Raw genomic sequence first — 122,432 nt, forward strand, 5'->3', positions numbered from 1 at the left:
CTCCCCGAGCTTGCATCACCGGTCCCTCTTTTCCCCTCCTCCTCTTTGGCCCCTCCTCTCCGCCCCCCACCCCACCCCGGCTTTCGCCCAGCCTAGTTCGGCTGGTTCTCGGGGGAAGCTATTAATAGCATTACGTCAGCCTGGGACTGGTAACTCGGAGAAGGGCGCGCCGCCAGCCTGAGGGCTATAAAAGGGGTGATGCAACGCGCTCCCAGCCACAGGCGCACGCAGCGAGGCGCGCACTGCACAGCGCTCTCCCCGCGCCGCCGCTCCAGCGGACCCGCCAGCCCGCGCGCCGGCTGTGCGCCCTCTGTGCTCGCCCGCCGGCCCCACAAACAGCCCGACCCCACCCCGACCCCGCCCGCCCTCCGGACCCTGGGCGCCCCGAGTGGAGCCAGGAGGTGAGCGTTGGAAGCCGAGTGAGCGCGGCAAGGGTGGCTCGCTTTCATTCTCTTTGCGCCCCTCTGGTAACCAGTCGCCGGCCCCTGCGCCCACCCCCGACACTTGCCCCCCGCCTCTGGCTTCGAAAGAACTCTGGCTGAACTTCTCCCAGCCACCACTGCTTCTCGGCGCTTTAGAAACTTTATCGCAAAGAACTTTCTCTTTTGACCTGGGGCGCGAAATGCTCCTGGCAACCGAGAGGTCGGGCTCCCGCTCCTCCACTGGCGTCGGAGCACAGCTCCTCTCCGCCCTTGCGTTTACTTACCCCCTGGGAGCGGTCGACGGGTGGTGGGTGCTCAGGGTGTCCGAGCCTATCGGGCTCGCCGACCGGCTCCATCCCTTGCTCGGTGCGCGGGCACTGCCACTTGCGAGCCCAGCCTTCCCGAGAGGCGCGGAGGCCGATGCTTGCGGAAGGGCTGCCCCAGAGGCGGAACGGAATGAATGGGGAAGGAGCGGGCGAGCCGGGGTCGCGCACGCGGCCGCTGGGGATCGCCCTGCCCGCCCCGGAGCGCCGGGAGGCAGGACAGCGCCGGTAGCCCGGAGCGAAAGTTAGTTGGGTAAGTTTACAGAGGTGGCGCGCGCTCATGTGGCTGCCCTAGGGCAGAAGGCGGAGAGGCTCCCGGCACAGATGCCCAGTGTCTGGGCCGGAGACTTCCTGTCCCAAGTTTCTCACACGCTTTTCTCTAGTACCTGTGACTCAAGCTCTGGCTCTTCCTCTGGCGTTTCGCGGATTTCTCTGCTTTCCATCGGGGAGACCCACCGTGGGGGGAAGCGACAGTGCGAAGCCAGTTCAGGTAATTGAGAGACTGGCTCTGTGGTCTAGGGGGCAGGACCCTGAGAGCTTACACTGCACTTGATGTCCTGGGCCTCGCTCAATATACCCAGCTGGGAAATGTGGGCATATAGACACTCCGGGCCCCTCCGCCTGTTTGCGGGCACGAGGTGGTGGTTGGACTGGACAACCGTTACGGTCCTGTCTGGACGAAGGTTTTCAGATTCTAGGGGGGTGTAATTGAAAGACAAGGGACGGATGAGGGGACTTGAGTGACTTGAATGAGGGGGCTTGGACGTCACTGGCCGGCCTCCGAGGCAGTGGGGGAAAAGGGACTTCTTTTGTGGGGCATCTCTTCCCTTCCCCACGTTCTTTCCACTGGAATGGTTCTCCTTCTCTGCTCCCCCCCACCCTCTTTTCATCTGATCGAATCACTTCCTTTCCTTCTATTTTCTTTTCCCTAATTTCATTTCCAAATCGCACATGCTTTCTTACAAATAAAGGAGCTGCTAATCCCTTGATGGAGGCAGAAAAAAAAAAATTGGGTGCTAGAAAATCTGGGTGCTCTCTTAATGCACTTGTTTCAGTGTGGGTGACGGTCACATGTTTGGGGCCTCTGTCTCTTAACTTTAAATGAAGGAGAAATTGGTATAACTGTCCCCCTGTTTTGCATGTAGCATTTGTTGTAGAATAATGCTACTGCTTTGAGGATATCCTGGATGAAGACTGGGGTGGGGGTGGGTTTTAGTGTTATTATTGTCTGGGTGGTTTCAGAGGTAACACCGCAGGCAGCATCCGAGGCACACAGTGTGACTAATATACAGTACCCAGCACCTGTGGCAGCTGTTGGAGCCTCCAGATCCTTCCTATTTTAACCCCACCATTCTCTCTCCCCCTCTTGGTCTTTTCTCCTCATTGTCCCCTTTCTTCCCCTCCCTGTCTTAGTCCTATCAAAGCCTCCTCTGTGGTGGGTACAGGTTCCTAGGACTATTGACCCTTCATCTACCTGGCCAATGGCTCTGTTCTCCATTTGCCTCGTTGGTTGATCCTCGCGGTGTTGAATCTCTGTTGGTGATGAAGCAAAATGAGCAGCAGGTGGATGGTCAACAGCTTGGCCTGGGCTGGGCCACTCGCCAGCTTTATGGCCTTGGGCAAGTCACTTTACCTTCCTGGACCCCATTTTACTCAATTACAAAATGAAGATTTGACCTGGACGACTCTAATATTGGGTGTTCTATCCCATTGGATAGAGCTCATGGTTTCTTCCCTTTTCAAATGGGCTGGGCATGGGACAGGGTCAGTGGTTCCAAGTGTTACTCAGCCTGGGGAAGAGGAAGTACATAGCCAGGACACGACAGGAACCGGAAACGGTTTCATGTGTGAGACCTGGTCATTTCTCAAGTACTTAAGACCAGTGGGGACAAGCTGGGGCCAGCAAATAGTGGGGTGGAATTGATCTGGTGCACCAAGAGCCCAGAGGTCAAGGTGCAAAAGAAGCTGTCTGTGACTGACCTGAATTTCTTGAGGGTTCCAGTTAATTCATGATTAGTGGGGCTCAACTTCATTGACAGCAACATTATGAGTCCCCCCTGAAATGGGGAAAGTGGAATCACAGTAATAATGGCTACCCAGGATGTGTGTAAATCCACCTTCACATATCTCATATGATCTTCCTGACAGCCCTGGGAGGGAACTGGGGCAGGCGGTATTGGTCTCATTTTACATATGAGGTGACTGAGGTCCAGAAAGCATGCCAGCGGGTGCTCAGCATGTGAGTGGTAGTGATAGGCCTGCAAGCGTCATCTCTGTCCTGATGTCTAGCCTTACACCTACAACTGCAGTGTCTATATACCTACTTCCAGTGGGCCAGGAGAAAGACCAAGACAGGAAGTTAGTGAAAGAACTGGCTACCTACTATAAGATGTTTTATGAGCAGTGCTTAGTGGAAAGAGATGAAAATTAAAAGTGAAAATTCAAGGTAGTAGCAGCTACTAGGAAATAAAATCTGGGAGCTGAATTTCCAGTTAAAGAAATATATGAGTAAAGTTTCACTTTCTTGGAAATGATGAAACTACCGATTGTATGACACGATTTCTGATTAGAGATAATGAGAAGCGAAATGCAGGTTCTTTGTAATAAGTCTAGACAATTTTAAGGTCAGTACAGAAAGTCAGCTCAGAAAATCCTCTAAAATTTTTTCTTCAAAGGGGGATGTTCAAGGGTCTCAACTTTCTTAAAAACTGAAGGTTTAACTTCATTTTTCTTGTAGGGGCACAGCCTGAGTCTAGGCTGATCACATTTTAAGAGAATGAGGCAACAAATAACTGGAAAGTATCTCAAGAAACTGAACTTTAGCTGAGTGCAGGAAAAACCCAAATCGTTACAGTTACAACTGCTTTACTTTCTGAAAGGCTTTTAAACATTTTTACAACCTGTTTCCATCCTCAAGTAAGCCCACCCAATGCTTTTCATAAAAACATTCCATACCACTGGCATTCTTCAGTTTCTTTCATCAGGACTGCTGACTTTACACTAAGAAGGGGGGAAAAAGAACCCACACAGCAGACCCCAAGCCCTGAAAGCTCATTAATAAACTTGGGAGGTGAAATGGAACTACGCTCAACTGTGGTGGAATTCAAACTGCCTGTGCAGAAGGGAGCCATGCCGTCCTTCAGACAAAGGCCAGCCCAGTGGTAGCTCTGAAATCCATCCCTGAACTACTGCGTTTTTAATAACGTTGGAAAGGGAGGGAAAACACAATTGCATGGGAGAATCTTAAGCCTCTGGCTTTGGAGAGCTGGTTTCTCAGAGTTTATCGGAAAAGTCTCCTCCCCGCATCCTAAGATTACAGGATTCAACTGATAGAAGAATATCAGTTCTGACTCATGACATAGGGCTTTGGGAAGAGAATCACATACGTTTCCTGGGTTTCTCTGAATAGTCAACAATGGTGGTGTTCATTGGCCTGGAATTCTTGCCACCATCAGTGTATCTTGGATCTTAAGGGGGATGTAGAGGGGATGTACAGGGTGTTGTATTCAGAAGTGTCTGAGATCAAAGACAGTGACCAACCACCCACCCACCTGGACCCCACAGAGCATCTGTTGGGAGAGCCAGCCCTGGGCTGGACAGATCTCTGGGAGGCCCAATAATAACATATTTCCTAGTTGCATTATATTTTCCAGGGCATATTCAGGTATTATTTCTTCAATGCCTTGCACAACTCTGGGAAAATAGGGTGATTGTTTTTAGACTTCTTTTACAGAGGAGAGAGAAGGCTCTGGGAGGTAAGATGATGACACATAAGGAAGTGAGCCTCAAATCTTGATGTTCTGACCCCAGACTGGGAATTCCTAAATGCAGGCAGCAGTCTGAGTGTGCACCCAGGCAGAGAAAGCTCAGGAATTCAATACAGAATTCACATTTTCCCCATGGCTCTTTGCTTAGTCTCCCTTCCATCACTTCAGTTCCAGGACCCTCACCCATCCCCATGCCTACTCCCAACCCTCCAGAAAAGTTTGCTCTGGCTTTTTGTTTGCTTTTACAATTTAGAATAATATTCTATGTTCTGTAAATTAAGGGCATGAGTTCTGGAGTCAAACTTAATTCCAAATCCTGACGCTGCCTCATACTAACTCTATGACTTTGGGCAAATTATTTAGCTTGTCTAAATTTTAGTTACTTCATCCATAAAATGGGACTAGGACCTAACTGGGTTCTCATGAAGATTAAGTGAGATAAGGCACATAAGGTTTCTGGAATGAAGGAGGCACTTGTGAAATGTTAGCGACTTGCCAAAGGGCTTCTTTTCTGTCTGGATTTAGCTAATGACCTCAGGTCCCCAGGTTGAGAGGGATGCTCCAAGGGGACCGCCTGCCCTGAGAATCCCCACATTCATCGCCCCTGGAGAACTGAAAGCAGGGATGAGGGGGGATGGCCACTGCTGGAGGGAGTATACAGCAGGAAGAGATTTATGGAGGGCTATTCCAAACTGGGGCCATGGAACCATTACTATTTCTGCCCTTTCTTGCTTGCTTTTTTTTGTCCCTTTGTCTTCCCTGGGCTGTAGAAGGATAGGGGGTAGATGGGACCTCAGAGGCCATTTGATTTAACCACCCCTTCCTCATTTCATGTATTCAGTCGGATAGTCTCCAGCAGTCAGCAGGCATTGGGAGAAGCCGGTGCCAGGGGCTGGGTCAGGCTCTGGAAAGAGCAACAGTGGAGACTCCATCCCGGTGCTGTAGGAGTTCCCAGACATTTGTCACATAAAGGCTGAGACTCAGAGAGCTCGGGTCACACCACTCCTTAGTGCCAGAGCCAGTCCCAGGCCCCCTCTGAGCCCAGCCCAAGCCCTTCCAAACATCACAGGGCTGAACAACACGCCCCAAAAGAGGTCCACATTCTGAGCTCCTCACTTTTCTTTACTCTGAGGTCTTTTGCTTCACCAACCTTTACCTTAAGAAAGGGCTACTCTAGTCCCTTGTGACCTGAATTCCCACACCCCAGCCAAACTGGGACGAAGAAATGCACCTGCTACAGTTACTGTCCTCATTCTCAATGACTTGGATCCAACTTCCCAAGGGGGAAGCTTCAGAGATATATTTGCTAAATTCAAAGGTCCCCCACTCCTTGCTTTTACTTCCACTCACTGATAGATTTAACTTGATTTCAGATACCTTCCAAGTTTTTCTTTCTTTTTTTTTGAAAAGGAGACTGCAAATGGGGTTACATAATAGTCTCACTGATTTTTTTTTAACGCTCTTCCTCTTTCAGGACTGTTTGAGGCTACATTTGCATATATGCACACCAGCCAATACTAATAGCTCTTGTGAATTCAGAATAGCCTGAAATGCCACCCCTTATAAACTTCAACTAGGCATTTTATCCACATCACTGAGCTGTGTATTTTAAGAACCTGTTTTACTCAAGATGAGGATGGTGTGAAATGAAAACAAAGCAGAAGGCCGAGGGCTAATGGGACCTTCTTCTGGGGGTGGGGCTCAGGTATTGGAGGTCGCAGGTGCAGGGGGGGTCCTTGATCCCATGCCCCCAAATCCCTGAAGTAGTTTGGGTTTTGATGTGTCTTTCAGCAAAATGATGCTTCAACACCCAGGCCAGGTCTCTGCCTCGGAAGTCAGTGCCTCTGCCATCGTCCCCTGCCTGTCCCCTCCTGGGTCACTGGTGTTTGAGGATTTTGCTAACCTGACACCCTTTGTCAAGGAAGAGCTGAGGTTCGCCATCCAGAGCAAGCACCTCTGCCACCGGATGTCCTCGGCGCTGGAGTCAGTCACCGCCAGCAGCAGACCCCTCGAGATGTCAGTCACCAAAGCCGAGGTAGGTTCTCCCAGGGGTGCCCTTTCTTCCTGCACTTACTTATTGCACACCTACCATGCAGGCATGCGCTAGGCAGGGGGCTTCGGCCATGAATAAAACAAAATCACTGCCCTCACAGGGAGCTTACCTTCCACTGGGAGGAGACGGACAACACACAAGATAAGTAAATCCATAAAAGACAGGCAAATGAGAAAAATAAAGCAGCAAAGGGGGACAGGGGAGTGGAGTAGGAGTGGGGTTGCTGTTTTAAACCAGGAGTTCAGGGGAGGCTTCACTGATAGAATCGCCTTTGAGCAGAGACTCGAAGGAGGAGTGGATAAGGGCCATATGGGTATCTGGCAAAAGATCAAGAATAAGGGCACTGAGGGAGGGGCGTGCTGAGGGCACAGGACCAGTAGCAAGGAGGGCCAAGTGGCTGGGGTCACGTGTGGGGTGGGGAGTGAGGCAGGCGCTGAGCTCACGGGTGGAGGCCAGATCACGTTGGGTGTTGTAGGCTATTGTAAAGACACGCCGTGTACTCAGAGTGAGGTGGCGAGCCCCTTGGGAGGGTTTCTGAGCAGAGGAGCGACATGGTCTAACCTGATATTCCTAAATGATTACCCTGGCTGTCGAGTCGAGAATGGGCAGTACGAGCGAGGGCAGAAGCAGGGTACCGACACGAGAGGGTCTGCATCGGGATGAGGGCCGTGAGGTGCCGAGAAGTTGTCAGTTTCTGGAGCTGTCCTGATGGTACAGCTGATTTCCCGGAGTCATACATCGGGTATGACTCCAAACAGGAGTCAATGGTGACTCCAAAATTTCTGGCCTGACCAGCAGTAAAGATGGAGAGCCTATTTGCTGCTGAGGTTGGGACTGCAGGACATTGGGTGGGACAAGAGCAGGCATCCATCCTGTTCAATGCCCCAGTGGAGGTGTGAAGGAGGCAGTTGGATACGTGGGTCTGGAGCTGAGAGGAGAGTCAGGGCCAGAGATACAGAGTTGGAAGCCATCAGCGTATGGATGGTATTGAAAGCCATGAGTCTGTCTGTATGAGATCACCTTCTGTGTCCAGTTGTTCTGAAGAAGCAGAGTGTGTGGTGATTGTTTTCATCACTACGAGAACCCAGGTGGCCAGGCTGTGGAGCAAGGACCAGTCGGCCATGCTCACAGCCTCGGTACAGGTTCTGCTCCAAGTTCACTTCTGTCTCTGACGCTTGTGCTGTTCTCCACTCCTCAGCCTTTTATAAGACACCTGGAGTAACAGGCATGGTGAGAAGTCTGGGAGGTGCTTGCTGGGAATGCTGTGGTGGTTTGAGAACTTCAGAGCTGAGGTCTCAGCTGTTTTGTCAGCCTCCCCCTCATGGATGAAAGATGGGAGTGTTTCAAGCTCACTTAACTGGCATGGTCACTGCCTTTAGGCAAGAGGTAGTGGACCTGGCCAGAAAAGAACTGAGTTTTAAAGGAAGTTGGTTAGGAACCTTTATGATTCTGTGAAAGGTGGGGGCAGGTAAATAATGACTCCTGTATAGAACTGATCTAAGGGTTAAATGAGATGGCATTTGTTAAGGGTCTAGCAGAGGGCCTGGCTGAGTGTTAGCATTCAGTGAATGGTAGGCAGGACTACTATATGATGCTATATCCTTAAGGCAGCATTAGGGGCACTGGCTGTACCCCCAGTTAACCTCAGGGCAAGTCACTGGTGCCCAGTCCAATATTGGAAAGTGCAGGGTGGGAACATGGGACACTCAAGGAAAAAATTAAAAAATTTTTTTCTAATTAAATCTTGAAATTACAGGATGCAGTGGAAGTAGTGGGGTGCCATGGAAGGAAGGAAAACATTTTGGAGGGATATTTGGAGGGTTCTCCAGAGCAAGAAGCAGGCAGCCAGCTTCATGGAAGCAGTCTTAAAGTCATCCAACTCATGTATTGTGATTTTTTTGTTCATCAAGTGACCTTCTGATCTTAGGTCAGTTTAACAAGTAGATTTTTCTACTGGGAAGAGAATGTACCAAATGACCTAGTTGAGTGTTCTGGTCTCCTTGGTGGCTGTTAAGTCTCAACTTAAGGCACTGAGCCTGTGAAACCCACGGGCATCCTGTGTATCTGGGCAGCGTGAGCCTCCTCCCCAGATCCCAGGCACCACTGGGAATGCAGCACGGTGGAATGAGGCAGCTGTGGCCAAGAGAGGACACAGGACCGGGAGCCACAGGCCTGGGTTTTACATCCAGTGTTGTAGCCTACTGGTCTGCTGACCATGAGCTGGTGATTCCTGGGCCTCCCTTGGCACATTACTTTTGGCCACTCTGTGCCTCATTTGCACATCAATAAAGTGAGGGGATTGATCTAAATGGCCTTTAGAAAGGCTTTTCCATGTCTGACACTTTGTGACTCTGAGATTTGCTCTACTTTCAAGTACTTCCTTTTATGAGAATACTTTGAATCCTCCCCCGCCCCCACCCCGTCCAAAAGTATCTGTAGAGTTAGTTGCAAAGGGAATTCTAGACTTGCTGAATTCTTAATGAAGACATTGATGATGAGGTTAATGATGATAATAACTAAAGCTTCCATGGCACCTAAACCCTGTGCAGAGGGCTTTACATAGATTAACTAATTTGACCCTCATCACAACCGTATTGGGTAGGTAAGATTATTGATCCCATTTTACAAATGAGGAAACTGAGGCTCAAAAGAGCATAGTAACTTGCACAAGGTCTCACAGCTAATAGGCAGTGAAGCTGAGATTCAAAGGTAGTTTAGTCTAAACCCAATGTCCGCCTATGTGGTTCTAGGATCCAAGACATAAAAGGTAGAAATGCCTCTCATCGTATTTCCCCCTTGGGCTTTGTTTCCCTATGTTGTAAAGCCTCCATCTCAGCCCAACCTTAAGTCAGTGACATCTAATCCAAAGTGAGAGGTGAGGTGATCGTGGCGTCCCAGGATCTCTTTGATTTGCAGTGAGGCTCCCATGGCCTTTCCTGCTGTCTGGAGCAGTGACAAGTGACACGACAAAGTTCTGACATTAGTGGCCTAAACCATCACCCACTCTGCTCACTGTGAGTGCTTCACTCCCGCTGGACTCTGGTCTCTGAGCCAAGTCCAGCAGCCAGACTTTGCTCGCTCCCCATCAGTCCAGAGGCGAAGTCAGGATCAGAGTGAACTTCACAGAGGACCAGATGGTAAAGCAGGACAGGGTTTTGTTCTCTGAGGATCGCAGGGCTGGCTCAGGGTGGGGCACAGAGGAAGAGATCAATATCAACTTGGATGAATCAATGGATGGTTCTAGTTCTCCACCCACAGGTGGCACCAAGCCATGGGCTGATAACGCCACTTTGGTTGGGGAATAGGCTTGGGTTCCTCTTCTCCAGGAGCTGCACGGGCTTCTCCTGAATTTAGGAAGGAGGTGCTATGATGATGTACCAGGTGAAGATAGAGATGAATCAAAGAAGAGGCAGGGGGAATGGGTGGCAAGGTGATATTCCTGAGGTCATTCCTGGTTCTAGGGGAAAAGACATATTTACTGAACAAAATCTGTTTCTTGCTCTAGTTGATAACCAATAGTTATCACTTTGAATATCAAACTCCTATTTTAAAATCCAAATGTTTTTTAAAAGTAAAATAAATTTAATTTACTAATATTGCCAATATAATTTTAACTGTTCTTTGATTTTTCATTATTCTTGAGTGTGTGTGTGTGTCTGTGTGTGTGTGTGTGTGTGTGTGTAGAGGTTGCATGCAAAAGTCTAGGGCTTTACTTCTCCCAAATTCTTTAGGGCTGCCCCGGTTTGTCAGTTTTAGCTGGAAATAAAAGGCAGTATATTTGAGGTAGATTGAATTTCTAGCCTCCCATTAAGCTTGTGCCTCTTGAATTTTACAGGTAGCCCCTGAAGAAGATGAAAGGAAAAAGAGGCGACGGGAAAGAAATAAGATTGCAGCTGCCAAGTGCCGAAACAAGAAGAAGGAGAAGACAGAGTGCCTGCAGAAAGTGAGTGCCTGTGTGCCTTGCTCCTTCCTCTTGCTCACGCCTGTCCCCCGCCAACCTCACGTCACGTGAGGAAGGGGAGTTTGAAAGCCCCCGCCCAGAAGTGCTTTCCCAGGAAGGGCATTGTAGCTGGTAGCAGAAATGCCAGTTGCAGAACGACGAAGTAGCAAAGCTGTTAGCACAATGAATGTGACTCTGGGTGTGTAAGAAGCAGGTGTGTGAATTAAAAACCACAAGATCATCTGGTGCTCATATTCCCCCTCGGCCGGTCCATACACGTCCAGAAGCCTCTGGGTACGGGATACGTCAGTCCAGTGAAAGAGGCTTCAGTTGCCCATTTTCCTCAGGAAAGAAAGCTGCCACCTCTCATCTGGCTCACTGTGAAAAGCCTTTAATTAATCTCTTCAAACAAGCTATTTCCTTAATCTACAGGCAGAGGTTACACTTTCTTTGCTTTTCTCTCTCGTTCTTAACTCTGCAGCCCTTCTCTTTGGTGCATCCAATAGTCTGTGCTCCCAGCTGCATTCAGCCGGCTCCCCTTCCAGAAGGGAGAAGCGCCAGTGGCAACGGCATCTGCGGGCAGCTGGAGCAGGCCGTGATGCAGTCTTTCCAGTGGCTGTGTCCCCTCTCCCAAGTGTAGACAGGCCAGGGCAGAGTCTTCACCCAGGTTCCACAGGTCCCCAAGGGTTCTGTCAGTTGCTTCAGGGGGTCAGTGAAAATTAAGACATTTTGTTTATCGCTATGTACATTCTTTCTGGGGAGATGAGCTTCTCAGTGAAATCAGTGACCCACAGAAGACTAAGCACCATGAGTCTGGATTGCCTTCCAGTCCCCAAGGCCCTTTCGGGTCCAGAAGACCTGCCCATGGGCTGTTGTACTTGTGTAAAGGAGATCTCTTTGCCATTGCTTCTATTGCTGTTTCGTTACTATTAGGGTCACAACCTGCCTCAACCTTGAGTGGAAACTCAAGGCATCTCTGAAGGAGCCTCCAAGTTCAAAGGCTTCTCCAGGCTCTGGATTCTCCCAAACCTAATGCTGCTGTCCTGGCTTTGTGGGGCACTGTAGCAGGGAGCCAGCAGCCATTTCCAGCTTGATGAGCCCCGACGTGTCCCAGCTGTTACCCCTTGCCACCCAGGGGCCATGAGCAGGCCACCCCGTTCCTCACTGGCCCGTGGCTTCCCTTCCTAATCCCTCTGCTGCTTGTCCCCCAGGAGTCAGAGAAGCTGGAGAGTGTGAATGCCGAACTGAAGGCCCAAATTGAGGAGCTCAAGAATGAGAAGCAGCATTTGATATACATGCTCAACCTGCACCGGCCCACATGCATTGTCCGGGCTCAGAACGGGAGGACTCCAGAAGATGAGAGAAACCTTTTTATCCAACAGATAAAAGAGGGAACATTGCAGAGCTAAGCAGCCGTGGTATGGGGCAACTGCGGAGTCCTCATCGAATCCTCCTTTTACATCCAAAACCCTGAAGCCATTGGAGATCTGACTTCCTGTGCACCTCTTGAATCCCAGCAGCAAAGAACCATCACGGTGGGAGGGCCCTCGGTGACTTTCCACTCTACCCCAGAGTGGACTTTGGACCAGGGCAACAAGGGCATCTTTTTCCTCAACTCCAGAATTTAGGCCTTAACATCTTGGCCTTCCTTGGATTCTCCAGATGGCCCCTGGTTAGGGTCCTGCCTGCCTTTCATCTGGATTCTGCAAAAACCAGGCCTCCCACCATTAGGATTCATGCAGAAGCATCATCTGTACCCTGGGTGGGTGGGGTGGGGCCACCTCCTCTGCTGCCGCTGCCACTGTCACTTGTAGGGGACGTGGAGTAAGAATGGCATTTTGTGAAGCTGTGCGATGGCTAGCGTTGTGCTTTCTAGCAAATATGCTGTTCTGTACAGGAATTACCGTGTGCAAGGCGTTCGTTTCAAAACTAGGCGTTGTGCTCTTCTGACGTTTGTGCCACACAACACCACTGTGACTTTCTCATCACTTTCCTCAGATCTGGTTTCTGAGAATTTGGGGGGGGGGGGTTGTCTATCATATCAGCACGTGCAGTGTCTTGCAAAGTATTCAGGTGGCCAGAAGAGGTTGTCAGCCCCGGGAGAACAGAATTGTGCCAGCCTGGACTGAGTGCAGTTTTGTGCCAACAGAAAAGGCCTCTTCCCCTTGGCACCCAAGCATTAACGCACGTCCTCTGTTGCAAACTCAGTTATAATGTCACAGGAAGAAAGCAGAAACAGAGTCCAGCTTCCGAAGGATTAGGATTCTCTGCTCAGTGACTTAGGTCAGGAATTTTTTCTAGGCCGGAAGAGCCAAAGAATATTCCATTTTCCTTTTCTTGTGGTTGAAAACCACAATCAGTGGAGATGCATTTGAAGCCAGGTGATGCCTAGGCTTTAGCATTATTAGATGTTAATGGCATTGTTTCTGTCATGCAGATGTTTGTAGAAATCGGGCCCAGAGCATTTATAGCTGTGAGACAGTCACTCACACTGGCCATGAGGACTCTGGCTACTGTCTGTTTAAATTCTGACGTTTCTGTGAAATCCTCAGAGTGTTTAATCCTACTCAGTAGTATCATTACAATTTTCTGTAAAAGAAGATATTACTTATTTATCCTAGTATTCCTAACCTGTCAATAGAATAAATATTGGAACCAAGACATGGTGAACTTAAGTGTTGTGCTGGTTTGTGTTCTTTTAAATTGGTTGTTGAGATCTAACCATTTCCCTCCCCTCTCCTTTGGAGATGGTGGTGTAGGGGGTGGTCTCGAGCTTTAAATATTCTGCAGGTGTTGTTCTTTGTTCTCTGGGGTGCCACTAGGTGGGATTTTTGACTTTCAATCCTGTTCCTCAGTCTGTGGTTTCTGATGCTCAGTTTCTCACTGACAAACCCTAGGACACAACAGCAAGCATACCCTTTAGATTGTTTGGTATTAAGATAGAATTTTGGGGGCTTCCCTGGTGGCGCAGTGGTTAAGAATCCGCCTGCCAACGCAGGGGACACGGGTTCGAGCCCTGGTCCAGGAAGATCCCACATGCCATGGAGCAACTAAGCCCGTGCGCCACAACTACTGAGCCCGCGTGCCACAAGTACTGAAGCCTGTGTGCCTAGAGCCCGTGCTCCGCAACAAGAGAAGCCACTGCAATGAGAAGCCTGTGCACCACAATGAAGAGTAGCCCCCGCTCGCCGCAACTAGAGAAAGCCTGTGCAGAGCAACAAAGACCCAACACAGCCAAAAATAAAATAAAATAAATTTATTTTAAAAAGATAGAATTTTTTTGTGTGTGGTACGCGGGCCTCTCCCTGCAGTGGCCTCTCCCGTTGTGGAGCACAGGCTCCAGATGTGCAGGCTCAGCGGCCATGGCTCACGGGCCCAGCCGCTCTGCGGCATGTGGGATATTCCCGGACCAGGGCACGAACCCGCGTCCCCTGCATCAGCAGGCGGACTCTCAACCACTGCGCCACCAGGGAAGCCCAAAAGATAGAATTTTGATATAAAATCTGAATACCTCAACTACCAGTTTCTCTGAATACACAAAAGCCTAAAATGTACACCTGTTGCTCAACTTGAACCTTACAATCTGTCACAGAACTCCTCGTGTTCACTTGAATTACATCTCTTATAAGGTCCAGGTTTGTGTCTCATTGTTGCAAACAGGTATTTCAAATTTGGAAAAGAATGGCAGTGAGGATGGGGAGGAAGAGAGAGTATAACTTTAGACAGGATAGGTGTGATAATTCAAAGAAAACAGTCCACCTAATTTTCTGTTATCTCCAGAGCATATGATTCCTTAGGTCTGGAACAGAACCAGGGTCCCTTGCTCTTTCCCTGTGCACATATGTAACACTCACAGGCTGGGAATAAAACTGGCTACTCTGCCACCAATGCCATTTTTCAGAGACATCCTCGCTTCCTTGAATGTTCATGCACATGAAGCATGCCTGCTCCTTTGAACTCATGTATAGTTCCTTTAAACTGTCACCTGTGACACAGGCATCCTAATTTTGCTGCTTTAACTACATATCAGGGGCAGTTCCTAACCTGCACAGAGCATCTGGGGGAAGTACCATTTACCACTTCTTTCAGGAGATAATCTATCTTCCTTGTCTTGGTGGAGGGGGATGAATTTCCTTGCACTTACATTCTGGATGACCCACCAATCAGCCGTTATGAAACTTAAGACAGTTTTAAAGCTGCCATGGACAACAACGAATTAGAGAGGAAGGGGGAAGTGGCGATGGCAAGAAACATTGATCTGAGAAACGCATGTAAATCATCAGTGGAAGTGTAAGTTCTCTTAACAAATGCATTAAAAATAGTTTTCTTTTCTGTAACCAAGTTTATGTTTCCATACTTTAAAAAGAAAGGATTAGGGACTTCCCTCGTGGCGCAGTGGTTAAGAATCCGCCTGCCAATGCAGGGGATACGGGTACAAGCCCTGGGCCGGGAAGATCCCACATGCGGCGGAGCAACTAAGCCCGTATGCCATAACTACTGAGTCTGTGCTCTAGAGCCCACAAACCACAACTACTGAGCCTGTGCCCCACAACTGCTGAAGCCCGTGCACCTAGAGCCCATGCTCCACAGCAAGAGAAGCCACTGGGATGAGAAGCCTGCGCACCGCAACGAAGAGTAGTCCCCGCTTGCTGCAACTAGAGAAAGCCTGCCAGCAGCAACGAAGACCCAATGCAGCCAAAAACTAAATAAATGAATGAATAAAAAAAAAAAAATTAAAAAAAAAAAAAAGAAAGGATTAATAAGTATTTACCATCAATTTGCTTCGTTCATCTACTTTCACGTTCGACAGAGAGGGAAACCGGGGCTCTGAAAGAATAAACTTGGATGGGATCTCTGCCAGAGTCAGACGCCTGGCTTGACAAGGTCTTTTCCTTGGGCCACCACCTGCTGGGGTTGTGATGTCACAGTGGCAGGGCATGGACAGCCCACCCTCCCTCCTGTCTCCCGCCCTCATCCTGTCCCCTGGCCTTTCCCTGAGATCTGGCCTGACACCTACTTCAGAATAAAGAGCTGTAAAGGGTTCTGGCCCACGACAGGAGTTCTGGACTTGAAACTTCCACTTTCTGCCAGGAGCTAAAATGCTCTTTTCCATCTTTATCTGAATTTCTCCCACGGGCTTTAAAGAAACCCTGAAACCCAAACCCATACCAAGCTTTTCCTCTCTTCTGCATCCCATACTCTTTGGTTGTGTTCAAACAGTTTCTCCGTGGGGTAAAGTGTTTTCATGGATTTGCCTGAGAAAAAACCTCAGAGGAGGCTGGGTTTCTCCAATGAGGATCCTTCTGAGTTCTCATGGTGGCTCTAACCCCAGAAGCTTCTCTATTTGTCTTACCGAAAACTGCTGTCAGGAAGGAATTCACACTGAAGCTTAAAGGGCCAGTTGAAACTAATGCCAATAATAGCTGACATTTATTGAGTGAGACAATATACTCAATACTTTACATGCATTATCTCATTTAATCCTCACCGGCAACTGTTATTATCCCCAATTTATAGATGAAGGGGAGAGCTAGGTAGAATGTCCAAGGTCACACAGGTGACCTCTCTAAAGCTGGAAGCTATGTTTTTTAACTATAAAGGTTCTGAACAGGAGTGTGTGTGTGTGTGTGTGTGTGTGTGTGTGTGTATGCTTGTGATAAAATTCACCACTGTAACTTTAGAGTGTACAATTCAGTGGCATTCAGTGCATTCACAATACTGTGTAACCATCACCACTATGTAGTTCCAGAATTTTTCATCACCACAAAAGGAAACCCTGTACTCCCCATTCACTGCTCCCTCCAGCCCTAGGCAACCACTAATCTAATATCTGTCTCTATGGATTTGCCTCTTCTGGCTATTTCCTATAAATAGAATCATACGATATGTGGCCTCTTTCACTGAGTATAATGTTTTCAAAGTTCACCCATGTTGTGACATATATCAGTACTTCATTCCTTTTTATGGCCGAACAATAATATTCCACGGTATGGAGGGACCACATTTTGCTTATCCAGGCATCTGTTGAGGGACAGGTGTGTGTATTTTAACAGAAAGATGGCCTTTATCCTCAAGGAATGAATCTCTATGGTGGGATTTCAAGCATAACATCAAACTGGAGATAAGAGAGTTGGCAGCAAGGGCCTTTCTCAGAACTTTCAAGTCACAATTCAGAAATCACTTGTTCTGTGACTAGCTCTGTGGGAGTGGCAATGAGGCGGGATGTCTAATGGTACATGCTCCCCACAGGTGTCAAGGCTTCCAAACCACTTCTGCCTGGTAGGGAGGTTACTACAGGACGGCATCTGGCAGGCTCTTGGAATCAAAGCTTACATCTCAGGCTACTCACCCCCCATTTCACTGGGGGAGGACATGTCATAAGAATAACTAGGTTTCCACACACAGGCTGTTTGCACAAGCATAAAGGAAGGGAGGATCTGAGTGATCCCCTGGATAATTTAATCCCCACGTCAGCCCAACTGCTGTCTTGGGTTCTCTCCATAACATGTATACACACATAAAATTAATTACGCAACTTCTAATAATGCACCAAATAGGTCTTCTTAAAGGTAGTTAAATCAGTCCAGTTTGAAAACGTTTGGCTGGGCCAAGCTTTCTTTGTGAGGCTAAGTACTGTAGTGGTTCAGAACAAAGGCTTTAGAATCAGGTAGACCTACATTCAAATAGTGCCTTTGCTACCATTAGCTCTGGGAATTTAAACAGGAGATACAACCTCAATTTCTTCACCTATAAACTGGGAACAGTAGTTAACAGTACCAAACTCAGTGCATTCTTACCACCATATGTGAAGAATGCAGCATGGTGCCTAGGAGAAGCAATTTTTAATGTGATTATTAAAAATCACCGTCGTCAACGTTTACTGAGATTTTATGAGAGGACAGACTAAGGATCGCAACTGCCAACTCTACGTTATTCGATACAATTAAACCATGAGCTTAAATGGTTCAAATTTATCCCATCATCTTACATTCCTATAGATTTCATCCAGTAGCTGAATTTGGGGGAGGAAAAGAAAAAGGACCCACACAAAACTTTCCAGTTGAAGACACTTTTATTTCGGTACACACCTGAGTCCCTGGCAGGATGGGTCTGTCCTCCACGGGAGGACATGTCCTCCCCCTCCTTTGGGAGAGGATGGGGGCCCTGCCCTGAGGGGGCAGCTGGGGGATGAGGCAAAGGGCTATGCAACAGTGATAGGTCACAAAGGGCACCAGAGGATAAATAGGCTGTGCCAGGGGGTTAGGCTGAGAAAGTGGTCACTTCTCTCACTAGGACTGAAGTTCACCACAGCCTCTTGGGGAGATAAAAACCCAGAAGCAGAAGTGAGGGGAGGCAGAGGGGGAGCCTACCATACCTCTCTACACACTTGAAAAGATTCAGCCTGGGGTCCAGGCGCCCTACAGCGTCCCCCGCTGTGATCATCTGTGCCCCTAACCACACCCCTGCCTCTGGGAGACCCTGAGGCAAAGGTGGGGCCTGTGGGGGCGGGCTTGGAAGACCTGCCATAGGGCTGCCTGTGTGTGACGAAAGAGCACCGCAGCTCGCTCTTCTGCCAGTGAGGCCCAGGGAGGGGAGAGCCAGGGGCCCACCTTAACCACGCTGCCTGTCGTGATCAAAATCAGCCATGAGTGGGGACTCTCTGCTCCCGTATCACACGGCCCAGAGCAGCACCGGGGTGGGCCTGTTCAACACCACCATGGGGAAGCTGCAGCAGCAACTGCGCAAGGGCGAATACCACATATTCAAGGACGCACCGGTATTCGAGAGCGACTTTATCCAGATCACGAAGAGGGGAGACCTGATTGACGTGCACAACTGTGTCTGCATGGTGACCGTGGGCATCACATCCAGCAGCCCCGTCCTCCCACTCCCAGACACCATGCTGCTGGCCCGATGGGCCACCGGCTGTGAAGAGCACGCTGAGCACAGCCAGGCTGCCAAGGGCAAGAGCCACGAGGCTGCAAAGACCTTAGAGCTCACCAGGCTCCTTCCCTTGACGCTCGTGAGCATCTCCACTCACAATCGTGAGAAACAACAGCTGCGCGTGAAGTTTGCCACTGGCCGCTCCTGGTACCTGCAGCTGTGTGCCCCTCTGGACGTGCAGGAAGACCTCTTCACCTCTTGGGAAGAGCTGATTTACCTCCTGCGACCACCAGTGGAGGGTCTCAGCTGCACCTACGCCGTTCCAGCCTGGGACATGATCTGCATGCCTGTGTTCGAGGAGGAGGAGGACGGCAGGAGCCCGGCAGTGGAGGATTTCCAAGGAAAGTGGGATCAGGACCAGTTGAGCATCTGCATCCTCCACACGTGCTCTGAGCTGGCCGGGGCCACGTCCGCAGCTTTTGGTGGGGAGGGGATCCAACTGGACTCCCACGAGCCCGATACCATGCCCGATGTGGCCACTGCAAAAGCAAAACCTACAGTGCTTGACAAAGCGTCAGCATCGCGGGCAACGACAAAGGTGGAGACAGCAGGGGTGGCAGGAGGCACCGCAGCGGGTGCTTTGAGCGTGGCAGTGATCAAGTCTCCTGCCCCTGAAGAGCAGAGCACGGCCACAGCAGCCACAGCCAGCAACGGTCCAGGAGGAAGCAAAACCAACATAGCCACTGGGGGCACTGCCAGAACATCCCTGAGGAGCAGGAAAACGGTGCTGCGAACAATTCAGGGTATGCTTGGCAGGTGCCGCGAGCTATTCAGGGTATGCTTCCAGCACGTCCACCAGCCTCTCCCCAGAGGCCGGCGTGACTGTGGTCGGAGCAGAACCCACCGGCAAGACTGCTGAAGGAAGAGCCGACGAGGAGGACGAGGGGACCCTCGTCTCAACCTTGCCACAGGAAGGCAAAGTGAGTGAACAGGATGGCAGCTCACAGAGGGTGTCCCAGGCCCGCAAGGGAAGAAGGGAGAGAAGGGAGCACTGGGGAGAGGACAGAGCTCTTACAAGCCCCTCGCTCTGCAGTTCAGTGGAAAGCCACCACAAGGCAGCGGGGAACAAGACCATCCAGAAAGCAGCTGGCCCGTGCTCAGGCGGCCGCAGAGCCACTAGAGATGACCAAAAGGACAAAGGCCACGGCAGCCCGGGGGGCAGCGAGCAGGGCACTGCTCACAAAGGCATCAGCCGTGCTCCCATCACCAACGAGTCCAGGACCTCGCACAAATCGGGCAGGAGCTTATCTACAGCGAGTTCAGGTCCCACCACCGAGAGACTCAGCAGGATCAGCTCTTTCTTCAGGAACGTCAGAGCCAGTCTCACTGCAAAGACAGTGGCCTCCTCACGCGATAAATATGTGAGCATCCTGGCGAAGCCAGTGGAAGGGACCCGAATGCAGGCCATCGTAGAGACAGCAGAGAGTTGGGGCTGGAGATCACTGGAGGTGTGACATCTGACACCATGGAGCCAGTGACCGCTGAAGCCCATCAATAGGACCTAGAGCTGGGAGCTGCAAAGGGGACCAGGGCTCAGGGAAATACCCCTGGAGAGGCCATTTCAGCTTCCTCACTGCAATTTCAATAAAAAAACAAACAATCTGAGAATGCATGCAGTGTTTTGTCTGAATTTCTAGGTCCCAAAGCCCAGCCGTAGCCTCACAGTGGATTCTGTGATGTCAGCTGTGCCACAGTCTGAGACCCAGTGTCCAGTCAAGGCCAGCCCCACCTCACACACATGCTCCGCGCCAACAGCAGTGCTGCATCTGGCCTCCACTTCTTTCTGGCTTTGCCCCCCAGGGCCATGGCTCAAAGTCAGACCATGGTCTGGGAAGCTCTCCTTCACTATTCCCCTATGCTTTTTATAAACGCTTATTCCCCAGGAAGGTCTGTAAACAAAGCAAGAACAGGACTCATGTCCCCTCGGGCTATTCAGTGGACAGAAATAAGTATTAGCTAGCAATCAGAACCGCAAGCACTCTCACCTAGACTTAGCCGTTCCCTGCCCAGGTATTAGCTCGCAATCAGAACAGCAAGTATTAGCTAGCGTGCCATCGTAAGCATACCACTCGATGACATTTCACAAGATAAGCCACCCCACGAAACTAGCACCTGGCGAAGAATCAGAACATCACTGCAACTCTGGAAGTGCCCCCTTGCAGTCACTCAAGGGTAACCACCACCCTAGCTTCCAACACCATAGATGAATGTTGTTTGCTTTTTCAACTTTACATACTGGAATCACGTAGTATGTACTCTTTGACTCTGGTTTCTTTCCCTTAACATTATATTTATGAGGTCTGTGCATGACTTTCCTGGCGATCGTCCATTTATTTTCACTGCTATGCAGTATTCCAGTGTGTGATGATACTACAACTTATTTTGTTATTGATTTAAGTTATTATCAGTTTTGGGCTATTAAAAATAGTGCTACTATGAACATTTATATACAGATCTGTTGGTAAAAATATACATAAACTTCTGTTCGGCATATACATAGGAATGGAATTGAATATATGCATATGTTCAGCTTCTGATTATACTGCCAAGCTACTTTCCTTCCAAAATGACTATGCAAATAATAATTCCCACCAGGAATGTATTAAAGTCCTGGTTCTTCCACATCCTTGCCAACATTTGATACTGTTTAGCTCTTTCCTTTTAGCCATTCAGGTGGGATATAATGATTTTTCTCCCTTTTTCATGATAAAAATATACTTAAAAGTATATAGTTGGGCTTACCTGGTGGCGCAGCGGCTAAGAGTCCGCCAGCCGATGCAGGGACGTGGGTTCGTGCTCCGGTCCGGGAAGATCCCACATGCCGCGGAGCGGCTGGGCCCGTGAGCCATGGCTGCTGAGCCTTGCGTCCGGAGCCTGCACGTCTGGAGCCTGTGCTCTGCAACGGAAGAGGCCACAACAGTGAGAAGCCTGCGTATGGCCAAAAAAAAAAAAAAAAAAAAAAAGGCGCTGAGAGCAGAGGCTGGTGGATGGAAGAGCCTCCTGTCGCCCCGGCTGGCACAGCAGTGAGTCACAGGACTCTCAGTGAGTCACACAGCTCTCCACACCTCAAGGCAAAGCCCTGAAAACTATTAGCAGGCCATTAGTTCTCATTCAAGCCCAGCTGGCACGGAGCAGGCTTTAGTCACCCAGCTGCAGAGCTCACACACTGGGTGCCCATCCCTTGGACCAGCAGCCTCACCTCCTGAACCCAACACCCGCAGCCGGGTCCAGTCTCAGACCTCCTGCCATTGCCCTGTTTGGGCGAGACTGTGGGGTGGAAGCTCCTAGCTGGTGGGGTCTTTGTCTCACATCCTGTGTACCTCCAGGAACAGGCTCACCAAAGGAAGGAAGATGGGGTTATTCACTGCTCATTAGGTGCCAGCAGCTCGAACACACCGATGTCATTCAGCCCACCCAGCGGCTCTAGGAGGCGGGTCCTCCTCAGCCCTTTGCAAACGAGGAAGAAGTTGCAACTTCCTTAGACCACCACTTAGAACTTCCTTGGACACTTTTAGAGTTGTCATTTTGAAATTTACCTGCTTCTGATTCAGTGCTGCTTTGCTACCTTGTTGGTCCAGTGGAAATCCTCAAAGCAGGAGCAGCCCTATTTTAAAATAATAAGGTTAGAGCAAGTGACTTTAATCCAGGTCTCTTTAGCTCAAGAGCACAGAGGGGAGTGTGAGGAAAGAGTGAGGCCACAAGGAATTCTTCACTGGGTAAATTTTCCCCAAACCTCACTGACTAAGAGAAATTGACCACTGGATTATGTGCCTTGAAGGAAAGCAAAAATGTTGAAAGCAGACTGTGCAGCTTGTTTAGAGAGCAAGCTCTATCATTTGGTCACCTGCTGATGATAATAGCATTGGCTGAGACCTGACCATATACAACGAAGGCACTTCTGTAGGTAATAAGTTCCAGGAGGGCCCGAATTGAGTATGTCTGTTTCAGCATTTAGCATGGTTTAGCGTCTGAGAGGCCGGTACATTATTGGCATATAGTAGACTTAAAAATGAATATTTGTGGATTGTCTGAATGAGTGGATGTGTGTGATTCATATCCTATTTGCAGGTCCTATGCTCTACAGTGGATTTTCAGTGTCAGGTTGTGAAAGTATTTATGACGGAGATTGGTATTGTTCCCTATCTAATGGATAAAATTACACATCAAAGGACTTTACATTGACATCCCAAAAGCCTCACAGGAATTACTTAACAAAAAAATAAAATTGGATTCTGTATAATTTCTAATTTATAAGCTGGCCACAACACTGGTATTTCAGCCAGTCCTCTGGAAGTTCCGATGACGTCCCCCATGATCACCCAGGCATAATCAGAATGGCTTTAGGATATGGGAGCCAAAATGTTCCTCAGTATTTACTGCTTTGCTCGTCCATTTAAGAAAATGGACTATTGAAAAAATAGCTTCAGACACAATATGGCATTTTATGATTTAGCATGAAATCTGGGAAATATAGAGGTTATCTGAAGCCTGCAATGGTAAAGTTCCCTCTGCTATTGAAGTTATTGTCTTTAAACAAAGATTCTACATCAGTAATGCTATATATATATAATTTTATGATATTCAGGTTAATTTCCTATTCTCTCTAAGGAAGTAATTGGTTGGTTGGTATGAGAGATGGTGTGGCTTCCAAAGGTGAAAAGTATTATTTTGTTGTAATTTCCGGCTACCTAAGGATGGGAGAGGCCCAGGACACTGCAGGCAGTATATTATGTGGAGTAGGTTATATTGTGGTTAATTTATGAACTTTTACATGTTTATTTTCTATGCAAGTTTGTGTGCTCCTTTTCGAGTTTTGGTAGATATGTGTTCTGTAACTTTGGAATACTTGGAGTTATATATATATATATAACTTTTATATATATATATATATATATATATATATATATATTTTAACGTAATAGTTAAAGCCGTGGAGAATGTACTAGTCTACCTAGGTTCAAATTCTGGCTTTACCCTGTGACTTCCCTGTGGCTTCCTCTGCTCACCTATTAAAAAGGAGGATAATAAGACTGCTGTGGTGAGTTATATACTAAGTGCTATTTAAGCATTTGCTATAATGATTATGTATACTCGAAGGCAAGGAACTTGCCCCTTGGTCGTCTCTGTATTCCTAGTGCTTAAGAATTCCTAGTGCTTTTCTAGTGCATTGTCTTAGGATAGAGATAGCTCAGTATAGTTCTTCTCACTATAAAGTACTGTTACGTTGAAAGTCTTTGCTTGTGTACTAATAATCTATGACATATCTGCTGAGGACAAGGAAAGGAATAGTTTTAAAACTGCAATGGATAACAAAAGATTGTATGATGTAATGCCTTTATTATGTAATTATAAAACTAACAAATGATCATGGTAGAAAATCTGAAAAACTCCTAGACAAAATAGAGATCAACAAAATTTGCAGTAACCTTCAGAGTGTAGAGTTGTCCATCAATATTAGTGCTTTCACATTTTCCAGGACTTTAAGTAGACTCTGCTTCTTAAGAGTCTATTCATGATATTTTATTTTAATGATGTTTTCATCATGGGGACACACACACACAGAAATCTGTTAAAAAAAAAAGGCATGTAAATCATTGATGTTTCAGATAGCCACATGGAATAAAGTGAGAAAGGTCAACAAGCTGAAAGAATGTGGAGTAGCAGTTCCTTAACTGCTTACATAACTCTGATAATTACCTCTTTGTGCATAAAGTAATTAATGGGGAATCTAATTCAAGAAAAATGTATGAACTTCAAGCCTTCTCAAAGCCAAGTATTTCTTTCCAGAAAAGGTTACTTTCCACGGCCATGTTTCCTTATTACCTGACAGGGAAAGAGTATTGTATGGCAAAGGATCTTCCCGAAGGAGGGTGCTTCCCACACTGATTGTCATAAATGACTTCGGAATTACTGTTGCTGTATTACCAAAATCTTAAACTAGGATATTTTTGACAAATGCGGTCCTTAGTCAATTTTTAGAGCTACAAACTGTCAGATGGCTCTGAAATAACAATTGTCTGGCTATTCTTCAGGGTGATCACAATATGGTAATGACGTTGAGGTATCACTAAAAAGGAGGAAGGTGTGAGTCTTCCTTTGGTTCCAGAGTGAAATGTGAGTTGGAGTTGGAGTTGGAAAAGAGGCCCACAACCAAGTGTTAGAGAAGGAAATGTGAGGTCATTAGTGAAAAACCAGGTTTAAGTTAAGGTGAAGAGGCATGAGGAAATGGTCAACTGTTACAGTATTACAAAGATCATCAAGAAGCATATCCATGAATGTGGTTCGTATTGCAATCTGCTGAAAAAGAGACAGATATCCTGGCCTGGCCTTCATGGAGATTATATTTTATTGATTCTGATAATAGATTATTGTTGAAAAGGGCCTCCTATAAATTATAACCAAGCAAAGGCAGCAAGATAATTTGTTTTTTCTTTATGTATGTGTTTCTCATTCCTACTCACTTCTCTCTTAGGGGAAGAGAAAATCACAAAAACCAAAAATGTCAAATCTCAACTACTCATTTTCAAAATAATTTTTTTTCCAAATTCCAATGGAGGCAATAGGTTAACTGTTAAGGTTTGTAAGGCTCAAAAAGCTAGATTTTTACAAAGTGTAGCCAAATTTTATTCCATAAATAATAGCTTTGGAAAGAATATGTGATGATGCAAAGTTGGAAAAAGCTGGTTTTTCTTCCGTGAATGGCTTCACTGTGTTGGGAGAAGAGGCAGAGAAGAAATCAAAGTAATTAAACATGGGGTGAGTTTTCCTGATAGGGGACTCTAGTGCTTTAAAATAGACTAGATAATCCTAGGGATAATCTGAGGGTAGAACAGACCAATGCCTCATTTCCAGTCTGGTACCCTGGAAGAAAACAGTGTATTTCCTTTGAGGTCTTGAGAGGTTTTTCTTCTTCTTTGTCATGTTTTTGGTTCATTTTGTAATCAACCTTATTAAAGTATCATTTACATACAGTAAAATGCAGACATTTTTAGTCAACGGTTCAGTGACTTTTAATTAATGTATACATTTGTATAACTACCACCCCCATAAAGATCGATAACAATTCTAAAACCCTAAAAAGTTTCCTCCTAGGCTTTTGCAAAAGTATCCCCCGATTCTCCCACCCCAAGGCAACCACGGATCTGTTTTTTATCTTTAGAGATGACTTTTGCCGAGTTTACGATTTCATGTAAGTTGAATAATACAGTAGGTGCCCTTCTGATCTGGCTTCACTTGCTCAGCATATGGTTTTTGAGATTCATTCATGTTGGGATGTTTTAAACCAGGACTTTAGCCTGGGTGGCTGATGTTGTCTGAAGGCACCTATAGGTACATCTGAGTCTCTGGCATTGTCACTGTCTGTTCTTGGCTCAGTATTTTCAACTTTACTAAGAAACGCAAGGTAGAAGTAAGGAAGATCATTGTCAGTATAATGGAGGTGAAGTGGGTTCTGTTATGTAATATTCTCAGCATAAATTGACCTGCTTGGAATCATTGTGTTGATAATCGACAAGGATACTCTTCCTCCAAAAACCTTGATACTATAAAACTTCTAAAGGACGCTGTCCTAGGACTCTTTTAATTTTCATGTTTTGGGAAACATTTCTGGAAAATTCAAATGCTCACAACCTGAGAGAAGCAATTATTCACCTGAAGGCTGACTCTGCTAAAGTTGAGCTGTCCGACCTTTACATGCTGATAGAACCCAAATAGCCTTGCAAAACAATGCTCTCTTATTGGATATAAGCATATAGATTGTTTAAGATGGACGTGTATATGCAGTAAAGTGAAAAAACAAAGAATCTTTGAGTTTCCCTTGCTGGTTTTTTTTATTTTTTCATTTAAGTTTCTATAGTGTATGCTAATAGCTCAGGGAAACCTCAGTTTAGTTTTAGGTCCACTCTACGTAAATGTTGAAGTACTCCATACCCACCTTTTTTCTACCTTCCTTCTTTTCTTCCATCTTTCCTTTCTAACTTCTTATAATCCATTATACTTAATCCTGCATTTGCTGAGGTGGCAATTAGTGTAGGAAAATACTGTGAAATTTTGCTGTTCAGAATGCATGCTGACCAAATTCTATATTGAGAAAAGGTCTGGATTTACCCAGAGTAACCCCTTCTCAGAGTCTATGAATAAACGCCATAGAAACTGGGCTATATATAATATCCTGACAGGTATGTAGAACTCATAGCAATTGCCCTAAAGAGCTTACCTAGCGCAGATGCATATGAATGCATTTAATGATTGCTTTATTGGCAGCAGTGCCAACATACACAGTCTGTTTTGTTTTATATCATTCTCATTACCTGCTGTTTACCACTGTATACATTGCTAATGGCGTGGTTTCTATGGCTTGTGAATTTCACGGCCAAATAATATGTAATTTATTGCACACTTTAGTGTAGAAGATGGAGACTCCATAACTTTTCGTGTGCTCTTTGCCACTTTGGAATGCATTACACTGAGATCAGGCAAAGTAATAAATTTATTTCAAATGTGCGTGATAGCTAAACATCAATTAGGACTGATGGGCAATATTTCTTCTTCCAGTAACATAACAGTTTTTAAAGACTAAGCCACTGAACGTGGAGTTACTGAACATGGGACTCAGTTCACTGGGATCCCTTCTTAGAAAAATAAAGGACAACTTGAATTGGATTTGTGTGGCTTATTCAGGTAGTAACTAATCAACTACATCTTGGTGAACTTAATTTGTCACGATCGTTCGGTATTTTATTAACTCTCTTCCCCTTCTTCCCCCAACTCTCACGAGAATGGATCATGAGTATCTTAAAACATACTAAGTCGTCTTCCATCCCTGTTAATCTAACTACAAAAGCACACTTTCCTTATCCAATGTAACTTACTGTCTTTTAGAGTGGCTGGGGTTTTAATTCTCTACAAAATTAAAACCAGCAAAGAGAAACATTTTCAAGGAGCCACCACATTGTAGAGCTTTAGAAAGAAGACTTTAGAACTAAGGGCAAATATATCATTTTATAGCTAAAGCACCTGAGGCCTAAAGTAGGAAGGTAACCATCGAGGTCAGGGAAAGGGGTGGAAGATCAGGTTTCAAGCTGAGAAGGAGTCTACAGGGACTCAATCTGAGCAGGTCAAAAACTGAAAGGAGACCACGAATGTTCTGGGAAGGCTGGCATCGGGCCTCCAGTGTGGGATTCAGATGGGGAGTGGACCCGGGGGGAACTGCGTTTCTGCAGTAGGCAGAGAAGTCCACCTCCTCTCCAGAAAGTGCCACTGACATCAGGGAGTTGAGGGGAAAGAGCAATGAATTCCAGTCCACCTGAGAAAGCAGGCCAGTCTGACTAACTCTGAATTTAGGCTTATTTCAGATACTTCTTGAGAAAGAACTTGGACAAGAGCAAGTCCCACGCAGCCTCTTTTAAATCCATGCCCAGTATTTTCTGGTGGAGCTGCTTAAACCCTCCAAGTGACTCCAGTATTTTAATTTCACTCTATATTTAATTCTGACAGTTCTATGATTGATTATTTAATGGGCAAATAAGTAGGGTCACAAAAGAGTGTGAATGTATTTTACAGGATGAGGATGGGCGGAGTGGAGCAGTCTGGAATGGGACACCAATGAAAAGGGATCTTGGTAAATAAGAACGTCTATTAGAAATGGAGAGGAATTCGCAAGGAAATTAGTGCCTGACACCACGCCTTCCTCTCTGCATGTTTAGAAGCTAGGTTCTAATTTTATTTTCATAGGAGATGTCCCTGTGATGAATTGTCTTTTACCTCCACACCATTTAGCACATGGACATATTGTGAAGTTTGTGTGAGAGAAAGTTAAGAATTAGAATTTGTCTTGGCAGGGAGCTATAAACATTTCCTGGAACAATCTAGGGTAGAAGGAAAAGGAAGGTGGAAACAAAGGAGAAAGACAGCTAATGATGCTGGAGTCTCTCGCTGGGATTTGTGGTATCTCTTTTTGAAACTAAGTACAGAAAGTCAGAACTTGACTGTTTCTTGATCATGGTTTGTTTTCATTTTTGCTTTTTCTTGCTCTCTCATCAGTTATTCCAGCCAGTGCTATGTCATTTTCAGTTTCAGTAAGCATGCCTGTCTTGTTTCCATTCGCATTATTCATGCAAACGTTGATTGAACTGATGACCCCGAGTTATCACGGAAACATTAGATACACCAGTGGATACATTTCTTAATTTTAGAAAAAAATTACCGAGTGAAGGTTAAAATAACTCCTCTTAAATTTGTCATTAAAAAAAAACTTCTCCTAACATACAATACCTCATTGCCTGATATGCCAGATAAATGAAGAATTCCTATGTATTCATGAATGCAGGCTAGTCTGTATATTTTTTGGCAGGTATGACCGTTACCGAGGGTAACAGCCTGGTTTGCAGGCCATGTCCTGTCTCCTAGAAAGTTGTAGTTTCTGTTGTCTTTCAGTTGGTCCATTGGATATCAGAGGTGAATTTATAAAACTATACTTCCCTTTACACTTACTATGTTTTGTTTTTTTTTTTTTACTTGAAGTATAGTTGACAATGTTGTGTTTCAGGTGTACAGCCAAGTGATTCAGATATATATATTTCTTTTTCAGATCCTTTTCCATTATAGGTTATTACAAGGTATTGAATATAGTTGCTTGTGCTATACAGTAGGACCTCGTAGTTTATCTACTTTATATATAATATACACTTACTTTGTGTGATCCAGGCTGGTCAGACCACATGATTATTTTCACTTCTGATATAATTTTTTCAGGTCCAACCTCAAATCTTTGATAAGAAGATATTTTAAAATAAGTTTAACATGTGTGTGCTCTAAATCCAACAGTAGTTATTAGAGATATGGTTTTGCACTAGGTATTCCTCTCTTTTTTGTTCTTGGCCAACCAATTGAAAATTAGCTTTTATTTTCTGGTTGGTTTGCTAGATGTTTATGCCTATAATAAAAGTCTTAAATTTTGTCTCATATCTTAAAACACAATCTGAATTAGCAATGGATATTGTGCTACACATAGGGGCTGTGATATAAATATAGTTTCTAACTTCAAAAACATATAACCTAGAAGGGAACACAGACACATATGCAGCAATTATGGCAACTGCATTTGTTTACTAAGTGAAATAGTACTGACATGGATAAAGTGCTAGCAAGCCTTGAACAGGCAAATCAGCTTCAAAAACAGATGTGCAGTTCTTTAAAAATCTTTTTAACATTTTTCCAGCTACATGTAGCATATAACTTAGCATAAAAACGGTATGGGTTTGAGGATATGGGGAGGGGGAAGGGTAAGCTGTGACAAAGTGAGAGAGTGGCATGGACATATATACACTACCAAACATAAGGTAGATAGCTAGTGGGAAGCAGCCGCATAGCACAGGGAGATCAGCTCGTGACCACCTGGATGAGTGGGATAGGGAGGGTGGGAGGGAGACAAAAGAGGGAGGGGTTATGGGGATGTATGTATATGTATAGCTGATTCACTTTGTTATTAAAGCAGAAACTAACACACCATTGTAAAGCAATTATACTCCAATAAAGACATTAAAAATAAATAAATAAAAGAAGACTGACTCATCCAATTAAAAAAAAAAGAAATTCTCTCATCCTGGATTCAAGAGAAGGGATGAAGTAAAAGGATGAGGAAGAACAGGAAGAGGAAATGTGAGCGTGGAGCGGGTAGGAGGAAGAGCAGAAGGCAAATAAGTGTATGTGCTTCCCTTGCCATCCCTGACTTTTTTTTTTTTTTTTTTTTTTGGCGCTTCAGGAAAACCCAAAAGCCAGAGAAGAGCACGGAGGTGGTCACCACTGCGTGTGAACAAAAAGGTGGAGACAAGAGAATGGTGGTAATCTGCGCAGGCAACTGGAGGATGACCTGAGTGCATCTCGCCAGGGAACGGTCCCTGTTCCATAGAACCCCTGAAGATGCCAGGCTCTTATGTTTGGGGGGGGGGGCCGGAGGCGTCTGTGGGGTCACCACATACATCACTCCTGGAGGTGTTGTTCACATTGTGTTCTTTGTAAAGAGTGTCACTGGTGAGGTTCCACATCTCCCTCTGCAGGACCCAGCCTTGCCCTCCCAACCCGCCGAGGTCAGCAGGCAACATCCCCAGTTAATCACCAGGTGTGGTGAGATATCTGGAGTGGCCCTGGTACGCCCCAGTTCAGGCCCCCTGGGGAAAGGGTGAGGAGGACAGAGGCAACAGGGCTTCTTCTCACGCAAGCAGACAGCTCACCTGGCCCAGCGCCGCTGCATCCCTGTGGGCACGCGGTAGCCTTGGCATCCGGTGGGGGACACTGCAGGATCCACACCTGGCTGGGATTTGCCCACCCCCTGGGGACCCCGCAGCCTCTGTGGAGCCCCACTGAAGGGCCTGGGTCACCTCATGGCACCATTTCTCAACCTGAGGTTCTATAGATTTTCCATAGATGTGTAGAAGTTGAACACAACACACACAAAAAATGAAGGCAAGTCAAAGCAAAGCTAATTTAGGATGAGTTAAAGGGCCAGGATTCCAAATTAATTATGACCTTAAAATTAAATAACAAATACATCTGGTTTTATTACACTCTGAAAAGCAGTGTCTTCTATAAACTTTTCATGTTGGGATATACCAAAGCTATAAAATTTATGATTCTATGACCACAGCATCAGGATATTTTTAAATTAAAAAGCAGAGGCAAGTTTGGCTGGGGTGTTAAAGAGAGAAAAATGATTATTAGGGGAAAAGGGAACATTGCGGTTCTCTGCCCACTTCCACTGTGCTGGTCTCATGATGGGCCGTGTTGCGTGTGGGCTGGAGGGACAGGGTCACTGCTCCCACCTGTGTCATCAGACCTCCCACTCCTCACAGCGCCCAGGTGGGAGGGACCCACACTTTTCACCCTGGAGCCCCAGAGCCTCCCCTTTCCTCTGCATCACTTTCACTGTTCAGGGGACCAGTCACTTGAACGCCGCCCGGCCAAATGCCCAGGTTAAATCGCCCCTGTAGGACAGGTCTCTCTGCTACCAGAACACACTTGGCAAAGAGCAGCAAACAGGCCCCAGTGCCCTGGGGATGTGAGCCCTGGGGATGTCAGGGCCCAAAGTCACTTGCAGGGTCTGAGTAGCCCCCTGGGTCCCACACACTGACCCCAGGGAGCCCACCTCCCCACTGACTCCAGTCCCTGCCTTTGTGTGGCAGGTTCTGGTCTGACACCTGTGAAGACTGTGACCTGGAGGCCTCAGCCTGAGACTCAGAGGGGATGGAGCTTGTGCAGCGTCTGGCAGCTTAAATGAGACACGAGGCCAAGGAAGGAGGGCCGCCTCTCTGCTCCCCCTCCGCTCCTGAGTCAGCTAGTGAGTGCCGGTTACTTCCTGTCGGAGCTGTACAGATTTAGCATAAATTTTAGATATATGTCTTACTTTTAACAGATCAAGCAAAATTGATCTCCTCCTTGGTTTATTTTTTAAACATTTCTATGTAAAATAACACACAAGTATAGAAAAGCACCCTCCGCAAAGGGAGGGCTCAGTGAATTACAATGGGCGCTCCACTCTGGGGAGCAGTAGTTTTTCCCTCTGTAAAAGCCCAGATGCTTCTGAGAAGCTCCTCAGCTTCCTTACTCTGGCCCGACCTCCACAGCAGAAATCCCAAAGGGACTGGATTCTCCCAGCCCTCCAGCACCCTCCACTACTTTCTGATTGTGCTGCCACACTCATTTTGAGTTATTTGTGTGTAAATCACTGCACTTGGAATATACGTGGAGTAACTGATTTCATTCTTATAACCAAATAAGTTAGCACTTATTCTTCTCCCCTTCTACAGGGGGCAGCCAGGGTGCTGGGGACGTCCTGTATATTGAACTGGGTGTTGGTAACAGATGTGTTTATATTTACAAGAAACCATAAAGCTCTACGCTTAAGATCTGTGCCCTGTACAATATACACCAAGTAAACTTCAATTAGAAAGAGATGCAAAAAAAATTTCCCCGCAAAACAAACTTCAGGCCCAGGTGGCTTCCTCTGATTTCTACCAAACATTTAAGACAGAAATGATGCCCATCTCCTACACACTCTTCCAGAGAACAGATACAGAGGGAACACACCCACACTGCTTTCATTGGACCAGGAGAATACTGATGTCATACCAGCAGCAGATATTACAGGACAGGAGAAATTACAGGCTAAACACTTCTGAATGTCGATGTCAAAATCCGAAAGCAAATATTAGCAGTCTAAATCTAGAGGTTTTCAGAAAGGAAGGAAACTGGGATTTTCATGGCGGTATTTCCAGTGGTTGATGTGGACAGGATCACTGGGTGTTTGGGTGCTGCCTGGGAACGTGGAGAGAAGGGACAATGCCATTGGGTTAGTGGAATGAACATTTGGTGACAGAGATTAGGAGGGCCTGGGTCATCCTCAGAGACAGTCCTGGGATGGGGTCTCTAGGCTGTGGCTATGGAAGGGTCCCTCTAGGAGGACATGGGCCTCTCTCCTGTGCCACTGCGGGGTCTAGGGATGGATGAGGAGTTTGTAGGGGCTGGATTTTGATGAGGAAGGATGAGCAGGGAAGGTGCGCCCTCAGAGCCAGTGCAGCGACGGCCCCTCCCCAGCCAGGCCGTAGCCCAGGCTACTCAGACAGTTGCTCACATCAACAGTCAGGCGACAGTGGGGCACGCCAGCTTCACCCACTAAACCACCAAGCACAACCCAGCAGGCCACTGTCCTCATTAATCAGCACTAACTGTGCATCCAGGGCTGGTTGTTGAAGACCAAGCTAATTTGTTAGAGACGTGCCATGTGGGCAGCTGGCTTGGAGAGACCAGGGCTCTGAGCCACGTGGAGAGAAGCCGACCACTGGTCAGACCACCAGGAGGCTCACCCAGTGTGTGAAGACGCTGAGGGAGGAGGGACGTAGATGGGACCCCCTGATCCTTCAAGGGACCTTCTTTCAGGGTTATTTAACAGCTGTGGGGTCAGGGATCAACATGTAAGGGAGGCAGTGGGTCAGGCATGGGCCTTCCTGTTGGCTCAGACCCCTCCTGTCCTTGGAGCAACCATGGGGCAGGCAGGAGGATTGGGGGGATGGAGGGAGGGGAGCCCTGGGCTCAGGAGTCCAGGGCACCATCTAGAGGATTCAGGGGTTCAGGGATTTCTGTCCCAGGGAACCAACTACATTCCTGTCCCACATCCATCTGTCATCAGCTTTGCGACTCCCGGAAAGTCACTTAAAATCTCAACATTTTAGTGCCATGTACCATAAAATATGGATCACAGCACCTGCCATGAGTTCCCCATGGGGCTGATGTGGGGATCACAGGAGATGATGACAGATATTCTTCACAAGCTCTAAAGCATCACATCCATAACCTTCCCCACTCCCCTGCCCTGTGGCATCCAGGTCCCCTCTCTGGAGGCAGCACTACCACATTTCTTGCTTATTCTTCCAGACATTTAATATTTGAACACTTAGGTAGCACTTATGAAGTAACAGTCATTTTTCATCAGGGTCTACCTGATTTGCTGTATTAAGCTTCATCACGTAATACTAATAAGTGGGCCCTATTAACATTTCCATTATCACAGAACAAGGAACTGAGGACAGAGGGTCTGCATAACTTTCCCAGGTTCATGTGGCTTCTGGTGTGATTTGAATCCAGACCATCAGGCACCAGCCCCCACTCTGTCGGTCACTGTGCTGTGCTCCCTTTCTATATTATCTCACTACATAAAGTCATGTCCCCGTGCAGTCAGCCTGCTGGCTATTTTAAGTGCACACCACATTGCAACACCCTCTTCTCAGCCCAGCTTCGATTCACTTGACTCCCCTAGACTCCCCTAGGAGGCTGGTGAACAAAGAGAACAGACGTGTGACCTGGGAATGAATTGACACCTCTACATGGTCTTCTCCCAGCAACATATCAATAGTTCTCTCAGTTTTTGTTGTGTTTTCCAGGATCATGACTCGGGTACCAAGAAGAAAAGGAAGATTATAAAGGAATCAAACAAAGGATGCACAAGAATATCATCTGCGATCAAGATAATCTGCTGGCCATCCGCAGCGGTGGTTCAGGCACATCAGAATCAGCATCTGGCCAAACAACAGGGTAGGGACACAAATAGCACCCCCACTAACCACTCCATTGAAGGTACTGTGGAAATAATACCAGCAAGTAGATTCAGGAGCAATGGCTGTAGTTTGTACAGCAGAGCCTGGATCTGGCTGAGGGAGGATTGGGCAGGGAAGGTGCCCACTCAGAGCCCGTGCAGCCACTGCCCACTCTTAGCCAGGTCTTAGTCCAAGCTGCTCAGACGACTGGTCAGTTTCTAGTCAGTGAGACCCTGGGGGCCTGTAAACTTCATCTGTTAAGCCACCAAAACACCAGCCCAGTAGACCCTGTTCCCAGCTAATGAATATTAACTGCTCATCATCCAGGTTTGGTCAGTTGAAGATGATGCTAATTCTCTGTGCAACTGTCATGTGGGCAGTTGGTTTGGAATGTCCTGGGTTCTGAGTCAGTTAGGGAGTTAAGTAGACTATTGGTCATTCAGGGTGGTCACCTGACCACCAGGAAGTCTCACTGCAAATCAGCTGCTAGAATCAAGTGCTGAGGGGGAAGGGAGGGGAGATGCACACATATTTGGATACCCTGGTCCATCAGGGGGTCTTCATTTGGGGGAAAGGCATTGTATTTGGGGTCAGGGATTGAAACATAGAGCCAGGAGTTGGGTCCAGATTTGGGCCATTCTCTTGGGCCAGGCACCTCCTCCGAGTACCAGCTGTCTCCCTGCAGCATCCTTGGGGCAGGAGGATGTGGGAAAGGGAGTAAGGAGAGCTCTTGGTTTGTGTACAGGGCACGATCTCATGTCCATGTGTTCAGGAATCTCTATCCGCAAGGAATCAACTCCCTCCCCTGCCTCAGACCCATCACTCATCAGTGTTGTGACTCTGGGCAAGCTACTCAGTCTCTCTAAATTTCAGTGCCCTGAACCATAAAATATGGGTCACAGCCCCTACTCTGCCCACCCCACGGTGCATTACAAGAAATAATATTCTTTCCATGAGCTCTAAAACTTCTTACTCATGTCATCAATGTGAAAAAGTAGGCTCTAACCTCCTGTTTGCAGCCTCCTAGGTGCCCTTTCTGGAGACAACCTGCTTATTCTTCCAGGCATTTAATACTTGAACATTTATGTAGGTAGCACTTATGAAGTACCCATCATTTTTCTTCACGCTTTGTATTTACTAATTTTTAGCCTCAGAACATAATACAAATAAGCAGGTCCAATTAATATTTCCATATCAGGGCACTGCTCACAAAGGCATCAGCCGTGCTCCCATCACCAACGAGTCCAGGACCTCGCACAAATCGGGCAGGAGCTTATCTACAGCGAGTTCAGGTCCCACCACCGAGAGACTCAGCAGGATCAGCTCTTTCTTCAGGAACGTCAGAGCCAGTCTCACTACAAAGACAGTGGCCTCCTCACGCGATAAATATGTGAGCATCCTGGCGAAGCCAGTGGAAGGGACCCGAATGGAGGCCGTCGTAGAGACAGCAGAGAGTGGCCAGGGGCTGGAGATCACTGGAGGTGTGACATCTGACACCATGGAGCCAGTGACCGCTGAAGCCCATCAATAGGACCTAGAGCTGGGAGCTGCAAAGGGGACCAGGGCTCAGGGAAATACCCCTGGAGAGCCCATTTCAGCTTCCTCACTGCAATTTCAATAAAAAAACAAACAATCTGAGAATGCATGCAGTGTTTTGTCTGAATTTCTAGGTCCCAAAGCCCAGCCGTAGCCTCACAGTGGATTCTGTGATGTCAGCTGTGCCACAGTCTGACACCCAGTGTCCAGTCAAGGGCAGCCCCACCTCACACACATGCTCCGCGCCAACAGCAGTGCTGCATCTGGCCTCCACTTCTTTCTGGCTTTGCCCCCCAGGGCCATGGCTCAAAGTCAGACTATGGTCTGGGAAGCTCTCCTTCACTATCCCCCTATGCTTTTTATAAACGCTTATTCCCCAGGAAGGTCTGTAAACAAAGCAAGAACAGGACTCATGTCCCCTCGGGCTATTCAGTGGACAGAAATAAGTATTAGCTAGCAATCAGAACCGCAAGCACTCTCATCTAGACTTAGCCGTTCCCTGCCCAGGTATTAGCTCGCAATCAGAACAGCAAGTATTAGCTAGCGTGCCATCGTAAGCATACCACTCGATGACATTTCACAAGATAAGCAACCCCACGAAACTAGCACCTGGCGAAGAATCAGAACATCACTGCAACTCTGGAAGTGCCCCCTTGCAGTCACTCAAGGGTAACCACCACCCTAGCTTCCAACACCATAGATGAATGTTGTTTGCTTTTCAACTTTACATACTGGAATCACGTAGTATGTACTCTTTGACTCTGGTTTCTTTCCCTTAACATTATATTTATGAGGTTTGTGCATGACTTTCCTGGCGACCGTCCATTTATTTTCACTGCTATGCAGTATTCCAGTGTGTGATGATACTACAACTTATTTTGTTATTGATTTAAGTTATTATCAGTGTTGGGCTATTAAAAATAGTGCTATTATGAACATTTATATACAGATCTGTTGGTAAAAATATACATAAACTTCTGCTCGGCATATACATAGGAATGGAATTGAATATATGCATATGCTCAGCTTCTGATTATACTGCCAAGCTATTTTCCTTCCAAAATGACTGTGGAAACAATAATTCCCACCAGGAATGTATTAAAGTCCTGGTTGTTCCACATCCTTGCCAACATTTGATACTGTTTAGCTCTTTCCATTTAGCCATTCAGGTGGGATATAGTGACTTTTCTCCCTTTTTCATGATAAAAATATACTGAAAAATATATAATTGGGCTTCCCTGGTGGTGCAGTGGTTGAGAGTCCGCCAGCCGATGCAGGGGACGCGGGTTCGTGGCCTGGTCTGGGAAGTTCCCACATGCCACAGAGTGGCTGGGCCCGTGAGCCATGGCCACTGAGCCTGCGCAACCGGAGCCTGTGCTCCGCAACGGGAGAGGCCACAGCAGGGAGAGGCCCGCGTACCGCAAAAAAAAAAAAAAAAAAAAATCAAGTAATCAGCTCAATAGATGCAGAAAAAGCATTTGAAAAAAAATCAATAATCCTTCACGATAAAAATGCCCAGAAAACTAAGAATAGAAGTGAACTTCTTAAACTTGACAGACGGCAATTCTGAAATAAAACTACAGCTAACAACATACTTTATGGTGAAAGATTGAATGATTTCCCCTCAGACAGGGAACAATGAAAAGATAACTGCTCTTAACCCATCAATTAAATGAGCAGGAGTGTGTGTGTGTGTGATTGTGATAAAATTCACCACTGTTTTTTTAGAGTGTACAATTCAGTGGCATTCAGTGCATTCACAATACTGTGTAACCATCACCACTATGTAGTTTCAGAATTTTTCATCACCACAAAAGGAAACCCTGTACTAGCCATTCTCTGCTCCCTCCAGCCCTAGGCAACCACTAATCTAATATCTGTCTCTATGGATTTGCCTCTTATGGCTATTTCCTATAAATAGAATCATACGATATGTGGCCTCTTTCACTGAGTATAATGTTTTCAAAGTTCACCCATGTTGTGACATATATCAGTACTTCATTCCTTTTTATGGCCGAACAATATTCCACTGTATGGAGGGACCACATTTTGCTTATCCAGTCATGGGTTGAGGGACAGGTGTGTGTATTTTAACAGAAGGATGGCCTTTATCCTCAAGGAATGAATCTCTATGGTGGGATTTCAAGCATAACATCAAACTGGAGATAAGAGAGTTGGCAGCAAGGGCCTTTCTCAGAACTTTCAAGTCACAATTCAGAAATCACTTGTTCTGTGACTAGCTCTGTGGGAGTGGCAATGAGGCGGGATGTCTAATGGTACATGCTCCCCACAGGTGTCAAGGCTTCCAAACCACTTCTGCCTGGTAGGGAGGTTACTACAGGACGGCATCTGGCAGGCTCTTGGAATCAAAGCTTACATCTCAGGCTACTCACCCCCCATTTCACTGGGGGAGGACATGTCATAAGAATAACTAGGTTTCCACACACAGGCTGTTTGCACAAGCATAAAGGAAGGGAGGATCTGAGTGATCCCCTGGATAATTTAATCCCCACGTCAGCCCAACTGCTGTCTTGGGTTCTCTCCATAACATGTATACACACATAAAATTAATTACACAGCTTCTAATAATGCACCAAATAGGTCTTCTTAAAGGTAGTTAAATCAGTCCAGTTTGAAAACGTTTGGCTGGGCCAAGCTTTCTTTGTGAGGCTAAGTACTGTAGTGGTTCAGAACAAAGGCTTTAGAATCAGGTAGACCTACATTCAAATAGTGCCTTTGCTACCATTAGCTCTGGGAATTTAAACAGGAGATACAACCTCAATTTCTTCACCTATAAACTGGGAACAGTAGTTAACAGTACCAAACTCAGTGCATTCTTACCACCATATGTGAAGAATGCAGCATGGTGCCTAGGAGAAGCAATTTTTAATGTGATTATTAAAAATCACCATCATCAACGTTTACTGAGATTTTATGAGAGGACAGACTAAGGATCGCAACTGCCAACTCTACGTTATTCGATACAATTAAACCATGAGCTTAAATGGTTCAAATTTATCCCATCATCTTACATTCCTATAGATTTCATCCAGTAGCTGAATTTGGGGGAGGAAAAGAAAAAGGACCCACACAAAACTTTCCCAGTTGAAGACATTTTTATTTTGGTACGCACCTGAGTCCCTGGCAGGATGGGCCTGTCCTCCGCGGGAGGACATGTCCTCCCCCTGCTTTGGGAGAGGATGGGGGCCCTGCCCTGAGGGGGCAGCTGGGGGATGAGGCAAAGGGCTATGCAACAGTGATAGGTCACAAAGGGCCCAGAGGATAAATAGGCTGTGCCAGGGGGTCAGGCTGAGAAAGTGGTTACTTCTCTCACTAGGACTGAAGTTCACCACAGCCTCTTGGGGAGATAAAAACCCAGAAGCAGAAGTGAGGGGAGGCAGAGGGGGAGCCTACCATACCTCTCTACACACTTGAAGAGATTCAGCCTGGGGTCCAGGCGCCCTACAGCGTCCCCACTGTGATCATCTGTGCCCCTACCCACGCCCCTGCCTCTGGGAGACCCTGAGGCAAAGGTGGGGCCTGTGGGGGCGGGCTTGGAAGACCTGCCATAGGGCTGCCTGTGTGTGACGAAAGAGCACCGCAGCTCGCTCTTCTGCCAGTGAGGCCCAGGGAGGGGAGAGCCAGGGGCCCACCTTAACCGCGCTGCCTGTCGTGATCAAAGGCAGCCATGAGTGGGGACTCTCTGCTCCCCTATCACACGGCCCAGAGCAGCACCGGGGTGGGCCTGTTCAACACCACCACGGGGAAGCTGCAGCAGCAACTGCGCAAGGGCGAGTACCACATATTCAAGGACGCACCGGTATTCGAGAGCGACTTTATCCAGATCACGAAGAGGGGAGACCTGATTGACGTGCACAACTGTGTCTGCATGGTGACCGTGGGCATCACATCCAGCAGCCCCGTCCTCCCACTCCCAGACACCATGCTGCTGGCCCGATGGGCCACCGGCTGTGAAGAGCACGCTGAGCACAGCCAGGCCGCCAAGGGCAAGAGCCACGAGGCTGCAAAGACCTTAGAGCTCACCAGGCTCCTGCCCTTGACACTCGTGAGCATCTCCACTCACAATCGTGAGAAACAACAGCTGCGCGTGAGGTTTGCCACTGGCCGCTCCTGGTACCTGCAGCTGTGTGCCCCTCTGGACGTGCAGGAAGACCTCTTCACCTCTTGGGAAGAGCTGATTTACCTCCTGCGACCACCAGTGGAGGGTCTCAGCTGCACCTACGCCGTTCCAGCCTGGGACATGATCTGCATGCCTGTGTTCGAGGAGGAGGAGGACGGCAGGAGCCCGGCAGTGGAGGATTTCCAAGGAAAGTGGGATCAGGACCAGGTGAGCATCTGCAGGCTCCACACGTGCTCTGAGCTGGCCGGGGCCACGTCCGCAGCTTTTGCTGGTGGGGAGGGGATCCAACTGGACTCCCACAAGCCCGATACCATGCCCGATGTGGCCACTGCAAAAGCAAAACCTACAGTGCTTGACAAAGCGTCAGCATCGCGGGCAACGACAAAGGTGGAGACAGCAGGGGTGGCAGGAGGCACCGCAGCGGGTGCTTTGAGCGTGGCAGTGATCAAGTCTCCTGCCCCTGAAGAGCAGAGCACGGCCACAGCAGCCACAGCCAGCAACGGTCCAGGAGGAAGCAAAACCAACATAGCCACTGGGGGCACTGCCAGAACATCCCTGAGGAGCAGGAAAACGGTGCTGCGAACAATTCAGGGTATGCTTGGCAGGTGCCGCGAGCTATTCAGGGTATGCTTCCAGCACGTCCACCAGCCTCTCCCCAGAGGCCGGCGTGACTGTGGTCGGAGCAGAACCCACCGGCAAGACTGCTGAAGGAAGAGCCGACGAGGAGGACGAGGGGACCCTCGTCTCAACCTTGCCACAGGAAGGCAAAGTGAGTGAACAGGATGGCAGCTCACAGAGGGTGTCCCAGGCCCGCAAGGGAAGAAGGGAGAGAAGGGAGCACTGGGGAGAGGACAGAGCTCTTACAAGCCCCTCGCTCTGCAGTTCAGTGGAAAGCCACCACAAGGCAGCGGGGAACAAGACCATCCAGAAAGCAGCTGGCCCGTGCTCAGGCGGCCGCAGAGCCACTAGAGATGACCAAAAGGACAAAGGCCACGGCAGCCCGGGGGGCAGCGAGCAGGGCACTGCTCACAAAGGCATCAGCCGTGCTCCCATCACCAACGAGTCCAGGACCTCGCACAAATCGGGCAGGAGCTTATCTACAGCGAGTTCAGGTCCCACCACCGAGAGACTCAGCAGGATCAGCTCTTTCTTCAGGAACGTCAGAGCCAGTCTCACTGCAAAGACAGTGGCCTCCTCACGCGATAAATATGTGAGCATCCTGGCGAAGCCAGTGGAAGGGACCCGAATGCAGGCCATCGTAGAGACAGCAGAGAGTTGGGGCTGGAGATCACTGGAGGTGTGACATCTGACACCATGGAGCCAGTGACCGCTGAAGCCCATCAATAGGACCTAGAGCTGGGAGCTGCAAAGGGGACCAGGGCTCAGGGAAATACCCCTGGAGAGGCCATTTCAGCTTCCTCACTGCAATTTCAATAAAAAAACAAACAATCTGAGAATGCATGCAGTGTTTTGTCTGAATTTCTAGGTCCCAAAGCCCAGCCGTAGCCTCACAGTGGATTCTGTGATGTCAGCTGTGCCACAGTCTGAGACCCAGTGTCCAGTCAAGGCCAGCCCCACCTCACACACATGCTCCGCGCCAACAGCAGTGCTGCATCTGGCCTCCACTTCTTTCTGGCTTTGCCCCCCAGGGCCATGGCTCAAAGTCAGACCATGGTCTGGGAAGCTCTCCTTCACTATTCCCCTATGCTTTTTATAAACGCTTATTCCCCAGGAAGGTCTGTAAACAAAGCAAGAACAGGACTCATGTCCCCTCGGGCTATTCAGTGGACAGAAATAAGTATTAGCTAGCAATCAGAACCGCAAGCACTCTCATCTAGACTTAGCTGTTCCCTGCCCAGGTATACACCCTGAAGAAACACACATGTTCTTAGAAACAACTATGAGAATGTTTATAGCAAAAATAACTTAACAGCAAAACACAGGAAACAGCCCAAATTTCCATCAGCAGAATTAATACAGCAGGATATGAAGAGAGTGGAATATTTAATAGTGAAAAATAAATGAGCTACACATATTAGCATAGATCAACTTCTCATGACTTTTAAAAACATCAAAAGAATGGGATACAATTCCACTCACGGAACCATTCTGAAGCTCAAACGATGTATTGCATAGGGTACGTTTTTTAAAAAAATGGTAGCTAAAAATGAGGGAAGAGTAAACACAAAATTGAGGACAGTTTTCTCTAGGGTGGAAAGGCTAGGTCAAGGAGGTTGACACAAGGCTGTTAGTGCTGCTGGGAATTGTTCTGTCTCTTAAGCAAGATGGTAGGTACACAGGTGTTGTATTTTTCACATTTTACTAACTCTGAAATCAGGATGGTCCTACAATCACCGTGGCAGTTGTGATGAAGTTATTGCCAATGGCTTTCTCTTTTTTTCACTTTTATTTATGCACAAAAGTGATGTCGGAAAGGCTTGGCATCTTTAAATTACATTTATTTAAGGTAAAGTATAAGAACACTTGTTTGGTTATTATGAAAAGAAGGAACGATATGCCGGTTTTACAGATGAGAACACTAAGGCCCAGAGAAGGTAACCTGCTCCAGTCGCACAATGGGATCTTTGCAGAACACTGATCCACCAGCCCACTTCTTTTTGCAAAGCCCTGTCTGTAGTATGCGAAGGAAGCAAGCAAGCCTGTGATAGGACCAGCACAAGAACCCGAGGCACCAGCATTCTTACCATCATGTCCCAAAACTACAGAGATGAGCATCAATTTTACTAGATTGAGGGGAGGGAGGGATGGGGGCTGGGAGCCGGTTTTCGAACTTCAGTGACCTCACAGCTCTTAGCTGGCCTTATCTCGAGAGCATCCAGACCACCCTTGAGCTGTGTCTGGCTCCCAGGCTTCTACCTCTAGCCTCTGGCATGACCCGGGCTGCAGCCATAAACAGGCTCCCACCTGGAATTCCAGCGTTCACTCCTGGAACGTCCAGTGTCCAGTCCTCCTCCAGCCACTAATTAAACTTTTGAATGCCCTGCTCAGAAGGGTTTCTCCATACCAAATCTTCAGGAACTTTTTTCTTCTTGGGGCTCCAAAACCAAATCCTTAAACCTCACATGCGGGAGATTATTTGTTAGGTCAGAGCATCCTTGTTGATTGGACCTTCAGTTTGTGACTTCCACAGACCTCATCACGGGAGGGTGGGGAGAGGTCTCTTCTGTTGGTGGAGGGAACAGTGGGCACTTGGTGGGGAGCACTGACGAGAAAGGGAGACAGCCCAAGACCTACACATATGCGCTGTTTCCTCTGGTCCTCTGGTCGGGACCCCAGGATTAACCCAGAGCTTCCGAGAAGACTAGGAGGTGCAGGGATACACAATTAATGGTTTACTCTCCACCAGCTTTTCCTTGGACCCAAGGTGGAGAAATTACAAAAAGATCACATCACATTCCTTTGATCTTATGATTTCCACACAGGCAAGTGCAGGTAAACACTAATCTGAAGGAAGAAAATGCATTAAAAACACGTGCATAGGGACTTCCCTGGTGGCGCAGTGAAGAATCCGCCTGCCAATGCAGGGGACCCGGGTTCGAGCCCTGGTCCAGGAATATCCCACATGCCACGGAGCAACTAAGCCCGTGTGCCACAACTACTGAGCCTGCGCTCTAGAGCCCACGTGCCACAACTACTGAAGCCCACACGCCTAGAGCCCGTGCTCCACAGCAAGAGAAGCCACCGCAACAAGAGAAGCCCGCACACCGCAACGAAGAGTAGCCCTCGCTTGCCGCAACTAGAGAAAGCCACGCGCAGCAACGAAGACCCAATGAAGCCAAAAATAAATAAATTTATAAAACAAAAAACAAAAACACGTCCATAGCCCTTAGCTGTTTATAAAGTTCTTGAATGTGTGTGCCCCCTTCCAATTCTCACATCTTTCCATTTTGCAGATAAGCAAACGGAAGTTCAGAGCATTTAAAGGACTTGCTCAAGGTGGGAGGTGATGGTGCAGAGAGGGAGCTACCTCAGTGCAACAACTTTCAGACAGTGTGCCAACCTGGTCCCACACAGAGGTACACAGATGGTGGAGGAGACAGGACAGCACGAGTAATTATCACAACTCTGAGTGACAAATACAATGAGAGACGTGTGTTTGGGGACTGGATCTATTCAGAGGAGGGGTTCTGGGGCATGGGAAGGAGTTGTGGGTTAGGGAAGGCTTCAGAGGGGAATTGGCACTTTTAAGGATGAATAGGGCTCAGCCAGGTGAAGGAAGTATGACGAGCAAGGGTACAGGTGGGGGAGGGGTGGGAGGTGATCAGGCCACAGGAAAGAGCGTGTGCAAAGTACAAAGGCTTGAAACACCACGGTGTGTTGAGCAACAAGTATTTCAGTACTACTGGTTGGAGGGCAGGAGAGGAGGGACGTGAGGCTGGAGAATCAGGCAGCTGGGTCTTGGGTAGCCTGGGGTACTATTTGAGCGTCTGGGACTTGGGGAACCACTGAAGGCCAGCGTCTGATGGGAGTAAGATCTCTCTGGCTCCAGGGTGGAGAGTTGATGGGCAGGGGGCTGTCTGGAGACACGGGGTCCTCCAGGAAGCCACTGCATTCATCCTGGCAGAGTCGGGGAGCCCCGAACCTGGGTGGCACTGGGGAGACAGAAGGGGGCAGAGTCGGGAGGTGTTGAAGAGATGGAACAGGACAATTTTCCAGCCCACATCCTGAAAGACGGGGAGCTCATGGTGTAGGTCTGGCCCTCATCTAAAGGAAGTGGAACTGACAAAAGTGGAGGTGACTTGCTCCGGTGGCGGCTATTGGTCAGTAGAGTGGGTGGCCAGAAGAGAGGCTCACGGGAAAGCAAGGAGTAATGTGTTAAGACAGAAAACAACAGCTGCTAGACAGCTAAGGGTAAAACATCAGGATAAGGCAGCCAAGGCGGGCAGTGGGGCTTCAGCACTTGGAGAGGGGCAGAGCCCCTGAGCAGTTCCTTGTTTATCTGGGCAGTACTTCCCACAGAGCCCTCCTACCCTGGGGAAAGGGTCGCCCCAGAGAGCCCCTTGTGGCCACGTGCTGGTACTGCAGGTTGGCAGTTGAATGAGGGGAGTCAGCACTGAGGCTGAGTCACCGTGACCCTTTCCCTTTGTCACACCACAATTAGTCTAATGCCAACCCCAAAGGTGTGAGCTAGGGGAGGTGAGGGGGTCTGGGCAATGAGGATGTGTCTCATCCAGGCGGCATGGCTCCAGGCCCCTGGCAGTGGAGTGGCAGAGTTGGAAATGGCTGAAAGGTTCCTGAGAGGCTGGGGATCCAGACCCAAGGGGACAATGAGTGACCACCAAGAACAGGGGTGGAGTTAACGCCAGGGTCCCTCTGCAGCACGGAAGTCATTTGAGAAATAACTGTTGAGCACCTACTGTGGGCAAGATAGGAAATCAGGGACCATGAGGACGTTCACATACACACACACACACACACACACACACACATGCTTGTAACACAAATCACAGTGTGGTAGTGGCCTCAGTGTGTAGAAAGAGGCTTCACAGAGAAGTGGAGGGCTTAGCACAGGGATGGCAGGCTGAGTGCTCTGGCAGAGGGAATGGTGTGATGGAGAGAGAGAAGGGCTTGGGAGATGTTCACAGATGACAGACAAGTGCAGTGTGCCCAGGGTGTAATGTGCTCGGGACAGAGAGTGGGTTGTTCGGTGGGAAATGAGGCTAGAAATAGAAGTAAGGCCACAGCATAGAGGAGGGACCCAGAATGCTGCACAACTCCCCTGAACCCCATGATCTTCATTACTGCAAATGGGACCTGTAACCCAGGGGTGAGGGGTGTGCAGAGTTGGCTTCTCCAAGAGCAGAAGGGCAAGGGAAGCCTAGACTCTTCCCCTTTGCCAGTTCAGAGAACGTGAAATGGATAATGGAGGCCCATGGCTTCCCACACTCTGTCTCAGAGGACATTATCCCACAGGTGTGCTGAGGTTGATACCCCCTCATCCTGGGAGCACCTAGAGGACCAGGCCACTTGGCTTTGGCTGCCAGGAGCCCCATCTGGTACCCCAGTGTGTGCCATTCCAATGCTGTCATTTTCTGCATGTGCCACGGCCTGTGAAAGGTTGGGAAACATCTTTCTAGATATGCACATGCACGTACATGATACAGTTTGCAGGTGAACTGTGAGTGCAGCAGCAAGGAGCTGCTGAGAAGTACCTTCCCTGGAGAGCTAGCCTGCTCCCCACAGCTTCAGCTGATGCTCACGTCACCCCTCTTTTCTTTTCCCACTGACACTTTCACAGTCCCAGGACCCTGCCATAATGCAAGGTTCAAGGGAAAAACAAGAACAAATATATTGCTTTTCAGAAAACTAAATTAGTTTTTTAAAGATCTATCCTTGGCTTTGAGATCATGTCCTGCGTCCTTGTTTCTTAACATTTTATTCTGAAGTGCACTTGAGCCTTAAACAACACGAGTTTGAACTGCTCGGGTCCACTTAAACTTGGATTTTTTTTTACTAAATACATACTACAGTACTACACAATCCATGGCTGGTTGCACCCGCAGATGTGGAACCGTGGATTCAGAGGGCCAACTGTAAAGTTATAGACGGATTTTCACCTGGGGGCGGGGAGGTTCCTAACCCCTCTGTTGTTCAATCGTCAATTTATAACATTCATGCAGGAAAGTGTGCCATCGTAAGCATACCACTCGATGACATTTCACAAGATAAGCAACCCCACGAAACTAGCACCTGGCGAAGAATCAGAACATCACTGCAACTCTGGAAGTGCCCCCTTGCAGTCACTCAAGGGTAACCACCACCCTAGCTTCCAACACCATAGATGAATGTTGTTTGCTTTTCAACTTTACATACTGGAATCACGTAGTATGTACTCTTTGACTCTGGTTTCTTTCCCTTAACATTATATTTATGAGGTCTGTGCATGACTTTCCTGGCGACCGTCCATTTATTTTCACTGCTATACAGTATTCCAGTGTGTGATGATACTACAACTTATTTTGTTATTGATATGTTATCAGTTTTGGGCTATTAAAAATAGTGCTACTATGAACATTTATATACAGATCTGTTGGTAAAAATATACATAAACTTCTGCTCGGCATATACATAGGAATGGAATTGAATATATGCATATGTTCAGCTTCTGATTATACTGCCAAGCTATTTTCCTTCCAAAATGACTGTGGAAATAATAATTCCCACCAGGAATGTATTAGAGTCCTGGTTCTTCCACATCCTTGCCAACATTTGATACTGTTTAGCTCTTTCCTTTTAGCCATTCAGGTGGGATATAGTGACTTTTCTCCCTTTTTCATGATAAAAATATACTGAAAAATATATAATTGGGCTTCCCTGGTGGCGCAGTGGTTGAGAGTCCACCTGCCGATGCAGGGAACACGGATTCATGTCCCGGTCCGGGAAGATCCCACATGCCGCGGAGAGGCTGGGCCCATGAGCCATGGCTGCTGAGCCTGCACGTCTGGGGCCTGTGGTCTGCAACGGGAGAGGCCACAACAGTGAGAGGCCCGCGTACCGCAAAAAAAGGAAAAAAAAACAAAAAACTATATATATATATATGTAGATATATATATATACACATATATATATATATATGTAATATGGTGACCTAAAGAAAATGGTAGTTTTGTTGTAATGTCCTTAATAGGCAAAATTTAAAGTTGGTTTCCAAATTAATTTTGAAATTTCACACATCTCTGAAATCTTTAAAGTCTTGTTTATACATTTCTAAGGATTTTTCATTGCAAGGGAGCTTATATTTTTAAACACCTCCTACCATCCTGCGCCAGTACCTTTTGCTTTATAACAAACTACCCCAAAGCTTTGTGGCTTAAAACAACAGTTATTTTCTCATATTTTATAGATTCTTCTACATGAGAAATCTGGGTAGGACTCAGTGGGGTGAATCTCCTCCTCCTCGTGGTATCATGCGAGGTTGGCCAGTAGTCTGGCCTGGAGAGTCAAAAGTAGCTTCATCCACATATATGGTGCCTTGAGGGAAATGGCTGGAAGGTGGGCCTCAGCTGGGACTGTCAACGGGAAGGCCTACGTGTGGCCTCTCCAGCATGATGGTCTCAGGTAGTCAGATGGCTTCACTCAGATCAAGTGACCCAAGATAACCAAGTGGAAGCTGCTTCTGACTGAGCCTCAGAAGTCACCCAGCGTAACTTCTACCACATTCTGTGGTTACAAGCAAGTCATAAGGCCAGGCCAGATTTGAAGGGAGAGGAACTAGACTCCACCTCTTGACAGGGAAATGGCAAGACCACGATGTAGAACATGGCGGGTGGCAATATCATTGTGGCCCTCTATGGAAAACACAGCTTGCCACTTCCCAACCCTACCCCCATCCTAACAAAGTAAACCTGGCCCGGATGTGCCCGAGGAGCCCTGAGGTAACTGTGGGGGCCCCCTTAGCCCGCACGCTTATGCTCTTCCCTCTTCCCCATTTTCACTTTATTTCCCTACTCCCCTCTCTTCCTCTCCCCTATCAGTTGGCTAAACTCACAAGGACTCCCACTGAACCTTTCTTAGTCCCTTCCTCCCCAACTCTCCCCACATACCTTCAGGCTCTTTGTCCTCTGAGTGACAGATTACTGGAACACCTAGGGCCAAATCAGGTCAGGCCCAGAAGGATCTTGGCTAATCCCACGTGCACTTTACAGATGAGGAAGTTGAGGCCTAGAGAGGAAAGGGACTTTCCCAAGGTCCTACTTCAAGTAAGTAGCAGAGTTCTGGCTAGCGCAGCACAAAATACAGCCTCCAATGGGTCTTAAAGAATGTCAACACTTGCTTTCCACTTTGGACCTCCTGAAACTAAAGCCACTCGTTTCTGTTTCACGTTCATTGCCTCACCATCACAATGTCCTTTTGGCCTCTTGGTTCAGGAGCAAAATCAATGCTGGCAGGCTTCTGTGCCCAGAGAGGCCTGTTCCAGCCCTGGCCTGGGTCTCAGCCTTCAGAGATGGATGGGGGGAGGGGGGAACAGAGATACGGCAAGTTGGGATCCATATAACCAGCCCCCCTCCAACCACCTCCTTGTACCCCAGACACAAGTAGCTTCTTTTGATCCCAAAGTCCAAGAATTCTCTGAATTCAAGAATCAACTAGCAGCCAGTTTTGAAATTTTCTGGGCATCCAGGATTTAACTTAGGGTGGTGATGACTGAAGTCAGGCTGAGGATAAATTGGAGGTGATGTAAAACAACAAGACACAACTCTTAAGGCCAGGTCCAAGAGAAAACAACCCTGTTACATTCAAGTCTATTTCCTCCGTTCACTTCAAACAAGCGGACTATGGGGCCCAGAGTAGTGATCCCAGGCTGGGCTATCAGACATCCCATAGCATCAGCAGCTGGATCTTCTATTTTTCTGGCCGTGCCTCGAGGCATGTGGGATCCTAGTTCCCCAGCCAGGGACTGAACGCTTGCCCCCTGCAGTGGAAGCACGGAGTCCCAACCACTGGACCGCCAGGGAATTCCCAGCAGCTAGATGTTGAGGGAAGAGCAAGGGCTGGAGAAAAAGCAGGCGGCTGGCACATTGCTCTGGGATCTGAGCAGTAATGATGTGGAGAACAGCCTGCTGAGAAGCCTCTCAGAACTCTTTGTAATCCACCAGCCCAGTGCTTTCGGCCACAGAGAGCAGTTCTGCAAGCCGGTGATAAGCTGAGAGTGGGACACAGGTGTGCTGTCAGGGAAGTCACCTTAGGCCAACAGTGAGAGTCCCCAAGGCTGTCTGAGTGCCCGGGACAGAGGGAGAAGTGGCATCTGTGGAGGACTCTGTTGAGAAGAAGGAATTGAAGTAATTCTTTTCAATTGGTACAGCCTGTAACCTCCTTTAGGGGAGTGGCCATGTCTTATTGTTTCTGAGTCCCCAGGTGCAGCACACATATTAGAGACTCCATAAATGTTTGTTATAAAGACCTACAGTCACCAGTCCATCCGTCATTCTCCTGCAACCAGACACAACGGTGACCTTCCATGGTCCCTGCTCCCCTCCTTCCAGCAGCCCTCTGCCAGCTCTAAGTGATGGGAGGCCCAGGACATGGAGAGAGACCATTAATAATGTTCAGTCCCTTCCTGCTCGCAATGCCAGGCCCTCCCCAGGGGCCCTCTATTGGGAGTGGTAGAAACAAGTCACGAAGGGTCCCATGCCTTTCTTTCTTGCTGGGGTCCCTTTCTCCAGCCAAACGAATACAGGAGCCATTTCTTTTCCTTCATACTTCATACTCCCCTGCTGGAGGGAGAAAAAAGGAAAGGAACCATCATCAGCTAACAGTGTTATTTCCTAGCCTGTGGTTGGCCAGAGCCCACGCCTGGCCCTTGTCCACACGGTCTGCTGCTGTGACTGCATCAGCTTGAGTAGAAATTGTATGAGCAGCTGCCACACTGGGCACAGGGCCAAGAAATTAGCAGCCCACCCCGTGTTTCTCTCCAAGTTCTGCCATCTTTTTCACTGCATCTTATTTGGGGCTGCCGCATACGACAATGTTTGTATCGACTGAGTCCTTCCTCTCAGACAGCTGCTGTTCTAAGACCTCTATAGGGATTATTGTGTTTAGTTCTTTCTCCACAGCTCTATGAAGTAGGCAATGTTATTCCCATTTTACAGATGAAGAAGCTGAGGCACAGATGAGTTCACATAACTTACCCAAGATCCCCAGGGGTGGAGCCAGGATTAAATCCCAAGGGGTCTGACACTGAAGTCCACACTCCTGACCCCACCATGGGCTGACTCCACGGAGTGCATGGCCTTAGAAGGTATCAGACCCTGCACTATGGAGAGTGGCCAGCCTACAGCCAGCAGTCAATAAACTCCATGGCTTAGAGACATGTGTGGTACTTAGGACAGTGGGTACTGCACCAGGTGCCAGCCTCCCCCGGCTGTGAGGGCCACTCCACCTCCCTCTGCTCCTCTGCCAGGCAGCACCCTTCACTCAGGTTCAAGAGTGTCGTGGCCACCGGGGAAATGAGTGGTATTTGCGGACGGGGTAGCTTGCTCCTTCTTCTGGAAAAACAACCCAAAGTCCTGTCCTGCTGTCATCTGTCTCATCTGCAACCACTTTAAAATCTGTCATCTGCACTTTCAGGCTGTGACACCTCAGAGACCCAGGCTGTGACACCTTTCCAGACCCCAGCAAGAAACCCCGGTCTAACACCCGCCTGGCGAGAGAGGATGGAAATGGCTCCTGGGAAACCCGCCTGGCCACACGCTCTCTAGGACTTGCTAGATAACAAATGTCCACCGCGTGCCATCCTAACTGGCCATGCAGTGCTCGCCACCAACTTGCCTCTACTTACCCACCCACTCTTGCTCCTTCTTCCCTCTTCCCTTTGTCCCCACCCCATGGGCTGTCTCCGTCTCCACTGAAACACTCTGTCTCACTGGGACCTTCCACATCTGCTCTCACCCCTTCCCCCAGCTTCGCTCCCTTCTGACTTTCACTCAGATCTGAGGATGCCTCCTCCCACCGGCCCATGCTGAGGACCTGCAGGCCAAGGGGACAACGGAACCTCCTGCCTACAAGTCAGGGCTGCCACGCTCTCTCTGGGGATGACGCTGCCTCCCTCATCACCTCCCTGGGGCACAAAAGCTGAGTCTTTTTGCGTTAATTCCCTGGGTTGCTTTCCGTGGCATGCTAATTTATGCAAACTGAACACAAATGAGTATAGAAAGCTATGTGACCCTGGATTTACTGGAAATCAGCAGCTCCCCTGACGGGAAGACTTAGGGAAATTCTGGAATCTACTTCCCAAGAGAAATTTAAAAATAGAGTGGCCTCCAGTTGGGGAGGGTGTGGCTGGAAGTCATTCGGAGAAAGAAACACAGTCTGGGTTCCCTGTCATTAGTAAGTGACCCAGCAAAAGTCAGAGGAAGAGAAATCATCTGGCCGCCAAGCCTTCCCCCCTTCTCTCCTGGCTCTGAGCTCTGGTTCAGCCCCATGCCCTGCCAAAACCTCCCAACGGGGCACACAGTGGAGGGCAGAGCACCCAGGGCATTACTGCGTCTCTGAAACAAGGCATTATTTATGTCCCACTCCCCATGACAACACTCTGCTATTCTCCTCTCTTCTTGCATCTCCTACATTGACCCCCTTCTACTTGTCCTCATTGGGTATGGCTGATCAAGTGAACAGAATGTTCTGCAACCTGGCCAGAGTGGTTAGGCAGCAGTCTGGATGTTCCAATAAAGAAGACCTCAGAGGATAGCTCTGGGGAAGGTCAACTCAGGCACAAAGCCTTAGGCACTTCATTTGCAGGAGGACCATTCCAAGAAAGGACAGGAGAGGAGAAGGTGTCCCCAGAAGCAACAGCTTCCGTTCTTCTGCCCCTAGGCTGGGAGGTGCTGAGTAACCCCAAAAGGTAGAAACTGACGTTTTCTTAAAGATTTCAAGAGAAGAAACTATTTTTTCCAAAATCTTTCCAATAGACTACTAAGCGTCATCGGAATGTTTTTACTTATATTAACATAATTGCTTGGTGCTGCCATGGAAGTCATTTCCTTCTGGTTCTTTCCTCCAAGTAACTAGAGTACAGATGCTTCTGGTTTTTAAGGTAATACTCCAGCAAATCCTTAACACATGTCATGAAAAGACCTTAAGACAAACTCCCCCAAGATTCAGGGACTGCCTCACTGCTTCGCTGAAAGGAGATGATCCAAACTGAACCCTCCACTCCAGGGGACAGGAGCTGTGTTCTCATCTGTGTTCCCCTAACTTGGTAGAAAGTTTGTTGAAGGCCAAAACTTTCAACTAGTCAGTATTTGGGGCTACTCAGAGGAAAGAAAACATGCTCTTCCATATATTTAAAAGGGAAGGGCACACTGTGTATCAAGCATGTTATATATATTATATCTTTTAAGTCTTACAACTATCCCAATAGATGTGCATCACTCCCATTGTACAGATGAAGAAACTAAGGCTAAGAGTTAAAGGCATTTGCCCAAGGTCACAGAGCTGATGAATGGGTCTGGCAGAACCTTCTACTGCTCATTAGTATCCATTTTCTCCTTTTCTTTCTAGGCACGTCTTAAACTGTATTTCCTGGTCCTCTTGCTATTAGGCTGACCGCATTACTGAATTCTGCCAGTGAAATAGGGACAGAAGTGATTTTGCCACTTCCGGTCCTAGTGCATAAAAACTTTGGTCCATCATACCCTTTCCCATCACTATCTGGATGACCCAGGGCACCAGGAAGCCATAAAGATGGGAGGAGCTTGCTCCCTGAGTGACTACATGGAACAGAGCACCCTTCACCTTGTCCTCTGCTACCTGCACTGGACTGTGACTTGGATGAGGTAAACCTTCACCGTGTTAATCCACTAAGAGTTTAGTTTGTCCTGACAGCATGGTGAAGGCAGGATCTAAAACCAAATCCATCAGACTCTAAAGACCATCCTCTCTCATTAAGACATATTGCCACCAATACGGCAGAAATATAAAAGCCATCTATAAAATATTATCTAATCCCACAGTTCACCTCTCTCCCACCATGCCTCTCCCACAAAAAAGAATTAGATTCCTAAAGATTTTAGAGGAAACTAGGTAAACAAAAACATAAAATCAAGCAAGCAATCGACAAATATTTGTTGACTGCACACTACCTGCCAATCATAGACAAATCTGCTTTTGTTGTCACCTTGAGGTCATGAACTCTGCCCTTTGCTCTCCCGGATGGGAGGGAAGCAGAGGACAAGGTGGGAGGCAAGCCTATGCCTGTTCTTTTCAGCAATGAGATTCTCCTTGGTTCTCCCAGTGTGTTAATGAGCTACCTGGGGAGTGTCTGATTTTACGTTTGAGAAGAAGAATAGACTTTCGATCTGAAAAACATTTTTTAAATTTAAAATACATTGGGACTTCCCTGACGGTCCAGTGGTTAAGACTCCACACTTCCACAGCAGGGGGCGCGGGTCTGATCCCTGGTCAGGGAACTAAGATCCCACACGCGTGAACACAATAAAAACACTGAGCATTAAAAAAAGGAATGTAACTATATATTCAAAGGAGATTTTTTAATTCTTTTAAAAATAAAATACATTATTTTCCTGAAGTTTCACATTTTACAGATGGGCAGATTGAGACTCAGAGAAGCTTAGAAACAGCCCCAGGCCACAGTGACAGAAGTTAAATTTGAACTCAGCTTTGTCTGATTCCAAAGTCCTTGCTCATTGCACTATGCCAGTGTTTCTTAAACTGGGCTGCTCTTCAGAATCACCAGGGGAATAGTTAAAACACAGATTCCTGGGCTTGGCGCCAGACTTCCAAATCACTGACCTTGGGCACGCCTCCCCAATCTCTCTTCGCACACACCCCAGGCCTGAGTGAAGACCAGCCAAGTTTGGGATCCACTTCTCTGCATCTCGCAGTGGGAAAGCTAAGACGGTACATGGATGCCAAGGGAGTGGAGGGGAAGAGAACAGAAGGGGGCCTTCTATGGCCTTGTCCAGGGCTGGCCCTGCTCACAGCTGAGATCCCGGCCATGAGAAGCAAGAAAAGGCCTTTTGACTCAGCTGTTTTCCTTACATCTCTGCTGTGCGAAGAGGGTATCATGCCTGTGGAATTCTGCTGCATCCACAGGCATCTCCAGACCTATTCTTAAATTCGCCAGGAATGAAGAAAGAAGAGTCTGCCAAGGTTCAGAATAGGCTAGTCATTTTCCTGATTCAGTAAAACCGCCTTGATTTAGTGTTCATTGCTTCCAAGCCTGTGCTCTCTGAGAGGTGGCTGGGATGAAACTGACTGCCACACTATCTTGGAAGCCAATGCATGAAGAATGGAGACAAAACCGGCAGGAGGGTACTGCTTAGCCGTGAGGAACTGAATGGTTACTTGAAGAAACATTTTAGCATATCTGTATATATCAAGAGGCACTACAGGAGTTCTGCTGGGGAACAGTAATAACTGCTGCCATTAACTGAGAGCTTAGTTTGTATATAGGTTGACCCTATAATTTATCATCCAAACTGAGCAATTGTGAAAGTGAAAGTTGGGAGAGCTATTAGTAATTTCACCAGGACAAGGGTAAACCAGAATATCCCAAGCAAACTGGGATGTATGATCACTCTATCCAAAACCCTGAGCCAGATGGGTTTCAAATTCACACTTTTAAAAGATTTTATAGGTAATACTGTACTTGCGTGTGTATCACACACACATACAAACACCCTAGAGGGATCCAGGGCAGCACCTCATGATCAAACATTATATTTCTGCAGCAAATATATGAATATTCACAAGAGGGATAAACAGATACTTCAGGTCAAATTTTGCCAGCCAATGATTTCTGAAAAATACTTGTTTTCAGAAAATTTTTTTTCAAATTGTGGCAAGGGCTTGTGAACCTGTACCAAGAGCTTTAAGTACTTTCCATAGTGTGGCAGAGCTGCTAGCTGTCCCACCTTAATGCTCCTCCCCTTCTTTGATAGTAGGTAAGTGTGCCCATGGTCGTCTGGAATAAAGACTACATTTCCCAGTGTTCCTTGAAGCTAGGTGTGGTCACGTGACTGAGCTGTGGCCAATGAGATTTGTTAGTGGAAAGATGTGATCAGGACAACCCACAAGTACAGGTACAGATGTACCTGTTGTTGACAGAGGGCATCTATTCTGATTAATTGAAATCCATGTTGTAAATACTTTGAAAATTACTTCTGGTGTGCAAAAACTTCTAGGAAGTCTCTTTAGAGAGATGGGTATGCTCTTCTCCCCCCACCCACCCCCCACCCCCGCCCCCGTCCTCCTTCCTCCTGGCTGGAGTGTGGACACGATGGTTGGACCTTGAGCATCCACATCACTTTTGACCACGAAGCTGAGGGCCACAGCTTCTGATGAACCAGAAAGCTGGTAGGGTCTTGGGTCTGGATAACTCCCTAGATGGCCTACCTCTGGACTTTTTATGTGAGAAAATAAAACCGTTTTGATTTACGGCACAATTCATTTGTATTTTCTGTTACTCACAAAGGAACCTGTATTCTAGGATTTGCTCTTGGCCACGCCTCAAACTCTCAGATGGTGATCATGTTTATTTCTCATTCAAAGGCCTGCAAGTGGGCTGCGGTGGCTCTGCTTCAGACTGTGGGTCGTATTCACATCTGCTCCACGCGTCTCTGAATTCTGAGACTAGTGGACGCTCAGGACATGTTCTGTGTGTCAGGGTGAAGCTCAACCACACGAGCACATTTACAGCTTCTGCTAATGTTATGCTCCATTCCTTTGGCCAAAACAAGTCACAGGACAGCCCAACATCAAGGGGAGGGGACGAGGATAAAGGGAACACCTGCAGGTGATCATCTACAGAACTGATACACGTGTCACCCCGTCCTACTGCCGCACATGCACCAGGGGCTTCCAGGCATCACCCCTAGCATCGCGGCGAGCCAGCCACTTCTCCTGATCACTTCCCATAATTCCTGGTATGCTGCCCTCTCCGCCCCTAACCCCCAGAGGGCACTACCAAGGGGAGGGCCACAGGACAAGATGTCCTTCTGTTTGGTGTCCCGTCTCTGTGCTCTCCTCAAGACCACACACCAGGCTACGCCAGTGCACCTGAGAGAGGTTACGCGGGGGGGCCCTCCTACCTCACATCTGTGTCTGTCTCCCAGGGGCCTCCTTCTTCCGAACCTCCTCTGAGAGTTTCCACCCTGTGTTGTGCTTAGCCCCTGCCCCACCACCACGGACAGTGAGGGGACTTCTGGAAACGTCCTCAGGAGACTAAGGAAGTGCATTTCCCACAAACCTCTCCTCGGGCCTTACTGTGCAACCCCAGGTCCCACCCCCACCAAACAATAGCTGTTTGAGGAAAAGTTTAAGTAAATTAGCCTCAGGCACACCCGAAAGCCTGAAAAACAATAGTGAGAGAAGCTGGGGGGAGGGGGTGGATGCTGGGTGTGTTGCCCACTCAGCCAATAGGGAGCTGGGTTTGAGGGAAGAACAGATGGGCAGATTTTGCCACTAACTGGCGGTGTGACCGCTGGCAACCCCTTTTCCAGGCCTCCATGTCTTTCTTTGTTAAAAGAGGGGGTTATTCTTCATGGCATTTAAGGTGTCTTCCAGTTCTGACAGGTTGTGACCTAAGGGGGAGGGAATAGGAAGGAAGAGCCAGAGGGTGGGTGTCTGGAAGGACACACACGGTGAGGCTCAGGGAGCTGGGCTAGCATGAGGCGGAAGTTCATGTCCTTTGGCCCTTTTCAAATTGTAACGCCCACCAAGCTCAGCCCTTACCTGCCTCTGGGACCCATTCAGGGCCATGGTCTAAGGTCACAAAAACTGTCCCCAGCAGAGGGATCCATCGGCACTGACTACAGTATGATGACACCCCTGGGCGCTGTAGCAGCTCTGGCCTCAGGGCTCACCACTCCCTGCCTTAAGGTCCAGCAACTCTAAACTACCTTTAGTTCCCAGCACACACCTGGCGACTTTTCACCTCCAGGCTCTTACTCGGCAGTCCCCTCTCCCTTCGATACCACTGTCTCTTGCTCTCCCGTCCCCCACCCCACCATTCCCAGCCAATGCCTCCTCATCCTTTGCAATTCAGCTTCATCCCCACCCAGGTTCAGTGCTCCTCCACATGGCTCCTGTAATCCTTCATCATTGCACTCACCACTATCCGCTTGTGTAACTGTCCTGCCCTACTAGACTCCGAGCTTCTTGAGGGCAGAGACCATGTCTTATACATTTTCTTTCATGTTCTTTATCTTTCATAGCACCTGACACATGACAAATGAGCAATCTATGATTGACGAATGAATGAACGAATGAACGAACGAACTGGAAACGAAAAAAGCTGGAAGGAATGTCATCCATGGATGGTAAAGACTACCTTTAGCTTCCCACCCCTTCTATTTGCTACACATATCGTATCTATAGTCCAGGGAAATCATGCTAAATCAACACCAGAGGTGGCCTTTAAGCCAGGAAAAAGAGATCGCCAAGGGAAGAAGCACTGTGTCTGACTGGAGGGAAATAAACGCCTTGCCTTAATGATGGTGGGGGAGAGAGTGAGTCTGGGGTGCGAGGTCTGGGAGGGGCAGGACAGTCAGGAAAGGAGTCTTTGAAGAAAGCAGGCCTTTACGGGATCATTGAGAAGGTTGGGTTTGGTGGGCAGATGGAAACTGAGCTGTCACACATCCATGGCTGCACCTGGGCAAGGAGGAGACTCTGAGGAGGAAATCTGAGTGTGTGAGGGGTATGTGAGGGCAGAGTGAGAACTTCAGCTGGGTTCCTGAGTCACAGAGGAATCCAGGTGGCAGAAGGAGGGTGGGCTCCCCTTCTCCCCTCTTTCACTCCTCTTTGGCTGTGCAGGGTTGCCTCAGGCCTGGTGATGTGAGCACGGGGGTCAATCCCTCCCGTGGAGCTCCTGGTAAGAGACTTTGTGATGGTCCCTCAGGAGGCTGCTTAGTGGGCCTGATAAGCGGCGGGGCGGGGGGCGGGGTTTAAAGAAGATGATTAAAATTGCATAGTGATTAGATATGAATATTCTAGTCAGGATTTTATTTTTAAGAGAATGTTTCTTTTTAGATGACATGACAACCACCATTGTTGTTTCTCCGCCAAGGTGGAGTGTGCACCGGGAGGAAAAATATTAAATATCTGAAGCGTTTAAATTGTAGTGGATGTAGAAAAGGACATTTGACGTGCCCTAAGCTGACGAGCCCCACCCTCGTGGGCCCCCAAGAAGGGCGGACCTCGTCTGTCCCTAAGTGTAAGCATGAATGGAACCCTGAAGCCTCCCGCAAAGAGGTCACTTAGCAACAATTAAAATACAGGCCATTACCTCAGCAGACTCCGTGGCTTCGTCCTCTCCAGAAGCAGGAACAGCCGGCACAGGATTCTCAAGGCTGACTGGACGGTCACCACGACCCAACTTAGCTTCAACGAACGACGCAGGAGGCCGGCGCCAACTGGCGGCACTGCCCACGCATACGGTTTGCGCTGTGTGCGCAGGTGCGAGTGTACGCATGCGCCGGTGCGAGTGCGCGCAGGCTCAAGTGCGAATATGCGCATGCGCTGGTGTGAGTGTGCGCATGCACATCACTAGCTGCTCGAACTCTTGCCGCATCTTTTTCACCATTCCAGACCAGGGTCTCCGCAATCAGGGCTGATGAAAGAGGGCTGTGTAAACTCGTATTCAACTCATTTTAATGGAAGGTCCTGCTGATGACCAGAAATTTTGCGTTAATTCAATAGAACTTGTAAAATGCAAGAACACCTGCTTCTCTCCGCCTAATCAACTCAACCCATCGCCAAGTCACTGGAGATGTAACCTGGGCCCCTCAGGAGCCTCTGCTCCTGTCAGTGTCTTACCTGGGCGGCGGACGGGGCTGCAGAAAAGACCCAAGGGAGAAGCAGCTGCAGTTAAGGCCCTGAGATCAAACTCCTCCCCAGTCCAGCTTCCTCAGAGATGATGTTCCTTCTAATGTTTGTTGTTTGTTTTAACCATATTCTTCTAATTCCTTGAAGTTGCGAACAGCTAACCACACTGCCAACTTGGCTGACATAAACAGATATTAGTGTTGTAAATAAATTGAACTTACCCAACAGTTAATAAGACTTGCAAAATGATGTGGAGCATATAGTCTTTATTTTGTTTCCTGGTAATTAATCATGGTGGAAATAAATAAGCCCAACCACTGCTTCCAAGGACTGCATCTCCCAAGCCACAGGCTTCACAGAGGATTTTCTGATTCCTGGATATTAGCTGTGCTGTCTGGCTTTGTGTTGGCTGTACAGCCTCCAACTCCTCTTTCCTATTGGGTGAGAATCTCCCACTGGATAAGGTCTTGGTAAGTGGCTACTTTGGAGACTAAACAGACCAGGTGCTCCACTTCCCAGCTCCTGTAGCCCAGGGATCTCTTGTTTCTCCACTGGCCTGGCAATGAGGTCCTCTTCCTCTCACGGATGAGTACTCTTTGTGGTTTCTGGTTGGTTTCATGCCCTGTATTTTGCTCTACTTCACAATTTTTCTTACAGCTGTGCTTGGACCAAAGAGAGCTTGAGGAAAGGCTAGAAATTAACTTGTGTACATACTATCTGCAAAGCTGCAAAAGAGTGAACCAAGCCTAGCAGGAATGTCAGCCATGGACAGCAGCCAGCGGGCTGAAATGCCAGTGTGCTGTGATTTCTTCACAGGCTTCCGAAAAACCCCTACACCCCACTCAAAATCATACTTCCTTTGCGTGGGAAATCAGTGCTGAAATTCCACAATTAGAGATACAGTGTAAATATTTCTGGGATGCAAAATGCCTCATAGAACTCTTCAAGGTGGATGACTTTTTTTTTTATGATCCTTTCAAGAGGGCAGACATTGAGAGGATTATGAGTGGGGTGATGGTTAATTTTATGAGTCAACTTGGCTCAGCCACAGGATGCCCAGATATCTGATCAAACATTATTCTGGGTGTTTCTGTGAGGGTGTTTTTGAATGAGTTTAACATTTTAATTGGTAGACTTTGAGCAAAGCAGATTGCCCTTCATAATGTGGGTGGGCCTCATCCAATCAGTTGAAGGCCTGAATAGAGCAAAAGACCAGCCTCTCTCAAGTAAGAGAGAATTCTCCAACTGACTGCCTTCGGATTTCATCTGCAACATTGGCTTATCCTGATTCTACAGCAGATGGCCTTCAGACTGGATCTAGCATTGGTGCTCCTGGGTCTTCAGCCTGCCAGCTCAGCAGATTTCTGAGTTGCCAGCTTCCATAACTGCATGAGCCAATTCATGTATATATACATACATTCTATATATAAATCTGTTCCTCTGGAGAACCTTGACTCAGTAGACCAGTGTATTGGTGGGTTGAGGGTAGCATCAAAAGATTCCTTTTTTTTTACCTAGGATAGTCTCTACAATCTGTTCTGCTGACAGAGCATACCCTCGGGAGCAAGAGGGTGGTGGGGACAGTGATGTCCCATCCAAGGGGAAGAGTTGAGAGAGGGAAAGGGCAGGGAGGAGGGTGGTGGGATGCGTCAGGCCATAGTGTGGAGGACCTGAACCGTCAGGGTGAGGAGTGTGTAGTTATATTAGTAGTGGCCACTGGGGAGTCACTGGAGGTTCCTGAGGAAGAGAGTGTCATAATCCAAAAGCTAAATCTGGTGGCTCTGTGGAGAGGGATTGAACAGGAGCACTGATGTCAGGAAGCCCAGGGAAAACATAACGAAAGGCTGAACTTGGGCACGAGGAGATGGTAGAAAGTTCATGCGAGGAAGGAACAGAATAGAATCCAGGTGACCAGACCACCAAGGACATGTAGGAGGAATGCTAACTCCAATAAGGGAACTAGAAAGTGAGGCCAGGGAGCTGGTTTGTGGGGAAGAAATACTGAGTGTAAGGTACTTGTAGGTTGTCCAAGTAGAGATATTATTGGAATTATTATTGACTGACACATATTGAGAACATACTCTCTTCTGGGTACCATGTTAAGCCCTTCACACTCATTATCTCATTTAATCCTCACAGCATCCCGTTGGGTAGATATTATTATCCCCATTTTACAGATGAGGAAACTGAGACTCTGAGAAGTTAAGTACTTCCCAAGTTCCCACAGCTAGTAAGAGCCCAGGCTCGTTACTCCAAAGCTCCCAACCACCTCTAGGCTCTGGCAATTGGACAAGAGGTTAGAAGCTAGTCCACAGCCACAGAGATGACGGTGGGGAGGGTCTTAGGAACGTCCTGGGACCTCCAGGAAATTTGGAGGAGGAAAGGGAGAGAAAAACTAGTCTTTATCGAATACCCTTAGACAAGTCACTTCACTGTCACCATCCATCAGTTAGCCTTTAATCAGACCTCAATTCAGCAGGATTTGAATGGGGTTTGGAGTTGGTATTGATGTCCCACTACAGCTCACTAGCCACAGTGCCATTACCTGAATGTGAAAGAGATCCCTTGCTCTTTCCACTTTCCAACTCAAATTCCCAACTTCTTTTTCTTTTCTAATCAATACTTCTTTTCTGGTTGTGAGTGATGGGCAGAACTTTGAAGCAAAATCTGGACAGCAGATGCAGAGGTGGAGCCAGGGTTGGGGGAGCAATTTTGGCAGTCACTGTACTTTTCAATTATTCCTCAGGAGCTTCAGAGGTAGTCTGGGATGGAGAGGCATTGAAGAGACAAGAGGGTAGACAGGATAGCCAGAGGAAGAGGGGAGATGCTGGAGACAGAGAAACAGGGAAGGAAGGCTCGAGGGAGCTGGGGCCAAGGAAACATTTACCCTTTCTCCGTCCTCACTTTTATCCCCCAGTATCCCCACAGTGGGCTTCTTGACTCCCTTTTCATCTTCTAAAAGAAAAAAAACTCAAGAAAACAAACTGAAATCAAGTTGATCTCCTCCCCTTCCAAGCCAGTTCTATGGCAGCAGCTGTCAGTGGTACCTTCTCTTGGTCCCCCGGGCACTATCTTCCATGCTTCCTCCATCCCCATCCCACATCCCTTCAGGAGCCAAGTTCAGCGCGATTAACCTCAAAAACTTCTCCTTCATCAGGCCTTTTCTGTGACCCCATGAGAAAGGGGGTGAGCCTCCGGAGCCTGGAGGGAAGCTCTGACTCATCCACCCCCCGCCACTCAGAGCCTGATGAGGAGAGGGGGGGATGGGTGGGAGGTCACCCACCTTCGGTCATTCCCCCTTCAAGTCTGTCTTCCTCACCCAGGCCTGTGCTCCCAGGGCCCAGCACATTCTGGGTTCCTGACTGGTGTTTGCAGAATGAATAAATATAAATGAAGGAACATGAAACAAAAGGTGCTGGGCTTCCCTGGTGGCGCAGTGGTTGAGAGTCCTCCTGCTGATGCGGGGGAACGCGGGTTCGTGCCCCTGTCTGGGAAGATCCCACATGCCGCGGAGCGTTTGGGCCCGTGACCCATGGCCGCTGAGCCTGCGCGTCCGGAGCCTGTGCTCCGCAGCGGGAGAGGCCTCAGCAGTGAGAGGCCCGCGTACCGCGGAAAAAAAAAAAAAGAAAAAGAAATGCACATTCTTGAGCCTCACCCCAGACATACTGATTCAGAAACTCCGGGTGGGGCCCAGTGACTAGTACTTTAATAAGCTCTCTGGTGATGCTAATACATACTAGATGCAGTGTACTCAGTGTTTTACGTGAATACCTCCTTTAATTCCACAAAGCCTGAGGAACTGGGAGCTGAGATGTCTGACTTACAGATGAGAAACAGGGGTTTGGACAAGTTAGTGACATGCCCCAGGTCTTCACCCGGCAAGTGAACTCTGGGTGTGTGGAATCCCCTGCATTATTGCCTCCCCCTCACTACTGCAGTGCCTCTCAGAAGTGGGATGTGTTTGTTCCCAGAGGACTTCCCTCAGGCAGACGTGGGAGGCAAAGTAAATGGTGAAGATGGAGCGTTCCCCTGGGCTGGTGAACAGATTAGCCAGCTGTTCCTATGTGGTTTGCAAGACCAACTGGACTGTTATCTTTTATGAAAATAGGGAAATATTTAGCCCTGGGGCTATCCCACTATTAAGCTGGCACTAAGAAGGCATTCCTAGTGGTTTGCAATGCACCCAGAACACCTGCCATCTGCCAAACATGAGTCTCAGCGGCACTGAGACCTGTTGGGATGACTGAGGATTATGGCACCATCGATGACACATTGAGCTCCTACCGCTTGCAGGAACTGTTCTAGAGGCTTTGCAATTTATCTTCCACCAGGTATTATTATGCCCCTTTAACAGATGAGAAAACTGAGGCCCCAAGAAGCTCAGGGACAAAAGCTCATAAGCAAGGGGGGCAGGGCTCTGGCCTGTCCAGCTCTAATGATCATTCCTTCCAATGTGCTACGCTCTGAGAACCCAGTTCTCAGAGCCAGGCAAATCTGGTTCCGGCCTCGGCAGGCAGGCCCACTTTCCCTCTCGGCTCCCTGCCCCAGAAGACAGCTACCTGAAAGCCACCAGCACAGGTGGGTAGAGCGCGGGATACCTGAGCCAGAGGAGCCCCAGAGGCACCTGTCAGCGGCCACACGATGGCGCTGTAGTTCAGGAGACTCTGGGTCCTGCCTGACACCGTCTCCGAGGACCGAGGGTCAGGACCCGGGACCCTTGCGGGACGGGACCCACCAGGATAAGAGAGCTGCCTCGCGAAGGACTCGACCCCGAGGGGGTTAGAAAGACGCTGTTGAGGACGCTCTCCCACGCCCACCCCACCGGAATCCCTCTCCCCTCCATCCTCCTTCCCGGCTGTGACACGGAGGCCGCATCAGGGAGCGCAGGATCCAGAGGCAAGCCTGGGACTCCGCAGCAACACGCAGGCAGCCCCCAGGAGAGCTGCTTCTCCCTCCCGGCCCTCCCTCCCTCTTTCCCCCTCAGCTCCTCCCCTGCCCAGCCAGCCAGTCCCCGCCCACTGCTCTCGCACTTTATAATTTTTTTATAATTGAAATATAGTTGATTTAAAATATCATGTTTGTTTCAGGTGTACAGCAAAGTGATTCATATATATATTGAATTATTACAAGATATTGAATATATAATTTAAAAGCATGCTCACAAGTTGAGGATTTTAAATATGGCAAAACTAAACATCAAAAATGATCTCTCAACTGTTAAGGCATGCTCCTACTTTAAAACTCAGCCATTGAATTTCCCTCTCTATATCAAAAATAAGTAACAAAAATAGGAGTCAGAGTCTTGTACCTTCTGTCACCTCTCATTCCCAGAGTCCTCTCCCATCTCTTAAGAAAAACACACTTGGGGGAGTGGAATTTTGAGTTCAAATCCTGGGTCTACCATTAAAAATCATGTGACACCAAGCGAATCATTTAATCGCCTTGAGCCTCACTTCTCTCATCAATGAAATGAGAATAATACTAGTACTCACCTTACGGGTAGTTGGAAAAACTAAATATATATAAACCATTTACAATAGCACTCTCCATCTCTAGGAGTCACGGTCGGGTCTTTCTTTAACATCTGTCTCTGTCTTGCACTAACCAGTGCTTGGCAAAAGCCCTTGCTAGCAGTGTATGATCACTCCATGTGTATTGACTGACTTTTTGACAAATTGGCTCTGGAGGGGCTCAACCAAACTGGATCTCGAGCAGATCTTTTTTTTTTTTTTTTGGCGGTACAAGGGCCTCTCACCGTTGTAGTCTCTCCCGTTGCGGAGCACAGGCTCAGCGGCCATGGCTCACGGGCCCAGTCGCTCCGTGGCATGTGGGATCCTCCCGGACCGGGGCACGAACCCGTGTCCCCTGCATTGGCAGGCAGACTCTCAACCACTGCACCACCAGGGAAGCCCTCGAGCAGATCTTTTTTTTTTTTTTTTTTTTAACATCTTTATTGGAGTATAATTGCTTTACAATGGTATGTTAGTTTCAGCTCCACAACAAAATGAATCAGTTATATATATACATATATTCCCATATCTCTTCCCGCTTGCGTCTCCCTCCCTCCCACCCTCCCTATCCCACCCCTCCAGGCGGTCACAAAGCACCGAGCTGATCTCCCTGTGCTATGCGGCTGCTTCCCACTAGCTATCTACCTTACGTTTGGTAGTGTATATATGTCCATGCCTCTTTATTGCTTTGTCACCGTTTACCCTTCCCCCTCCCCATAGTCTCAAGTCCATTCTCTAGTAAGTCTGTGTCTTTATTCCTGTTTCACCCCTAGGTTTTTCATGACATTTTTTTTTTTTAATTCCATATATATGTGTTAGCATACGGTATCTGTCTCTCTCTTTCTGACTTACCAGCAATCCCACTACTGGGCATATACCCTGAGAAAACCATAATTCAAAAAGAGTCATGTACCAAAATGTTCATTGCAGCTCTATTTACAATAGCCCAGAGATGGAAACAACCTAAGTGTCCATCATCGGATGAATGGATAAAGAAGATGTGGCACATATATACAATGGAATATTACTCAGCCATAAAAAGGACGAAATTGAGCTATTTGTAATGAGGTGGATAGACCTAGAGTCTGTCATACAGAGTCGAGCAGATCTTTTTAAAAGCTGCGATCCAACTGATTAGATTCCATTAGTGGACCCTGCTGAAGCTATTCACAGATCACTCAGCTGTCAATAAAATCTAACGGCATATGCAAATGAGGTGTTGGAGGTGTGAGCGTGCCCTGGGGTGGAAATGGCTTCTAGTTCATCTAGAAAGTCTTCCTGGTCATTGGGGTAGGGGATAAATCTGTAAGTAAAATGGACGCAGTTTGACAAAGTGAGAGGAGAGTGTGGTTTTAGGCCATAGCCCACCCTTTCCTGGTTCAGGTCCTCACTTGAGTCATTCCAGAGTTCCCCTGCCAGCCCCTGGGAACGTTCCAGTGTATGACATCTCTCAGGAAGCTAGCTGAGTTTCCTGGAAAACACCATCCACAGAGAGCCGATCCACCACCTCCACCCCCCAAATCTTTCTTAGAAATCCTATCTGTCAGCAGCTAGAAATGAATGGAATAGAGGTGGAAGATTAAGCAATAACCAAATAGTGGGTTTGGGGTGCCGTGCTTACTATCTGGTTTCTTGTCAGGGCCCCTCGATGGCATCTACTCTCTGGGGCAGGACACATTCAAATGAGAAACGTGAGTTGAGCCCAGGGGAAGGATGTCTGAGGGGCTCTTGGACGCTCTGAGCTCTCACTCAGCTGGCGGAGTGGGGCTGGCACAGCCAGGAGCTCTCTGAAATCCTCGCCTTCCTGTTTCCCTCTTGGGACTTTGAGAGGGAAATCTAAACCGTGAGTCTCTGATTCATTTACTGTGAACTCATCAAATTGGTGCTTGCCAAGAGTCCTTGGATGTCTCAGAAAGGGCTTTTGGTTTGGTTTCGTTTGTTTTCTGTGGTGCTTTTCCTTTGAAATAGGAAGTCTGTTTTTGCCAAGAGTACAGTGAAACACTAGATTTGAGGTTGGATCAGAGCACAAGAAGAAATTAAGATTTTATCCTTTGTGCTTCCCAATTTTTAGCTGTGCAAAACAAGTAATAGATAACGTTTAATTTTGCAGATTGGGTTCTATTATTATCCTCATTTTACGAATGAGAAAACTAAACCCAGAGAAGTTAAGTAAATTGCCCAGTCCACATAGCTAGCAAGCAGCAGCCTTATATACCTGCCGAGTGCCAAAGGCCCACAGAATTTTGGGAGGCTTAAAAAAATGCTTCAATTTTCTTTTTAATCAGAAGAAAAAAATTAATTTTAGGTCTGAAGATGTTTTAATATATGATATTAATATATTTGACTTATACCAACACAGCCGTAAAAGTCTGAATTATTTTAGAAGCTGGCACTGTGTTAGGTACCAGGCAGAATTAGAGCATAACGGTGGCAGTTACTTGGTGCCACTGCCCTACTGTAAGCTGACCATTAAGTGCAAAGTGATTCAGACACCACGTTATCCCCTCCCTGGGAGAGCCAGTCCCACATCCTAACTCAGAGCAGCCTGTGCTTGACATAGTGCTACAAGGTTTGGACTAGGTAGGTTACAAGAGGCTTCATGGAGTTGGGAGTTGAGAAGAAAGAGGGTTAAACATGAAAGGAGGGAGACCGGAAAGTGGAGGCATTTTGAGGAATGGGGAATTCACTGGTATGGGGGAGACAGAGGCAGCTGATATAGATGTTGTGTCAGTTATCGGTTAAAACTCTGTTCCAACGTGACTTTTGAATTTTTTTCTTGTACATTTCACATCAAGGACCCACGTTTGGGCTTCCCTGGTGGTGCAGTGGTTGAGAGTCCGCCTGCCAATGCAGGGGATACGGGTTCGTGCCCCGGTCCGGGAAGATCCCACATGCCGCGGAGCGGCTGGGCCCGTGAGCCATGGCCGCTGAGCCTGCGAGTCCGGAGCCTGTGCTCCGCAGCGGGAGAGGCCACAGCAGTGAAAGGCCCGCGTACCGCAAAAAAAAAAAAAAAAAAAAAAAAACGGACCCACATTTAACTGTGACATTCCATCACAGTTAATATTTAAGACCAAATTGTTACTTAAACTCACAATGATTATCTTTTGTAATAGAAGAGTAAATAAGACTTGTGTTTGTTCGTAGTTCTTTTCTGTAGATACTAGTGAATTCTTTAGCATTTCATTCTTCAGCATTCCACCAATAGTTCGCAAATTGTCCAAAAGGTCATAAGAAACCATCTCACTTCCTTATTTTTTGCATCAAAATGACATACTAAATATTGCAGCATGTTGTCCATGGAGCAGACTGGTGGCTTACAAACAGGGCTCCCCAGAGCTAAGGCTTGGTAAGGATGCCTCAGGAAAAAGGGAACGGCCAGGGCCTGGGTGCTCGGGGTCCTTCTCCTGCTTTAACTGAGCAAGATATATATATAGATAGATAGATATAGATATAGATAGATAGATATGTACATATATACGTATATATATACGTATATATATACCATTTTATTTTTTATTGCACTTCACTTTATTGTGCTTCACAGATATTGTGTTTTTTACAAACTGAAGGTTTGTGGCAACCCGGCATCAAGCAAGTCTATTGGTGCCATTTTTCCAATAGCATTTGCTCGCTTCATGCCTCTGTGTCACATTTTGGTAATTCTTGTAGTATTTCAAACTTTTTTGTTATTATTATGCTATGGTGATCTGTGATCTTTGATGTTACTATTGTAATTATTTTGGCACTTTTTAGTGATAAAATATTTTTAATAAATTTTTATTCTCTCTCTCTCTCTCTCTCTCTCTCTCTCTATATATATATATATATATATATATATTTTTTTTTTTTTTTTTCGGTGCACGGGCCTTTCACTGTTGTGACCTCTCCTGTTGCGGAGCACAGGCTCCGGATGCGCAGGCTCAGCGGCCATGGCTCACGGGCCCAGCCGCTCCGTGGCATGTGGGATCTTCCCAGACCAGGGCTCGAACCCATGCTCCCTGCATTGGCAGGCGGATTCTTAACCACTGCGCCACCAGGGAAGCCCCTTATATATTTTTAATACATTTTTTTTAGACATAATGCTTTGGCTTAATAGATTGCAGTACAGTGTAAACATAACTTTTATATACACCGGGGGCCCCCCAAAATTGTGAGACTCGATTTATTGCAATATTCACCTTATTGTGGTGATCTGGAACCGAGCCCACAATACCCGAGGTATATATAATATATGTAGAGCTTCTATGAAATATTTCATTTTTGAAAAAGGATTTCTCGGGGGCTTCCGTGGTGGCACAGTGGTTAAGAATCCGCCTGCCAATGCAGGGGACACGGGTTCGTGCCCTGGTCCAGGAAGATCCCACACGCTGTGGAGCAACTAAGCCCGTGCGCCACAACTTCTGAAGCCCGAGCTCCTAGAGCCCATGCTCCGCAACAAGAGAAGCCACCACAATGAGAAGCCTGCGCACCACAACAAAGAGTAACCCCTACTCGCCTCAACTAGAGAAAGCCTGCGAGCAGCAGCGACGACTCAATGCAGCCAAAAATAAAAAAAAAATTTTTAAAGAAAGGATTTCTCTGGACTTCCCTGGCAGTCCAGTGGTTAAGACTTTGCCTTCCAATGCAGGGGTGTGGGCTTGATCCCTGGTCGGGGAGCTAAGATCCCACATGCCTCATGGCCAAAAAACCAAAACATAAAGCAGAAGTAATATTGTAACAAATTCAATAAAGACTATAAAAATTGTCCACATCAAAAAAAAAGGGGGGGGGGGATTTCTCTGAAAAAAAATGTTTGAAAATCACTGCTGTAAAAACTTCAAGAAAGGTAAACGAGAACTCCAGGAACAAGTTTATTTATTTATACTCTGCGTATTCCAAAAGCAACCTAAAGTGACTTGCAAGACTAGATATGACACAACAAGGGTTTTTTGCTTGTTTGTTTGTTTTGTTTAAGTAAAGAAGGAACAGGAAAGAGCGAAAAATAGTGGCCGGAAAAGTCAGATGTTGCCATGGTAAGGTTTAGGCACCGGTGTCTGGGCTGAGGGGCTGCTGGCGGGTTGGGAAGCAGAGGCTGCAGCTGGTGGGCGCGGTGCCCCAGAAGGGTCATGTAGACACAGCCATTCTCCACCTGCAAGAGGAGATGACACCTTGGGCAGGGCCCCGAGCTCCTCATGGATGCTCCTAGAAAATTCGTTAGAGTCCTTTAAAGGAACTTTACGACCTTGGACAAGCACATCCTCCTCCCTCTTGGCAACCAGTCTTATCCTCCCCTTCCCTGGCAACCCACAGACCAGGGTGAAGGCAGGGCTCTGCCTGACCACCTGGGTGTCTTCAGTCCTCTGCCACAAACCCCCCCCACACACTACCATACACATGCCGGCCACCTCCCAAAAAATTATCAGAGAGGGACAAAACCCAGAACGTCATACCCAAGGATCTCTGCTAAATAAGAATAGCAGGGACTTCCCTGGTGAACCAGTGGGTAAGACTCCACGCTCCCAATGCAGGGGGCTGGGGTTCAATCTCTGGTTGGGGAACTTGATCCCACATGCATGCTGCAACAAAGATCCCGACGCGGTGCAGCCAAAATAAATAAATAAATATTAAAAAAAAGAATAACAAACACTTCGGTGTGTTGATTCCATGCCAGACACTGTTCTGACCCCTTTGTATGTGTTAACTCCTCTGAGTCTCACAACAACACTATGATTATCTCCATCTGACAGATCAAGAAACAGAGATGCAGCGAGGTGAAGGTCACTTTCCCAAGGGGTTATGAATGGTGACAGTGGTGAGATTTGAACCCGGTTTGGCCCTATGCTCGTAACTACTCACCATGCAACCTCTCAGTCTGCCAACCCGTCCCAGCCAGCTGGCTGGGGGTAGAAAGGGAGTGATGCTTTCTGTCCCTGAGGCTGCAGTTCCGAGGTTTACCCTCAAGTGGACCTCTCAGCCTCATTCTGTTCTATCCTGTTTGGTGGCCACAGGTGGCACTTTGCCCTCTGTCCAGCCGTTCACTGGTGCCGTAGATTCCAAGGAAAACCCAAGGTTTGAGAGAGTGAGGGAGCTCAGGACAGGGCTTCCTCACAGTGGAAGGCTAAATATGAAAGACAGCATCATGGTTGGTCCGCGGTTCCATCCTATTGACAATAATAATTGGGACAGATGCCACTGACAGCAGATGCTGCTCCAAACATTTTATATGCATTCTGTCATTTCATCCTCAAAGCAACTGAGCTGCTAGGTGTTACTGTTTCACTGCGGGATGCGGGGTTGGGGGTGGGAATTAAAGCCTAGAGAGGTTAAGTAACTCCCTAGAGGACACAGCTAATCTCCCTCTGCTTCCCCCTGCCCCCTAGGGGTGCAGCACCTCTGCTGTCTCCATGGTCACCACCCCGTGCCCTTGTGCTTCCTAAACGCATTTGCGCAGAAGTTCCTTCATGATTTCTCAGGATCTTTCTTTGCTTCTCTTCCTGCCTCAGACTGTCAGTTCCTCAAAAATCAGGGCTGTATTTACCAGTTCTCTTTATGGCCTCTTCTCTCCAATGCCAAGGGCCCCACGTGAAGCTTTTCATAAGGTGGACCCTAGTGAGATGCTCCAGCTTCATGGCTACCACTGCATTAGCAGCTGGCACCCCTGGTAGAAATGCACAAATTAGGAAACAGCCAAAAATCTGGTCATCACTCCAAAGAACTCTTCACTTGCATAGATATGCATAAAGCATGTGTCTGTCTAAACCTTTCAGAAAAATGCCTACCTATGAGTGTCTGAGACCCAACCATGTAAATCATGATGCAAATGAGGCAGCAGCCACGGGGCTGGTTGCCAGTCCACAGAGCCAATTGCCTCTGCTCATACCCAGAGATACCAGAATACTGGCAGGAAAACCCCACTCCTCCAAGCTCATCCCTGCCCTGATGACTCAGAGATAACCATGCAGCAGTTTACTTGGCAGCCTCTCAAAGCAGCCTCTTAGCTTCCCTGCCAATCCTCCTGCATCCCCACCCCGACCCGGCACAGGCGGGGAGAGGTGATCACAGAAGAGCTGTTTCTGGCTGTCCTTGCAGGTCAGCAACAGTGACTGCCCAGCCTTGCTCAGGAAAACACATTCATGTAACCCTGAGTAATCCCTGGGCAAGCAGGGGCAATAGAAGGAAACAGGTGTGAGCCTGGCTTAGGTTTGGGGAAAGCATCATTAACTTGAACAGTGCACAGACTTTGTGACAACGTAGTGATGGGACCAGAGTTTACTTTTGTACAGTGAGGAAACTAATTTCTTAGCAAACTAATCCAATTCTTTGTGTGTTTATTCAATACATAGATAAGAACACACTCAAGGAGGGTTAGAAAACACCCTAAAAATGGCCAAGAAAAAAAATGGATAAGAGAATCTGTCATAGCACCCTGGCCTATTGGTGAGAATCAGGCATTTTCAAGCTGTTTCGAAGACCTCACATGTAGCAGGAAAACAGACCTGTGACTCTTAGTGCTTCCCTCTTTGCTGCGGCAGATTCACAGGACCCTCTTTTTTAGCCCTCTGTCACTCCACTCCGTGATAATACATATCCTTGAAAGAAATAAAAGTCCTTGTGCTTTACAATATTTAAATTATTTATTTTTAATTTTATTTATTTTTTAGGATGTATCTTTTTTAAATATTTATTTACTTATTTATATATTTTTGGCCGCGTCGGGTCTTAGTTGCAGCACACGGGACATTTTGTTACGGCGTGTGGACTTCTCTCTAGTTGTGGCGTGCAGGCTCCAGAGCACGTGGGCTCTGTAGTTGCAACACGCAGTCTCACTAGTTGTGGCGTGCGGGCTTAGTTGCCCCGCGGCACGTGGGATCTTTAGTTTCCCAATCAGGGATCGAACCTGCGTCCCCTGCATTGGAAGGCAGATTCTCAACCACTGGACCACCAGGGAAGTCCCAATAATTTATTTTTAATTCTGATTGCTCTCTGTACCTATGAGATGACCCCAAAGAATGACTTTTTAAAAATCGCTTTGGCTTTGGAATGTACTAAGTCTTTGCCACTCAAAGTTTGGTCCACAGACTAGCAGCATTGGCATCACGTGGGAGCTTGTTAGAAATGCAGACTTTCATCATCCAGATATCCTGGGTCAGGGTCTGTGGTTCAGCAAGATCCTCTGATGCTTCCAATACAAATTAAAGTTTGAGAAGCACCTTGCTGGATATTATCTTCATGGGCAGTGACTCTCCTTGCAGAATTTTGCTTTGCTCCCAAGGATGCTAACAGGGGCTGGTCTTCTCTGAGCATGTGCCTTGTTCTGGGGACAGCCAGCCCTGGGCATAGTTGAGGGTGGGAAGAGCAGAGAGAGAACAACCCAAGGACTGCAAGGACAGATCACGTAGGGAGTGTGTGCACGTCATGACCTTGGCAACTGGCCTCTAGATCAAGAGGGGCAATGAGGGGGAAGAAACCCAGAAAGCAGGCTCTCCCGGGAGGGCAGCAGTGGGGTGAGAGGAAGCACCTGTCTTGATGCAGGTGGTAGGAAGGAAGAGAGAAGCCCTTCAGGCTCAGCACAGTGACCCACGGGGTCTCTATTTCAGCCCAGCCCACAGGGTAGGTGGGCTAGGGGCCGAAGAATGGTCAAAGGCAAGGAGCCAGGCCGAGAACTGGACCCAGATCTAATCCAGATGTCCTGGCCTGTCCGCCCCTGACTTGTGCTGAGAATATGAGAGAAACAGGTTGTGATTCATGGGCAAAGAGGTAAAAGCTGGCCTTGCCTCCAGCTGACAGACCAGAGGAAGCCAGTGGGAGGGGGCGGGGGGTGTAGATGGCACTGACTTAGCGCCAAGTGCTGCACGGGAAAACTTGTGTAATTTTCTCTGGAAAAATCCTGAGCCCACAGGATGAGCACAGGCAGGAGCCACACCACTTTATACCCTTAAGAGATCATTCTAGTATTTCTTTCCTCCTCAGTGTTTCCTAGACAGAAGTCAGACCCCAGACTGCAGGGACATATACTGAGCCCTTCGAATTACCTATTGAATAAAGTATTCCTTGACCTTAAAGGATGGAGGAAGCCCTCCCAAATCCCTTCACAATCTCTTCCCTCTCCACCCTTTTATATCCTCAGTGTAGCTGAGAGGTTTCAATGATCACGTGACAAGCTCTCAGCTACTTTTGTGGTAAATTTTGCTTACAGGCCAGCACTTCCTTTGGAATGTAGCATCTACTGTAAGTTGATAGCTGAGTCAAAACTTTAACATTATATCTTGTGGTATGTGAAACAGAAAAAAAACAAAACTGGGAAAACCCTAACTGTTTATCAATATTGGTTCAGTGCACTGTAGAATACATGCAGTGGTTAAAAAGAACAAGGCCTGTTTCGATGTGTGAACGTGAGATGGTATCCAAGCTGTGTTATGGGGAAAAGCAAGCATCTTGTATTGTCTTAGTTACGTCTAAAAGGAGAGGGAAAGATGCTCACATCTTGTCTTTATGTGCATAGAATATTTCTGGATGTACATACTAGAAACTGGATTGTCCACTACTTCTAAGTTAGGGGCCTTAAAGGTCAGAGTTCAGGGGAAGAGTTAGCTCTTCCTGTGTAGGGTGTCTCTGAATTTTTTTTTTTTTTTTTTACTGTAAGTAGATATTACATTTTCAATTCCCAAAGGATTATAGAGTCATTTAAAATGGTGATTATGAAAATTAATGAAGCAATATGGAAAATTTTATGATGTAACGTTAAATGAAAAAAGCAAGATTCGAAGTCATTATGTGCGTTCTGATTTCAGTCATGCAAAGGTAAGCAAACGAATGAAGACATGACAGACATGAACAAAATTTAAGAGTAGGTTTGTTATGGTTGCTGAGATCTTCTATACTTACAAAAATTAACTTTATTGAAGTATATACACAAAAACGCACCCATTTTAAGTATACTTTTGGATGAATTTTGACAAATTTATACACCCCTGTAATCAAGTTACAGAACATTCCATCATTCCCCAAAGTTTCTTTGCCCCATCTCATTCAATCTTGACCTGCAATCAGTAATGTCTCTAGAAATTAGATTTGGCTTTTCCAGAGTTTCGTATAAATGGAATCATACAGTGTGTACACTTTTTGTGTCTGGGCCTTTTGGGCTCAGCATAATGTTTGTATCCATCCTCCTCTTCTTCCTCAGTAAATCCTGGGCGATGTACCTAGCTAAAAGATTACACCTCCCAGTGTTCCTTGCAACTAGATGTGGTCATATGATAAAATGATGGCCAAAGAAACATAACTAGAAGGGTCATGTGGGACTTCTGGAAGGCTCTGTAAAAGTGAGAGGCAGACAACCTTTTTCTTTTCTTCCCCTTTCTCTTGCTGATGGCCTAGAATATGGACCTGGTGAATGGGGCTCCAGCAGCCATCTTGGAATGTGAAGTGACCCTCAGGATAACCAGGAAATGAGCCTAGGTCTCTGTTGACACAGTGGAGCTGCCATACCAGCTTGACTCCCTTCCTTTCAGACTGCTTTTAAATGAGAAAATATATATATCTTGTTTAAGTGCAAATATTTGGGGTTTTTCAATTATTTGTAGTTGAAACTAATGCTACTTACTCCATAAGCCTTCTAGCACTATCTGATGTTTTTAAATTATGTATATGTTTGATTAAAAAATAAATTTTAATTAAAAAATAAGCTTTTATATCAAAATCTGGCAAAAACAGTTCAAGAAAAACATCACAGACCGATATCGCTCATAAACATAGCCACAAAAATTTTTGACAAAATTTTGGCCAGTTGAATCCAGCAATATGTAAAAATAATGCACCATGACCAAATGGGGTTTCCCAGGAATGAATGGTCAACTCAGCATCCAAAAAACAATCAGTGTACTTGACCACGTTAACAGAATAAAGGATTGAAAATCAAGTAATCAGCTCAATAGATGCAGAAAAAGCATTTGAAAAAAACCAATAATCCTTCATGATAAAAATGCCCAGAAAACTAAAAATAGAAGTGAACTTCTTAAATTTGACAAAAGGCAATTCTGAAATAAAACTGCAGCTAACAACATACTTTACAGTGAAAGAATGAATGATTTCCCCTGAGAGAGGGAAAAATGAAAAGATAACTGCTCTTAACCCATCTATTAAATACTATACTGGAGCCTTTAGCTAATGCATAAAGCAGGAAAATGAAATAAAAGGCACACAGTTTGGGGCTTCCCTGGTGGCGCAGTGGTTGAGAGTCTGCCTGCCGATGCAGGGGACACTGGTTCGTGCCCTGGTCCAGGAAGATTCCACATGCTGCAGAGCGGCTGGGCCCGTGAGCCATGGCCGCTGAGCCTGTGTGTCCAGAGCCTGGGCTCCGCAACGGGAGAGGCCACAACAATGAGATGCCCACGTACCGCAAAAAAAAAAAAAAAAAGGCACACAGTTTGGAAAGGAAAAAGTAAAACTTTCTTTACAGGCAGCAAATTGTCTACATAGAAAATTCCAAGAAATCCTTGAAAAAAACAAACAAAAAACACCTAAACTAGAATTAGTAAGTGAATTTAGCAAGGTGAAAGGATACATGATCAACACACAAAAACCAATACACCAGAACAAACAACTGGAAAATTATAATCTTACAAATCCCATTGACAATAACATCAGAAAGCGTCAAATATTTAGGGATAAATTTAATGGAAGATGTGCAAGACGTCTACAGTGAATTTTTATAATACATTGTATAAGCTGAGAGAAATTTAAAATATTTAAATAAAAGACTAGATAATATCACCTGCATGGATTAGAAGATTTAAGATTATCAAATGTCAATTCTCCCCAAATTGATCTATAAATTTAATGCAACCCAATTTGAAGACAACTGTGGTTTCTAGACATTGACAAGATAACTCTAAATTTATATGAAACTTTAAAAATAATACAGTAAATCTAAAATTGAATAAAATAAGATCAATGCTGTAACAGAGGCACATATGAGATTCTACAACAGCACAGAGGAAGGAAGAATAGCTCTGATTAGGTAACTCAGGGGAGGCTCCTCAAAGGAGGTACCATTTGAACGGGGAGTTGAAAGATGACCGAGGACTTACCAGGTGGGCATTGATTTACTTAGGCTTTGCTGATCATAAAAAACTACAACTCATCTCACTTAGTCAGGTAAGGGGGTTGCATGTGGAACTGTCCAGGAGAGAAGTCTCATAGAAATCTTTGGTGAGGACTTCCCTGGTGGTGCAGTGGTTAAGAATCCGCCTGCCAATGCAGGGAACACGGGTTCAATCCCTGGTCCGGGAAGATCCCACATGCTGTGGAGCAACTAAGCCCATGAGCCACAACTACTGAGCCCACGTGCCACAACTACTGAAGCCCACCCACCCTAGAACCCGCGTGCTGCAACTACTGAAGCATGCACATCTAGAACCCATGCTCTGCAACAAGAGAGGCCAACGCAATGAGAAGCCTGCACACCACAAAGAAGGGTAGACCCTGCTCGCCACAACTAGAGAAAGCCTGTGCGCAGCAAAAGAGACCCAACGCAGCCAAAAAAAAAAGAAAAGAAAAGAAAAGAAATCTTTGGTGAGACCTCATGGTTTCTGGGCTCGGAGGGAAGTTCTGGATCTGAGGTTCCTTTCCTGACCTTAGCAGCCAGGACCCCTAAATATTTAATGTAGTCTTATGTCTGTGTCTATCTTTTCTTGCCTCCTCCTACCTTTTGCTTTATTCTCTGCACTTTCAGGTATGAAACTAGAAGGATAGGTTAGAAACAGATGGTGAAAGGCCTTGTTTGGACACACAGGTTCATTTTTATCATTGTAGCCTCTGAAGATTTTTTTTTAACGTCTTTATTGGAGTATAATTGCTTTACAATGTTGTGTTAGTTTCTGCTGTATAACAAAGTGAATCATCTATACATATACATATATCCCCATATCCCCTCCCTCTTGTGTCTCCCTCCCTCCCACCTTCCCTATCCCACCCCTCTAGGTGGTCACAAAGCACCGAGCTGATCTCCCTGTGCTATGTGGCTGCTTCCCACTAGCTATCTATTTTACATTTGGTAGTGTATATATGTCCATGCCACTCTCTCACTTCATCCCAGCTTACCCTTCCCCCTCCCCGTGTCCTCAAGTCCATTTTCTACATCTGCGTCTTTACTCCTGTCCTGTCCCTAGGTTCTTCAGAACCATTTTTTTTTTTTTTTTAGATTCCATATACATGTGTTAGCATACGGTATTTGTTTTTCTCTTTCTGGCTTACTTCACTCTGTATGACAGACTCTGGATCCATCCACCTCACTACAAATAACTCAATTTTGTTTCTTTGTAGTCTCTGAAGATTTTTAAGCAAGAGAAAGAAATGATCAGGCTTGGCTTTTAGACAGATAGTTCTGTTGGTGTGGAGAAGTTAGAGACAGGCAGACCAAGGAGGAAGGTATCTGAAGGTCAAAACCAAAGGAACTCAGTGAACACACAGACTGGGTAGTAGCAAAATACATCCTACCCTGATCAAAAATTTTACATTCCCTTAGGGGGATGAGGGGATCCCCCTCATCCCCCTAAGGGGATGGGAGAGGGAGAGTTAAAGCATCTGCATTTTGAAAAAACTCTCCAGTTGATCCTGCTTGAAAACTACTGGTCCAAACAAGTGACACCCATGGGGGTAGAGAAACAAGAATGGATGGAAGATAGATCTGGAGACCAACTGGACTTGGTGAAAGAAGTCCTGTTAACTTTGCAGCCTCCGGCTCAGGAAACTGAGTGGATAATAGTTTCCTTTTCCAGGACTTGGGAAATGAAGAGCCAAGTATGTTGATATATGGGAGTGGAGGGTGAGAGGGGTTGAGAGAAGAATTATATCTACATGTCCCATAGAGAGCTCAAGAATTCAGTCCCACTAAGTGTGCCCAGCAGGCAGAGAGCTGGAGGTAGACTGACTCCAGCCAGTCCTTTAGTTGTTCTCCCACAGGGCAGACCCTGCTGGCAAGAAAGGTGTTACCTGGGCATTAATTAGTTGAACAGATGCTGAGTCATAGGGCTCTGAGCAAGTACAAAGCAATTTTCTCCATGGCTTTGGGGGTGATGGTGGTGTTCTTTAGCATGGATGTGTTGGTTGCTAGCCAACTGGCCCTTGGTTTAGAATGCTGGAACAAATTTGACCAACATCTCAATCACGTTCCTGGATGCCACTCTATGGAAGAGCTTTTAATGAAAGGACAATTTAGAGGGATGTGGGCAGGATTAAGGGGACCTTAAGATGCTGAGGCACCCAAAGGATATCAACAATCGAGAGCTGTTACCACATCTAGGCCCGAAAGGGCAGAAGGAAAGGCTGGGACCCAGTGGAGGAGGGGGCTGTCGCTCCAGGAGTAGCTATTGTCACAGAGGAATGTGGCACTGCCAGATCTGAGGTTCCAAATCAGGGAGAGACAGTCAAGAAACGTCCCAGCCAACCTCTTCCACCTTTCCCCCCCCAGTCTCCTACTGGTGCCTCCCATTGGCTAATGTCAATTAGAAACCAGCCAACAGGGGAGCAGGGGCTGGAGTATGTAAGGGTCAGGTTTGTGGACTCGGAGTGAGGCAGAGAGGGGTGAAAAATGGCTCGGGTGTGCGGCAGCAAGCAAGATACACCAACACAACCACGTCCTCCAACACAGCCTGTGCAAGGCAGTGGCATGGGTAATTCTGTAGAATGGCAGGAAAATCACACCCCAGGATATCAAGATACATGGATCCCTGACAGTCCTGGCCCTGCCATACACCAGCCGTCCTCAAGGGCACGTGGTTGGCATCTGGGACTTCAACTGCTTCAGCTGTTAAAATGAGTAGGCTGGACCACATGACCTTCATAGCCTTCCAACGTGGGGTCCCTTGGCTCTCTCACCAGCACAGACTGAGCTCCACCACACACTCCCTACTCCCAGGGCTCCGCCCCATGCAGATAGGGTGCCAGGCCTGCAAAGGGCAGCCCCGGGGAATCCTGGGACTGGCCAGCATCTGGGACTGCACTTGGTGCTCCTCTCTTCCAGTGAAACCCTGGGACGTGCTGAGTCGACCAGGGGCTTTCTTTCACTGTGATGAGGTACATTCAAAAAGAAAGAAGAGTGTATTCATCTCCAGAGAGCAGCAGCTTCACAGGCCTGTGCTGCTGCAGCTCCGGTCCCGGTGCCCCCCACTCAGTTCCTGATAACTGAAGATGAAACTTGAACAGCAAAAGGGAAGTCTCCTGTCTCCTACTGGGTATCAAATCCTGTTTCTAGACAGTTTCAGTTCTTAAAGACACAGGATTCCATATTTTCTCACCAATAAGCTGGAAGGCAAAGAACCTTCAGTGACCACCAACCACATTGCATGGCCCTGGGGTGAAATGGAAGTACACCACAGAGCTTTTCTGAAATCCTGGTTTGAAAGGGGGTCCAGATATTTCTGAACTGTATTATCATCTTTCTCTTTATTAATGTAAAGAATTAGTCTGGATAAGGGCACAGATTTGCTCAGTCTGCTCTGGGGCCCAGAGTGCCTCTTATGCTTTTACTTTCCTAGCTGTCTACAGGGGTCAGATGACTCAGACATGTGCACAGCATGGTTTTCTTGTGGAGGCGTGAAGACTGTGCACTCCGGCTTCAGGGTTACTCCAAGGGTGGCCTCAGGGAGATGCCCGCTCCTTTGTTGTGCTCAGGAGTGTCCCTGGAAAACAGCCCGAGGTGAAATGTGTCAGGATCTTGCTGCCTTCAAAGCATTTATTTGCAAATACGGGTTCGATCCTGTGCTATTAGTTTTGTGGGCTCTGAAGTTCAATAAAGACGATAGAGGAGGAAAAAAAGAAAGACAAAGAAGAAAATATGAAAAGGAAAAAATGAAACAGGTATCAGTAAGCATTTTCAAGCACAAAGGTATTTCAATACAAACTAAATTTTAAAAGGGAGTGTGTCTGCTGAAAATGAAGAAAGAGAAATATTTCCACGAAGATTCCGTTTATACCCAAGAAGTTTTCTCACTGAAGTCAGGCACCAGAACTGGTGGCTATAAGGTGCTGCAGAATCTTTCACATCAGGATCCATTCATTTGCATATTCATGTATTTAAACGAGCTATAACGAAGAATGGGATGCATGCTATAACTCACTACACAGTGAAGGGGAGCACAGAGTAAGAGCACGCAATCAAATCCTTCTGGGAGGGCTTCTGGGAAGAAAGACCTTTAGCCTATGACATAAAGGATGCTTAGGAATTGGAGAGAAAATGAGGAAGAGGAACAACAAATATGAGGGCTTGATTCAGGATAACGCAGCCCAGGACAGCGGAACAGGAGAGATGACCCCAGAGACTTTGTCCCTTGGAGATGACACTCAATGTCAATACACTGTCTCTAGCCACATGGGGTGAACATCTCCCAAACAACAATACTAGGATCATTTGACCCTGATTAAAAATAATTTTTTTAAAAAAAGGCAAAATCATAGTTCTCATTGAGATATGAAATGAACATGTGTTGAAATTTTTACTTATTAAAGATTAAATAAGATCATAAAGATTAAAGATCATTAATCAGTGGGGGAGCTGAGCAGTTACAACTAGCTCAGAAGAGAATCCAAAGGACAGTCATATTGATAGGTTTGGAATATTGAAATGATTGTGCAATTGGAGGCAAACTGGTTTTTGAAGGCAGGGGAAGGGAGGAAGTTGAACTGACAGTCTTTTGACATAATTTGCATGTCTACAGGCAAGAATTGCTTTGCATTGCTATCAATTGGCCACTATTTATAGAATTGTGAAATAGCTCAAAAACACTGAAAAACTGTAGTTAGATAACCCGAAGCATGTCTTCTAGACAACGTACAGGCATACTTCATTTTATTGCTCTTTGCTTTATTGGACTTCACAGATATTTTTTACAAATTGAAGGTTTGTGTCATCCTTGCATTGGGCAAGTCTGTAGGTGCCATTTTTCCAACAGATTTGCTCACTCTATCTGTGTCACATTTTGACGGTAATTCTTGCAATATATCAAAATTTCATTGTTATTATATTTGTTATGGTGATCTGTGATTAGTGATCTTTGATGTTACTATTGTGATTGTTTTGGGGTGCCATGAAATGTGCCCACATAAGATGGCAAACTTCATCAATAAATGTTGTATGTGTTCTGCTGATCCACCGACAAGCCGTTCCTCCATCTCTGTCCCTCTCCTCAGGCCTCCCTATTCCCTGAGACACAACAATATTGAAATTAGGCCAATTAGTAACCCTACAATGGTCTATAAGTGCTCAAGTGAAAGGAAGAGTCACACATCTCGCACTTTAAATCAAAAGCTAGATATGACTAAGCTCATCAAGGAAGGCAAAAGCCAAGATGGACCAAAAGTTAGACACCATGCACCAACCAGTTAGCCAAGTTGTGGATGCAAAGGAGAAGTTCTTGAAGGAAATTAAAAGTGCTACTTCAGTGGACACACGAATGACAAGAAAGAGAAAGAGCTTTATATCGATATGGAGAAAGTTTCAGTGGTCTGGATAGAGGATCAAACCAGCCACAACATTCCCTTCAGCCAAAGACTAATCCGGAGCAAGGCCCCAACTCTCTTCAATTCTATGAAGGTCAAGAGAGGTGAGGAAGCTGCAGAAGAAAAGTTTGAAGCTGGCAGAGGTTGGTTCATGAGATTTCAGGAAATAAGTTGTCTCCATGACATAAAAGTGCAAGGTGAAGCAGCAAGTGCTGATGTAGAAGCTACAGTGAGTTATCCAGAGGATCTAGCTGAGATAATGAAGGTGGCTACACACTAAACAGCAGATTTTCAATGTTGGCAAAACAGCCTTCTATTGGAAGGAGATGCCATCTAGGACTTTCATAGCTGGAGAGGAGTACTCAATGCTTGGCTTCAAAGCTTCAAAGGACAGGCTGACTCTCTTGTTAGGGGCTGATGCAGCTGGTGACTTGACGTTGAAGCCGATGTTCACTTACCATTCTGAAAATCCTAGAGCCCTTCAGAATTATGTTAGATCTACTCTGCCTATACTCTATAAATGGAACAACAAAGCCTAGGTGACAGCACACCTGTTTACAACATGGTTTACTGAATATTTTAAGCCTACAGTTGAGGCCTACTGCTCAGGAAAAAAAAAGACTTCTTTCAAAATATTACTGTTCATTGACAATGCACCTGCTCACCCAAGAGCTCTGATGGAGATGTACAATGAGATTAATATTGTTTTCATCCCTGCTAACACAACATCCTTTCTGTAGCTCATGGACCAAGGAGTAATTTCAACTTTCAAGTCTTATCAATATTTAAGAAATACATTTCATGAGGCTATAGCTGCCATAAATAGTGATTCCTCTGATGGATCTGGGGAAAGTGAACTGAAAACCTTCTGGAAAGTGTTCACCATTCTAGATGACATTAACATTCATGATTCATGGAAAGTTAAAAATATGAACGGTAACAGGAGTTTGGAAGAGGTTAATTCCAGCCCTCCTGGATGACTTAGAGGGGTTCAAGACTTCAGTGGAGGAAGTAACTGCAGATATGGTAGAAATAGCAAGAGAACTAGAATTAGAAGTGGAGCCTGAAGATGTGACAGAACTGCTGCAATCTCATGATAAAACTTTAACAGATGAGGAGTTGCTTCTTATGGATGAGCAAAGAAAGTGGTTTTTTGAGACAGAATCTACTCTTGGTGAAGGTGGTTTGAAGATTGTTGAAATGACAACATAGGATTTGTAATATTAAATAAACAGTTGATAAAGCAGTGATGAAACTGATCAGGACCTTGCAGGGCCTTCTCAGGGACAGACCCCACTTCTCCCCTGTGTCCCTCGCCTCTCGTAGGCCTTCCCCGAGTTCCAAAACAAATTTAATCAGAGAAGTGAGGAAATGCAGAAACGAAGGAAAGCAGTCAAGTAAGACACAATAATAGTTTAGCCATAAAACAAAGTGAAGGACTTTTAGTTCCTCCTCAAGGTCTATAGATAATATCCTGAGCCTATTTTTGAGTTGTTTTGCAGATACTAAAACCCCCACCAGGTGGGAAAAGTTAACTGCATGCTGACCACCAGGAAGACCCCAGGCCACTTAGAACCAAAAGGTTGATAATTGAGATTCCAGGCACATCACCCTGTTACCTCACCACCAACCAATCAGAAGGATGTACACAGATGATTATGTACCCTGTGACCCTCTCCCTCGTCTCGCCTTTAAAATCTCTTCCTTGGAAGCCATTGAGGAGTTTGAGTCTTTTGACCATGAGCTGCTCATTCTCCTTGCTGGGCCCTGCAGTAAGCTCTGTACTTACCCTCACCACAGCTGGTGTCAGTAGATTGGCTTTACTGCACATCAGGTGAGCAGACCCAAGTTTGTTTCAGTAGTAGTGACAAGGTTTGAGAGGATTGACTTCGAGTTTGAAAGAAGTTCTACTGTACGTAAAAATGCTATCGAACATCATTGCACGCTACAAAGAAATTGCTTGTGAAAGAGTCACGTGATGCAACAAACTTCCTTGCTCTCCTGGTTTAAGAACTGCACAGCCACCCCAGCCTTCAGCAACCTCCACCCTGATCAGATCAGTCAGCAGCCATCACCATCCACCAGCAGCAAGATACTCCACTAGCAAAAAGATGATGACTCATTGAAGGCTCAGATGATAGCACTTTTTAGCAACAAGGTACGTTTTAGACATAATGCTGCTGCATACTTAATAGACTACAGTATAGTGTAAACATAATTTCTATATGTGCTGGGAAACCAAATAACTTGTGACTTGCATTATTGCTATGATCATTCTAATGCAGTGGTCTGGAAATGAACCCAGACTATTTCCCAGGTATGCCTGTATATTTTTCCCCTGAATTTTTCCCCTACCACTGTTAAATTTCTTTCTTTTTTCTCTCTAGTTGAGGGCCACTGGTGATTTATGTATCCAACTCCTCTGTGCACAGGTGACAAGTTAAGCAATCCTAAATAAATATTAAAGGTTTAAATAGTAATGAGTGTAGGACAAATAAAAGATAACAACTGTATTTACAACATTTAAATGAAATTGAAGGGCTTCCCTTGTGGCTCAGTGGTTAAGAATCCGCCTGCCAATGCAGGGGACACGGGTTCGAGCCCTGGTCCGGGAAGATCCCACATGCCACGGAGCAACTAAGCCCGTGCGCCACAACTAACGGAGCCTGCGCTCTAGAGCCTGTGAGCCACAACTACTGAGCCAACGTGTCACAACTACTGAAGCCCACACGCCTAGAGCCCGTGCTCCACAACAAGAGAAGCCACAGCAATGAGAAGCCTGCACACCGCAAGGAAGAGTAGCCCCTGCTCATCGCAACTAGAGAAAGCCCGTGCGCAACAATGAAGACCCAACACAGCCAAAGATAAACAAATAAATATTTTTTTTTAAAAAGGTAACTATCCTTTAGAATAAATAAATAAATGAATAAAATTGAAGATGACATCTGAAGAGATTTGCTCCCTGTGTGTATTTCTGCCGCCCTCCCCCAATCCTCATCAACCAGCCTACTGTTCCTTTCAACAGTATTGTTACCAGGGTTTTATGAAGCAACTTCACTGCTGATTTATGGGAATCCCTAATTTACGACAGGCAAGCTGACCCAGATGTTGAATTACAGGAACAAGAAAAGTAACTTAGGTTCACACTCTTAAATGGGGAAATAACCATGAGAAATTCCTATCACAAATAGAGTCATAGTAAGTTCTTTTTTGGATTGGAATGAGGGTGAGGCCTTAATTGGGATGAAGACTAGAAAAGGGGTAGCCATTCACTCCATCAATCCTTCAAGCAGGAATTTTTAGTGCTAAGCACACATGCTAGGTACCTAAGCACACGTGTTAGGCAAGTAGGGATATGTGGATAAATAAGACACAATTCCCTAAGACCCCACTGTATAGCACAGGGAATTCTGCTCAATACTCTGTAATGACCTATAGGGGAAAAGAATCTTAAAAAATATATAGAGAGTGGATATATGTATATGTATAACTGATTCACTTTGCTGTACACCTGAGAATAACACAACATTGTAAATCCACTCTACTCCAATAAAAATTTAAAAAAACAACAACAAAACAAACAAACAAAAAACACAATACCTGTCCTGTAATTGCTTACATTCTAAGGAGGGGTATTCCCTGTTCCGACCAGACGGAGAAAAATCATTAGATTTCCTCTGCTCCAAGTGAGATAGGTCTGGAGGTAAGTTTTCAGAAATTGTATGACAAGGTGCCCTTTAAGGTGCTGTGGGGCGAGGGGGGGTCTTTCCCTTACTGGCCCTGCTCCCCTCCCCACACGTGCAATGGGTATTTCACTACTAATTGTTTGAAAAATAGCTAATTCGTAAATTCATAATAATAACTATTAATAATGCATTATTTTTATTATTTTAAAAGAAATATTTTATTACTTCATAACTAAATATGTTGGTATATTACAACAATAAATAATTTATTTTATCATTTATTTTTATTAATAAATATATTGGTTTACTGTAATCATTAATGACGATGAATTAAAATAAGTAATTAATTACTAATAAAGTTTCATAACGATTAATCGAAATAATTTACAAATGTGCTGCAACAGCTCAAGAACTACCGCGGAACATTCATTGGTTCTTTCCACTCTTTAGCCTCAGGACACCGGCCACTACTTGTGGTTCTTGAACTCTTGCTTTCTCAATTTCAAAAAAGTACTGCCTGGCAAATTGAGCCTTCTGTACGTTTGTGACATTTCGCAAGGTACTTTTTGGCCTTGCTGCCAGCCTAGAGGAAAGACTGCGAGGAAGCTTGGTGAACCTGGGATGCTCAGGAAATAGTCCTGCTTTCCAGGTCCCAGCACCATCCAAGAATGATTTCCTCTGGGATTTAGAAGCGCAGGGGGTGGATTCAGAGCAGAGCAGAAGTACCACCCTGCACAAGGTGATGGAGAACTCAACCTGGTTCAAGAAGACTCTTGATTAATGAATGGATAGATAACAGTGGGTTATTAAGGGAAATCAGGGAAGTTCCAAGTACACCTCAGGCCTTTCAGGATGCTGTCTTAGAATGCAAACACTGGACTCTCCCTCACGCTTCCCCTCCGTGTCGTGGTTGGAATTCTGGGCTAGTGGCCTTTGGTCTGATCTGCAATGACATTTCTGACCTTCTTAAGAATACCATACCAGAAAAGGTCATGCTAGAACACCCAAAGGAGCAGGTGAGCTGTCTCTAGGGACAGAGTGTGCCCCGAACACAGCCCCAGACTGGGGCACAAGTTCAAGCACGCCACACCAAGCACACCTGCATCTGCTAACTGCAGACTTTCAGTGTGCGTCGTGCTGATGGTGCTGATGTCCATGGCGATAGTAGTAACCACATGGATCTCCTTTGCCCCAAATATCTGGGGAGGAACAATTTCATCAAGGTGGTCAGTTTCCAAATGGGCAATCCAGGAAATTTCCCCTGACTCCAAGCATAGAGGGGTTTCCAGAGACTAGCCTTGGCTAGCTCCACTCTCATGCCTGCAGACGTGCGGCGTTGTTAGGGGAGCTTCCCAATAGCGTACCCTCCTGGGGCTTCAGCATAACTTCCCAGGAGCAGGGATGGTTTAGGTTCAGAGCTCAAGGATCCCCATCACCCTCTTCCCTTCCCCCTTCCCACTTCCTTCTCTCCTTCTCCTTCCCTTCCTTCCTCTCTCCTTCCTCCTCTCCATTGTTTCTTCTTTCCACTTCCCTGGCTTTTGGTTACGAGCCTTCCTGCTGTGGCATGGATGACACTGCCAGGACTTCCTGGACATCCAGGAGGGAAGACATGTCAGTGAGATTGGGGCTACCCCTTTTCTTCTAGCTCCTTCTACGGCAGAACCCACAGCCCTGGTGAGTACACCCAGACTGTGGAAACCCTAGCATTGATGGGAAAGAAGAGAGGGGCTTTTGAGTCTCTCGCTTTCCTGTCCGTTAGAGTCATCATTCTCAACCAAGGTTTGAGGCCAAAACTGGGGCCTGGTTCAGTGATGGAAACCCCAGGCTTCAAGGCTGAGGTGGTGCAATACGGGGCAAGATTGCGGACAGGAAGTGGTGTGGCTGCATGGGTGTGAAGGAAGGGCTTCCTCCCTCTCTGACACTTTCTATTCTAAAGGGGCCTTTCTCAGCTTGCCTCCCTTCCTCCCAGCCCGACAAACAGTCACTCTCAGATTTAATTCAGATACCCAGCCCAGTGTCTGGCACACAGCAGCAGTGTGAATACAGCCAATCAAATCTAGTCTCCAGAACTGGTCTACTTCCCTTGTAGCTCCGGGAACAAACTAATCATTTCTCCGATTTATACGGAATTTCTACTTTTTCAGAGGGGAGCTGAGATGGCCCTCAATGTTACTGGGATCTGGATAAAGATGTTTTTAGCAACAAGTTTCATGAACATTTGGTTTTCAGAACTCTGGTCACCTCTCCAGTTATCTTGGAGGGGACTTGTCCCCATCACCATGACTCACTACCCTGGACTACCCTAGTTTTGGTTCCCTAACTCCAAATTTACTGTTGACGTCAGAAATGGGAGCCTAGGGCTTCCCTGGTGGCGCAGTGGTTGAGAGTCTGCCTGCCGATGCAGGGGACACGCGTTCGTGCCCCGGTCCGGGAAGATCCCACATGCCGCGGAGCGGCTGGGCCCGTGAGCCATGGCCGCTGAGCCTGCGCGTCCGGAGCCTGTGCTCCGCAACGGGAGAGGCCACAACAGTGAGAGGCCCGCGTACCGCAAAAAAAAAAAAAAAAAAAATGGGGGCCTAACCCTCCCTAAATGTGAGCTCAACCTCAGTGAACACACAGCCTAGGGAGGACCCTGTGCCCAGCAGATACTTTGAATAAATTTCTTGATAGCGGATAAGGCAGCTGGCACATTGGAGCCAAGTGGCTGGATCGGGGTATATCTAGGAGACACAACGGAAGGATTTGGAGGAATCAAATATGATGTGTTGGTTTCTGACCAGATGGATGATGGAGCCCTTTATTAAACAGGGAAAAACAGATTGAGAAGCAGGTTTGAAGGGAAGATGATGAGATCACAAGTATGGTTTTGAACTTGTTGAGTGGGAAACGTTTGTGAGACAGTCTTTCAGAGACATGTGATGGGCAGCTGAATACACAAGTCTGCCCTCTGAAGGGAGAGCAGGGCTCTGGGTACCGATGTGGGAGTTGTCTTATAGGGATAGGTGGTGACTGAGGCCCCAAGAAGAGGAGCCCCTTTATACTGAGAAGCAGGTAGAGAGGGTAGAAGCAACACCAAAGCCAGTGTCACAAGCTGTTAGGAAGTAAAGGAAGATAAAGCCTGAGACATGCCCATTAGATTTAGCAAAAAAGCGCCTCCTGGGGACCTCCAAGGGAGCAGTTTCAGTGAGGTGGCGGGAGCAAAAGCTAGGCTGTCTTATGGCAGAGGCTGACAGATGTTCACCTAAGCTCCCTCCTCCAGCTCCTGGGCACGGGGCTGAGTTTCATTTCCCAGCCTCCCTTGTGTCTGGGTGAGGCCACGCGTTTGAGGTCCGGCACAAGGACTGTGCGTGGGAAAGGATGCACTCTCACCTCCAGGATACAGCCCTTCCCCACCATCCTCCAGGGACCCTTCCTACAAGTCGCCCAGTCAGGGTTGAGGATCTAGGGGGACTCCAAGGCCTCGGGGGCCCATAGCAGCTACATGGAAGGAAACTGGTCCCTGGGTTGTTACATGGTGCCAGGGGGCTCTGGCCAGTGGGGCTGGTGGGCACAGACTCCCTGGGGTCAGCAGCGGAGTGGGTGAACAGCCAGCTGGACAGCAGTGACCATAGGGGTCGGAGCAGATCAGCAGTAAGACAGTGAGAGGGGTCTGCAAGCCAGAGCCTGGAAGTACTGCAGGGCCAGGTGAGCCCCAGCCAGCGTGTAAAATGCTCCCTTCTGGAAAGTGCTGGAGTTGAAAGCAGCAGCAAAATGCCTGCTGGTACAAGACACATACTTCACGTGTCCATGCTCTCCTCAGCTACATAGGCCCCTGAGGCCCTGGCTCTGCGTCCATCCTTCACATATGGGCCACTCGCCTGGACTGTGAGGTCCTGGCAGCCTGGCAAGGTGCTGACAGAAGGTCACACCACAGTTAGCCACCAGCTGAGCAGGATCCTGACACGGCGGCAGCCTGACTCTATCAACTACAGTGGATCAGCAGTCAGATCCCCTGGGGTCTGCTTCTGGTTCTGCTTCTAACTCAGAGGTGACCGTGAGCAATCCCCTCCCCCTTGCCACACACCTCAACTACAAAGTGAAGGGATGAGGCTGGATGATTTTAAAGTGTCTTGTGCTGGGAATTCCCTGGGAGTCCAGCGGTTAAGACTCCACGCTTTCATTGCCATGGGCCTGGGTTTAATCCCTGGTCGGAGAACTAAGATGCCACAAGCCGCGTGGCTAGATAATTCCACCATCTCCCTGAAAGAGCTGTATTCAGGAAGCTTTGGCCTGGTCCTGCCAGCAGGCACAGGCCCTGTCTAACAGCAGCCTTCCAGCGCCTCTGACCAGGGAAATCTTGCCACCATCAGCCTGCGTGAGTTAGAAGACAGCAGGCCAGCCTCCAGTAAGCAGGGGAAGAAAGAGAGAAAAGATGAAAAAAAGAGGAGGCTGGTGGGGATTAGCCAGTATGAATCCTGGCATGAGGTCAGCAAGTTCTTCACCCCTGGGAAGAGCTGCTTTCTATTTCTTTTCTTTTTTTTTAACCATTTACATTTACAACAAAGCACTTTCCCTGCTGTTCCCATTTCTTGTTCCCTTTATGATAGGCTGGCTCCACTTTCCACAACCCCCTTGCTCCAGGGAGAAAGAGAATTGGGAGGGGATGGGATGCGTTCTCCCATTTTGCTTTTCTTGCTGGGACCACTTTCAACTTGGCCTGGTTCTGATTTTCCTGAAAGAATAGAGTTGGATGGGACCTTTAAAAGGAAATAGCTCCCCTCTCCTCATCTACCCAGATATTTGCTTGTTTACATAGGGGACAGATCTCCTCCATTCGAGTGTGATTCAGACTTCCATAAAGTACATTTGTCCCCTAATCCTATGACTACCAATGGAATGGGAGGTGACCCGGGAATATACAGAGCACATGGGAAAACCAGCCTGGAGTAGGAAAGCTTCCAGGACGGTCCAGCCTGGGTGGGAAAGCTGACCAGGATGGAGGGTCACGCAGCGCATAAGACAAGCACGAGTCATGCCCAGCACACCCCTGCATGACCCAGCTGGGGTGGCAGGGGAGTCCCACCCCAAAGGTGCCTCCTCATCTAGCATGGATGTGACCATGGGGGAGATGACCAGGAGGAGAAGCAAGACCCAGGAGCTGCAAAACCACCTGAGGAGACAGGAGATGACCTCTTCAGGAAGAGGAAAGGTATTGTGTCTCTAAATTCTAAGAACTTGGCGAAAGAAGAGAAGATAACACCTTTATTATCCATGTGCTAGAGGAAATGATTCTGCACAAAAACGGAACCTACTAGCTGCCAGAGTGGATGCGCAGTGATTCCTGAAGATGGCCTCCCTGCCTGGATCCGCTAAAGGCTCTGAGTCAGGGGCCTGTGACAGCATCATGCTGAGCCTGGGCTGCTGGGGACACGGCCCGGAGCTCCTAAGAGCTGACCCGGCCACAGGTCCCCCGGTACATGGATGCAGAGGGAAGCCTCTTCCCAGGTGTGAGAAAGACCAACGCTCCTTGCTGGGCAGAGGAGGACCGTCTCTGGGCTTCACCGGGGCAGGCAGCCAGCCACGGGGTCCAGCCGCGGCACCGGCACAAAGTTCACGGGGCAGAGCAGCAGCGGGCATATCTTCTCGTGCTCTTTCAGCACCTCGCTCAGGTGCTTCAGCTCCTCCGTCAGCTTCCCGATCTCTCTCCGCAGCACTGTGTTTTCTTGCTCCAGGCACTCATACTCCTGGGAAGACAGAAATCAGTCTTCAGCATCGGTTCTGAAACCACGTGCCCTTCCTCTGTCCTCCGGGCAGATCTAACCCCGGGCACGATGCTCACCTCCTTCCCTGAAATCTTTCTCATTAGCCGCCTCCACCACTCAGATTTGTTTGTTCATTTGCTTCACGTCTCTCCCCTCCCACCAGGATTAGGGCCGGGCTTTGTCTTCTGAATCATCTTTATTATCTTATTTATAATTGACATAAAATAAAATGCACCTAATTTTAGGTGTATAATTTGATGAGTTTTGACAAATGTAAACACCTGTGTTGATCAAGACAGAGAACATTTCCATCACTCTGAGAAGTTCCCTGATCTCCCTCTGCAGTCAGTGACCCTCTCCCCACAGCCGCTGATCTGCTTTCTGGTGGTTTCTGCTGGGTTCACTGTTACAGCCCCAGCACCTGGAACAGTGCCGGGAACATAACACATGTTTGTCGAATGCTGAGTAAATGAATGAAAACACCCCTTGCCTTGGCTTTGCTCCAACGCTCACCTGTTAAGCTTCCACTATATCAGAGTTTACAGAGGCTTAGAACTGCGGGAGATCAGAGAGCCCTTAGCCCAAACCACACAGTGCAGAAACCTTCCCTATGTAATTCTAGCTCCGACACCCAACTTGTGCTGGACACTCTCTCCTTCAAAAGACAGTTCCTGCTATTTCTGAGCTGCTCTATTAGAAAGCTCCTCTTTGTACTATCCAAAGTCATTCTCTCCTTTAAACCCACCCACTGGGCTTGGTTCCACCTATGGAACCACATAGAGTACATGCAATACTTTTTCAACATCACAGTTCTTGAAATGTTAGGAGACGTCCCCATACCACTTCCCCTTAGGTATTCTCTGAGCCCAACTGCTTCAGGTCCTCTGAGTTTCTTGGGTTTCAGGACTTCTGGTTCCAACGCCCTTTGGGAGGCCATTCCCAACACACGTTCCAATTTGCCAGGAGCTCTGAGAAAATGTTCCCAAAACACAATGCACGATTCTGGGGATGGTCCCGCCATTCAGAGGGCAAATGCGTGAGGTAGTCTGCTCTGGGTGGGACCCAAGTGCGCAGCCACCTAGCTCTGGGGATTCTCTCTGAGAATGCAGAGCAGTGCAAGCTTCGTCTGCATCGGCCGCTTCTCTGTTCGTACTTGAACTACAACTGATACTTTGGCTTAAGGGTGGGCCTTACATCCTCTTCTACTGAATGTCGCCCTGTTTGCTTGGTCATCTGCCAGCCTAGCAAAATCTTTTTGAATATCGATTGTGTCAGCTCCTGGGTTAGTGATACCACACAGCTCTAAGCTGTCCGCTAACTCGATGAAGTAGGTCTTCCTTTTCTTCACCCAACTCATTAATAAGTCCTACAATACTCGGCCACTTACAGAGCCCTATGGCATATCAAGAGAGACCTTCTTAAGGCTGACGATCTTATTTGCATCTTGTTGAAATGTTGTTTTCAATCATTTCTAGGTTGATTCATATGGTTAGGCTTTGTTGAACCATGCATGCCATGCATTTCCTGAGCTGGGAGCCCAACCTTATTATCTTACCAGTAACTTTTAAGAAATAGTACTAAAAAAGTCTGATCTTCTTACAGGCCATGAAGATACATGCAAATTCTCAGCTCTGCCTCTTTACTAAAGCTGTTATCCTCAACTGGGCTGCCTTCCTGCTTGTGTGTGGAAGGTCAAGCCCAACACCTCCAGGAAGGCTTCCCAGATCATAGCACCTAATGGAACCACATCTCTCATTACGTGTTCTATTCAGTCTTGCATCATAGTCAATCTTACTTATATTAAATAAGGTTTCTCCCCAAAGATCAGAAATGTATAGCAACTAGGGGCCTCTGCTACCTTCTCCTGTACCCCTGCCCGACAGGCCCCAGTGCCAACATCTACGAGCTCAGTGACTCCACAACCCTCGCCCTTGGTCTCCTTCTCCTGCCCCCTTCCTTCCCTCCCTCCCACTCTAGGCACTTTCCTCCCTCTCAGAACAAGGGCCTCAGAGAGGTTGCACATAGAGGCCATCAGAGCTATCTCTCTGCCTCCTGTCTTTCCCAGGCAGGCTCTCAGGGTGACCCGGAATACTCTCCATGGCAGCGGGCCTCGCCCACCCTGCCACAGGCTGAGCTGGGCCACTTTGGCCCCCTAGTACCCTGGCTGCATTACGCCTTCAGCTCTCCTCCAGGCCTACCACCCCCAATGCCCCAGGCTCTCCTCTGGCCTCTGACAGCTCTAGTCCGGGAGTCAGAATGCAGTCTCTCAATGCAGCAAGAGGCCCTCTGTGGGCAGGAAGGGTCTGGCTGGGAGGAGGGGATGGGGACCTAGGCATCGTGGGGAGCGCTGCCTGTAGCAAAGGGCTGACAGAGGCCACAGCTCTGGGTAGTTCGTACATGCGCGCATGCGCGCACACACACACACACACACACACACACACACACACACTCTCTCTCTCTCTCTCTCTCTCTCTCTCTCTCTCTCTCTCTCTCTCTCCCTCTCTCTCTCTCTCCACCCTGCAACTGGAAATTCTCTTCACCTCCAAGTAAAATGAAGAATACATTTGAATGGTTCCGATGAGCTAAGATTTTTTTTTTTTTTTTTTTGCGGTACGCGGGCCTCTCACTGTTGTGGCCTTTCCGTTGCGGAGCACTGGCTCCAGACGTGCAGGCCCAGTGGCCATGGCTCACGGGCCCAGCCGCTCCGCGGCACGTGGGATCCTCCCGGACCGGGGCACGAACCCGTGTCCCCTGCATCGGCAGGCGGACTCCCAACCACTGCGCCACCAGGGAAGCCCAGCGATGAGCTAACATTTTAACTAGATTCCAAAGAACAGAATTCTTCCTGTAGCAGAATATTCCACATGCCTTTGTATAGTTACTGAATGCTGTGGCAAGATGCTTCTGAGCTTCTGAGCTCTCCCTCTGGAAGCCACAGGGGCCATGCTGCCGAAGTCCACGGCTCTCCCCGAGCCCCAGCTCAGAAAGGCCACAGAGCTGCCTGTCGCGGGCCTCCAGCAGGCCCCTCGGCTGCCTTCTCCACAGGGACTTTCTCTTCTGGGATTTAAGTTTTACTCATAAATCTGCGGAGGGGCTTTTACTGAGCTGAGGGAATAAAAAGAGAAGAAGTCAAAATCTTCTTCAAGCGAGACCAGTTCCACAAAAATAGAAGAGGGAGCTGAGAGGGGAGAAACAGGAGGTGAGAACACTGAGTGGGTACAAAGGGGAATAGTAAGACCCACTTCAACCTGAGGAGAGATTACCTGGACTTAACATATGTGAAAAAGAAGCCAAGAACATTAGATCCTTTGTTATTTCCAAAGAGATGATCAGTTTAGCTCAAATATCACTGACTTTCCAATCTCCTATCTCAGGAGGATTTGAGGTCACTGTGCTGCCTTCTCTGGGTATGTGCAGGACACAGTCACAAAGCAGAGACCAGAAATGGGAGGTGTTGAAATCTCTGCAAATCCCACTTCTGCCTCAGAAATTAAGCTGTCTAGGGCAATAATTCTCAACTGGGCCAATTCTGACAGTCCCTGGGGAACATCTGGAGCGGCTGGCGACAGTTTGGGTTGTCACAGCTGGGAAGGGGGCACTACTGCCCCCACCCCAACGAGGAAATAGCTGACCCCAAAGGCCAATAGTGCTGCGGCTGAGAAACCCTGGTCTGAGCTTCTAAAGAGAGGCTGATTGAGGAATGAGGTGCCGTCTGGGGGGGGATTCAGGGTCTAGGATGCCTCTGAGGCAAAGACTGGTAAAGAAGCTCATGTGGGTACCAGGGACCAGAGGTGATAACTAAGTTGGGAAGGAAATGAGGGGAAGGAAAAGGCCATCAGGAGGACACAGACCCCATTTCACAAGCGAGACAACTGAAACTCAGAGGTACGGTGGCTTTTCTGAGGTCATGCAGACTTGGGGCCTAATCCCTGACTTCAAGGTCAACTGCAGCTCTCAGGCAATGACAGCAATTCTGCTTTCGCTTGGCAGCGTCTGGGCCCAAATTTCCCCCCATGGTGGTTACCAGCAGTAAAGGGCTACGTGAGCTCAGGATTTTACCATAAGTCTATTCCCAAGCCTTAAGCTCATATACTTCCCAGCAGAAAAACTGTGTCACCAGCAAGGGCTGTACAAATTAGTGTCATCATCAGTTTCTAAACCCAGTGAGGACTGACATGAAGGATTCTCTTAGAGTATGCAATATCTGAAAACACCAGGGCAACACGTACCACAACCATGTTGCCCAAGAAAGTTGTCAGTTTGTGACATTTGGGGCTCCTGAGGATGGCATCGCTGCCTTCCTTTTCTGACTCAAAGTTCTTTCTTAGTCTTACACCTTTGGGTGCCTGGCTTGAACCAGTGTGACCCACTTCTGAGACACTTTCAACTGGGCTTAGAGACCTGGACTGTTTTCTTGGGTTCCCATTTGTGAATCTGCACCCCGGCCATGTGCCTAATATTCAGAGATGAATACGGGTCAAAGTCTCCATGAGAAGGGTAAGTGCCTTGAAGGGAAAACTCGAAAAGCCACAGTGAACAGCGAGGTGCACAGATACACACTAGGAACTGCTTCTCATCACTGTGGGGCGACTTTTGGCAGCCACCACCCTGAGGGGGAAACTCAGACATCTCTGAAGAGTGACCCCAGTCTCTCTCTGGCTTGGCCTGCTCAGCTTCTCCTCCCGCCCTGCCCTCCAAGGGGGTTCTGCCCTGATGGATAGTCCCCGGGCTTTGGGGATGGAGAGCTGGGGGAGGAAGAAGGCAGCTGAGAGACTTGTAACAGCTGGGACTGGAGGAGGATTTTCTGGATGTTGGAGGTGAGAGAGGCTCAAGAACTGAGTGAGCAGGAGAGGAAGTGGGAATTTTAAACATGTCTTGCTCTAAATATTCCCCTTCATGGTGTTCAGGAAAGGCAAATAAAGAGCTTGAGTTACTTGGAGATATTTAGCAATGCTAGCCCACAGTATAGGATAGAGGAATTTATGGGATAAGGGCTTTACTCAAAGCCCTTTTTTTTTTTTAACATCTTTATTGGAGTATAATTGCTTTACAATGGTGTGTTAGTTTCTGCTGTATAACAAAGTGAATCAGCTATATGTATACATATATCCCCACATCTCTTCCCTCTTGTGTCTCCCTCCCACTCTCTCTATCCCACCCCTCTAGGCGGTCACAAAGCACCGAGCTGATCTCCCTGCGCTGTGCAGCTGCTTCCCACTAGCTGTCTATTTTACATTTACTCAAAGCCCTCATGATGGGCTCAGCTCCCCAGGGAGTAGTGGGCAGTCGTGGCTACCAGGTGGCAGTTTTCTGTGCCCTTCGGTGTCTCCCCATGAGCTGGCCTCATTCCAAGTCTGAGGAGAAGGTTTCCATGCACTGTGTCTGGCTCTTACTTTTCCCAACCTAGATGTGTCCTGGGAGCCCCAGGGAGCCTGAGGGGCTTTCAGCTGTGACCCAAAGCAGGGTGCTAAGTCCTCTGCCGGCAGCTCACTGGAGCACAGTAACATTATTCATCACCACATTTCTTAACCAGACATCCCACTCTCAATATGTAGATGTTTCTCAAAATTTAAAAACTAGTCACCAAAGTGACTACTGACACCAGCGACCAATGACACTTGTGTGTAGCTAGTGACGGTAAAGGGTGGACTTCTGCTTTGGGGCCTGTGTATGGATGGAAGCACTGTCCTGGCCTCCTTGATACTATGTTTCCCAACAAAACTGGCGTTGCTGAGGTGATCTGCCAGTGGTGCATGACCCTAATCCATTCTTGTAGCTCCACAGAGAAAGAGGAGAAGGGCGTGTTCTTCTGTGGAGGGACTGGGTTTCAGATCAGTCGGCCCCCTTCTGGAAAGGGCAACTGGCACAGTTATGTTTATGGACAGCAGAACAAGCTAAGAATCCTATGAAGGGCCCTCCACCCACCATTCTAAGAGGGATTAGGCAGGAGTAAATGTGGCAAATCACCCCTAAATTTCCCGGAAATCTAGTTCATTTCATTATCACATCCAACAATGACAGAAATTGAGAGAGACCCATCTTTTTGTGACACTGTAGTAAAGTATTTATGTTTGTGGTAGGCAGAATAATGCCAACCCCCACGATGTTTACATCCAATCTCTGGAACCTGTGAATATGTTACGTTACATGGCCAAAGGGACTTTGCAGATGTGACTAAGTTGAATATCTTAAAAGAGGGAGATTATCCCAGATTATGCAGGCGAGCCCAGTGTAATCATGAGAGTGTTAGGGAAAGAGGAAGCAGAGAAGGAGATGTAACAACAGAAACGGTGTCAGAGTGAGGCAGGGTGAGAAAGACTCAACTGGCCAGTGCTGGCTTTGAAAATGGAAGGGGACCAACAAGCCAAGGAATACAGAAGCCTCTAGAAACTCGAAAAGGCAAGAAACGGATTCCTCCGCAGAGCCTCCAGAAGGAATGCAGCCCTGTTGACACCTTGATTTTAGCCCAGTGAGACCCATTTCATATGCCTGGCCTCCAAAACTGTGAGATAAAATAGATCTGTGTTGTTTTAAGTCACCAACTTTGTCACGATTTGTTACAGCAGCCACAGGAAACGAATACACTTTCCTTGAGACTCATGCCTCCCAAGGACAGGAATGAGATCTCAATCCTCTCCTTGTGACCCAGTGGCAATGCCTTGCCTGCAGTGGTTCTTGATCAATATTTGTTGAACGAATCTACTCGACCTTGCTCCATGAAAGATCTTGTCCAAGTCATTCAGTCACCTCCACACACATAATCACTTGGGAGTTAAAACCAGGTGTTCTCTAGTGTGTTTTGATGTTGATGCATCTGGCTGCAACTAGAAGTTCCTCGAGAGGAAGGGTCCTGCTAGCACATGTGTTCTGAATATAGGGCCTTGCACTGACCAAGCCACAAGTCCCTTCTGGGGGTTATTCGGTAGCATGAAGCTAGAACCAGGCTTGCTTCAGGAGCAAGGGGGAGGGAAGAAAGGAGGCAAAGGGCACCCCAATTCCTCTGTGGAAATTTTACAGAACTAATCCCGGCTGGGACAGACCTTCCCTGACCCTGGTCTGAAGATCCTAGTCTCTTTCTACAGCCCAGACTTCCTACTTTCAAGAAAGAACGTAATATTTATAATCTATGGCCCTCTGGGAATTTATATCAGTGGGTCACCTCTCCCTGGAGCCTGTGCATTCTAAATCTGTTCTCTGCTCAGTGTGAAGCGGTTTTTAGAGACTGTCATTTCCCCCTCATAACACCTCAGAGTCTCCTGTGCTATCAATGTCCCTCAGACTGGCCTTGCTGAGACAATCTATGGCCAGAAAGTGTGGCAGGAGAGAGCTGAACTAAAACCCTTAATACTCACACCAACCCTGTGCAAAGACAAGAGCATGGGAATGCCATCCATTCCTTGGACAGATCCTGGGATGCCTTCGACGTCGGTTCCCATGTCCTGACTGTGAGATTACGTGGGATTATGCACAGGGATAGAGGAAAATGGAAGAGTTTAGAATAAAGCTCAGGTTCCTGATTTGGGTGATAAGATAGATGGTTAGTTAGCTCCATTAACTACAATTTGATGACAGTGAGAAGAGAAAGTCTCAGGGTGAACAGACACGCTATCGTGGTCATGCTGCAGCTGAGGAGCTGTGGCGACCCATTTGGAGGTATCTAAGCAGACGCTGGTCATGTGGGGTTAGAGCCAGAGGTCTTGGAGTAATCAATGCCTACCTGAGAGTAAGTGATGTTGGGAGCTGACGTTGGCAGAACAGATTAATAGATTAAGTCTTCCAGGGTGAGAAGAAAAAAGGGCAGAGTCTGAAAGCCTAGTCAGCACCAACTTTTAAGAAAACAGACAGAGGTAGAAAAGTGAACAAAGAAACTAAGAAAAAAGTGGTGAAGAGGGTCAGGAGAAATAGGAAACTGGTCTTTTAGAAGCTAAAGACCTTGAAAGAAGCTTTCAAGAAGGCGAGGATCAATGGTGTCAGAGGAGCCAGCAAGGCGAAGGATGAGGGGACTAGAAAGAGGTCCCTGGACCGGGCAGTGCCAGGGCACTAGTGGCCTCAGCGGAGCAGCTTCTGTAGGAAGTGTGCATGTGCGTGTGTGCGTGTATGTGTGTTGGGGGAGCAGAAACGATACCACAGAGGACTGGGGAATAAACAGGAACTGAGGACATGGAGACAGCATGTCTCTTTTTAATAAGCAGGGGAATAAAAGAGGGAAAGAAAAGAAATGGGGCGCTAGCTTGAAAGGGAATCAGGATCAAAAGGTGGGTTCTTCATTTTGTAATAAAGGAAACGTGAGTGTGAGATGCAACCAGTGAGGGAGAAATGAAGACACCAGTGAGTGAAGACTCAGAACACTGGGCTGGAAGGACACAGCAGAACTAGACATGCATGTGGCCGAACTGGTGAGGACCAGGGTGTGACCTTAGGTCCACCACAGTGCAAGGGTGGAGGATGACTCCTTGCCGTGGCCCTTGCATGGCTCTGCCCTAACCACACTCTCACCTCATGGAGTTTGTCAGCCTTCTGGGTCTGCTTCTTCCGGCTTCTCTGAGCAGCAACTCGGTTTTTTTCCCTCCTTCGGACCTTCCTGTCATCATCCTCAGGGCTCTGGGGGGGAAGGTTTGGTCAGGTGTGATGCTGAGGCCCCTCGCCTCACCTTCCCTGCCCTTTCTCTTCACCCAGCATTGCTTATGGAGCGTCACCATTTTCTTTGCAGCCACAGCAGTGCTTGCTGCTACATCAGTGGGGTAACAGTGGCCCCACGTCGAGGAGCACTCACCATGCGCTATGACTGTGCTAGCTGTTAACCCCTGTCGCCACCCTGAGAAATGTGTGGTGGGACTGCCATCTAAAAGATGAGGAATAAGAAACTCAGAGATGCTGAGGAACTTGCTCCAGGTATCACAGCTAGTAGCGGGGAGAACGGGAAGTGGAACTCAGGTCTGCTGGACTCCAAACCAACGTTCTCAAACCTCTCCCCTGCAGGGCCTGTGCCTGGAAGAGGTGTGGTGTTGGTGCTCATCTGAGGACGGGAAAGGCAGAAGGCGGCTGCTATCTGGGACTTGCTGTGGGCCGGGGCTTCTGCCACCACACACAAACAGGTACTTTTTTTTTTTTTTTTTAATTTAGAAGATATCATTTAAAATTTTTAGTTGGTAAAACATCTACATAGTTTAAAAATTAGAAAGAATAAAACATTGAAAAGCAGACCCCTAGTTAACCACTTTGGTTTCTTGTAGATAGGAAGCATCATTTCTAAAACATATTTCTAAAATGTTTGCAAACAGGTCCTTTTGAGACTGTGTACAAATCACCATTACGCTGATAACTAACTGCAACCACGGAACTCTCCCAACATACCACGTGACCCTGAACGCCACAACAAGAGGTTCCTTTGAACAATGTCTGACTGACGTTTTGTTTCACACACAGGTCAGGGCGAATGAGAAAGCAAATTTATGATGTGTCTTGAAAGCTCTTGGCTGTATATGAGATTTAACCAAACTTGGTCAAATCCTTCAAGAGTTATCCTGAGGGCTTCCCTGGTGGCGCAGTGGTTGAGAGTCCGCCTGCCGATGCAGGGGACACGGGTTCGTGCCCCGGTCCGGGAAGATCCCACGTGCCGCGGAGCGGCTGGGCCGGTGAGCCATGGCCGCTGAGCCTGCGCGTCCGGAGCCTGTGCTCCGCAACGGGAGAGGCCACAACAGTGAGAGGCCCGCATACCGCAAAAAAAAAAAAAAAAAAGAGTTATCCTGAAACAGGCAGGCAGAAAAATCCACCTACCATGGTAAAAACACTTTATCCAGTTATAGAAAACATGGAGAGGTGGGGCAGTATTTGCTTTCCAGAACCCTATGAGGAGACACCCGGGAAATACTACCTTTAAAGAGTTTAAAGGCCAAGAGATTAGTGGGATACAAACACAGGAAAGCTACTCAATTATTACTATTAATGGAAAGCAAATATTGATAACATAAAATAATGGATGTTTTCAGTTATCATTTTATCTGGTCTGATATTCCAAATAAGAAAAGACCCATATCACCTCCCCAAGTTACAGCAGGTAAAGAATTTTCAGCATATGCAAGAATATAAAGCTATGAAAGGACAAGAAGAAAGAACATAACAAATAGAAGTGGACTGGAGGCAGTGCTTAAGGGAACAGGCATAGAACGTTAAAATGTAGTCCCTTAGAGGCAAAGAAGTCTTGGTAGATATAACCGGAACACAACAGCGAGTGCAGCAGACAGAACTTTTAGCTTTAGAAATACACAGTTCCTGGTTTTGTCTCTTACTATTAATATGGTGTCGGGCAAATGATTTAAACTCTCTGATTTTTCCATTTTCTCATTTGTTGTGTGATTCATTCATTCCTTCAGCAAGTATTAACTGAGTACCTGCCATGTGCCAGGCACTGTCCTGGGCACTAGAGACACATGCCCTGAACAAGTGGTCAGTAATCTCTGCAATGATCATCCTAACAGCCCAATGCTTGGGGCTGCATAGGATAAAATGAGATTTTATCCCAAAGCTACCAGCGCATGGTATGCCCTCAATAATCTCTGTTAAGGCTGCTGCTAGTTTTTATTGAGTCCCCCATAGTGCCTGTCACCAAATCATGCCTCTCTGTTCATCATCAGAAATTCATAGGGCACATGAAGCAGTCTGCATTCCGCCCTGTAGGAGCAGACACTCCAACTGGATTTATCACCTATCATATTGTCATACCTGACAACCAGCAGAAACATTTAATCAAGATGGAAAGAGGGGGGCTTCCCTGGTGGCGCAGTGGTTGGGGGTCCGCCTGCCGATGCAGGGGACAGGGGTTCGTGCCCCGGTCCGGGAAGATCCCACATGCCGCGGAGCGGCTGGGCCCGTGAGCCATGGCCGCTGAGCCTGCGTGTCTGGAGCCTGTGCTCCGCAACGGGAGAGGCCACAACAGTGGGAAGCCCGCGTACCCCAAAAAAAAAAAAAAAAAAAAAAAAAGATGGAAAGAGGGGAGCAAACTGTTGAGATATTCATGTATTATTAACCACATCTCAATTAGTTCTCATAAATATCATGAGAAGTTGATATTGTCATATTGATTTTACACGTGGGGAAATTGAGGTTCAGAGAGGTTGAGCAAATTGCCCAAGGCTACTCAGCCTGTGTGTGGCAAAGTCCAGGCCTAAACTCAGATGTGTGGCTCTCTAGCGTCACCCGATGACATCCTGTGCCAGGCACCGAATTGAGAAGGGCATAACCATGAAAAGACTCAGTCCTAAAGCAGCAGAGCGGGAAGTTCTCATACTGCAGTCCCTGCGGGCAACTTTGTGTCAGTTTCCCCAGTACGCGGTTGTAAACGTGGTGGTGGACAGCGCACAGGACCGAGCGCCAGCCAAGAGCTTTCCACCACTTCTGAGGGTGGAGTCCGCCTACTTCTGGCCCCTACCTCGCACCGCTAGGCCATTCGGGAGGCAGCCGGTAGATGTTGGGAGTGCCTGGGCACGAGTTTCCCCTTGTAGCGGAATTTCCCCTCTCCACACCTTGGCCCCCGCTCGGAGCGGCGGGGAAGGACCACGCGCTCCAGCGGTGGGGTGGCAGCCGGCGGCGGCGCATGGATGGCGACGCCCAAGGCAGCGGGGACCCCACGTGCGGGGGAGCGTGGACAGTGCCCAGCCCTACCAGGCGACGGCGCCCTCTGGCCTCTCCCCCTCCCAGGCTCAGGAGCCCAGTCACCATCCCGGACGCCCCGGGCACCGTGCGTGCGCGGGGACGGCAGGGCAGAGGCGCACGCCAGGGTCCCTGGCCCGCCCCCGCGGCCCCCACACCGCTCGCGTCTAGCTCCCGCAGGGCCCTCCACCCTTGCACTCAGTGGTCGCCACACTGGAGCCCCGGCACCCACCTCCTCGCGCCCCCAGGCACGCCCACCCCCGCATCGCCCGCGGTCCTCCCCGAGCCTCTAGTTCACTACCTGCGGCTGCGCCTGGTTCCCCGGAGCCGCGAAGCTCCTCTGCAGGACGCTGCCGGCGGCCGGGAGCCCTTGCGACATGCCGCGCGCTTCTCCGGCCCGGCCCGCCCCGCCGCGCAGCCTAGCAGAGGAGCGGCCGCCCGGCCCGGCGCGCCCTGCACGCGGGGAGCTGCCTACCGGCTCTCTCCAGCCACCGGCATCCCCGCGCCCCAGCACCTGCCGGCCGCCGCCTCTGCCGCGCCCCTTCGGGCTTCCCGCTTTCCCGGCTCCAGCGCCCTCTGCGCAACGCCCGGGTTTCCCCACCCCCCAGTCCAAGCCCGCCGTCCTTCCCGTCCTCAAGTCCGCCCCGCCCCCTCCTCCCACCCCCGCCTCGTTTCCTCCTCTCCCCGCCCTCTCGCCGCACCTCGGGGTCCCAAATACCACCCCTGTGGCAGCTTTCCGCTGGGGCCTCACTCTTCGTGGAAGTCACGTGGTGACTCCGAAACCCGGGAGGGAGCGCGAAGCCCACCCACAAGAAGCGAGGCTGGGCAGGTGGGGGTCGAGGAGGTGCGGCGCAGCTTCTGGGGTCTTTCGGCCGCTCTCGGTGAACTCGGGTTGAGAAACACAAGTGGGTGGTTTGGGGTTGGTGTTTTTTTTCCCGGTCCCATCACGGCATCTTCCTGCGCATCGGCCCCGCCTTCCCCCAGCGCAGGGGTCACAGTCTCGGGGGACTTTCTCCGCCGCGATCAGTCACGCGGGCGCCACTCTCGCTCCTTCCGCGGCCCCCGGCTGCCCTGCCCAGGAGGCGCTGTCCCCGGGAGGGGACAGCGGCTTTACCGAGTCCCACTGCGCACCCTGAGAGCCACGGGGCACTCCAGGGCCTTTCTGAGGGGAGCACCTACTCCAGTCTTCGCAGGGCTGTGGGAGGGAGCCAGGCGGGGCGGCCCCGAGGGTGAATTCCCTCAGTGGAGGGTGGCAAGGAAGAGATTGTCCTGGAATTTAACAGTGGCTGGGCTTCCCCGAGAGCCAAGCTGGCACGGTGGACGTCTCTGTTTAACAGGTTCGGGGATCTGGACTCTCCGTGCTAACGTTAAATGGACCAGATCCTTTTTCTTTCTCAAGATTAAAGTGGCAGATGCTCTGTCAACAGGTTAAGATGCATGACTTCTTCATGCCAAACAGGATGAGACAGAGGTCCTGAGGCGCGTTCCCTCCACCTGCCTGCCAGTTAAAAGATGCAAAGTCAAGACCATTGTTGTACATGGTCCCAGCAGAGGAAAAACAAGTGGTTATGGGTTTGCGGTCTGCCTTACTGTGAGCACCCGGGAAGGAAAGATAACCGCGAACCTGGGTGGGCGGGTGGGAACCAGAACCAGGAGGTCAGACGTGCCTTCCTTCCGAGTGTAGCCGCTTAAGCTTTCAGGCTCCAGGCTCTTGGACAGCAGTGGGGATGGGGGGGGGAGGGGAGTGGGGGCGGGCACTTCTGACTCCCAGTCTAGTGCACGTGGCTCTCCGCCAGGATTAAGACCCTTGCAAAAGCTTTGAGATGCAGCCTGGCCGAGGGCAGGGAAGCAAGTGGAGAGTCTTGTCTGTGTGTGCAGGGGCTTTGACCAACTGAGAGGAGGGTAGAGGTGCACAGCGGCGGCAGGAGGATGGAGGGCGGGCACAGCCCTTCACAGGGACAGTGCCGCACCCCACACCATTAAGGCTGCACAGCGGAACCATCTCTACATCTACCTAGATTTCTCTTCTCATCTCCCTTTTATCGTTTTCTTCTCACAGCATAACTCATGGTTGTCCTGGGGCTATTATTCTGCCTCGTACACAGGCACACACAATGTGCCTAGCACAGGCTCCATGCACGAGTGATTAGTAAATGTACTGCTGTAGGTCAACTGAGAGCCCTCATTCCTGGAAACTCAGCAGGACTCTAACAAGATAGGAAAACCTCTGGGTCAAGTGGTCTTTAATTTTTAGAAATGCAGTCATTCCCCAAAATGGGGAAGGGACGAGCAAGGTGAAAACGCAAGGACATTTAGGGGCACTCCCACACTTCACTCTGGTTATTGCTCCTTTTGTGTTCCCACTGAACCACACCACATCCTAAGTCCTTTGGGACTATACTTTCCCCAGGGAGCCTGGAATCCTACCCCAGCACACAAGAACTCTTCATACAGGCATAGACGTACTATCTCAGTTATTCAAGGGTTTTTTCAAGTGTATTTAAAGGAAGAGTGTTGGTTAACTAGTGAGCATTTAAGGAACAGATTAATTTAACCTGCATATCATTTACATCAAAATGGATGAATGAAATAATTAGATATAGAAAATAAAATCAGGAAGATAAAGCAGAATTAAATCCTTTATCAAAGCCCTGGGGATAAGACAAAGCGGAGAGAATATTCTAAGATGACAGATGATGGGAAAAACCACATTGATAAAGATCTGAACTGTATAACAATGTTAAATTTCTTCAGATGACAGTATAACAAGTAAATTTAAACCAATAGCTGGGGGAAAATATTCACAATAAATATGAAAAAGGGTTAAAATCTCTATTATATATACAGCCCATGAAAAGGAATAAGAAAAATATTGAGACAACCTCCCAAAGGTAAACCGAGCAAGTGACAGGAACTGGCATTTCCCAACAGAGAAAACAATCAAGGAAAATAGATATAGGAAAAATACATATTAAAATAAGAAACGTTTTATACTATTAAATTAGCAACAGAAAAAGTGAGAGTGTGGTGAAATTGGTACTCTCATACTTCACTGGGATCATTGTAAACTGGTACAAACCACTGGGAAGCCATTTTATTGTAATTTTTAAGAACCATGCAAGACATCACTTTTGACTTAGTTTTCCCCAGAAAACTTCTAGAAAGTCAAGTTCATTGAAAGTATTAAAGAGAAAAATACTGTATGAACTAAAAGTTCATAATAATATTTTGAGTGAAAAACTGTAAGCAACATATATGTCCAATTATAGGTGAACAGTTAAATAAAGTATGTTATAACCATGGGATAGAATATTATGCATCTTTAAAATTACAAGCATGTAGACAAATTGGCTACATGGAAGATTTATTTGATATGAGGTAAAGTGAGGGAAAAAAATCAGGGTACAAAAGGTACAAGTATGACACATATGTAAAAATATATGGGGACTTCCCTGGTGGCGCAGTGGTTAAGAGTCCACCTGCCAACGCAGGGGACACAGGTTCGAGCCCTGCTCCGGGAAGATCCCATGTGCCGCGGAGCAACAAAGCCCGTGAGCCACAACTACTGAAGACTGCACGCCTAGATACCATGCTTCACAACAAGAGAAGCCACCACAATGAGAAGGCTGCGGACTGCAATGAAAAGTAGCCCACGCTCACCACAACTAGAGAAAGCCCGCGAGCAGCAACAAAGACCCAACACAGCCAAAAATAAATAAATAAATTTATTTTTAAAAAATATGTGCATAACACTCCTGTACTGTACACTTAAAATGGCTAAGATGGTACATTTTATGTTGTATGTTTTTTACCATGATGAAAAAGTGTATGCATGAGAGAAAAAATTGGAAGGGAATATACCAAAGTTCTAGCTTTTCTTTTGTGGTGGTGGGATTATGAATACTTTTACTTGTCTTTTTTTTTTTTTTTTTTTTTGCCGTATGCGGGCCTCTCACTGCTGTGGCCACTCCCGTTGCGGAGCACAGGCTCCAGACACGGAGGCTCAGCGGCCATGGCCCATGGGCCCAGCCGCTCCACGGCACGTGGGACCCTCCTGGAGCGGGGCAAGAACCCGCGTCCCTCGCATTGGCAGGCGGACTCCCAACCACTGCGCCACCAGGGAAGCCCCCTTTTACTTGTCTTTTTAAAACTTTTTGGAAAATGTTTTATTATGTTAACAACTTAAAATATTTTATATTTACAAGTGATATTATCTCCCCTGGCCCTAAGCTCATTTGTCACAGCAGGATGCCAAAACCCTCTGAATAAGTGGGAGGCTCTAATAACAGCCTGTTTTCTTGCTTTTCTGTGATATTTTCTGGTTCATTTTATTCGAAGTCAGGAGGAGAAAGAAAAATGAAAAGGAAGAAAAGATAAGAACAAACATTTCAAGTGACTCCTTTTCTTCTTTTCTTTTTATTTGTATTTTTTCCTTTGAAATGGGAAGAAAAGTTATATGATTTGGCAATTTCCTATTACTACCGCAGTGACTCTGGATTACATTTTGGGGAACAAGGGGAGGAGGTGCACGAGATTTATAATTCAGTGATCAAATCCTCCGGTGAGTCACTTCACAAGAAAACAGTTCTATATAGAAACAAGCTGCTCAAATGCTAGAAAACCCTGCCACTATGTCACCTTTGCTCTTCTCTTTTAGGGAAACTGGACTTCCAGTAACTATACTTTCACTGATCTTTCTCAGAAGGTGGTCCTGCAGGCTGCTGGTGGGGCTAGAGAAAGGAACATTTAAGGCAGAAACCCCTGTCTTTACCAGAAAACAGTCATTATGTCAGGCACTGGGTACAGCAGTGGACAAAACAAAGATCCACACCATAAGGAGCTCACATTCTAGAGGAGGGAGACAGATAATAAGCAAAACACAGATACTGCAAACTCTGACTGCACCAACAGAAACTCAGAGGCCCTTTTAATCTGGTTAAAGAGAAGCTCAAGAGAAAGTGAAACAGCTCCCATTCCTTGTGGGAGAAGGCTCCAGGCCAGCTGTGTGGCTGACAGGGTCTTGGTGCTCCGGCCGGGTGTCAGGCCTGTGCCTCTGAGGTGGGAGAGCCGAGTTCAGGATATTGGTCCACCAGAGACCTCGCAGCCCCATGTAATATCAAACAGCAAAAGGTCTCTCTCCCAGAGATCTCCATCTCAACGCTAAGACCCAGCTCCACTCAACGACCAGCAAGCTACAGTGCTGGATACCCTATGCCAAACAACTAGCAAGACAGAAATACAACACCACCCATTAGCAGAGACGCTGTCTAAAATCATAATAAGGTCACAGACACCCCCAAAGACACCACCGGATGCAGTCCTGCCCACCAGAAAGACAAGATCCAGCTTTATCCACCAGAACACAGGCACCAGTCCCCTCCACCAGGAAGCCTACACAAGCCACTGAAACAACCTCACCCACTGGGGGCAGGCACCAAAAACAACGGTAACTACAAACCTGCAGCCTGCGAAATGGAGACCCCAAACACAGTAAGTTAAGCAAAATGAGAAGACAGAGAAACACAAAGCAGATGAAGGAGCAAGGTAAAAACCCACCAGACCAAACAAATGAAGAGAAAATAGGCAGTCTACCTAAAAAAGGATTCAGAGTAATGACAGTAAAGATGATCCAAAATCTTGGAAATAGAATGGAGAAAATAAAAGAAACGTTTAACAAGGATCTAGAAGAACTAAAGAGCAAACAAAAAATGATGAACAGCACCATAAATGAAATTAAAAATTCTCAAGAAGGAATCAATAGCAGAATAACTGAGGCAGAAGAACAGAGAAGTGACCTGGGAGATAAAATAGTGGAAATAATTACCGCAGAGCAGGATAAAGAAAAAAGAATGAAGAGAATTGAGGACAGTCTCAGAGACCTCTGGGACAACACTAAATGCACCAACATTCGAATTATAGGGGTCCCAGAAGAGGAAGAGAAAAAAAAAGGGGCTGAGGAAATATTTGAAGAGATTACAGTTGAAAACTTCCCTAATATGGGAAAGGAAACAGTCAATCAAGTCCAGGAAGTGCAGAGAGTCCCATACAGGATAGATCCAAGGAGAAACATGCCAAGACACATAATAATTAAACTATAAAAAATTAAATAAAAAGAAAAAATATTAAAAGCAGCAAGGGAAGAGCAACAAATAACATACAAGGGAATCCCCATAAGGTTAACAGCTGTTCTTTCAGCAGAAACTCTGCAAGCCAGTAGGGAGTGGCAGGACATATTTAAAGTGATGAAAGGGAAAAACCTACAACCAAGATTACTCTACCCAGCAAGGATCTCATTCAGATTCAACAGAGAAAGTAAAACCTTTACAGACAAGGAAAAGCTAAGAGAATTCAGCACCACCAAACCAGCTTTACAACAAATGCTAAAGGAACTTCTCTAGGCAAGAAACACAGGAGAAGGAAAAGACCTACAATAACAAACCCAAAACAACTAAGAAAACAGTAATAGGAACACACATATCGATAACTACCTTAAATGTAAATGGATTAAATGCTCCCACCAAAAGACATAGACTGGCTGAATGGACACAAAAACAAGATCCGTATATATGCTGTCTACAAGAGACCCACTTCAGACCTAGGGACACATACAGACCAAAAGTGAGGGGATGGAAAAAGATATTCCACACAAATGGAAATCAAAAGAAAGCTGGAGTAGCAATTCTCATATCAGACAAAATAACTTTAAAATAAAGACTATTACAAGAGACAAAGAAGGACACTACATCATGATCAAGGGATCAATCCAAGAAGAAGTTATAACAATTGTAAATATTTATGCACCCAACATAGGAGCACCTCAATACATAAGACAAATGCTAACAGCCTTAAAAGGGGAAATCGACATTAACACAGTCATAGTAGGGGACATTAACACCCCATTTTCACCAATGGACAGATCATCCAAAATGAAAATAAATAAGGAAACACAAGCTTTAAATGAGACATTAAATAAGATGGTCTTGTTATTTATAGGATATTCCAACCAAAAACAACAGAATATACTTTCTTCTCAAGTGCTTATGGAACATTCTCCAGGATAGATCATACCTTGGATCACAAATCAAGCCTTGGTAGATTTAAGAAAATTGAAATCATATCAAGTATCTTTTCTGACCACAACGCTATGAGACTAGATATCAATTACAGGAAAATATCTGTAAAAAATACAAACACATGGAGGCTACACAATAAACTACTTAATAACCAAGAGATCACTGAAGAAATCAAAGAGGAAATTAAAAAAAACCTAGAAACAAATGACAATGAAAACACGATGACCAAAAACCTATGGGATGCAGCAAAAGCAGTTCTAAGAGGAAAGTTTATAGCAATACAATCCTACCTTAAGAAACAAGAAACATCTCAAATAAACAACCTAACCTTACACCTAAAGCAATTAGAGAAAGAAGAACAGAAAAAACCCAACGTTAGCAGAAGGAAAGAAATCATAAAGATCAGATCAGAAATAAATGAAAAGAAATTAAGGAAACGATAGCAAAGATCAGTAAAACTAAAAGCTGGTTTTTGAGAAGATAAACAAAATTGATAAACCATTAGCCAGACTCATCAAGAAAAAAAGGGAGAAGACTTAAATCAATAGAATTAGAAATGAAAAAGGAGAAGTAACAACTGACACTGCAGAAATACAAAGGATCATGAGAGATTACTACAAGCAACTATATGCCAATAAAATGGAGAACCTGGAAGAAATGGACAAATTCTTAGAAATGCACAACCTTCCAAGACTGAACCAGGAATAAATAGAAAATATGAACAGACCAATCACAAGCACTGAAATTGAAACTGTGATTAAAAATCTTCCAACAAACAAAAGCCCAGGACCAGATGGCTTCACAGGTGAATTCTATCAAACATTTAGAGAAGAGCTAACACCTGTCCTCAAACTCTTCCAAAATATAGCAGAAGGAGGAACACTCCCAAACTCATTCTATGAGGCCACCATCAGCCCGATACCAAAACCAGACAAAGATGTCACAAAGAAAGAAAACTACAAGCCAATATCACTGATGAACATAGAAGCAAAAATCCTCAACAAAATACCAGCAAACAGAATCCAACAGCACATTAAAAGGATCATACACCATGATCAAGTGGGGTTTAACCTAGGAATGCAAGGATTCTTCAATATACGCAAATCAATCAATGTTATAAACCATATTAACAAATTGAAGGAGAAAAACCATATGATCATCTCAATAGATGCAGAAGCTTTTGACATAATTCAACACCCATTTATGATAAAAACCCTCCAGAAAGTAGGCATAGAGGGAACTTTCCTCAACATATTAAAGGCCATATATGACAAACCCACAGCCAACATCATTCTCAATGGTGAAAAACTGAAACCATTTCCTCTAAGATCAGGAACAAGACAAGGCTGTCCACTCTCACCACTATTATTCAACATAGTTTTGGAAGTTTTAGCCACAGCAATCAGAGAAGAAAAAGAAATAAAAGGAATCCAAATCAGAAAAGAAGAAGTAAAGCTGTCAGGAAACACTCCCATTTACCATTGCAACAAAAAGAATAAAATACCTAGGAATAAACCTACCTAATGAGACAAAAGACCTGTATGCAGAAAGCTATAAGACACTGATGAAAGAAATTAAACATGATACAGACAGATGGAGAGATATACCATGTTCTTGAATTGGAAGAATCAACATTGTGAAAATGACTATACTACCCAAAGCAATCTACAGATTCAATGCAATCCATATCATACTACCACTGGCATTTTTCACAGAACTAGAACAAAAAATTTCAGAATTTGTATGGAAACACAAAAGACCCCGAATAAAGCAACCTTGAGAAAGAAAAACAGAGCTGGAGGAATCAGGCTCCCAGACTTCAGACTATACTACAAAGCTACAGTAATCAAGACAGTATGGTACTGGCACAAAAACAGAAATATAGATCAATGGAACAGGATAGAAAGCCCAGAGATAAACCCACACACCTATGGTCACCTTATTTGTGATAAAGGAGACAAGAATATACAACGGAGATAAGACAGCCTCTTCAATAAGTAGTGGTGGGAAAACTGGACAGCTACATGTAAAAGAATGAAATTAGAACACTCCCTAACACCATACACAAAAAGAAACTCAAAATGGATTAAAGACCTAAATGTAAGGCCAGACACTATCAAACTCTTAGAGGAAAACATAGGCAGAACACTCTATGACATAAATTACAGCAAGATCCTTTTTGACCCACCTCCTAGAGAAATGGAAATAAAAACAAAAATAAACAAATGGGACCTAATGAAACTTAAAAGCTTTTGCACAGCAAAGGAAACCATAAACAAGACGAAAAGACAACCCTCAGAATGGGAGAAAATAGTTGCAAATGAAGCAACTGACAAAGAATTAATCTTCAAAATTTACAAGCAGCTCATGAAGTTCAGTATCAAAAAACAAACAACCCAATCCAAAAATGAGCAGAAGTCCTAAATAGACATTTCTCCAAAGAAGATATACAGATTGTCAACAGACACATGAAAGGATGCTCAACGTCACTAATCATTAGAGAAATGTAAATCAAAACTACAATGAGGTGTCACCTCACACCAGTCAGAAAGGCCATCACCAATAAATGTACAAACAATAAAAACTGGAAAGGGTGTGGAGAAAAGGGAACCCACTTACACTATTGGTGGGAATGTAAATTGATACAGCCACTATGGAGAACAGTATGGAGGTTCCTTAAAAACTAAAAATAGAACCACCATACGACCCAGCAATCCCAATACTGGGCATATACCCTGAGGAAACCATAATTCAAAAAGAGTCATGTACTGCAATGTTCATTGCAGCTCTATTTACAACAGTCAGGACACAGAAGCAACCTAAGTGTCCATTGATAGATGAATGGATAAAGAAGATGTGGCACATATATATAATGGAATATTACTCAGCCATAAAAATAAATGAAATTGAGTTATTTGTAGTGAGGTGGATGGACCTAGAGTCTGTCATACAAAGTGAAGTAAGTCAGAAAGAGAAAAACAAAATACCGTATGCTAACACATATATATGGAATCTAAAAAAAAAAAAAGATTCTGAAGAACCTAGGGCCAGGACAGGAATAAAGACGCAGACGTAGAGAATGGTCTTGAGGGCACGGGGAGGGGGAAGGGTAAGCTGGGACAAAGTGAGAGGGTGGCATGTATACATATACATTACCAAACGTAAGGTAGATAGCTAGTGGGAAGCAGCCACATAGCACAGGGAGATCAGCTCGGTGCTTTGTGACCACCTAGAGGGGTGGGATAGGGAGGGTGGGAGGGAGGGAGATGCAAGAGGGAGGAGATATGGGGATATATGTATATGTATAGCTGATTCACTTTGTTATACAGCAGAAACTAAAACACCATTGTAAAGCAATTATACTCCAATAAAGATGTTAAAAAATAAAATAACTAAAAAACATAATAATAATAAGCAGGGCTTCCCTGGTGGTGCAGTGGTTGGGAGTCCGCCTGCCGATGCAGGGGACGCGGGTTCGTGCCCCGGTCCGGGAAGATCCCACATGCCGCGGAGCGGGGCTGGGCCCGTGAGCCATGGCCGCTGAGCCTGAGTGTCCGGAGCCTGTGCTCCGCAACTGGAGAGACCACAACAGTGAGAGGCCCACGTACCGAAAAAAAAAAAAAAGGAAAACATAGTATTTAGATGGTGATTCAGTCTATGGAGAAATATAAAGCAGGGACAAGAAATGGACTTGTGAGGGGAGGTCAAGCAAGGTTTCACTGAAGGAGATGGAAGAGCTGTCCAGGCTCCATGAACAGCAAATTCAAGAGCCCCATGGGACTGTGTCTGGCCACTCCAGAAACTGTAGGAGACTGAAGTGGAGTGAGGAAGGGCTGGATACCATGAGGTGAGGTCAGAAAGGCAAAAGGCCAGGTCACTCAGTGCCACCTGGACTATTAGCTTTTACTGGAATTGAGATCGGAAAACGTTGGAGGCTTTTGAACAGAGGTATGACACGATCTGACTTAAGTTTTTACAGGATCTCTTTGGGCACTGTGTTAAGAACAGACTGAAAGGAGCAGGGAAGAAAGAGGAAGTGATGGCAACAATCCAGGAGAGCGTGGATGAGGGCTTGGAAGATGTTGAGAGTGGGGGAGGCTGAGCCCAATTTGCCAGGAAGTCAGTGAGCATAAGCTTCAAGGCTCCTCACTTGGACAGGTTCCTTTCAAGGCCCAGAAGGGGCCCTGGTAATGTGTTCACATGGTGATAGGTTGCAATAAAATTTGCAAAACTGGGGTATTTCAACCACAAATGGTTAAGGCCACTGTCTCTTTTCCACCCCAACTTCCCCTCAGTCCCCTCAAGTCTGGTGGTATTGAAGTGGCTGTGGGCATTTGGGGGAAGGTTTAATCAGAGACATATTTTTATATTGGGATACAGGGATGTGGTTTGCAGTCACTTCTGTCAAGTCCTATTATTGCTTACTGTATGGCTTCCAGGAATACTCCTACTGCGCTCCATGCTAACTTACCTGACAAGGTATGTTGTACTGAGACAGGAACATTCCTACACTGCCAGGCACCAAACTTATGTCAGTGGTGGAAGAGAAACAAGGTTTGAAATGTACAGCCCCAGAAGCTAATCTCTGAAAATTCTTCAGATCATCACACGTGTAGAATGGTAAGCAGAAGATTCAGCTTTTGTTTATGTCTAGTCAAAATAGCATTCTCTCCTGCCAGGAATGAAATCAACCATACAGCTTATACAATAATAAATGTACCATAAGGGATTTTTTTCTTTGTTAATGGGAGTGATATATTTGATAAAGCTTGAATATGGCATTTTAACTGCTATTTGGAAATATCTTCTGGAACATTTTCAATACAAGAGAGTACAGGGACTTCCCTGGTGGTCCAGCGGTTAAGACCTGGCCGTCCAATGCAGGAGGTGCAGGTTTAATCCCTGGTCAGGGAGCTAAGACACCACATGTGTCACTGCCAAAAAACCAAAACGTAAAACAGAATCAGTGTTGTAACAAATTCAATAAAGACTTTAAAAATGGTCCACATCAAAAAAAAAAAATCTTAAAAAAAAAAAGAGTACAGACTTCTGATTTTTTCCTTATAGGGAGGACACTATTCTTTCTCATCTCTAAATTCATTTATGTATAGGGTGGGGAGTTAGATGAAAGAGGTGAGGGGAATAAGAGGTACAAACTTCCAATTATAAAGTAAACAAGTCACGGGGAGGTAACTTATAGCATAAGGAATATATACAACGATACTGTAATAACTTTGTGTGGTGTCAGATGGTTACTAGACTTATCATGATCATTTTGTAATGTATTTAAACGGCAAATCACTATGTTGTACACCAAAACTCACATAATATTGTATATCAACTATATTTCAATCAAAATAAATAAATAATTTTAAAAGTCAATTCATTTATGTATTAAAGAATTGAGAGAAAAAGATACATAAAATTAGTGAAATGTAAAAAAGAGTTAAAGATAAGTAATTAAAATCAATAGAAATTTTTCTGACATCAATACGCAAATAATAACAACACATTTCAGATTATACTGCAAGCAGTAGTTCATTCAGAGGAAAAGATAATGTCAAATGGAATCAATGAACAGGCCCTTGGATTGTCTGATGATCCAATAATGAGGTAGAGTACAGTATACAATCACAAAGGAGAAACATTTACAGTTCTTGCTGCTCTCATGTGAAATATTGACATTGATAAGGAAAATATGCCAGTACAATGAGGACATCGGTAACAAACTGGTTAATGAATGTCATCAGTTCTAAGAATATTTAAGATGAATCAATGGAAAAGAAACATGAAATGTCCTGAAATATTACAACTCACACATTGACAAATTTAGAGGTTTTTCCAAATCTGACAAAAATTCTAAAAAATTATATGACAATTACCAGTAACTTGCTGTGAGGCTGAAAGAAATTATCTGAATATTTTTAAATCAAATTTTTATCCATCACATGGAAGGACTGAATTATCTTTCTGGTCTATAGAAAATGATATTACAGGAGCATTGTCTTATGAAAAGAACAAAAAATGTGCACTTAAAAGGTGAGAAAAAAGTATTATAAAGGTATGTCAGGAAGGTAATTAATAAAAATATGGTATTTTTCTTAATTTTTCTGATATTTTTGGTATTTGTCAGTTTTTTACATTTGTAATTTGTTGTAGGTTTTTTGTTTGTTTTGTTTTGTTTTTCAGAATAAGAGAATTACTTTCCTAATTACAACCTTGCTCGTCAACACTGTGGAAGAGGTAGGCAGGTAGTTGGCACCTAATAGTCAGCCAGCTAACTTTATAACCTTTAATATATATATTTTTTTCTGGTCATACATGATAGTAAAATCTAGAATCAATTGGAAAGCATATAGAAGAAAAAGACTCTGGGCTTCCCTGGTGGCGCAGTGGTTGAGAGTCCGCCTGCCGATGCTGGGGACACAGGTTCGTGCCCTGGTCCGCGAAGATCCCACATGCTGCGGAGCGGCTAGGCCCGTGAGCCATGGCTGCTGAGCCTGCGTGTCCGGAGCCTGTGCTCCGCAACGGGAGAGGCCACAACAGTGAGAGAACGGCTTACCGCCCACCCCAGCCCCTGCCGCCACCAAAAAAAAAAAAAAAACCCAAACCTTAAAAAATAAAAAAAATTAAAATATGTTGCTTTAAACAATTTTATAATTCATTCTATTAATGGCCTTTCACTCGATTTTGCTGCACTGTAACATCATGGGTTGGTTTAAACAATTTTTTCAAATCATATTTAAAGGGAGATATGAAAGAGAAAAGGGGTTGTGTTGGGGGAAAAAATGATTTCTGAGAATTCTGAGGCTTTGATCTATGTATTAAATAGTGAAGGGAACCACAGGCTTATCTGCACATCTCGTAAGCCATTCGAGGAAATCTCTGGAGAGTGTGACACCTTCACAGATAACACGGAGTAAACTTGATCATGGTCCCTTTGATGCCACATCTTGTCTTGTTCCTCCTCTGTTTCCTCCCTCTCTGATCCGACAACAGCTGGGAGGCAGGAAGGGGGGTCCAGGGCAGAGCCCCCAGCAGATTAAGTCCTATATTTCAGGGAGGGCAAGCCTGGGAGTGTTGGAAGTCGGGGGTGGAGTGGCCACAGAGTCCATCACCCAGGCAGAGAGAACACAATATTGATTTATGTTTGTTTGGGGTTTTTTTAATTAATTAATTTTATTTATTTTTGGCTGCGTTGTGTCTTCGTTGCTGCGCGCGGGCTTTCTCTAGTTGTGGCGAGCGGGGGCTACTCCTCATTGCGGTGCCTGCAGGCTTCTCACTGCGGTGGTTTCTCCTGCTGTGGAGCGCAGGCTCTAGGCGCGCGGGCTCATTAGTTGTGGCACGTGGGCTTCGTTGCTCCGCGGCATATGGGATCTTCCCGGACCAGGGCTCGAACCCGTGTCCCCTGTATTGGCAGGCGGATTCTTAACCACTGTGCCACCAGGGAAGTCCCTTGATTTATGTTTTTGAACTTTGTTCCTTTTGAGTGTGAAAGACAAATGAAGCGAGGATTCGTTTAAGGAGTATTTCTGGAGAAGCAATCATTTGTTAAATCTGAAAAATTCCTTTAAAAGAGGAATTCTTGGATTGGTCTTATAACAAATGGAAATCGCAGAAAGTATTAAGATTTGCCAGTAAATTACAGGAATTTCTTAGTGCTACATCTTAAGTTTTCGAAACCAGACAAAACAATTGCTTGCAAGCAGCTAATTCCACATAAGTCTCAGAACACATGAGTTTTAACCTCATCTTCCCTCTGGGAGCCTGGAAACCTAGCAACAGTGCAAGTCCCATCCCCCCACCCCACTGCTGGCCCTTTCCTTCGGCTCCTTTTTGTCACCCCATTGAATTCCCAGCTGCCACTGATGTCTCCCGTGACCAATGGCAGATTGCTTGTGGGCAGGGTCTGTGCCTTGGTTTACACGTGTCTAATACCTCTTAGCACACTGAGTATTTGTAGAATAAAAGAAGGAGTGATTGTGAAAAATGATTTTGAAATGGTTTGGAATGTGATTGGGAAAGATGATAAGGCTCTGGAGCTGGGAGGTGTGGGATGGCACAGAGGTGTCCTACAAGTTGGTCAAATGTTATTACTCTACCCTGTCATTCCCTAATTTCCACACCCTCACAGGATCAGAAGTGGGCAGCAGACGTGACATATGTCAAGTATGACAAATCAGAGAGAATTCATACCCACACTTATTTGAACCTTCTTCCCACCACATTATTTTCAACAGGGAAGGAAATGAAGCAAGATATGCAGGTCAAAGCCTCCTCTCTTCTTTTTCCCACCTACACTTCTGGTGGAGATGCTCAGGTGTTAAATGCCTCAAAAGAAAAGGAGCTTCAAATGTAGGAACAAAGGAACTCTAACCTGGGAAAAGTCACTGAACCAGCTGGTGCTGCAAAGGGCAGGGATGGGGGGATCCAGGCGCTGTTGAGGTGATGCAGGCAGCAAGAGCCCTGAAGGGCGAGGGTAACCACTGGCTGCTTCAAGGAGGAACTAAACCTCAGAAGAGTCTGAAGGAACCAAAAGAATGAAACGCCCAAGTCTCAGATACTTACGGACTGGTGAAGGGGATTCCCATCCAGGCGACGCCAGGAGCAGAAATGGACAGAAAGCTCCAGTGCCATTGTGGCGGAAGATGTGGGCCACAGAGCCACATATGCAGGCAACAACGGAGGCCTTAAAACCCATGACTAGGTATGAGCTCAAAGGCATGGGAGACAGTCTCTGAAATGAAGCTAGTCAAGGTGATAATACAGTCGGCGTGAGCCTTCAACAGTCACAGGTATCGGCTGGAGCAGTAGACCCAGAGGAGTCAGCTTTTCTTACCTGGCTCTCCCAGGCCACCTAGTAGCTAAAGGAAAGGAGGGCCAGAGGGCAAATATATCTGCTGGCACCAGGGAGTCAGTCTGAGGGGTGTGTATGCCCTCCTCTGCTCTGACATCCTCAGGGCTACAGGGATTAGACTTCAATGGTAGTAGCCAGAAGACTCCAGAGTTCTCATTCAGGGAAGCTTCCCAGTGATTTGCCCTCAGGACTTTAAATCCCCCAGCCACGCACCTACTCCCCACTCCACTCCCCTGCCTCCCGCTAGGAAGACTGTCTTCTAAACTCAATTAATAAAGAATATGAATACCACAGGTCACTAATGCCTGAGATTGTGATATAGGGAAACTGAAAAGTTAGAAATTTGCAATATGAAATCATTCATTCATTCATTCAACTAATATTAGTGGAGAGCCCACGGGGTACAAACAACTTAGGGATACAGCAATGAATTATAGGAGGACTCTTCAACCCTGAAGCTTCAAATGAATATAGTATTAATTTCTCCAAATCCTTTCATATAAAATCTCCACTAACCTATTAGTGGTTCTCTAGAAAGATTTTTTTTTCTTCATTTTTGTACAGAGAGGCTTGATAATAGAATCTGTTTGCAAAACAAATGGTCAGGGAGCAGGGGGCAGGGGGTAACTCCAAAGAAACCAAAACGAACAGCTAAAAACAGTCTTATCTGAAATATACTGAGATAATGGAACTGAAACAGCTGAAAGAGCCTCTGGGGTACAATTTGTTTCTTAATTCTCAATGACAGGAAGAAGAGTCATTGAGAATTAAGACAATTCATATTCACTTGCATTTGTGTTATAGTTTTTAAATCATTTAAAAATCAAATCTATTTTCATGCAAGTATTATATGCACATAATTTAAAGAATCAAATCTATAAGGGTTATAACAAAAAATATCAGTCCCTTGGCCCACTTTTCCCACTTAGATTCATCCACAGTTAGCTACTTCCATTCTTTTAGCTGTGTTTTTCTGGCATTTACTGAATAATATCCATCTCCAGCTATCTCTTGAGTCGGCTATTTTAGACACTTTGCACTGACGAAGATTTCACTCCCAAACCTTCCCACTTCGTGGCTGATATTCAGATGGTCAGAGTTACAACCATATGGGTTGTTTCAGCACTGAAAAATGAACTTCTGTACTGGTTGGTACAGAAGCTTCCTCAGCATCCTATCCCTGTCACCCTGGCTGCTCCAGTTCCCATCCTGGGAAACCCTGGACTTCCCCAGGACCCAGCAGATAAGCGGGCATTCCAGATCCCCTGCTCCAGTGTTTTGACCACTGTCTGTTCTGAATGTCCAGTACTCATGCTGTACTCATTGTTAATTCCTAATCTTCTTGCCCTCCCAATATAACTGTCTTGATTTTTTATTGAGTTCAGATTTGGAGTATACATTATTATGCCTATATAAATATTATTCACTGTGGAGCCAACTATTACTACATTTCTTTTCTTGTGTAACTTTCTGCTTTTATTGTAGTGAATAATTGCCTGATATTTGATTTGTCTCTTTGAACATCTGAACACTATAAAATACCTCTTCTGTAAAATTTTCCATGTTGTCAGTTATATTTTCTCCTCCCAAAAATATCTCTTTTGGAGTCTGACATGTTCATATTCCAACCTGGTCTGACTGGACTCTTCTCGAGATCTGCTGAACAGTGTCCTGTGGACTTGAATTGGCTGCTATCTTGTAGCCTCTCTTTCCTAGATCCCATGGGTTTCTTCTTTGGTTTACCCTTTGTAGTGGTGCACATCCCCTAGAAGTGTCCCCAAACAGGATGCTTTGGAAGTAATTTTTTTCTTTTCTTTTCTTTTTTAAGATTTTCCATGTCTGGGAAAGGCTTTTAGCTAACCTCACACTTAATTGTTTGGCTGGGTATAGAGTCCTAGGTTGCCAATCACTTATACTGAGAATTTCCAGATTGTATTGCTCCAGGGACTTCTAGATTCAGGATTGTTATTTAGTGGTTTGATGCCATTCCAATTCCCTTTTCTTTATGATCTTTTTCCTCTCGCGGAAGCTTTTAGGAACTTCTCTTTATCTAACATTTCTCAGTTATGTGCCTTGGTGGGTGTGAGTTTGTTTTTTGTTTCTTGTCTTTTTTCATTCCTTGTATTGAATACTCAGCTTTCATCCTCTGGAGTCTTGGTATCTGGGAATGTTTCTTGTATTATTCTTATTTCTTCACTCTCTTTTTGAGATATACTTCACGTACCACACAATTCACCCACTTAAACTATACAGTTCAATGGGTTTTATCATTCCAGATGATTCCAAGTCTTATCATTCCAAGTCTTATCATTCCAGAGCAGAATTTCATTTTGCCCATTTTTTTGTACTGAGTTTCACCCTTCTCTCCAGAGCATCTGTACTTCAGTTTTTCAGAAAACAAATTCCTTTGGCGAAGATTAATTACTGACAGTGAGTGGAGGAGATAAGGACACAATCTCATTTTCAGGCTCCTCCATCTCATCTCAGCCTTTTGTGGTGGTGTAGTGTCCTCCATTCTTCCACTGTTCAGAGATTCTGGGGGAAAACTGGATTTCTCTTATCAGTGCATCTCTCTGCAGACACTTAGGATTGATCTTCCTCTGATCTGCTAAATCATTTCTCTTTCCTCCATATACTTTCCTTCTTCATATGCTAAGGTTTGGGGCAACGTATCTCCTGGTTTCATCAAAAGATGAGTGTGTTTCTCTTTCTTTTGCTATTTTGGGATAAATGCTACAAAAGGAGGAAAATGGATTCAATGGATTTCCACTTCCTTTTCCCTCATTTTCTGAAATTAATGGCTCCTCATCACCAATTCTAAGAAGTACAAAATTCTTAAGAGCTGATCCTGCTTCTTTCTTCGGGTTCACCTGTAGCAAGCCTCTTTAAACAAGACCCACATAGAGACACTTACCTGATGGTCCT

General features: G+C 46.7%; 3 protein-coding genes and 1 pseudogene across 4 annotated transcripts; 3 read left to right on the top strand and 1 right to left on the bottom strand.

The window, feature by feature from the left end:
* Positions 1-223: 223 nt before the first annotated feature.
* ATF3 (activating transcription factor 3) lies at positions 224-13,180 on the top strand. 2 transcript variants are annotated; one of them, XM_019918716.3, is made up of 4 exons: positions 224-401; positions 6,304-6,547; positions 10,401-10,508; positions 11,717-13,180. In XM_019918716.3, the coding sequence occupies exons 2-4, from the start codon at positions 6,308-6,310 to the stop codon at positions 11,912-11,914; spliced, it is 546 nt and encodes a 181-aa protein (XP_019774275.1). In that variant the 5' UTR covers positions 224-401; positions 6,304-6,307; the 3' UTR covers positions 11,915-13,180. The 2 variants fall into 2 exon arrangements, with proteins under 2 accessions (XP_019774275.1, XP_019774276.1); XM_019918717.3 differs by lacking the exon at positions 224-401 and adding an exon at positions 497-998.
* A 145-nt stretch (positions 13,181-13,325) lies between these two features.
* On the top strand, positions 13,326-36,310 carry GARIN4 (golgi associated RAB2 interactor family member 4). The gene is made up of 3 exons (XM_033853121.2): positions 13,326-19,178; positions 19,216-19,712; positions 35,827-36,310. Exons 1-3 carry the CDS (start codon positions 18,151-18,153, stop codon positions 36,063-36,065), a joined length of 1,764 nt encoding a protein of 587 aa, XP_033709012.1. The 5' UTR covers positions 13,326-18,150; the 3' UTR covers positions 36,066-36,310.
* A 3,090-nt stretch (positions 36,311-39,400) lies between these two features.
* LOC117309562 (Golgi-associated RAB2 interactor protein 4-like) lies at positions 39,401-41,753 on the top strand (annotated as a pseudogene).
* Positions 41,754-91,411: 49,658 nt separating this feature from the next.
* Positions 91,412-104,041, bottom strand: BATF3 (basic leucine zipper ATF-like transcription factor 3). Its single transcript, XM_033853124.2, has 3 exons — positions 103,879-104,041; positions 100,425-100,529; positions 91,412-91,910 (listed from the first exon to the last, which is right to left on the bottom strand). The coding sequence occupies exons 1-3, from the start codon at positions 103,954-103,956 to the stop codon at positions 91,725-91,727; spliced, it is 369 nt and encodes a 122-aa protein (XP_033709015.1). The 5' UTR covers positions 103,957-104,041; the 3' UTR covers positions 91,412-91,724.
* Between the last annotated feature and the right edge of the window lie 18,391 nt (positions 104,042-122,432).

This window comes from Tursiops truncatus, chromosome 1 (assembly GCF_011762595.2).
Source record: "Tursiops truncatus isolate mTurTru1 chromosome 1, mTurTru1.mat.Y, whole genome shotgun sequence".
NCBI classification, from domain to species: domain Eukaryota; kingdom Metazoa; phylum Chordata; class Mammalia; order Artiodactyla; family Delphinidae; genus Tursiops; species Tursiops truncatus.

Coding starts and splice junctions, on each gene's coding strand:
- ATF3 (XM_019918717.3), top strand. CDS start 883: ATGGGGAAGGAGCGGGCGAGCCGGGGTCGCGCACGCGGCCGCTGGGGA. Junction 999..6,303: donor CCGGAGCGAAAGTTAGTTGG/GTAAGTTTACAG, acceptor TGTGTCTTTCAG/CAAAATGATGCTTCAACACC. Junction 6,548..10,400: donor TGTCAGTCACCAAAGCCGAG/GTAGGTTCTCCC, acceptor TGAATTTTACAG/GTAGCCCCTGAAGAAGATGA.
- BATF3 (XM_033853124.2), bottom strand. CDS start 103,956: ATGTCGCAAGGGCTCCCGGCCGCCGGCAGCGTCCTGCAGAGGAGCTTC. Junction 100,530..103,878: donor GGAACCAGGCGCAGCCGCAG/GTAGTGAACTAG, acceptor CTTCCCCCCCAG/AGCCCTGAGGATGATGACAG. Junction 91,911..100,424: donor AGGCTGACAAACTCCATGAG/GTGAGAGTGTGG, acceptor CTGTCTTCCCAG/GAGTATGAGTGCCTGGAGCA.
- GARIN4 (XM_033853121.2), top strand. CDS start 18,151: ATGAGTGGGGACTCTCTGCTCCCGTATCACACGGCCCAGAGCAGCACC. Junction 19,179..19,215: donor AGGAGCAGGAAAACGGTGCT/GCGAACAATTCA, acceptor AGGTGCCGCGAG/CTATTCAGGGTATGCTTCCA. Junction 19,713..35,826: donor CTTATCTACAGCGAGTTCAG/GTCCCACCACCG, acceptor CAGCGAGTTCAG/GTCCCACCACCGAGAGACTC.